This window comes from Elephas maximus, chromosome 4 (assembly GCF_024166365.1).
Source record: "Elephas maximus indicus isolate mEleMax1 chromosome 4, mEleMax1 primary haplotype, whole genome shotgun sequence".
Classification (NCBI taxonomy): domain Eukaryota; kingdom Metazoa; phylum Chordata; class Mammalia; order Proboscidea; family Elephantidae; genus Elephas; species Elephas maximus.
In genome coordinates, this window is record NC_064822.1 from 12,728,259 (window position 1) to 12,872,437 (window position 144,179).

The following is a 144,179-nucleotide window of genomic DNA, read 5'->3' on the forward strand; positions in this document are numbered from 1 at the left end:
CAACATTGTAGCCTTGGACGCTAATAAATAAATAAATAAAAGATAATTTGTAAAGCTGTCTGTTTTTCAGATTCTAGCACCAAATTTAAGTAATAGGTTTTCCTCAGGCGGCAGGGTGGGGAAATATGAGAGAGACCTAGCCAGGCTGTCCTAGTTCAGCTGTTGGATCAGTGAAATTGAGGACAGTGAAGCTGAGAAAACCACGAGCACTCCTGTGGCAGGTCCAAATCCTGAAGTGGGCAGAGTCTGCCTCGTGCTCTGCCTGGTGTCCCGTGGCTGCTGAGCTCTGCTCTCTTCAGATTTATTTGGCTGAGGCATCTAGGGCTGAAGGGCCTACCATCTCCAGGAATAGTTATAGTTTATCAGAGAATCCTGGAAGGTATGAGAAACCAAAAATATTTTCTAACTGTGGAATTTCAGCTCCGTGTGCATACATTTTTGGCGAGGAGAATCTTTCTAAGGCTCCTGAAATTACATGACAGAAAACATTGTGGCCCAAAGTACTCAGAAGGATAACACAGATGCTTCAAATCCTTGTTAACAACAGGTGGGATATAAATTACAAATAAGGAAAATAGGTAAACGGCTGGTCCTGATTACTGGCTTGAATGATAAATCATGTAGCATTTTTAACAAGGAAATGTCATATTTAGCAGTACAATGACTGATTAATCCTCTAAGAAAATGGTTTTATCACCTGGTTCTCACAGAACAAGTCACTATAATTTGGTCTTTCTTACTAAAATTATCTAACATTCTCTTGTTTGCAAATAAGCTCTTCCTATTATGCTTTTTTTTTTTTTTTTTACTATGCCATGATTAAAAAAGCAATTTAAAAGAGGTGCATAGTTTAGGAATTCGTCAGATTAGCATCTCTTAGGCTGTTGGGAAGTTAGAAGAAAAAAAAAAAAAACACAATTGCCTTTGACCTGATTCTGACTCATGGTGACCCCTTGTGTTTCAGAGTACAATTGTGTTTATGGGGTTTTCAATGGCTGCGATCTTTCTTAAGTAGATCACCAGGCCTTTTTTCCCAGCTGGCTCTAGGTGAATTTGAACCACCAACTTTCTGGTTAGTAACCTAGCACTTAACTGTTTGTGTGACTCAGATATGAGAAAATTACCTACGAAAAAAACCCCTGTTGCTTTGAGTTAATTCTGACTCACAGCAACTCTACAGAACAGAGTAGAACTGCCCCTTTATCTAGGGATTCTTTAATAAATATTGAAGAATCTGTATTTTTTAACCTTTTAGATTTAAAAAAAAGTCCTTCATTAGGTAATCAAGAAATATAATGGTCAAAACATTTGTTAAAAAGCAACGGACTCTTTTTTTTAAAATTGTGGTAAATTTCACATAACATAAAATCCACTGTTTTAATCATTTTAAAATGTACAACCCAGTGGCATTTAGTCCATTTACAATGTTGTCCACCCATCACCAGTGACTAGTTCTAAAATATTTTTATCACTCCATGAGGAAACCCTATACCCATTAAGCAGTCGTTCCTGTGACCTTTTCCCCCAGCCCCTGGCAACCATCAATCTGTGCTGTTTCTATGGATTTGGGTACCCCGGATATTTCCTATGCAAGGAATCATGCAACATGTGGCCTTTTGCCTCTGGCTGCTTTAACTTAGCATACTGTTTTCAAGGTTCATCCGTGTTTTACCATATATAAGTGTTGTATTCCATTTTATGGAAGATAACAGTCCATTGTACAGGTACATCACATTTTGTTTATCCATCCATCAGCTGAGGGATATCTGGGTTGTTTCCACACTTGTGGCTATTGTGAAAAGTGCTACTATGGACATCCATGCACAAGTGTTTGTTTGGACACCTGTTTTCAATAACTTGGGTATATATTTAGGAGTAGAATTGTTAGTCGTATGGTAAGTCTATGTTTAACTTTTTGAAGAACCACCAAACTACTTTCCACAGTGGCTGTACCACTTTACATTCCCATCATCAATGTGTGAGGGTTTTTAACTCTCTGCATTTTCTTTAATACTTGCTGTATTCTATATCATTATTTTTGTTATTACATCTGTTATAATGAGGAATGTGAAGTGCCATATTGTTATGTTGATGCTTTAAAAATGCAGTAGGAAGTAGCAACAATTATGTGCATTGAGCAAGATAAGGCAAACAGGTTCATTACCTTTTTGTTTGTTTCATAAAAATTTTTGGATGTGGTGGGGCCAAGATGCCAGAATAGTCAGATGCTTCTGGCGATCCTTCTTACAACAAAGACCTAAAAAATCAAGTGAAGTGATTATATTTATGACAAGCTAGGAGCCTTGAACATCAAAGGCAAAGTTAGAAAACAGACTGAGCAGCAGGGGAGGGAGAGTTGGTTTAGAAGCAGAGAGGAGTTACTGGACCTGAATTGCTGGGATCCCTTAGGAACCATTCACAGGAACAGCTGCAGTGGGCTGGTAGAAGCGTTTGGTCGTAGTTTCTTCAGGGAGAAGCAGCCAGCCACACACCCTACTCATAGCTCAGGAACCAGAGAATGGTTCTCTCTGCAAAAGCTAAGTGCTTTTGTATATTTTACAGCACCCTCTGCCCCCAAGCCAGCTCCAGTGGCTGTTGATTTCCCTGGACCTGAGATAGACCCATTTGATTGTCCTGAGCCTTGCTCCTGGACTTGGAGAGGGAATAAATCCACAACAAGGGGAAAAGAAAATTTGCCAGCTCCGCTAACCAGGGGAGTGCAGGACAGAAGCTGCTTCTATCCAGGCATAAATGGTCTGTGGACTTTGAATACATTTCCCCCCTGCATGGACCTGCTGGCAAACTGAAACTGTTCAAGCTGTGCAGTGGAGAGGTAGGTGTTTGATATTAGACACCATTTGCCTATTAAACAGGGTCCTCACCTACCCACATCAGGGGCCTACGGACTGGTGGCTCCATTCAGGTCACCCAACCGCCCATGACAGGGGTCCCAGGATAACTAGTACCTTCCAGTCCTTACAACCAAAAGCATTGGGTGCCCTTGGTCCATCTGCAGAACCCACCCACCTGTACACTCTAGGGAACAAGGATGTGCTTTCCTCAGAGACACTCGGGGGACGATTGTCAGCCCCCTGCCTTGTTCAGAGTGTGACCCCCTGCTGCAACCAGATACCAGTATGTACACCAAACAAGCTTGCCCCTCTAAGACTGTAGGACAGAGCCTGTACCACACACTTGATGACCAGCTACCTAGACACCTGAGCTGAATTCACACTAGAAAAGTGAATGGACTAATGGGCTCATATACCCAATAACAGCTCTAGCCATCTGGTGACAGTACATCAGAGCTCCAAAGGTGAAAATAATCAAGCTAGTTCACTCAAGCAACCCATTTGGGCATATCAAAACAAAACAAAGCAAGAAACTAGGCTACAGTAAGCAAACATAAAATAAACTACTACCATAATTTATAGATGGCTTGGAAATGACAGTCAAAATCAAACTGCATAAAGAAACAGACCATGATTGCCTCAAGAAGCTCTCAAAACAGACAGTCGAAGTGTCTTCTGGATGAAGGTGCCCTCCTAGAATTACCAGGTGCAGAATTCAAAAGATTAATATACAAAACCCTTCAAGACATCAGGAAGGAGATCAGGCAATATGCAGAACAAGCCAAGGAACGCAGAGGTAAAACAGTTGAAGAAATTAAAAAAGTTATTCAAGAACATAATGAAAAATTTAGTAAGCTGCAAGAATCCATAAAGGAACAGTAAGTAAAAATTCAGAAGATTAATAATAAAATTACAGAATTTAGACAACTCAATAGAAAGTCAGAGGAGTAGAATCAAGCAAATGGAAGGCAGAATTGGTGATACTGAAGATAAAGCACTTAGCACCTATATATTTGAAGAAAATCAGATAAAATAATTTTTTTAAAAATGAAGAAACCTTAAGAACCATGTGGGACTCTATCAAGAGAAATAACCTACAAGTGATTGGAGTGCCAGAACAGGGAGGGATAACAGAAAACACAGAGAGAATTGTTGAAGATTTGTTGGCAGAAAACTTCCCTGATATCATGAAAGATGAGACGATATCTGTTCAAGATGCTCATTGAACTCCACATAAGGTAGATTTTAAAAAGAAATTCCCCAAGACATTATAATCAAACTTCCCAAAACCAAAGGCAGAGAGAGAATTTTAAGAGCAGCTAGGGATAAACTAAAAGTCACCAACAAAGGCGAGTCATTAAGAATAAACTCGGACTACTTGGCAGAAACCATGCAGCAAGAAGGAAATGAGATGACTTACACAAAGAAATGAAGGAAAAAAAAATGGCAGGCAAGAATCATATGTCCAGCAAAACTGTCTCTCAAATATGAAGGTGAAATTAGGACATTTCCACATAAACAAAATTTTAGGGAATTTGTAAAAACCAAACCAAAACTAAAAGAAATACTAAAGGTAGCTCTTTGGTTAGAAAACCAATAATATCAGGTATCATCCAAAGATTAGAACACTAGACAGAGCATTCAGGTGTTAACCCAAACAGGGAATTCACAAAAATTAATCAAGATAAAAAAATGCTCAAAACAGGGAAACAACGATGTCATTATGTAAAAGAAGACAACATTAAAACAATAAAGAGGGACGAAGAAAAGTAGTCATATATCTTTCAAATGGAGAGGAAGACAAGGCAATATAAAGAAGTGAAAGTTAAGTTTAAACTTAGAAAAATAGGGGTAAATATTAAGGTAACCATGAAGGAGACTAACTACCCTACTTATCAAAATAAAATACAAGAAAAAAATAGAGACTCAGCAGAAACAAAATCAATGACAACGAATATGAGGAAAAGGCAATACATAAACTACTCGCACAAAAAATTAAGTGGGAAAAAGAAACTGTGAACAACACACACACAAAAGACATCAAAATGAAAGCACTAAATTCATACCTATCCATAATTACGCTGAATGTAAATGGGGTAAATGCACCAATAAAGAGACAGAGAGTGGCAGAATGGATTAAAAAAAAGATCAGTCTATTTGCTACCTACAAGAGACACACCTTAGAATTAGAGACACAAACAAACTAATACTCAAAGGATGGAAAAATATATATCAAGCAAACAACAATCAAAAAAAGCAGGAGTGGCAATATTAATTTCTGAAAAATAGACTTTAAAGTTAAATCCACCACAAAGGATAAGGAAGGACACTATATAATGAATAAAGGAACAATATATCAGGAGGATATAACCATACTAAGTATTTATGCACCCAATGACAAGGCTGTAAGATACGTAAAACAAACTCTAACAGCATTGAAAAGTGAGATAGACAGCTCCACAATTATAGTAGGAGACTTCAATACATGGCTTTTGGTGAAGGACAGGACATCCAGAAAGAAACTCAATGAAGACATGGAAGATCTGAATGCCACAATCAACTAACTCTACAATATAGACATATATAGAACATTCCACCCAACAGCAGCCAAGTATGCTTTCTTTTCTAGTGCACATGGAACATTCGGTACAATAGACCACATATTAGGTCATGTGGCAAGCCTTAACAGAATCCAAAACATTGAAATATTACAAAGCATCTTCTCTGATCATAAGGCCATAAAAGTAGAAATCAATAACAGAAAAAGCAAGGAAAAGAAATCAAACACTTGGAAACTGAACAACACCAGGCTAAAAAAAGACTGGGCTTCAGAAGACATTAAGAATGGAATAAAGAAATTCATAGAATCCAATGAGAATGAGAAAATTTCCTGTCAGAAACTCTGGGACACAGCAAAAGCAGTGATCAGAGGTCAACTTATTTCAATAAATGCACACATCCAAAAAGAAAAAAGGGCCAAAATCAAAGAATTATCCCCACAACTTGAACAAATAGAAAGAGAGAAACAAAGGAAACCTTCAGGAACTAAAGAAAGGCAATAATAAAAATTAGAGCACAACTAAATGAAATAGAAAACAACAACAAAAAAAAATGAATGAGTTAACAAAACCAAAAACTGGTTCTGTGAAAAAATTAACTAAACTGATAAACAGTTGGTCAAACTAACAAAACAAAAACAAGATAGGATGCAAATAATCTGATTAATAGATGAGATAGGTGATATTACAACAGACCCAACAGAAATTAAAAGAATCATACCAGATTACTATGAAAAATTGTACTCTAACAACTTTGAAAACCTAGAAAAAAGGAACGAATTCTTAGAAACACAGTACCTACCTAAACTAGCACAAACAGTGGTCGAACAACTAAATAGACCCATAACAAAAGAAGAGACTGAAAAGGTAATGAAAAAACTCTCAACAACAAAAAAAAAGCCTTGGCCCTGATGGCTTCAATCCAGAGTTCTACCAAACATTCAGAGAAGAATTAACATCACTACTACCAAAGGTATTTCAGAACATAGAAAAGGACAGAATAGTGCCAAACTCATTTTATTAAGCCAGCATATCCCTGATACCAAAACTAGGTAAACATCACACAAAAAAAGAAAATCACAGACCTATATCCCTCGTGAACTTAGATGAAAAAATCCTCAACAAAATTCTAGCCAACAGAATTCAACAACATATCAAAAAAATAATTCACCACGACCAAGTGGGATTCATACCAGGTACACAGGGGTGGTTCAACATTAAAGAACAATTAATGTAATCCATCATATAAATAAAACAAAAGACAAGAACCACACCATTTTATCAATTGATGCAGAAAAGGCATTTACAAAGTTCAACACTCATTCATGATAAATGCTCAGCAAAATAGGAATAGAAGGAAAATTCCTCAACATAATAAGGGGCAATTATACAAAGCCAACAGTCAACATCATCCTAAATAGAGAGAGCCTGAAAACATTCCTCTTGAGAATGGGAGCTAGACCAGGATGCCCTTTATCACCACTCTTATTCAGCATTGTGCTGAAGGTCCTTGCCAGAGCAGTTCGGCTAGATAGAGAAATAAAGCATGTCCAGGTTTGTAATGAAGAAGTAAAAGTGTCTCTATTTGCAGATGACATGATCTTATACACAGAAAACCCCTAAGGAATCCTCAAGAAAACTACTGAAACTAATAGAAGAGCTCAACAGAGTATCAGGATACAAGATAAACATACAAAAATCAGTTGGATTCCTCTACACCAACAAAAAGATCATCGAAAAGGAAACCACCAAGTCAACACCATTGACACTAGCCCCCAAGAAGGTATAACACCCAGGAATAAATCTTACCGGATATGTAAAAGACCTATACATAGAAAACTGGAGGACACTACTGCAAGAAACCAAAAGAGACCTACATAAGTGGAAAAACATAGCTTGCTCATGGATAGGAAGACTTCACATTGTAAAAATATCTTTTCCACCAAAAACCATCTATAGATACAATGCAATTCCGATCCAAATTCAACGACATTTTTTAATGAGGTGGAGAAACAAATCACCAACTTCATATAAAGGGAAAGACGCCCCGGATAAATAAAGCATTACTGAAAAAGAACAATAAAGTGGGAGGCCTCACTCTACCTGATTTTAGAACCTACTATACCGCCACAGTTGGAAGCCCTGGTGGCGTAGTGGTTAAGTGCTACGGCTGCTAACCAAGAGGTCAGCAGTTTGAATTTGCCAGGTGCTCCTTGGAAACTCTATGCGGCAGTTCTACTCTGTTCTGTAGGGTCGCTATGAGCCAGAAGCGACTCAACGGCAGTGGGTTTGGCTTTTTTATACCACCACTGTAGTCAATACAGCCTGGTACTGGTGCAACAACAGATGCATAGACCAATGGAACAGAATTGAGAATCCAGACATAAATCCGTCCACATATGAACAGCTGATATTTGACAAAGACCCAAAGTCACTTAAATGGGGAAAAGACAGTCTCTTTAACAAATGGTGCTGGCATAACTGGATATCCATCTGCAAAAAAATGAAACAAGGCCCATATGTCACACCGTGCACAAAAACTAATTCAAAATGCATCAAAGACCTAAACATAAAATCTACAATGATAAAGAGCATGGAAGAAAAAATAGGGACAATGCCCTAATATTAGCATAAACGGTACACAAAACATTACTAACAAAGCAGAAGAGAAACAGGATAACTGGGGAGCTCATAAAAATGAAATACCTATACTCTTCCAAAGACTTCACCAAAAGAATAAAAAGATTGCCTACAGACTGGGAGAAAGTTTTTAGCTGTGATATTTCTGATCAGTGCCTCATCTCCAAAATCTACATGATACTGCAAAAACTCAACTACAAAAAGACAAATAACCCAATTAAAAAATGAGCAAAGGATAGGAACAGACAGTTCACTAAAGAAGATATTCAGGTAGCTAACAGATACATGGGGAAATGCTCACGATCATTAGCCATTAGAGAAATGATAATCGAAACTACAATGAGATTTCATCTTGTTCCAACAAGGCTGGCCTTAATCCAAAAAACACAAAATAATAAATGTTGGAGAGGCTGAGGAGAGATTGGAACACTTATACACTGCTGGTGGGAATGTAAAATGGTACAACCTCTTTGGAAATTATTTTCGCGCTTCCTTAAAACACTAGAAATAGAACTCCTGGGTACACTTAGTTCTTACAGTGGCTCGTGCGATTTTCATTAGATTCTTAGTGAATCTGCCTTGACTCCCCTCTCCACCCCCAGCTGAGGAATAGAACCTATCTGACTATATGTTCACCTATTCATCCATTCAAAACACAGTTGGTGAGTGTATACCATGTGTCAGACATTGCGCTAGGAGCTGGGGATACAAAAATGAACAAGACAGACATGGTCATTGCCTTCATGATAAATGGCAAACCAACGGAGGAAGAGAGACTTAGAAAAACATAGGCTCTAAGGTTTTGATGTCATTATCACTCCTTCAGTCACTAGAATAGTGCGCATTGTTGTATGTGAGCCATATACATTATTCCTTCAGACTTACCAATGCTGTTTTGTACAATATTGACGTTATTATAAAATTAATACCAAAATTATGAAGCAGAAACTAAAATATATGGCTTTCTCTGTATGCAATGCACAAAGAAGGAACGAGGGAGAAAATGGTCCAAGTGGGTAAGAGACAGCTGTATGAAGAAGATACCAAAGGTCAGACAACAGTTACAAAGAGAATGATGTTCTAGGGCAACAGCTGAAAATTTCTGACATACCAGATTTCCAGATAAACTAAAATTTCCTCGGGCATACTGCGACGGTCTGTAAAATCATGTTATTTTACAAAGCAACACATCACCACCAGCAAAAACTCTCAATTAACATCTGAATCAGAATCAAGGCTTGAGAAAATTTGCACAGGGACGCATGTGGATGTAGATATCAAAGTCATGACATAAGAAATGCCATCGATAGGCGTGTGCCCTTGACTTGGAGAGCATTCCATCCAATCACACAGGCCATCTTCTTTGTTGCCAGAGATGAAGCACTTCTCACTGGACGCATATGAGTCCGCTATATTTTGGGGGGGAAGAAGATGAGGACGAGGCCCCATAGCTTCATATGATACAGGCATATACATATTTGTGGATATGGGCACACACATAGGTATGCATAAGTGTTATGTGAACACAAATATGCATGCTCACTCCTTACTAAATGTAAGAACCAACAGCAAACTGTAAGCACATAGCATGCTCACTTTCCTTTTTCTGTCAAGAGATTTATTGTATTTTAAGCTCAACTTCGGCATCTAGTGCTGTTTTGTGCAACATCTTGGCCAAATAATCTCTAACATTTCGCCAGTTTCCTGAAATGTGGGTTCCCTGAGCACCACCAACAGAGTATTTAGCATCACAGATAACTGTCTCCAGAATACTTCACGTGCATCACAGCCTATTTTGTTGGGAAAATTTCTCAAAAGATTGAAGACACATGTAGCACTATCTTTCTGACTTCTTCTTTTAGACATGAAAATGGCTGCATTAAAATTAATTTAGAACTATTATGCCACCTCGAATCAGCTAATTAGAAAGGACAGAATACTAATTGCTCAGCTGCATTGGCTTTTGATCCCAGCAAAAAACTTGCATACTTACATTAACAACAAAACCTTCATAATTTTTACCAGATATCAGGTCTAAAAAGGACGATTGTTGTTGTTGTTGTTAGGTGCTCTCTAGTTGGTTCTGACTCATATCTACCCTATGTACAACAGACCGAAACGCTGTTCAGTCTCGTGCCATTCTCACAATTGTCGCTATGACTGAGCCCATGGCTGCCGCCACTGTGTCAATCCATCTCATTGAGGGTCTTCCTCTTTTTTGCTGACCCTCTCCGTTACCAGGCATGATGTTTTTCTCCAGGGACTCATCCCTCCTTATAAAATCTTGCCATTTTTGCCTCTAAGGAGCATTTTGGGTGTACTTCTTCCAAGAGAGATTTGTTCATTTTTTTGGCAGTCCATGGTATATTCCGTATTCTTCACCAACACCATAATTCAAAGGCATCAATTCTTCTCCAGTCTTCCTTATTCATTGTCCAGCTTTCACATGATACAAGGCTACAGAAAACACCATGGCTTAAGTCACGTGCACCTTAGTCCTTGAAGTGACATGTTTGCTTTTTAACACTTGGAAGAAGTCTTTTGAAACAGATTTGCCCAATGCAATGCATTGTTTGATTTTTTGACTCCTGTTTCCTGGGGTGTTGATTGTGGATTCAAGTAAAGTGAAATCCTTGACAACCTCAATCTTTTCCCCGATAATCGTGATGTTGCTTACTGGTCTAGTTGTAAGGATTTTTGTTTTCTTTATGTTGAGGTGTAATCCATACTGAAAGGCTGTGATCTTTGATTTTCACCACTATGCACTTCATACACACCATATATACATAGAAGCAGACATATACAAATACATACACATGCATAAACTATAAAACCAAAAAACCTGTTGCTGTTGAGTCGATTCCAACAGATGTGCTACAGGGTAGAACTGCTGCATAGAGTTTTCAGGCTATAATCTTTACAGAAGTGGATCTCCAGGCCTTTCTTCTGCAGCACCACTGTGGAGGTTCCAATTACCAAGCTTTAGGTCAGTTGAGTGCAAACCACTTGGGCCACCCAGGAACCTGCATACACACACACACACACACACACACACACACACACATGCATATACTAAACACACATCCCTAGTGAATCGAATGCCTGGATTTTAATGCTAATATCTTCACAATTGCTTTGTTTCTGAGATTCTATTTGCATATTAGCTCTTGTTTAACTTCCCTAAAGCCAAAATATAATCCTGGTGACATGCAGTTGGTAGTTTCTAAAGCAGTCTGTCGAAAAGGATTTAATGTAAAATATCGCTGATGATTGGAGACATTCATATCAGGCAGGAAATGTCAGGGTGCAGGAGCTTGAGGGCGCTAAGGGAAACAATTCACGTTTGTATATTAAAACCACTGCAAGATTTTAAGGGTTTAAAGGTTTTTTAGTCTTCAAACATGTATTTCCACGAGTCCCCATAAGTACTTGTCTCCAGTCGATGTTGCTCTCCATGAGCATGTTCTCTGTCCTTATCTTGCTGATGTCGAAATGTGTGGCTCTTCAAATGCTTAGCTGCTTCATCATTTTATTAATGCCATATTCACGCTCCCCATCCTGCCTCACAGGCCACCCTGCAGTTGACACATATTCTTAGTGGTGCATGATCTCAAAACCCACCTACTGGTTTGGGGTCAACTTTAAGATGTGAAGGTTTTAGTTTTTCTCTAAACAGAATGGAAATGCAACCAGAGATATTTGTGGACACAGTTGAGAACCTATGGAGCTTCTGAACCTCACGAGGCAAGCTTCTTATTATAGCCCACTGCTTGGTAGGTAATATGATATTCTTTATTGACCTGGTGTGTCCCGGTACGAGAAGAAAGGGAAAATCTTTATTTTCAGCAGCCCAGCTAAACAAACAAGGCAGGGAGGCAAGTTACATACGCAGTATTCATAAACTGCCAGTCCTGGCAGTCCTGCCGTCTTTTTCTTCTCCTGTTACCACCAGGCTTGCCAAACTGTCAGCAGGTCTCAAAAGGCAAATCAATTTATTTCATTAAAATTAAGATGAATTAAAAGCAATGTTTTCACTTCACTCTAAAAGTCAACATGTCACAAAATACATCGCTCTCTGTATACAGTAAGTAATGCCTCATCTATGATTTGGCTGGAAAAGGAGCTAGTTTACCTCCAAGAAACTTCTAGATAAATGAAGTTTTCCACTAATACCCCAGAATTTCCTTTTTAAAAAGGTAACTTTTATTTTCCTAGCAGCTCTGTAAAAAATCTAACAAAATCTCCCTGTCTTCTGTCTTAATTACATAATTTGTTTCTCAGATTACTCCATAATCACTGCCCAGCCATTAATAGAGTGAAGTCAATAAAAAAAAAAACCAAAAAAATGAAACATTTCAGAATCAAGCTCATTGACCTTTGTCATTTTATAAATGCCTTTCAGATTATACACCAAATGGTAAAAGCCAAATGATGTTTACGCTTACAAAGTTCAAAATTAAGAAGATAACTGTAATTTACATATAACAATCTTCCCTTTTCCTGAGTCAGCACCCACCCCCCACACTCTTACAGGACATTTTGCACTTAGTCTATTTCTGTTTGCAACACCCTGTTGTTGTGTGTCCTCAAGTAAATTCCAACTCATGGCAACCCAATGGACAGGGTAGAACTGCCCCCCTAGGGTTTCCTAGGCCAGGTCTTTTCTGCTGCAGAGCAGTGGTGTGAGTTATTGAGTTGCCAACTTTCAGTTAGCAGCTAGCTCTTAACCACTGCACCACCAGGGCTCCTTCAAACCTAGATCATCCAACTCACCAACATCTCAACTCAGAAACTGGAAGAGCTCTGTAAATTGGGTATCAACTTGGACTGACCCCTTCTTCCTTTGTGTGTAAAACTAAAGCATCCTACTGGGGATGTGCATACTAACATTCATGTCTAACCAGGCAGCAGGAAACTCACAATCATTAGAATTTGTATGTAAAATGTCAATTTTTGTTTTTTTAAATAAAGGGAATGGGGAATACTTGATTTTGCTTCTGCAGTTAGAGGTGGAGTGGTGGAGCTGAGTGTGGCAGGGATGCTATACTTATAGCTTTCATGTTTTATTAATACTCAGGTTACCGCTATCTACATTCATTATCATGTGGTGCTATAATACATTTATCCTTGGTGTCACTAAGTTATATAGGGACAGTGTCTGCTCTCTAATGGATGACAAATAAGTTTCAACTTGTCAGCCAACTCTGATCAGTTGGTAGTCCCTGCCTAAAGCACTGTGTTGAGATGGAGTCCATAACCCTATCCAGGCTTCGTAAAGATCGCAGAGAATTGCTATCAATGTCTGCTATGTGCACAGGATGGGAATTTCTAGAGAATATGGCAGAGAATTACCATTCGTATGTTGTACTCAGTAGTCTCCAGTTAGGAAGATTGTTGAGCTCTTCTTGCAGCTTTGTGCCCTACTTCAGTGAGTGTCCATCCAAATTGAATCTTAAAGTTTTCAGTTAGCTAGCTGCTAACTGAAAGTTGACAACTCAATAACTCACACCACTGCTCTGCAGCAGAAAAGACCTGGCCTAGGAAACCCTAGGGGGGCAGTTCTACCCTGTCCATTGGGTTGCTATGAGTTGGAATTTGCTTGAGGACACACAACAACAGGGTGTTGCAAATAGAAATAGACTAAGTGCAAAATGTCCTGTAAGAGAGTGGAGGGGGTGCTGACTCAGTACGCCTTATAATCTTTCCTTGTGCAAATCCATTTTAATGCTTTGCTTCCAAACTTCTATGGGGGAAAATTAGATAATTCACCAGGTTAAAATCATGCTTATAATGATTTTATTCATGGAATACATAGATGGATAGGGATGGGAAAAACAGAGAAGCAGATTATTAAGTGCAAAATTTGGTTGGTGGGTATCAGTGTTCACTATACAATTCTTTCAAAACTTTTTTTGGTATGTTACAAATGTTTATAATAAAATATTGGGGGAAATTGAGTGTATCTAATTATAGCTTATGATTCAGTGCATGAAAGAATAGTTTAAACTAAAATGCATGTAATTTAGTGGATATAACTTATACATTTGTTCCTCATGTCCCTTTTTTGCTCACTTTCACATATTTTCTAAATATGAAAATAAGAGACATAGAGATAAGTGAGTTGTACATATTTTTAAGATCTTGTGGAAAATAGTTTTTTGTTTTATTTGGGGGTTTTTTGGGCATGTTTCTTTTGCCTTGGCTCAATTTATTTTGTGTTCTTTTTACTACATTTATGGAAAAAAAAAAGTCAACTGATTTTTACCAAAATACAAATCCATCCTCAACCTGAAGCCTCTTACAAATCCAACCTCAACCTGAAAACCTCCTACAAATCCAACTTCAACCTGAAGCCTCCTTGTCATTGATTCTGGTGGAGAGGAGTGATTTATTACTCTAAAAGGGAAAACTAATCTAATTAATTTTGTATAAACCAAGGAGAAATTGACAAATCAATGGAAGACACCTAGTAGATTTTTTTTTTCCCCACACACCTCCGGAGTGACTTCGTTCCTGGGCTAAAAGGTGGCTGGGAGCCATACTCCCAGGGTTTCTCCAGTCTCTGTCAGGCCAATAAGTCTGGTCTTTTTTTTTTTTTTTTTTAATTAGAATTTTGTTCTACATTTTTCTCCAGCTCTGTCTGGGGCTGTCTGTTGTGATCTCTGTCAAAGCAGTCAATGATGTTAGCCGGACACCATCTAGTTGTACTAGACTCAGTCTGGTGGAGGCTGTGTTAGCTGTGGTCTATTAGTCGTTTGGACTGATCTTTCCCTTGTGTCTTCAGTTTTCTTCATTTCCCTTTCCTCCTGAAGGGGTGAGACCAGTGGAGTACCTTAGATGGCCGCTCACAGGCTTTTAAGACCCCAGACACTATTCACCAAAGTAGAATGTAGAACATTTTCTTTACAAACTATGTTATGCCAATTGAGCTAGATGTTCCCTGAGACCATGGTCCCCATAGCTCCCAGCCCAATAATTTGGTTTCTAAGGGAGTTTAGATTTGTCCATGGAACTTCCATGACCTTACCCTGAACACACTACGCTGGCTTACCCAGTTTTGTGTACTGGCTTATGGCACCTGGTAGGTATTTGAAGTTCAAGTCTATTTCTAATGGTAGAATATATATATATACACACACACACACACATATATATATATATTTTAAATGAATGTACTGTAGTAAAGACCCGGGGTTATAATGGATCCTGAAAAGCTGATAAAAGAATCAGAGAAAAGAAATGGATGGTGCTGTTATAGGTTGAATTGTGTGTCCCAATAAGATACGTTGAAGTCTTAATCCCTGCTACCGGTGAATGTGACTTTCCTTGGAAATAAGGTCTTTGCAGATGTAATTAGTTAACATGAGGTCGTACTGGAGCAGGGTGGGTCCTCACAAGAAGAGAAGAGACACAGGGACAGGAAGGTGCAGAGGGAAGACAGTTGTGAAAAGATGGAGGCAGAAATTGGAGTTACGCTGTAACAAGCCGGAAACCCTGGTAGTATAGTGGTTAAGTGCTACAGCTGCTAACCAAAGTGTTGGCAGTTCAAACCCGCCAGGAGCTCCTTGGAAACTCTATGGGGCAGTTCTACTCTGTCCTATAGGGTTGCTATGAGTAGGAATCAACTCAACGGCGCTGGATTCGGTTTTGGTTTAGTATAACAAGCCAGGTAATGCCTGGGGTAACCAGAGGCTGGAAGAACAAAATAGAATCTTCTCCTAGAAACTTTGAAAGGGGCATAGTTGCCGACACTTTGTTTTATGAATTCTAGCCTCCAGAACCATGAGACAATAAATTCGGTTGTTTTAAGCCTCCCAGTTTGTGGAACTCTGTTACAGCAGGCGTAGGAAACTAACACAGGTATTTTTTTGTTTGTTTGTTTTTGTTTTTGAGGTGAGGGAAATAACCTCACTAAGTTTAGGTGGTTCATAGAAAATAACATTATTGGTTTTTAACTTGAGTAACTAAAGTAAAACATGCACGTCAAATGCAGCCTTATTTTGAGGCTCTGAAAGCTTCAAACCTCTGTCAGTAAGGGAAACAAAGAGAACGTCCACATCAGCATAAGGGAGTGGGTTAAAAACTGGCCATGGATGGAAAAGGCGACCAGAGTTTGGCATAAATGATCACAGCAGGTTAGAACCAACAGAACCTAGGGCCTTGGAAACATTAACTGTAAAAAAAAAATGCCAAGAGACTTATGGGCTTTTGGCTTCTTAAAATAATAAAATTCTATTTAATAGATTGTTCTTCATAGTTCCACAGACAATGGCTACAATCTTTTTGGTGGTTGTTGTTCAGACCACAGAATAAACTGAAGATGGCACTAACATAAGCATGAACCTAGATGATAGATTCACTGAGAATAAACCAAGTGCCTGTAGAGTATCAAGGTGTTGCATATGTATCTAGTTTCTAATTCCTGAACTTAATAGGTTTACAGCAATGTGATAATCTGAAAATAATGATGAGAGCACATACCATTTATTAAACAAGAAGTGTTTTGTTGTGCTATGCATAAAGTCACTATGAGTCAGAACTGACTCAAAAGCACCTAACTGCAGTACGATTCTCTTTACAGATCAGACAACTAAGGCTCTGAGAGGTTGACTTGTCAAAAGCCCTCAAGACTAGTGTCTTAGTTATCTAGTGATGTTATAGCAGAAATACCACAAGTGAATGGTTTCAACAAACAAGTTTATTCTCTCACAGTTTAGTAGACTAGAAGTCCAGATTCAGGGCATAAGCTACAGGGGAAGATTCTCTCTTTCTATCGGCTCTGGGGAAAGGTCCATGTCAACAGTCTTCCCCTGGTTTAGAAGCTTCTTAGCACAGAGACCCCAGGTCCAAAGGACACACTCCTCTCCTGGTTCTTCATTTCTGGTGGCACGAGGTCCCTGTGTCTCTGCTCGCTTCTCTCTTTTATATCTCAAAAGAGATGTGCTCAAGACACAATCCAATCTTGTAGATTGAGTCCTGTCTCATTAACATAACTGCTGCCAATCTCATCGACATTATAGAGGCAGGATTTATAACACATAGGATAATCGCATCAGATGACAAAATGGTAGACAATCACACAATACTGGGAATCATGGCATAGCCAAGTTGACAGATATTTTGGTAAGACACAACTCAATCCGTGACAGCTAGTAAAAGATGGGGTCAGTGTTTGGACCCAGGTATGTTCGACAGTTTCAGCTGCTAACCAAAAGGTCTGTGTTTCAACTCACCAGCAGCTCCATGGGAGAAAGATGCAGCAATCTGCTTCTGTAAAAATTTACAGCCTTGGAAACTCTATGGGATAATTCTACTCTGTCCTATAGGATCGCTACGAGTCATGATTCGACTCTGAAGCAATAAATTTGGTTTATTTTGGATGTCTGGCATTTAGGGTGACCAACTGTTCAGTTTGCCATGGACTATCCTAGTGTCTGCACTGAAAGTCACATAGTCCAGGAAACCTTCAGTCATCTGCAGACCAGAGCAGTGGGCATCCTAGTTCTCTCTCTAAATTCTTCAGCTTCCTAGTACACCACAACTGATGTCAGCACACCCATCTTAAGTTCTTTCCAGTTTTGTTTTTTTTTCCATTTCTATCTTAAGCCACATATATTGACCAATGATAGAAAAGATAGAAAAATCCCTTGAGACTAAATTAAATTGAAATGTGAAATTTTGTGCTTATTATAGACTTACTCTATTTTAAACCATTAACCAGTTGCCATTGAATCGATTCCGATTCATGGCAACTCCATGTGTGTCAGAGTAGGGAACTGTGATCCATAAGATTTTCAGTGACTGATTTTTGACATTGCCAAGCCTTTTTTCCAAAGTGTCTTTGGGTGGACTTGAACCATAGAGATGTAGAAAAGATGATTAAGGCAGGACTATATTATTCAGCAATATATACTCTTGTTTTCTATTTTTTTCCCCAAGTGACCAAGATCATTTGCTTACGTTTATATAATTGGGGAAAAACTAAAACTTACTTCCATACATTTTTATGGGGAAAGCAAAACTAAGTAGTAAAATTTAAATTTTTAAGGGCTTAGACTACTATGAATCGAACTTGTCAGCCATTTAAAAGATGAGGTTAGCTGTGTGAATTCACTAGGAAAGGACACAAAGGTTCATGATACTACCTTTAGCTATTTAAAGAAAGTGGTGATGGAAAGTGTTTCTTCTTCTCTGCCTCACCCCCACCCTCCACGAACAGGGAGCAGAAGCAGTATGTTCATTTTTCCATAAAAGTTCAGTCGGTAGTCAGGAAGGGCCATTAAATATAGATAGGTTCCAAATATTTGCTTTATGGGTGGGCAAAATTACTCAAAATAAAAATTGAGGCAGGTGAAAATTCCAGTAGCCTTAATATTCTCACTGATTTCTACTTTCAACCTGTCCATACAGCTGGAAAATATGGTTTTGATACCTCACCTCCAGCCAAAAGGAGAATAACATCTGTGAAAACATACGAAAGCTCTATGACGTTGTGCTTTCCTTCCATGGGTGGGGGGGATGGGGCTCTGATTTATTCTCAAGCTGGAATATATTTCCACATTAAAATAAATTTTGCCTTCAATTTTAGAGAGACTTTTTATTATGAGGAAAACAAATCCAAAAGAAAACAATAAAATGTCACCTGGCATTCAAAAACTAACCAAACAGAGATATTGGGCAAAATGCCACCAAATTTAGTGAAAAAGAGCTATTGTGATAAATGCAATGTTCACTTTGACTGAGACCATTGAAACCTAATGATGACCTTCTGTCCCAGTGTTAAGAAACTTAAAAAAAAAAAAACTAACACTTTTTAGGAAGCGCAACACATTTCCTGCATATTATTATGGGGGGGGGGGAACACATATATGAGTGAATTCTCCAAGAGAAGAATGATATCCTTACTGATATTCTCTCTTGATAGCAAATTATTTTTTGAAAGCATTGAAATAATTTCAGCATTTATTAAATGTCTCCTGTTTTTCAGTCTCTGTGTTTTTGATATATTATCTCACTTGATTATCAAAATAGTAACTGAGTTGTAAATATCCCCACTCTTATTTGAAACTTGAAGAATCAAAGTTTAGAGAGGTCAGGATTTGAACCAGGTCTTCTGACTTGGATCTCTCGGTAGTGCAAAAGGTTAACATACACTGCTGCTTATCAAAAGGTTGGCAGTTCAAGGCCACCTGGAGGCACCTCTGAAGAAAGGCCTGAGAATTTACTTCTCGAAAATCAGTCATTGAAAATCTTCTGGAGCACAATTTTACTCTGACACACACAGGGTTGCCATGAGTCAAAGTTGACTGTAGACCAACTTTTTTTTTTTTTTTTCCCTGACACAACCCACCAAGGAATGGAGGGAAGCAGCAATGCTCTTACAAAGACTCTACACTCTTACTACTCAAATTGCGGTCCCTGGTCAAGCAGCATGATCATCACCCGGGAACTTGAAATGCTCAGGTGCTCAATGCTGAATGCCCCACCCTGGGCCTACCAATTGGAATCTGTATATGACACGATCCCGGCTGATACTTATACACTTCACAGTGACAGACACTCTGCCCTGTATCACAAGGCTTCCATACACCATTATCTCAATGAGGAACTTTCTCAAATATCCAAGAGACTACACAGCCAAACATCTAGCTTGCGCCTGGGGACTAGTGCCAGAAAAAGGCATGTCTCTAAGGCCTACCTGCAAAGCAGAGCTTTCAGTTTAATGCACTGAGCAAACCACGTCTGTTCCAACATCTAAAAAAAATTAAATTTTTCTTTTTTCTAAGTACTGCATATATTTAATCAAATACATCTGTTCAGCCAACATATTGTCAACTAAGTTCATTGAAAGTTAAGAACTTCAAACACAGTTCTAAGAGCTGGATAAGCATACAACTATTTGTTGTTACAGCTTCTATTCAGGACAAGTGCTTTCAACATACAGAAGGTAACATTAGCCCTTTGGGCTTACTGTGGCAGAAAGAACAAAAAATGTGAAAGTCCATAAGTCTTTCCTAGGTCAGGTAATTATAGTAAGCATGAGTAACAAACTGCTTTCCACCATATTATCCTGTTCCCAAACCACTGGCTTCATGTTTACTTGTTTTGTAGGGATGAGTTCTCCCTTCTTGCCCCCAGGGGCCATTTCTCTTATATTAGAGTATATATTTTTTAATAAACTGTTTTAGGTACAGATGAAGACTCCACATACACAGAAATAACTAACATAACCTGTAAATATTTAAAATGTTACTTTACTCTTTAAAAATAATGATTGCTTTTAAGAAAACACAACTTACCTATAATGCATATTCATAAAATAACATTTAGTTTACCACTTCCTAGAAATGCAATGTAGTCAATCTTCCTCCCACGTAGTAGTTCTGACATATTAATATTTAGAATCCACCTAATTATAGACATAAAGATGCATTAAAGCCAAACCATGAGATTATGTGTTCCTAGAAAAGTTTGAAGGAACATAGAAGAAGAAAAGAAGGAACAAAACACCTGTGGTCAATTATCACGTTTAATTCTGGGACATGCACAATCTCCAAGCACCAAGGAGTCCTGCCTTTTCTCTGTTGGACACACATAGTTATGGTTCGATGCAATGCGAAGCTGAAATAGAAAGTGCTTTTTTTTCTATTGCTAATGAATATTTGAATTTACCTGTGTTCTAAAGAGACCCAAGGAGGATGCTGTCTATCTGTTGCTGTTGTAACAGAAATACTTCAAGTGGGTGACTTCGATGAACATAAATTTATTTTCTTACAGTTCATGAGGGTAGAAGTCTGAACTCAAACCAGCGGCTCTAGGAAAAGGCTTTCTCTCTCTCTATGGGCTTTGAGGGAAGATCTTTGTCTCATTCAGCTCCTAATTTCTTGGTTCCTTGGCGATCTTCTTGTGGCATCTACCTTCCCAAGTTTGTTCTTGCTTCTGTGCCTGGTCTGCTTTTTTATATCTCAAGATGTCCCTAAGGTGATATGGCCTGATTAACATAACAAAGAAAACCTTATTCCCAAACGGGTATAAGTCTTCCAATTCCAAAACCTGTTTTGGGCGGGACACAAATCAATCCATAATGATGACTATGGGAGACTTTTAACGAGCAAAAAGTTCACTTTTCCCTATCTTCTATGTTACCAAACACTTTCACACTACCTCAGAGAAATTTTAACAACATATTAATAACTGTCTGAAAATTAACTTATTCCTAAGTTACATAAAGACAGTAAGTATTCACTTACAATAAAGGTCACATTTTAATAGAGCCAGTAGCAATATTTAAGCCAAGGTAATCTTTTTTTTCTTTAATGTCCTCTCACCTCAGACTCACTTGCGTAAGTAGATGGAGCAAGATTCTTTTTGGTAAATCATGGCCTTGATTCTCCTAATGGACACTCTTGTCTACTTTCGAAATTTCTTGACAGTGGACTTCAAAGATTTGTGGAACCATCAGAGCTGTGAAGCTCTCTGGCAGCCATAGCCCCAGGGGCTGACAATCCCTTTGATCCTACAGTGTAGTTACAACAGTTTTGAAGTGAAAAGAGGAAGTGATTTAGAGAGGGGGTCTATTTGTTTTCATGACTGGAGGACACCACAGATCACACCCCTGGAAGCTCAGCAGTTCTTTTCCCTCTGACTGCACTTCAGAATTGCCTGTGCAGCTTCCAAAGCATCCCAGCCCACACCACTTCTAGGTTAATTGGTTTGGGGTGTAGTATATTTTGAAAAGCTCTCCAATCGATGCTAATGAGCAGCTAGGGTTGAGAATCATTGTGCTAGAGCTTCCCATTTAGAATACTAAGTATCTTCAAGAGAGCAATAAATAAACCCTCCAACTTGGGGATAACCAGAGGGAGGGATTGATTCCAGCTCACGAGTCTTTTTAATGTGGTGGAAAAAAAAAAAAAAAATCAGAGAGAGAGAGCAAAAGCAGCAGCCTTGCCTGGTTTGAATTTAAGATGGGAAATCCTGACATATCCGTAAGTAAACACTAGGGCAGAAAAAGAAGTAAATTAACCCTGATATAGAACGCATAGAAGGGCCCTGTTGTTACCAAAGAGGTAATGCTCACCAAGAGGAGATATCTTAGGCTTCAAGGAATCTACCATCCAAATATATGCAGAAGTTAGCAAGAGGAATGGCTGTAACCCAGTGTCAGGAAATACTAACAATCCCTAAAGGAATAGCTGCAAGGAAAATTGAAAGCAGATAGTATACATATATGATGATTTGTCTATATACCAAAATTTGAACTTTAGATATTTTATGGTGTTTAATTTAATTTACTTACTTTAAATAATGACTTTCTTTCTAAAGTTCCAACAGAAGAACCCTAAAACTAAACCCATTGCCATCAAGTCAATTCTGACTCACAGCCACCCTATAGGACAGAGTAGAACTGCCCCATAGAGTTTCCGAGGAAAGTCTGGTGGATTCAAACTGCTGACCTTTTGATTAGCAGCCATAGGTCTTAACCACTAAGCCACCAGGGTTTCCAGAAGGGCCCTCCCTACTCAATAATATTGGAGAATATGTGAGCTCAGATAAATCCTATCAGTGATCTCTCAGAGGCAACTACTCAATTGGCATCCCCAAAAGAAAGGTTAGAGAAGTGAAACCTAAACAAGCATTATTACAAACTCACAAATAAAAAAAGGGACACCAGTTTTCTATACCAACACGTACAACTACTAAACTTGTTTAGGGCATATAATGCCACTTCAGCGTGCCCTGTTTTCATTCGGCCGCCACATTATTTGCAGACAAAACCAACCAGGGAACTTGCACTCTAATTATTTAGTGCTGACTAGTGCTCAAATTCCTACTGCACAGGTAATTTATTATCACACTTTTGATTATCACAGGGACTGACTTTGATTGATTTCTCTGATTAGAATTTATAAACAACTAGACAAACAATTACTTGGGGACTCTAGGTGTCAATGGGTTCAACAGAAGAGATAACAAAAATAAAACCTAATAAATACACTGCAACTTTTCCTCATTTACTAATTATTTTGTTTTTTGTAAATCATGTCTTTCTAGTCAACCTGGAAAAGAGACAACTGCAGAGACACCTCCAGAAGACCCCAAAGAAGACTGATTCAGTGTATTGGGTGGAGTGTCATGTACATCAATTGATCATATGCTTTATGGTATGTATGGAAACATACACAGTTTAAGACACGGAGAGGAAGCTGGGGAGCAGCAGAACACTTTAGCTCTTACAGATAATGTATCAGTCATCCTAGGAATTGGACCATCAGAGCCTTCCATGGTTGCTTATATCTGCTTAGGAGAGAACCTTTCCCCTCTTCTTATGTTTTCTTTGATCTTTAAATAACCTAGAGGGTCAAAGTTGACAAAGGGCAAAGAACACCTCACATTTTTCATCATAATACTCACAAAATCTAAGTGCATGGTGGTGGTGGTGTTAGATGCCATCAAGTCAGTTCTGACTCATAGTGACAGTATGCACAACAGTACGAAATACTATCTGGTCCTGTGCCATCCTCACAATTGTTGTCATGCTTGGGTCCATTGTTGCAGCCACTGTGTCAATCCATCTCCTTGAGGGTCTTCATCTTTTTTGTTGACCCTCTACTTTACCAAGCATGATGTCCTTCTCCAAGGGGTGACCCCTCCTGATAACACGTCCAAAGTCTATGAAACATACTTCTTTCAAGGCAGATTTGTTCCTTCTTTTGGCAGTCCATGATATATTCAATATTCTTTGCCAACACCATAATTCAAAGGCATCAATTCTTCTTCAGTCTTCTGTATTCATTGTCCAGCCTCCACATGCATATAAGGTGGCTGAAAACACCACGGCTTGGGTCAGGCACACTTTCGTCCTCAAAGTGACATCTTTGCTTTTCAACACTTTAAAGAGGGTTTTTGAAGCTGATTTGCCCAATACAATATGTCTTTTGATTTCTTGACTGCTGTTTCCATGGGTGTTGACTGTGAATCCAAGTAGAATGAAATCCTTGAGAACCCCAATCTTTTCTCCATTTATCATGATGTTGCTTATCGGTCCAGTTGAGAGGATTTTTGTTTTCTTTATGTTGAGGTATAATCCATACTGAATGTTGTGGTCTTTGATCTTCATCAATAAGTGTTTCAAGTCCTCTTCACTTTCAGCAGCAAGCATAATGCAGGTTCTCAATGAGTCTTCCTCCAAACTTGATGCCCCGTTCTTCTTCATATAGTCCAGCTTCTCAGATTATTTGCTCGGCATACAAATTGAATAGGTATGGTGAAAGAAGACAACCTTGATGCACACCTTTCCTGACTGTAAACCATGCAGTATCCCCTTGATACTTGATATTATCATTAACTTTACATACAAGCAAAATTTTGCTGAAGATCGTTCAAAAGCAGCTGCAGCAGTATATTGACAGGGAGCTGCCGCATGTTCAAATAGGATTTAGAAAAGGTCGTGGAAGTAGGGATATCATTGCTAATGTCAGATGGATCCTGGCTGAAAGCAGAGAATACCAGAAAGATCTTTACCTGTGTTTTATGGACTATGCAAAGGCATTTGACTGTGTGGACCACAACAAATTTTGGATAACATTGCAGAGAATGGGAATTCCAGGACACTTAATTGTGCCCATGAGAAATCTGTACATAGATCAAGTGGCAGTCATTAGAACAGAACAACAGATATTACATGGTTTAAAATCAGAAAAGTTGTGCATCAGAGTGGTATTCTTTCACCATACGTATTCATATCTAAGTGTGCAGTGAGACTTATCTCATTTCAAGTAACAGAAACTTATTCAAGACACCATTAAGAGAAAGGGCAGTTAATGATAATAAAAAAGAATGCAAAACTTATTGGGGCAAAAAAAGCTAATAAGAAGTCAGTTCCGACTCATAGGGACCCCATGTGTGTTAGGATAGAACTGTGCTCCATAGGGTTTTCAGTGGCTGATTTTCAGACATAGATCATCGGGTCTTTCTTTTGAGGAGCCTCTAGGTGGACTGGAACCTCCAGCCTTTTGATTAGCAGCTGAACACGTTAACCATTTACACAAGCCAGTGGGGAAGAGAGGCAGCTAGAAAAAAAGTCTGTTTTGTAACTCTCTCTCTCACAGAGCATCTCCACTTATATCTGATCGCATGCCTCCCCCCTCATCAATCCTCCCCCCCTTACAACTTCACAGCCATTTCCATCTTGGACCCTTCTACCTGTATCATCAGCTCCCACTTTCAGGAATGTAAGCTAGAACAATGAGTTAGAGTTGGGGGTGGTACCTTAGCTTGATCTTCCGTATCTAATGAGTGTGTTTGCGGGATCAACAAATAATAGAGAAGAATTTGACATAGATTATATACTCCTAACAAGGAAATGGAAACCCTGGTGGCATAGTGGTTAAGAGCTACAGCTGCTAAACAAAAGGTGAGCAGTTTGAATACACCAGTGCTCCTTGGAAATCCTATGGGGCAGTTCTACTCTGTCTATAGGGTTACTATCAGTTGGCATTGACTCCATGGCAATGTCGTTTTTTTTTTTTTAAACAAGGAAATGGAGCACCGTGGTGCAGTGGTTAAGAGTTCAGCTGCTAACCGAAAGGTTGGCAGTTTGAATCCACTAGCTGCTCCTTGTAAGTCCTATGGGACAGTTTTATTCCATCCTATGGGATCACTATTTGTTGAAATTGACTCGACGATGGGTTTGTTTTTTTTCGTTTAACAAGGGAATGAGGTTTACCCTTTAGTCTCATATTTTTTCCTATTCCATGTCTCCTCTTCTGCTTTTCCTTATTAAAACCTCTTGACAATTTCTTGGGGTGCTCATCAAACTTAAGAATGCTCTCATTTTGGGTTATAATTTTAACAAGTTCAGTAAACATGAGAAGAGAGAACTTAGGGGGTCAAACCCAACATAAATAACACCAGGTCTTCAGTTTCCTTGAAGTGTCTAAGATATAACAAATGCTAAATATACAAGACATAAGAACAAGCATCAATCTACTGCTAAATATGGATGTTATACTCTTTTATTCCTTATAGAAATAGTTCAACATTGTTTAGTTTTTCTTCTCAGATCTTCCTTCAGACTTTTGTCCCTGGTTCAAATCCCAATTCTATTTCCCACCAGTCTTGCCAAATTGCACCATTCCCTGAAGGTAGGTCTCAATTCCAATATCATATAGAAAGCCACTACTCACCACTCCGGAAAACAACTTCCTTCTTCAATGCTCTAAAAAAATGCTCTAGGTTACTTATATTCTCAAAAAGTCATATATTCTATTTGTCACTATTTTTAAAAATCTCAGGAACATGTTTTGTGAATTACTTGGTGACACTTTGTAACATGCTTTATTTAATACAGCAGCATGTTGTCGTTGTTGTTGTTGTTGTTAGGTGCCATTGAGTCGGTTCCGATTCATAGCAACCCTATGCACAACAGAACGAAACACTGCCCGGTCCTGAGCCATCCTTACAATCATTGTTATGCTTGAGCTCATTGTTGCAGCCACTGTGTCAATCCACCTCCTTGAGGGTCTTCCTCTTTTCCGCTGACCCTGTACTATGCCAAGCATGATGTCCTTCTCCAAGGACTGATCCCTCCTGACAACATGTCCAAGGTATGTAAGACACAGTCTCACCATCCTTACTTCTAAGGAGCATCCTGGTTGTACTTCTTCTAAGACAGATGTGCTCGTTCTTTTGGCAGTCCATGGTATATTCAATATTCTTTGCCAACACCACAATTCAAAGGTGTCAATTCTTCTTCGGTCTTCCTTATTCATTGTCCAGCTTTCACATGCATATGATGCAATTGAAAATATCATGGCTTGGGTCAAGTGCACCTTAGTCTTCAAGGTGACATCTTTGCTCTCAAAACAGCAGTATGGGACATACACAAATCATTTCTAAAAAAGGTGTCAAATGCATTTATATTTGCCTATATTTGGAAACCCTGCTGGTGTAGTGATTAAGTGCTACAGCTTCTAACCAAAGTGTCTGCAGTTTGAATTTGCCAGACTCTCCTTTGAAACTCTATGATGCAGTTCTATTCTGTCCTATAGGGTCGCTGTGAGTTGGAATCTACTTGACAGCACTGGGTTTGGTTTGGTTTTATATATATATATACATATATATGCACACATACACACATTCACATATAAATGTATATATATATGGCATTTTCAAATAAAAACAAATCTAGAGTTAAGTAAGGAGACAATTCACCTGAAGTCTATTGCTTTAGGGAGAACACCCTAGTCCCAGGATCTATAAATATTTCAATAATGAAACATTAGGGCTTTACTCTTCCAGGGAAGAGTAAGCAGGGCTAGCTGGAACTTCATGAGGGAGGAGATCAAACAGTGGAAGTGAGCAGAAAACATGATTGGGCCAGTTTAACAGAAAATGTTTCCCAAGTGGTTGGCTGATTCTTGGTTCTTGGAATGTGCTGTTTCGAGTGGAATATTCCACTCCTTAGTGCATGACTGAATAAGAATATGGTTTTAAGATTGAAGGAACACTCATTAATGACCTGAAATATGCAAATGACATAAATTTTCTTGTCAAAAATAAAAATGGCTTGAAGCACTTAGTGATGAATGGCAAAGGCTATAGCCTTCAGTGGAGACCCTGGTGGCATTGTGGTTAAGAACCATGGCAGCTAACCAAAAGTTTGCTAGTTTGAATCCACCAGGCACTCCCTGGAAACTCTATGGGGCAGTTCTACTCTGTTTGATAGGGTTGCTATGAGTCAGAATCGACTCAAGGGCAATGAGTTTTTGTTTTTTTTTATAACCTTCAACATCACAATAAATTAAGAAGAAATTAAAGTCTTCAATGAGTTCATTCTATTTGCATCAATGCTCAATATCCATGGAAGCAGCAGACAAGAAATCAATGAATTGCATTGGGCAAATCTTCTTGAATAAGTCTCTTTAACGTTTTAAAATGCAAATATGCCATTTTTGAGGACTTAGGTACGCCAGACTAAAACCATGGTCTATTCAATTGCCTCATATGCATGTGAAAACTGGACAATGAAAAAGGAAAACAGAAGAATTGATGCATTCGAATTGTGGAATTGGCAAAGAATGCTGAATATTCCGTGGACTGCCAGAAGAACAAATTAGTCTTAGAAGAAATACAACCAGAATGCTCCTTAGAAGAGAGGACAGTGAGACTTTGGCTCCTTGCTTTGGGCTTGTTATCAGGATTCAATTTCTAGAAAAAGACATCATTTTTTGGTAAAATAGAGGGTCAGTGAAAACAAAGAAAATCCTCAAAGAGAAGAAATGACCCAATAGCCACAAGAATGGACTCAAGCATACCAGTGATCTTAAGGATGGCACAGGACTGGGCGATATTTAGTTCTGTTATGCACAAGGTCGCCATGAGCTAGAACCAACTCAAATGCAACCACACCTTGGGGACAAGCCAGAGTTCATGGTCCTGTGAGAAAGCGAGAAGCCAGACTAAAGCTTGGTCAAGCCAAGCTCTTGGGTAAATTATAGGTGACTGTGAGGACTTGGTCAATATTTACCACTATATTCTAATAAATTCATAGATAGGTGTTACCATACAGTCATTGTGCTATAGACACTACAGAAATGAATACTCTATTTTAAAGTACAATAGCAAAGTAACTTGATAAACAGCATGTACTTATATGTACCAATTCACCATTTAGCCAAAGCCTGTCAGTTTTATTTAAAAATCTTTAATTACTGCAAGACAATAATTTTCAACATGCTATGATATTTTTGTAAATTATATATATTTGTAATAATCTAATTTATAGATGTATAAAATACATATTGTCAATTTTAGAATTATAACTAATGTTTTTTGACACATTATTGGTAAAATGTGATGAAGGAACTGTTCTAAAGACGTAATTACAGTCCTTAGAGAAGATCCAATGAATCATTTTAATAGCTCCCACTACAATAGAATCAGTCACCATAGAAATACAGAAAAGGCTATTATTTGTGATACTGGTGACACTCCCTCCTCCCCACGAGAAACAGCAGACATTTTGAAGAATAAATTTTCCTTTAACAGGACAGCTAAGCAAACCCAAAAGTGTTTGATAAACAGGTTTACCCTGAAAAACTTAGAAGGTATAAAAAGTGGAATTATTTGTTCATACAGATACTCAGATATTTATCTCAATGAAAAGAACAACATAAAGCCTTAAAAAAAATAATAATATTCTTGAAAACTATGCAAATGTATTCAGGAATAAGAAAACATTGGTTTTCTTATTCTTTGAAATATAAAACATCTGGTCTTCACTGTACAGCTAGACTACAGCTCATGGTAGTGTTTCCTAAACTGTATTTCATGTAAGATGTTAAAAATGTCTTAATAAGATACTTGAAATAAATTTTTTTTAATAACTTTTATTAAGCTTCAAGTGAACGTTTACAAATCCAATCAGTCTGTCACATATAAGTTTACATACATCTCACTCCCTACTCCCACTTGCTCTCCCCCTCTTGAGTCAGCCCTTTCAGTCTCTCCTTTCTTGACAATTTTGCCCGCTTCCCTCTCTCTCTATCCTCCCATCCCCCCTCCAGACAAGAGTTGCCAACACAATCTCAAGTGTCCACCTGATATAATTAGCTCACTCTTCATCAGCGTCCCTCTCCCACCCGCTGACCAGTCCCTTTCATTTCTGATGAGTTGTCTTCGGGGATGGTTCCTGTCCTGTGTCAACTGAAGGTCTGGGGAGCATGGCAGCCGGGATTCCTCCAGTCTCAATCAGACCATTAAGTTTGGTCTTTTTATGAGAATTTGGGGTCTGCATCCCACTGATCTCCTGCTCCCTCAGGGGTCCTCTGCTGTGCTCCCTGTCAGGGCAGTCATTGATTGTGGCCAGGCACCAACTAGTTCTTCTGGTCTCAGGATGATGTAGGTCTCTGGTTCATGTGGCCCTTTCTGTCTCTTGGGCTCTTAGTTGTCGCGTGACCCTGGTGTTCTTCATTTTCCTTTGCTCCAGGTGGGTTGAGACAAATTGCTGCATCTTTGATGGCCGCTTGTTAGCATTTAAGACCCCAGACGCCACATTTCAAAGTGGGATGCAGAATGATTTCATAATAGAATTATTTTGCCAATTGACTTAGAAGTCCCCGCAAACCATGTTCCCCAGACCCCCACCCTTGCTCCGCTGACGTTTGAAGCATTCATTTTATCCCGGAAACTTCTTTGCTTTTGGTCCAGTCCAATTGAGCTGACTTTCCATGTATTGAGTGTTGTCTTTCCCTTCACCTAAAGCAGTTCTTATCTACTGATTAATCAATAAAAAACCCTCTCCCACCCTCCCTCCCTCCCCCCCTCGTAACCACAAAAGTATGTGTTCTTCTCAGGTTTACTATTTCTCAAGATCTTATAATAGTGGTCTTATACAATATTTGTCCTTTTGCCTCTGACTCATTTTGCTCAGCATAATGCCTTCCAGGTTCCTCCATGTTATGAAATGTTTCAGAGATTCGTCACTGTTCTTTATCGATGCGTAGTATTCCATTGTGTGAATATACCACAATTTATTTACCCATTCATCCGTTGATGGACACCTTGGTTGCTTCCAGCTTTTTGCTATTGTAAACAGAGCTGCAATAAACATGGGTGTGCATGTATCTGTTTGTATGAAGGCTCTTGTATCTCTAGGGTATATTCCTAGGAGTGGGATTTCTGGGTTGTATGGTAGTTCTATTTCTAACTGTTTAAGATAACGCCAGATAGATTTCCAAAGTGGTTGTACCATTTTACATTCCCACCAGCAGTGTATGAGAGTTCCAATCTCTCCGCAGCCTCTCCAACATTTATTATTTTGTGTTTTTTGGATTAATGCCAGCCTTGCTGGTGTGAGATGGAATCTCATCGTAGTTTTAATTTGCATTTCTCTAATGGCTAATGATCGAGAGCATTTTCTCATGTATCTGTTGGCTGCCTGAATATCTTCTTTAGTGAAATGTGTGTTCATATCCTTTGCCCACTTCTTGATTGGGTTGTTTGTCTTTTTGCGGTTGAGTTTTGACAGAATCATGTAGATTTTAGAGATCAGGCGCTGGTCGGAGATGTCATAGCTGAAAATTCTTTCCCAGTCTGTAGGTGGTCTTTTTATTCTTTTGGAGAAGTCTTTAGATGAGCATAGGTGTTTGATTTTTAGGAGCTCCCAGTTATCGGGTTTCTCTTCATCATTTTTGGGAATGTTTTGTATTCTGTTTATGCCTTGTATTAGGGCTCCTAGGGTTGTCCCAATTTTTTCTTCCATGATCTTTATCGTTTTAGTCTTTATGTTTAGGTCTTTGATCCACTTGGAGTTAGTTTTTGTGCATGGTGTGAGGTATGGGTCCTGTTTCATTTTTTTGCAAAGGGATATCCAGTTATGCCAGCACCATTTGTTAAAAAGGCTATCTTTTCCCCAGTGAATTGACACTGGTCCTTTGTCAAATATCAGCTGCTCATATGTGGATGGATCTATGTTGGGTTCTCAATTCTGTTCCATTGGTCTATGTGTCTGTTGTTGTACCAATACCAGGCTGTTTTGACTACTGTGGCTGTATAATAGGTTCTGAAGTCAGGTAAGGTGAGGCCTCCCACTTTCTTCTTCTTTTTCAGTAGTGCTTTGCTTATCCGGGGCTTCTTTCCCTTCCATATGAAATTGGTGATTTGTTTCTCTATCCCCTTAAAATATGACATTGGAATTTGGATCGGAAGTGCGTTGAATGTATAGATGGCTTTTGGTAGAATAGACATTTTTACTATGTTAAGTCTTCCTATCCATGAGCAGGGTATGTTTTTCCACTTAAGTATGTCCTTTTGAATTTCTTGTAGTAGAGCTTTGTAGTTTTCTTTGTATAGGTCTTTTACATCCTTGGTAAGATTTATTCCTAAGTATCTTATCTTCTTGGGGGCTACTGTGAATGGTATTGATTTGGTGATTTCCTCTTCGGTGTTCTTTTTATTGATGTAGAGGAATCCAAGTGATTTTTGTATGTTTATTTTATAACCTGAGACTCTGCCAAACTCTTCTATTAGTTTCAGTAGTTTTCTGGAGGATTCCTTAGGGTTTTCTGTGTATATAATCATGTCATCTGCAAATAGTGATAACTTTACTTCTTCTTTGCCAATCCGGATACCCTTTATTTCTTTGTCTAGCCTAATTGCCCTGGCTAAGACTTCCAACACGATGTTGAATAAGAGCGGTGATAAAGGGCATCCTTGTCTGGTTCCCGTTCTCAAGGGAAATGCTTTCAGGTTCTCTCCATTTAGAGTGATATTGGCTGTTGGCTTTGCATAGATGCCCTTTATTATGTTGAGGAATTTTCCTTCAATTCCTATTTTGGTAAGAGTTTTTATCATAAATGGGTGTTGGACTTTGTCAAATGCTTTTTCTGCATCAATTGATAAGATCATGTGGTTTTTGTCTTTTGTTTTATTTATGTGATGGATTACATTAATGGTTTTTCTGATATTAAACCAGCCTTGCATACCTGGTATAAATCCCACTTGATCAGGGTGAATTATTTTTTTGATGTGTTGTTGGATTCTATTGGCAAGAATTTTGTTGAGGATTTTTGCATCAATGTTCATGAGAGATATAGGTCTATAATTTTCTTTTTTTGTAATGTCTTTACCTGGTTTTGGTATCAGGGAGATGGTGGCTTCATAGAATGAGTTGGGTAGTATTCCGTCATTTTCTATGCTTTGGAATACCTTTAGTAGTAGTGGTGTTAACTCTTCTCTGAAAGTTTGGAGGAACTCTGCAGTGAAGCCGTCCGGGCCAGGGCTTTTTTTTGTTGGGAGTTTTTTGATTACCGTTTCAATCTCTTTTTTTGTTATGGGTCTATTTAGTTGTTCTACTTCTGAATGTGTTAGTTTAGGTAGGTAGTGTTTTTCCAGGAATTCATCCATTTCTTCTAGGTTTTCAAATTTGTTAGAGTACAATTTTTCATAATAATCTGAAATGATTCTTTTAATTTCGTTTGGTTCTGTTGTGATGTGGCCCTTCTCATTTCTTATTCGGGTTATTTGTTTCCTGTATTTCTTTAGTCAGTCTAGCCAATGGTTTATCAATTTTGTTAATTTTTTCAAAGAACTAGCTTTTGGCTTTGTTAATTCTTTCAATTGTTTTTCTGTTCTCTAATTCATTTAGTTCAGCTCTAATTTTTATTATTTGTTTTCTTCTGGTGCCTGATGGATTCTTTTGTTGCTCACTTTCTATTTCTTCAAGTTGTAGGGACAGTTCTCTGATTTTGGCTCTTTCTTCTTTTTGTATGTGTGCATTTATTGATATAAATTGGCCTCTGAGCACTGCTTTTGCTGTGTCCCAGAGGTTTTGATAGGAAGTATTTTCATTCTCGTTGCTTTCTATGAATTTCCTTATTCCCTCCTTAATGTCTTCTATACCCCAGTCTTTTTTCAGAAGGGTGTTGTTCATTTTCCAAGTATTTGATTTCTTTTCCCTAGTTTTTCTGTTATTGATCTCTAGTTTTATTGCCTTGTGGTCTGAGAAGATGCTTTGTAATATTTCGATGTTTTGGACTCTGGAAAGGTTTGTTTTATGACCTAATATGTGGTCTATTCTAGAGAATGTTCCATGTGCGCTAGAAAAATAAGTATATTTTGCAGCAGTTGGGTGGAGAGTTCTGTATAAGTCAATGAGGTCAAGTTGGTTGATTGTTGTAATTAGATCTTCCGTGTCTCTGTTGAGCTTCTTACTGGATGTCCTGTCCTTCTCCGAAAGTGGTGTGTTGAAGTCTCCTACTATAATTGTGGAGGTATCTATCTCGCTTTTCAGTTCTGTTAAAATTTGATTTATGTATCTTGCAGCCCTGTCATTGGGTGCATAAATATTTAATATGGTTATGTCTTCCTGATCAATTGTCCCTTTTATCATTATATAGTGTCCTTCTTTATCCTTTGTGGTGGATTTAAGTCTAAAGTCTATTTTGTCAGAAATTAATATTGCTACTCCTCTTCTTTTTTGCTTATTGTTTGCTTGATATACTTTTTCCATCCTTTGAGTTTTAGTTTGTTTGTGTCTCTAAGTCTAAGGTGTGTCTCTTGTAGGCAGCATATAGATGGATCGTTTTTCTTTATCCAGTCTGTGACTCTCTGTCTCTTTATTGGTGCATTTAGTCCATTTACATTCAGGGCAATTATAGATAAATAAGTTTTTAGTGCTGTCATTTTGATGCCTTTTTATGTGTGTTGTTGACAATTTCATTTTTCCACATACTTTTTTGTGCTGAGGCGTTTTTCTTAGTAAATTGTGAGATCCTCATTTTCATAGTGCTTGACTTTATGTTAGTTGAGTCGTTACGTTTTTCTTGGTTTTTATCTTGAGTTATAGAGTTGCTATACCTTTTTGTGGTTACCTTATTGTTTACCCCTATTTTTCTAAGTAAAAACCTAACTTGTATTGTTCTATATCGCCTTGTATCACTCTCCATATGGCAGTTCAATGCCTCCTGTATTTAGTCCCTCTTTTTGATTATTGTGATCTTTTACCTATTGACTTCCATGATTCCCTGTTATGTGTATTTTTTTTAATTAATCTTAATTTGTTTTTGTGATTTCCCTATTTGAGTTGATATCAGGATGTTCTGTTTTGTGACCTTGTGTTGTGCTGATATCTGATATTATTGGTTCTCTGACCAAACAATATCCTTTAGTATTTCTTGTAGCTTTGGTTTGGTTTTTGCAAATTCTCTAAACTTGTGTTTGTCTGTAAATATCTTAATTTCGCCTTCATATTTCAGAGAGAGTTTTGCTGGATATATGATCCTTGGCTGGCAGTTTTTCTCCTTCAGTGCTCTGTATATGTGGTCCCATTCCCTTCTTGCCTGCATGGTTTCTGCTGAGTAGTCAGAACATATTCTTACTGATTCTCCCTTGAAGGAAACCTTTCTTTTCTCCCTGGCTGCTTTTAAAATTTTCTGTTTATCTTTGGTTTTGGTGAGTTTTATGATAATATGTCTTGGTGTTTTTCTTTTTGGATCAATCTTAAATGGGGTTCGATGAGCATCTTGGATAGATATCCTTTCATCTTTCATGATGTCAGGGAAGTTTTCTGTCAGGAGTTCTTCAACTATTTTCTCTGTGTTTTCTGTCCCCCCTCCCTGTTCTGGGACTCCAATCACCCGCAGGTTATCCTTCTTGATAGAGTCCCACATAATTCTTAGGGTTTCTTCATTTTTTTTAATTCTTTTATCTGATTTTTTTTCAGCTATGTTGGTGTCGATTCCCTGGTCCTCCAGATGTCCCAGTCTGCATTCTAATTGCTCGAGTCTGCTCCTCTGAGTTCCTAGTGCGTTGTCTAATTCCGTTATTTTATTGTTAATCTTTTGGATTTCTACATGTTGTCTCTCTATGGATTCTTGCAACTTATTAATTTTTCCACTATGTTCTTGAATAATCTTTTTGAGTTCTTCAACAGTTTTATCAGTGTGTTCCTTGGCTTTTTCTGCAGTTATCCTAATTTCATTTGTGATATCATTAAGCATTCTGTAAATTAGTTTTTTATATTCTGTATCTGATAATTCCAAGATTGTATCTTCATTTGGGAATGATTTTGATTCTTTTGTTTGGGGGGTTGGAGAAGCTGTCACGGTCTGCTTCTTTAAGTGGTTTGATATGGATTGTTGTCTCCGAGCCATCACTGGGAAACTAGTTTTTCCAGAAAATCCGCTAAAAAAAAAATGCAGTCAGATCCCTATCAGAGTTCTCCCTCTGGCTCAGGCTATTCGGATGTTAATGAAGCCGCCTGGGGAGGGTGGGGGAGGGAACAGAGAGATAGGAGAGTAACACCTCAGAATATAGCCAGAGTTGCTTGTCTTGCTTGGAAAGACTATTATATCTGAGACTCCCGTGGGGCGCGTCACCTATGTGTGCTGGCTGTGTGTAGATTGCCCCCGGGGGGTCTGGCCCACTGGAGTCACGGTCAGATCCTCCACTTCCAGCCCCATGCCCAGTGTCAAGGCTCCCCTACTGGGACTGTGCACTCTCAACTCCAAAATCAGTTGCTGCCTCCCGGGGACTTCTCGTCCCTCCAGCGGCGTGGCCGTGCCACCTCCGAGAACCAGTTGGGCCTCCTCCCGGTGTTAGTTCAGATGGGTGGAGCAGGTCCCCGTGCTTGTGCCGTGACCGAGTGTTCCGGCTGGGGCGCTGTTCTCCCCGCTCCAATACCAGTCGCTGCCTCCCAGGGACTTCTCCTACCGGCTGCGTCCCACGCCGCCCGCGTGACCCGGCTGGTCCCCTTCCCGGGGTTAGTTCAGGGGGGTGGAGCAACTCTCCGTGTTTATGCCGTACCTGCATCCAGTCCAAATCCCTGCGGGACGGTTCCCCGGCTCGGACGCTGCTCTTTCTGCTCCAAGACCAGTCACTGCCTCCCGGAGACTTCTCCTACCGGCTGCGTCCCACGCCACCCGTGGAACCGGCTGGTCCCCCTCCCAGGGTTAGTTCAGGGGGGTGGAGCCGCTCTCTGTGCTTGTGCTGTACCTGACTGGTACGCTGGCTCCAGGCTCTGGAAACAATCGCTGCTTCCCCGTATTAGTTCATTCTCCGTCTCTAAATCTGTGTTTGTTGTTCAGGGTTCGTAGATTGTTATGTATGTGATCGATTCACTTGTTTTTCTGTGTCTTTGTTGTAAGAGGGATCCGAGGTAGCGTCTGCCTAGTCCGCCATCTTGGCTCCACCTCCTTGAAATAAATTTTTATATTAAAATTATTTCACAGAAAAATAGGCCTGTGGTCAAATATGTTTCCGTTCTTTAGCTACAATACCTGTCAGTGCCTTGATTTTACTAATGTACATTGATCTTTAATCTCTAATACAGGGGTGGATTATACAATTATTTCTAAAGTTATTTGGCTATGTAGAAGGTACCCAAACAATGGTGGTAACTGTGAAAACCTTTACCATATTTTATAGTAAGTCTGATTTATTACATTTAAAATTAGAACATAAACAAAAATATTATTAGAAATAACTTTAAGAGACTATTTAAAAACATCTTAAGAGTAGACGAGGAAAAGTTTATGCTGAGTTTCAAAAATACTCAGTAAATATTTGTTACCAATAAAGTCTAAATCAAAGTTAAAAGGTTATAATCGAAGAACAGGAAAATTTCAAAGAATGGAAAACTTACTCAATGCAAGTACCCGCATGCCTCTGTGATCTTTAAAAAAAAAAAAAAAAAAAGAGCTTTGTACCTACCTTCTCTTATAGCAAAGGAAAGCTTCTCTGTCCCTCTGGCTCTCGCTTTGTCCCACTACTACTGCCATCTTGGCCCTCAAAGAAACAGTTAATTTGCAAGATAAAAAGTTCAGATATCTTGATCTATTTTTTCTTCCCAACTCCCGCTATCGTAAAACATCAGAAGTTTGCATGTTTTCTTTAATAAGAGAAACTACTCTCTTTGTTGAAAACACAGAAGACTATGGGGTGTTTTGGGAGCACCAGTATGCATTCAGGGAAGCCCTCTAGGATATTTCCAAAACTATTTATCACGTGGTATTGAGCAGGCCTTTTCTTGTTCCTTCAGAATGGATGCCTAGGGCCCAAAGCCGGAAGACAAAGAAACATTAAAATCCTGAACTATTAAGAAAGTCATTCATAAATGGGCCTACCAACCTCTCTGGAGAATGAACTAGTCCCTCTATTTTCTGCCATCGCCTAAAGTTCCCTTCTTCTTGCCTCTTGTATAAAAGAAGTGTAGAGATGAGAGAGGTAGAAAGACAGTTACGGGAGTCTTTGAAGGATGTCATTTGCTAAGGGTTATCAACTCCCTGACTCATGGTTGTGATCCATAGGGTTTTCTTTGGCTGACAGTGACAGGCGGTACAAGGTGCACTGGCCGGGACTGAGCCTGGGTCTCCCACATGGTAGAGGAGAATTCTACCAGTGAACCACCACTTCCCCAAGGTGAAGAGTATGCTTCCTTTACGATTCTACAGCAAGTGAGGGGGAATAGTACTCTAGCTTCTGGACAAGAGAAAAAGTCTGGCCTTTCATTCTCTTCCTGGAGACCAATTAGGCCTGCTGCTGTTCTATGTTATTACAGAGATGTGTTTATTATTAGAGAGGATCAGAAAAAGGAAAATGATGAATGGCTTTTCTGGGGTGTTGTAGAAGCAGCTTGCGGTGTGATAGGGGCTGTTTATATGTTAGAGTCACATAAGATTCCTGGGTGCTCAGGGTGCCCCTCAGGAGCTAGCATCATCTTGCTAGTACTGCACCTAGCAGGCTGCCTGAGAGTCATGTGGTCTGCAGTCACTAAAAGCTCTGGGTTTTCCCACTGCAAGCTGAAGAGGGTGAAAGAGGCCAAGCCAGAGCCAGCTCAAAGGGCTCTCAATTGGGAATGGCCACAGGGCCCCGCAGCAAAATCACATGGTCCTTACCCAGAGGGCACTTGCTGGTGATCAGTGCACAGGGCAATGGCGGAAAGCCACACAGAGGGAAGGCTCCACTGTGGACAGATAAGTAAAGAGACATTTGTCTTTCCTCTTCTAAACCCCTTGAGATCTCACTGGAAGAGTGTTGGGTCATAAAAAACGACTTGGGAAAGCATCTCAGAAACACTCCTGGTGCCAGTGTGGTCCGGTGAATGAGGAAGGACAGCAAGTTCTCTCTCTCCAAATCCCAGAAGTTCAAGTCTTTACCTTATTTTAAAGGAAAGGTGGGAGGGGTGGCAATGAGAAATGAGGTTGAAATCACATATGAGAAGAATTTTTCAAATGAATTATTAAAGGATGACAAAAAACAGAATACAGTGGAAAACAATGATTGGAAAATTACATTTATGTTAATATTAATACCTTCAGTGATTTGAGACTGCAAAATAAAACCATAAAAATAGGCAATTTTCATATATCAAAGAAAAGGAAAAATAATGATGTGGCTATTGGACAGCCATGGTGTACTCTTTTGAGTTACAGCTCTCAGAGGTGCAGGATACGCAGACATGGCCCCAATCTTACAGAACTTAGGTCCATAAAAAGAGAATTCCATTTTATTTTTAATGCCTTTAATGCACATTGGGAGTCCCTAGGTGGTGAAGTTAACCAGTTCAGCTGCTAACCAAAAGGTTGGAGGTTTGAGTTGACTCAGAGGCACCTTGGAAGAAAGGCCTGGTGACCTTCAAAAAAATCAGCCATTGAAAACTCTACGGAGCACAGTTCTGCTCTGGCACACATGGGGTCCTCATGAGTCAGAGTCAACTTGATACAATTTTTTAGGTAATTCATATTGAGCTTTGATTTGATTCTTTTTTTTTTTTTAGAGATTATGTGCAGGAGGTGGAAGATGCACTCTTTAACTTGTTCTCACTCTTCTAGTTTGTTTATTATGACTCCAATGCTCTGGAAGTGAAAAATGTGGCAACCTGGGCTGGGCACCAAGAGAAAGCTGATATTTTAGTGACAGATTGTACTGAAAACTTTTGCTTTTCCTTCCTTCTTTTATTCCTTCTCCCTTGGCCATCCTTATGCACTCTTCAGCCTTCTGGATGCCTTCCTGCCAATATGCCCCCTCCCCTCTCTTCTTCTGTTTATACATTTGCCTTTCTTGATTTGTCGTAACATGATGTTAAAAATGTAGTTACAAGCTACACCCCCTGCTCTTTCTCACATAAGTAGGTAGACCTTTTAATCGTCTGATCTTTTTTCATTTTCTCTACATAAGTTATAAACAGCTTTGGGTCATTTTTAAAATACAAGTGTTTGGAATTCAATTGATTTGCTTGTCACATTGGTCAGTGGTTCTTGGTAGAAATAAGTACGTATTCTCCGCCTCAGTTATTGTGATATAGTCCTCAGAGAATGCACGAATGCGTGTTATGTCCATGGAAGATATTGGTAACAACCGAAACAGACGCTGTTGATAGACTCCATATTCTTTAATGCACATTTATTTTCCGGAGGTGCTTAAAGAAGGCGGTTTGTCAATTTATTTGATGGCTTTCAGGGCAATTCGTATTCTTTCAGAAAGAAACTCAGTATGTCTATTTCTGCTTGTTGTCTTGAGCAGGTCTCTCAGGCCTATCTTTTATATAGAATTTCGGTCAAATTCAGCTTATTGGAAGGTGTGATTTACTATTCTGAACAAAAATGTTGGCAAATTTGAGGGTAAAGCTCCACATTCATGACATTTGTCAAAAAAAAAAAAAAGGTGTAACGTGAAACCCCCTTCATCTTCTAAGCCCAGAAGCTCTCTAGGGATAAGCAATATTGTCTCTGGAACAAATTTAGAAATAAGCATGGAACTGAAACTCATATCCCTTTGTAAACTAATTATTTTTTTCTCTCTAATAATGTAAATCCATTTTTATCCTAACTCTAGAGCAAAATGAATTCTCAAATGATACCTAAAACCTCCCAATCTCCTAACCACCTAATTCCCTTTTAGCTGAATTTTAGGTCAAACAAACAAAGTTAGCTGTATTATTAATTAAGAGAAGCAAATCAGAGGAGTTCTATAGTTAGAGACATTCAAGGATTTTTTTAAATTAGTTATGAGGAAACATTATGATGTACTGGGAAAAAATACCAGGTCTAGGGTAAATGTTGAATTTTGTTGGTAAGAGATGGGATATCTTCATATGAACAAATGTATTTTAAATAATTCTGATATTCTAAGGCTTTTCCTGGGTGCTTTCTATAGAAAAGAGATTTGAGATACAGGAAACAAGAAAGCAAAAATTCTATATCAGGCTTTTTGGATATATTTTTTTTTTACTTTCTTTTGGAGAATTTCCCAAGATATACAGGCAGATAAACAGCCATCATTCATTTTTCTCCTTTTTTTTTTTTTTCTGCCCTCTATTCTTTCACAGCACCAGGTTTTTTTTTTTTTATTCTTTCACTACATGAGTTTAAGGAGATAAAAACTCTGCCACTTATATAAGGTATTATATTTAATCATGGTTTTTCTGCCACTAACTGTTGATCTTGTTCTTCCTTGTCTTTAAGCATAAGTATGAAATCTTGAGAATAATAACTGATTTGGAAGGGGATATTTATTGATAGTAGACACAAGGGAAACTTATTATCACTATTCAAACTCACAATATAAATTATGAACTGTTTCCGTTGATATCTAATAATTTGCTTCTCAAAGATCAACTCTCCTTATTATTCAGTTATAATTCTTGTATGACTTGAATACAAAATCAGGCTTACACAACAGCAATCCGTTCCAGCAGTCTGCTAATGCTTCCCAGATTGTAGCTTAATGGATCTATCAGGGGTGAGAAATTCGTTGGGGGTCACTGAAAAGCTTCACAATCTGGTCTGGTCTGAGAAAGCAAAGTATTTGATGCTTAAATCATTCGGAATGACTATCCTTCACAGTGGGCTAAGCCAGAATTTTGTGTGCTACTTTGATTCATATTATATTCGTTTCTTTAAAATTGTGAAATAATTACGGGTTGTCTCTTCCTGCTCTCTTCTCTCTTTTTTTTTTTAAATGATTTTTATTGTGCTTTAAGTGAAAGTTTACAAATCAATTCAGTCTGTCACATATAAACTTATATGCACCTTACTACATACTCCCATTTACTCTCCACCTGAGTCAGCCCTCTCCCTCCATCCAGCCTCTCCTTTCCTGACCGTTTTGCCAATTTCTAACCCTCTCTTTTTTTTTTTTTTTCTACCCTCCCATCTCCCCTCCAGACAGGAGATGCCAACACAGTCTCAAGTGTCCACCTGATACAAGTAGCTCACTCCTCATCAGCATCTCTCTCCAATCCATTGTCCAGTCCCTTCCATGTCTGATGAGTTGTCTCCGGGAATGGTTCCTGTCCTGGGCCAACAGAAAGTTTGGGGACCATGACCGCCGGGATTCCTCTAGTCTCAGTCAGACCATTAAGTCTGGTCTTTTTATGAGAATTTGGGGTTTGCATCCCACTGATCTCCTGCTCCCTCAGGGGTTCTCTGTTGTGCTCCCTGTCAGGGCAGTCATCGGTTGTGGCCGGGCACCATCTAGTTCTTCTGGTCTCAGGATGACGTAAGTCTCTAGCTCATGTGGCCCTTTCTGTCTCTTGGGCTCATAGTTATCATGTGATCTTGGTGTTCTTCATTCTCCTTTGATCCAGGTGGGTTGCGACAAACTGATACATCTTAGATGGCCGCTTGTTAGCATTTAAGATCCTAGATGCCACATTTCAAAGTGGGATGCAGAATTTTTTCATAATAGAATTTATTTTGCCAATTGACTTCGAAGTCCCCTTAAGCCATAGTCCCCAAACCCCTGCTCTTGCTCCGCTGGCCTTCGAAGCATCCAGTTTATCCTGGAAACTTCTTTGCTTTTGGTCCAGTCCAGTTGAGCTGACCTTCCGTGTATTGAGTATTGCCCTTCCCTTCACCTAAAGTAGTTCTTATCTACTATCTAATCAGTAAATAACCCTCTCCCACCCTCCCTCCCTCCCCTCTCTCGTAACCACAAAAGTATGTGTTCTTCTCAGTTTATACTATTTCTTAAGATCACAATACAATATTTGTCCTTTTGCATCTGACTAATTTCACTCAGCATAATGCGTTCCAGGTTCCTCCATGTTATGAAATGTTTCATAGAATCGTCACTATTCTTTATCGATGCATAGTATTCCATTGTGTGAATATACCACAATTTATTTAGCCATTCCTCCATTGATGGACACCTTGGTTGCTTCCAGCTTTTTGCTATTGTAAACAGAACTGCAATAAACATGGGTGTGCATATATCTGTTTGTGTGAAGGCTCCTATTTCTAGAGAATATTCCTAGAGGTATATTCCGAGGAGTGGGATTTCTGGGTTGTATGGTAGCTCTATTTCTAACTTTTTAAGAAAACAACAGATAGATTTCCAGAGTGGTTGTACCGTTTTACATTCCCACCAGCAGTGTATAAGAGTTCCAATCTCTCCTCAGCCTCTCCAACATTTATTATTTTGTGTTTTTTGGATTAATGCCAGCCTTGTTGGAGTGAGATGGAATCTCATCGTAGTTTTAATTTGCATTTCTCTAATGATCGAGAGCATTTTCTCATGTATCTGTTAGCCGCCTGAATATCTTCTTTAGTGAAGTGCGTGTTCATATCCTTTGCCCACTTTTTGATTGGGTTGTTTGTCTTTTTGTGGTTGAGTTTTGACAGAATCATATAGATTTTAGAGATCAGGCGCTGGTCGCAGATGTCATAGCTGAAAATTCTTTCCTAGTCTGTAGGTGGTCTTTTTACTCTTTTGGTGAAGTCTTTAGATGAGCATAGGTGTTTGATTTTTAGGAGCTCCCAGTTATCTGGTTTCTCTTCATCATTTTTGGTAATGTTTTGTATTTCTGTTTAGCCTTGTATTAGGGCTCCTAGGGTTGTCCCTATTTTTTCTTCCATGATCTTTACCATTTTAGTCTTTATGTTTAGGTCTTTGATCCACTTGGAGTTAGTTTTTGTGCATGGTGTGAGGTATGGGTCCTGTTTCATTCTTTTGCAAATGGATATCCAGTTATGCCAGCACCATTTGTTAAAAAGACTATCTTTTCCCCAATTAACTGACACTGGGCCTTTGTTAAATATCAGCTGCTCATATATGGATAGGTTTATATCTGGGTTCTCAATGCTGTTCCATTGGTCTATGTGCCTGTTGTTGTATCAGTACCAGGCTGTTTTGACTACTGTGGCTGTATAATAGGTTCTAAAATCAGGTAGAGTGAGGTTTCCCACTTTCTTCTTCTTTTTCAGTAATGCTTTACTTATCCGAGGCTTCTTTCCTTTCCATATGAAGTTGGTGATTTGTTTCTCCATCACATTAAAAAATGTCATTGAATTTGGATCGGAAGTGCTTTGTATGTATAGATGGCTTTTGGTAGGATAGACATTTTTACTATGTTAAGTCTTCCTATCCATGAGCAAGGTATGTTTTTCCACTTATGTAGGTCCCTTTTAGTTTCTTACACTAGTACTTTGTAGTTTTCTTTGTATAGGTCTTTTACATCTTTGGTAAAATTTATTCCTAAGTATTTTATCTTCTTGGGGGCTACAGTAAATGGCATTGATTTGCTGATTTCCTCTTTAATGCTCTTTTTGTTGATGTAGAGGAATCCAACTGATTTTTGTATGTTTTTCTTGTAACCTGAGACTCTGCCAAGCTCTTCTATTAGTTTCAGCGGTTTTCTGGAGCATTCCTTACGGTTTTCTGTGTATAAGTTTATGTCATCTGCAAATAGAGATAATTGTACTTCTTCCTTTCCAATCTGGATGCCCTTTGTTTCTTTTTCTAGCCTAATTGCTCTGGCTAGGACCTCTAGCACAATGTTGAATAAGAGCGGTGATAAAGGGCATCCTTGTCTGGTTCCCGTTCTCAAGGGAAATGATTTCAGGCTCTCTCCATTTAGAATGATGTTGGCTGCTGGCTTTGTATAGATGCTCTTTATTATGTTGAGGAATTTTCCTTCAATTCCTATTTTGCTGAGAGTTTTTATCATGAATGGATGTTCGACTTTGTCAAATGCCTTTTCTACATCAATTGATAAGATCCTGTGGTTTTTGTCTTTTGGTTTATTTATATAGTGGATTACATTAAAGGTTTTTCTAATATTAACCCCACCTTGCATACCTGGTATAAATCCCACTTGGTCGTGGTAGATTATTTTTTTGATATGTTGTTGAATTCTGTTGGCTAGAATTTTGTTGAGGATTTTTGCATCTATGTTCATGAGGGATATAGGTCTATAATTTTCTTTTTTTGTGGTGTCTTTACGTGGTTTTGGTATCAGGGATATGGTGGCTTCATAGAATGAGTTGGGTAGTATTCCATCATTTTCTATGCTTTGAAATACCTTTAGTAGTAGTGGTGTTAACTCTTCTCTGAAAATTTGGTAGAACTCTGCAGTGAAGCCGTCCGGGCCAGGGCTTTTTTTTGTTGGGAGTTTTTTGATTACCTTTTCATTCTCTTTTTTTCTTATGGGTCTCTTTAGTTGTTCTACTTCTGATTGTGTTAGTTTAGGTAGGTGTTGTTTTTCTAGGAATTCATCCATTTCTTCTAGGTTTGCAAATTTGTTAGAGTACCATTTTTCATCATAATCTGATATGATTCTTTTAATTTCAGTTGGGTCTGTTGTGATATGGCCCCTCTCGTTTCTTATTTGGGTTATTTGTTTCCTTTCCTGTATTTCTTTAGTCAGTCTGGCCAATGGTTTATCAATTTTGTTAATTTTTTCGAAGAACCCACTTTTGACTTTGTTAATTCTTTCAATTGTTTTCCTGTTCTCTAATTCATTTAGTTCAGCTCTAATTTTTATTATTTGTTTTCTTCTGGTGCTTGATGGATTCTTTTGTTGCTCGCTTTCTATTTGTTCAAGTTGTAGGAACAGTTCTCTGATTTGGGCTCTTTCTTCTTTATGTACGTGTGCGTTTATCAATATAAATTGACCTCTGAACGCTGCTTTTGCTGTGTCCCAGAGGTTTTGATAGGAAGTGTTTTTCTTCTCGTTGAATTCTATGAATTTCTTTATTCCCCCCTTAATGTCTTCTATAACCCAGTCTTTCTTAAGCAGGGTGTTGTTCAGTTTCCAAGTATTTGATTTATTTTCCATGATTTTTCTGTTAATGATTTCCTCTTTTATGGCCTTGTTGTCTGAGAAGATCTTTGTAAAATTTCGATGTTTTGGATTCTGCAAAGGTTTGTTTTATGACCTAAAATGTGATCCATTCTAGAGAATGTTCCATGTGCTCTAGAAAAGAAAGTATACTTTGCACCTGTTGGGTGGAGTGTTCTGTATAAGTCTATGAGGTCAAGTTGGTTGATTGTAGCAGTTAGGTCTTCCGTGTCTCTATTGAGCTTCTTACTGGCAGTCCAATCCTTCTCCAAAAGAGGTGTGCTGAAGTCTCCTACTATAATTGTGTAGGTGTCTATCTCGGTTTTCAGTTCTGTTAAAGTTTGTTTTATGTATCTTGCAGCCCTGTCATTGGGTGCATAAATATTTAATATGGTTATATCTTCCTGGTCAATTGTCCCTTTAATCATTATGTAGTGTCCTTCTTTATTCTTTGTGGTGAATTTAACTTTAAAGTCTATTTTGCCAGAAATTAATATTGTCACTCCTGCTCTTTTTTGCTGATTGTTTGCTTGATATATTTTTTTCCATCCTTTGAGTTTTAGTTTGTGTCTCTAAGTCTAAGGTGTGTCTCTTGTAGGCAGCATATAGACGGATCATGTTTCTTTATCCAGTCTGAGACTCTCTGTCTCTTTATTGGTGCATTTAGTCCATTTACATTCAGCATAATTTTAGATAAGTAATTATAGATAAGTATGCATTTTTGTGTGTTTTCTTGACAATTTCATTTTTTCCATTTACTTTTTTGTGCTAAGACGTTTTTCTTTGTAAATTGTGTGTTCCTCATTTTCTTAGTAGTTGAATTTATGTTGCTGAGTTGTTTCGTTTTTCTTGGTATTTATTTTGAGTTATGGAATTGTTAGTCCTCTTTGTGGTTACCTTAATATTTACCCCTATTTTTCTAATTAAAAACCTAACTTGTAAAGTTGTATATCGCCTTGTTTTCCTCTCCATATGGCAGTTCTATGCCTCCTGTATTTCATCCCTCTTTTTAATTATTGTGATCTTTTACCTAATGACTTCAACGATTCCCTGTTTTGAGCATTTTTTACTTTTTCAAGTTAATCTTAATTTGTTTTTGTGATTTCCCTATTTGAGTTAATATCAGGATGTTCTGTTCTGTGGCCTTGCGTTGTGCTGGTATCTGATAATATTGATTTTCTGATCAATTTCCTTTAGTATTTCTTGTAGCTTTGGTTTGGCTTTTGCATATTCTCTAAGCTTGTGTTTATCTGTAAATGTTTTAATTTCACCTTCATAGTTGAGAGAGAGTTTTGCTGGATATATGATCCTTGGCTGGCAGTTTTTCCTCCTTCAGTGCGCTATATATGTTATCCCATTGCCTTCTTGCCTGCATGGTTTCTGCTGAGTAGTCCGAACTTATTCTTATTGATTCTCCTTTGTAGGAGACCTTTCTTTTATCCCTGGCTGCTTTTAAAATTTTCTCTTTATCTTTGGTTTTGGCAAGTTTAATGATAATATATCTTGGTGATTTTCTTTTTGGATCAATCCTATATGGGGTCTGATGAGCATCTTGGATAGATATCCTTTCATCTTTCATGATGTCAGGGAAGTTTTCTGCCAACAGATCTTCGACTGTTCTCTCTGTATTTTCTGTTATCCCTCCCTGTTCTGGAACTCCAGTCACATGCAAGTTATTCTTCTTGATAGAGTCCCACATGATTCTTAGGGTTTCTTCATTTTTTTAAAGTCTTTTATCTGATTTTTCTTCAACTATATTGGTATCAATTGCCTTATCCTCCCACTCCCCCACCCTGCATTCCAATTGCTCGATTCTGCTCCTCTGACTTCCTATTGAGTTGTCTACTGTAATTTTTACTGTTAATCTTTTGGATTTCTGAATGCTGTCTCTTTATGGATTCTTGCAGCTTATTAATTTTTCCACTATATTCTTGAATAATCTTTTTGAGTTCTTCAACTGCTTTATCAGTGTGTTCCTTGGCTTTTTCTGTAGATTGACTTATTTCATTTCTGAGGTCATTCCTGATGTCTTGAAGCATTTTGTAAATGAGTTTTTTATATTCTGCATCTGGCAATTCCAGGATTGTATCTTCATTTGGGAAAGATTTTGATTCTTTAATTTGGGGAGTTGTAGAAACAATCATGGTCTGCTTCTTTATGTGGTTTGATATTGACTGCTGTCTCCAAGCAATCTGTAAGATATTGTAATGATTTATTTTATATTTGCTCTCTGAGTCTTACCTTGTTTTGCTTTCTTTCAATATACATAGATGGGCTACTAGATTGCATTGTCTTGATTATTGTAGCCTTTGAATCACTTACGTCCTATTAACAGCTGGTTTGGGCTGTTACCAGATATATAAGCCTAAGAGTCCATTCACTATTCTTGAGTAGAATCTGATCTTGGGTCTCCAAGTGTGTGGTGTAGACTGTCACCTATTCACTTAGAGGAGTAGTGGTGATAGTTGTGTGCACCAGATTCTAGTAGCAGCAGGGGGTCACACTCTTGGGGGGGGTCATGATGCTGACAGGCTTCCCCCAAGTGCCAGTGAGGTAGGTGTGTCTCTATTCCTAAAGCACTTTGGTGGGTGGGCTCTGCGGTTTTACCTTAGGCACCCAATGCATGTACCTCTACAGATTGGTAGGTGTCACTATCCTCAGACCCCTTTGGCAGGAGGCTAGGTGGATTGGGTGGAGCTTCAGCCCTCAGTTCCCCGTTGTGGGTCAGTGAGGGCTCTGTTTAATAGGTAGAGATATCAGACCTGGAAAACTTGCCTTTCCAGTAATCCGCTAAAACAATTACAGTCAGATCCCTATCAGAATTGCCTTTGCTTTATAATAGCCACCTTGTTCTCTGTAGGGATGAAAGCCCAAGATTGTAGATCTCATATGCTTGGCTGGAGCTGGTTCTGTATTTTTTTCCAATTTTGGGAAGTCAGGGAAGGATTTTTGGTCCCTGGGTTTTTTGTAGCTGCTTCTCTCAGGCCAGAAGAATGAGTTAGGAAAAGACAAAAAAATAAAAAACAAACACAATAAAAAGACTGCAGAGCCCTTCACTCTCTGGCCCAGAAAATTCCAATGTTAATGAAGCTGCCTGGGAAGGGAAGGGAGGGATCAGATAGATAGGAGAGAGTAGCACCCAGGAATATAGACAAAGTTACTTACCTTGCTGGGTGATGACTGTTGTATCTGAGATTCCCAAGAGGTGAGGGGCACGTAGCCTGTGTGCGTTGGCTGGGTAGATATTGCCACCGAGGATCAGGCCCACATCCTGTGCTTGTGCTGTCTCAGAAGCCGTGGTCAGTTCCTCCGCTCCCAGTCCAATGCCCAGCGCCAAGGTTCCCTGGCTTGGACGCCACACTCTAGGCTACAGAACCAGTCACTGCCTCCTGGTGACTTCTCCTCCTATCGGCCACATTGCTGTGCTGCCTGCATGCACTGGCTGGGCTTCCCCTGAGGTCACTCAGGGGGCTAGGGCTGTTTCCCATGTTTGCGCCATTTCAGGATGCCCTGCTCAGCTCCCCTGTGCTCAGTCCAAAGCCTGGCGCCAATGTTTTCTGACTGGAACCCTGGCTCCAGGCTCCAAAAACAGTCGCTACTTCCCCGTGGTTGCTCATTCCCTCGCTAGCTGCGTCAGTGTGCAGCCTGCTTGTGGTGGCTGAGTCTTTTGTCACTCAGGTCAACTCTTTAGATCTGTGTTTGATGGTCAGGGTTTGTAGATTGTCATGCAGGTGATTGATTCACTTGTTTTTCCGAGTCTTTGTTGCAAGAGGGATCCAAGGTAGCTTCTACCTAGTCAGCCATCTTAACCCCGCCTCCTCCATCCTCCTTCTCTCTCTCTTTTTAATGACATTTCTTGAAGCAATCATATTAAATCTTTTTATTTTTCAAAGACACAATCTCTAGGGAAGTCCTAATATTGGGCCTAATGTTTTACCATTAGAGCTTATTTTATTTTAAATGAGACATTTCATGCCAGTTTATTTATTGACTAACTAAGAATAATGGCAAGAATGAAAAAGGTAGGCGATACCAAATGTTGGCAAAGATGTGGACCAACTGAAGCCACAGCTCATACCTGATGGTGAGACTGTAGGAACTATTTAACAGTCCCATGGTGATACAAATGGTTTGTGCTCAACTACTAACCTAAAGGTTGGTTGTCTGAACCCGCCCAGCAGTGCTATGGAAAAAAGGCATGATGATCTACTACTGTAAAGATTACAGCCAAGAAAAGCTTCTGGAGCAATTTTACTCTATAACACATGGTTTGCCCATGAGTCAGGGTCAACTCGACAGCAAGGGTTTTTTGTTTTGTTTTGTTTTTTTCATCATAGTTGACTTGAGCATATTCTATGACTCTAACATTTTATGTCTAGGTATGTACCTAACAGATACGTGTGCATTTTTTCACCAAAAGATGTGTACAAAATTCTCATAGCAGCATTATTGGTGATACTCAAAAACTGGAAACAGCCCAGATTCATTATATTTATATAATGGCATACTCTATACTATGAGTCGGAATTGACTCAATGGCAATGGATTATACTATGAGAATGAATAAACTTAGTCCACAACATGAGTAAATCTCATAAATATCCTGTTGAGAAAAGGAAGCCAGGCACATGTGTACACATTATATGATCCCATCTATAGGAAGTTCAAAAGCAAGCGAAACTAATCCATTGTGGCTAAGTCAGAAGGGAGGCTTGAGAATTAATGACTGGAAAAGGCAACAGAAAGCTTCCAGCTTTGTTATTATTTTGCTTTGTAATGTGTATGCTAGTTCCACTGTGTGTTTGCTTTGCAAAAATTTGTCAAACTATAATTTACGATGTGCTTTATTTCATTATTTGTTACACCTCAATGAAAGTTTTAATAAAAATGATACCTTTTGGGGAAAATATGTATTAATTGACTTTTGTATTATATAGAAAGGTAGCTATTAAGGACTTGAGGATTTGACAGATAAAGCAGGAAAACTTTGAAATGGGCAGAGGAGGAAAAGGATAGGCTCTAGAAAAAGAAAAAATTCTAAAAAATAGAAATGTTCAGATGAATTGCAATCTGAGTGGTAGCCCTAAGGTTTAATTAATTGTCTGAAGTGAGGAGAGATTTTTAAAGGGGCAGTGGAAAGACACTAAAGATAAATTTGATCTCCATTTTTAATCTCACGTTTCTGAGCATAGACTTTTTTTTTCTACCTAAAGACCTGTTTCAAATTTCTATCTTCACAGTAAGATGGTGTCACTCTTCTTTTCCATTGACTTCGCGGGCTAACTTCAGCAGCCAAGAAAAACAAAAGGATATGTGTTTTTACAGCTATTTTTTGAAAGCGTATAGTGTTCTCTATAGTGTCCTCCTACCTCCTGCTTATTATTTTGATGGGATTCTTTTTAAAGCCTTGAGAAAAATGCCCAATTTTGAGGCTCCTGCTGGAAATCAAACAGATCCTTTGGCCTTGCTACCCTCCAGTCCATTCCTTTTCCTTCATGCTTGCTGAGGGTGATGTCATCTGACCACATGAAAACTTATTGTTCCAATAAGACTCTCTGAAGAGGCCTTTGTTCAGATGCCCAGGCCCACTGATTCACAGGCTAATAGTAATCGGATGGGAATGGCATTCTGTAGCAGGTCCCACTTCCCCTTGTGGAGCCTGATTTGACAGAAAAATGACCACGGGACATTCTCCTATTCATGGAGCCTCCTGTATCACACCTAGTCATTAATTCTTTTTGGGTTCTATTTTCATAATGTTATATGAATCAATATTACAACAAATATATCTTTTTTTTTTTTTTTCTTCTCTCTACCAGGCACTCTTGCCAACTTGGCACATACTGGCTGCACAGTCTGAACATTTTAATCCTCTGAGAACAAAGAGAGCCTGTGTAAGGACAGACGTAGCTTAAGTCCCTTTTACCGCAGGTTTTTGTCAGTTGCCCTGTAGATGCTCCCCTGTTTCCAGTCTACCTCAGTTGTTTAAAAAAATTTTTTGAATGATATAATTTATTTTTTTTTAAAAAGATAAGAAAGATAGTTCTCTGAGACTTGCCTTTTAGAAGAGGCCAGAGAAAATAGATAAACCTATAGGTTTTCAGTATGATAACTGCAAATGGAAAATATTTTTTTTTTTTACCTCCAGTGAACATGAGAATTAATAGTAAGCCTTGAGAGATAGGTGTTACCAACCCATAATGAGGTATAACAAAATTAAGTGCCCTATGTCATGATAAGAGCAATCCTGTACATGGATTAAATTTTCCCCCAGCCTAACCCACTTCTCAAAACACCTTAATGATAAAAAATAAAACATACACACACAAAATCTTCACACATAAAGGAGATTTTCATTGTTTCTCATTGTTATGGTTTTTACTTGTTGTATCATTATACATAAAAAAGATTTTTAGCAAGTACTGTTCAGTACTTGGAAGCTGTGAAAATGTACTTTACTCTCTAAAAACATCTGTAACCCCCAGTGAAGTTTTGGCTCTTTATACTATACTTGCTTTCCAGTAAAAACTCAGGAGAGTAGCAATTTCCCACCGTCACTGCAGTGCAAAGCTATTATCTTGGTAAGAAATGAGTAAACACATTACTGAACAGCAGCATGGAAGGGGAGAAACAATTGCTTCGTTGTTTCCAGAAAAAAACACGGGGAATTAGTTGACTACATTCCTGTAGATTTGAGTTTATGCACCCCCTGAAAACATAAAGTCTCTTTCTTTCTCTCTCTCTTTCTGTCTCTCTCTCTCACACAACCACACTTTGCACACATTATCTAGCCCAAAATTACAGAATATTTCTAATCATATGAGCAATACATCTAAACCAACAAAATAAACCCACACTTAAACTATAATCAGGGCCAATGCATACATATTAAACTCTTCATTAATTTTTTTAGGGGCTAATAGAGCTAAGGGAACATAATATTCATTGAGTTTGTTTTGTACCAGGCACAATATTTACCTCTTTTAATCTTTTAGTCTGTACCCACACAAACACCTTCAAGAATAAAAGTAGTATCACTATTTTTATAGAAGAAAAATGTTAGGCTCAAAGAAGTAAGAACTTGTTCAAAGTCATATAAAACCATTGCCGTTGAGTCAATTGTGACTCAAAAACCCTATAGGACAGAGTAGAACTGCTCCACAGGGTTTCCAAAGAGCACGTGGTGGATTCAAACTGCCAAACTTTTGGTTAGCAGCTATAGCTGTTAATCACTATGTCACTATGGTTTCATCAGAGTTAGATAGTTTCTATAAATACATATTTATATTATGTTGGCATAGCTCTATATAGTAGATGTTAATGGGATGAACAGATAGCAGGCTGAAATGCAAGTTTAGTGGTCTTATTTCTAAATTCACATGTTTTCTACTGCATAGAATTGATTGCATTTTACTCTGATGCAGCACCTATTCAAGGTTCCACTGTCTATAATTTGCCTATCAGTATATCAGATAAAAAGTAATTTAATAAAGTCTAAGTCATATTTAATAATTCAATAAAGCCTAAGTATGATTCTAGGAAAATCAGAAATCATCAAACACGAAATGGAACACATAAACATCGATATCCTAGGCATTAGGGAGCTGAAATGGACTTATACTGGCCATTTTGAATCAGACAATTGTATGGTCTACTACGCCGTGAATGATAAATTGAGACGAATAGCATTCCAGTCATCATCAAAATGAACATTTCAAGATATATCCTAAAATACTACACTGTCAGTGGTAGGATAATATCCATACATTTATAAAGAAGACCAGTTAATATGACTATTATTCAAATTTATGAACCAACCACTAAGGCCAAAGATGAAGAAATTAAAGATTTTTACCAACTTCTGCAGCCTGAAATTGATTAAACATGTAATCAAGATGCACTGACAATTACTGGCGATTGGAATATGAAAGTTGGAAACAAAGAAGGATTGGTAGTTGGAAAATATGGCCTTGGTGATAGAAGCAACGCTGGAGATCATATGACAGAATTTTGCAAGACCAATGACTTCTTCATTATGAATATGTTTGTTCAAAAACATAAATGATTACTACACACGAAGACCTCACCAGATGGAATACACAGAATCGAGTTGACTACACCTGTGAGGGGGAAAAAAAAAAAAGAACTCTTTGCCTTCAAGTCAATTCTGACTCATAGCAGCCCTATAAGACAGAATAGAACTGCCCAATAGTGTTTCCAAGTAGTGGCTGGTGGATTCCAATTGTAGACCTTTTGGTTAGCAGCTGTAGCCCTTAAGCGCTTTGCCACTAGGGCTTCCATCTGTGGAAAGAGAGTATGGAAAAGCTCAGTATCATTAGTCAGAACAAGGGCAGGGGCTGACTGTGGAACAGACCATCAATTGCTCATATGCAAGCTAAAGTTGAAGTTGCAGAAAATTTGAAAAAGTCCATGAGAACAAAAGCACAACCCTGAGTATATCTTACCTCAACTTAGAGACCATCTCAAGAATAGATTTGAGGCATTGAACACTAATGACCAAAGACCAGAGGAGTTGTGGAATAACATCAAGGACATCATACATGAAGATAGCACTATCATTAAAAAGACAGGAAAGAAAGAAAAGACCAAAATAAATGTCAGAAGAGACTCTTAAACTTGCTCCTGAATGTAGAGATGCTAAAGTGAAAGGAAGAAATGATGAAGTAAAAGAAGCGAACAGAAGATTTCAAAGGGCAGCTTGAGAAGACAAAATAAGTATTATAATGAAATGTGCAAAGACTCAGAAAACCAAAATGAAAGAACATGCTCGGCATTTCTCAAGCTGGAATAACTTAAGAAAAAAAGTCAAGCCTCGAGTTGCAATACTGGAGGATTCTATGAGGAAAATAATCTACACAGGAAGCATCAAAAGAAGATGAAAGGAATACACAGTCACTGTACCAAAAAGAATTGGTCGATGTTCAGCCACTATGGGAAGAAGCATATGATCGCGAGCCAATGGTACTGAAAGAGAGGTCCAAGCTGCACTGAAGGCATTGATGAAAATCAAGGCTCCAGGAACTGATGGTATACCAATTGAAATGCTTCAAGAAAGCTCTTACTCATCTATAAGAAATTTGGAGGACAGCTACCTGTCCAACTGACTGGAAGAGATCTATATTTATATCCATTATAAAGAAAGATAATCCAACAGAGTGGGGAAGTTATCAAACAGGATCATTAATATCATAGACAAGTAAAATTTTTCTGAAGATAATTCAAAAGTGGTTGCAGCAGTACATCAACAGGGAATTGCCAGAAATTCAAGCTGGATTCAGAAGAGCACATGGAACGAGCGATATCACTGCAATGCCAGATGGGTCACTGCTGAAAGCAGAAAATGCCAGAAACATGTTTACCTGTGTTTTATTGACTATGCAAAGGCAAGTATCGTAACAAATTATGGATAACATTTCAAAGAAAGAGAATTCTCAACACTTACTTGTGCTCATGGGGAACCTTTTCTTAGACCAAGAGGCAGTCATTTGAACAGAACAAGGGGATACTGCATGGTTTGAAATCAGGAAAGGTGTGAGTCAGGGTTGTATCCTTTCACCATATCTATTCAATCTGTATGCTGAGCAAATAATCAGAAAATGAGAACTGTATGAAGAACACGGTATCAGGATTGCAGGAAGACTCATTAGCAACCTTCAATATGCAGATGACACAATCTTGCATGCTGAAAATAAAGAGGGCTCGAAGCACTTGCTGATGAAAAGACCACAACCTTCAGTAGGGATTACACCTTAACATAAAGAAAACAAATATCCTCACAAATGGACCAATAAGCCACATAACGGTAAAAGGAGAAAAGATTGAAGTTGTCAAGGATCTCACTTTACTTGGAGCCACAACAACGTGCATGGAAGCAGTAGTCAAGAAACCAAACAATGAATTGCACTGGACAAATCTGCTAAAAAAGATCTCTTTAAAGTATTCAAAAAGCAAAGACATCACTTTAAGGTCTAAGAAGGGCCATACTCAAGCCACGGTGCTTTTAATAGCCTTGTATGCTGTGAAAACTGGACAATGAATAAAGACAAAGAAAAATCGATGCCTTCAAATTATGGTGTTGGTGAAGAATATTGAATATACCATGGACTGCCAGAAGAATGAACAAATCTGTCTTGGAAGAATTACTGTCAGGGTGCTCATTAGAAGCCAGGGTGGTGAGACTTTGTCTCATATGCTTTGGACATGTTATCAGGAGGGACCAGTCCCTGGAGAAAGACATCATGCATGGTAGAGTAGAAGGTCAGCAAAAAAGAGGAAGACCCTCAAGGAGCTGGATTGACATAGTGGCTGAAACAATGAGCTCAAGAATAACAATGATTGTGAGGATGGTGCAGAACCAGGCAGTATTTCATTCGATTGTATGTAGAGTCACTATGAGTGGAACTAACTGGAGAGCACCTAGAAACGACAACATACAAGTTATATTTGAAATTCTTTATTTTCTAGATTTTTTTTTTACTATATAATGCATTAATTTTATAATTTACAAATATTTTAAAATACCATTTGATGTTAAAAAACGAACAAACGGAGGCAGGCCAAGATGGCAAACTGGTCACAAGCTTCCACTGAACCAACAAAGACCCTAAAAAACAAGTGAATCGATTACATATATGACGGTCTCTGAACCCTGAGCATCAAACGCAGAATTAAGGAATCAATCTGACTGATGGGGGAGGGTGAGACAGAGCAGAAGCAGCAATGAGCTGCCAAGCCCACGCAGACCTCAGCTCTGATTCTTTGGAGCCGTTCTTTGGCATGATGGCAGCAGAGCTGATTGTATTTTCCTGAGACACAGCATCTTCAGTGAAAAAAGGCAAGCAAATGGCACACCCCTGACTCTGTGGCTTGTCTACAGTGGGCCTGGCCATGGAATTTAGGGAGTGGCTGCTTCAGTGAAAGAGGGCAAATGAACCTACCCCCTGGCGTGACACCCATGGAATGGGCTGTGGAGTTTAGGACAAAGCTGTTTCAGTGAAAGAAGGCAATCATTGAACACAGCCCTAACATCCTGGGGCAATCTCGGCGGGGACCCAGCCAGTGCACACAGGCTACACATGCCTCTGGAATCTGAGATACAACAGAGCTCTCAATACAAGATAAGTGACTTTGTCTAATTTACCATGCAGATCTAACACCTCCTTCTTTTGAAAATACTGTCTTCTATCTGATCCCTTCCCCTTCTGCCCCAGCCAGCTCCATTAACAGTTGATTTCCCTGGACCTGAGATAAATCCTACTGCACTCTCTCTGAGCCATTCTCCTGGAGAAGGAGAAGGAAAAATTAACAAACAGGGAAGTATACTTTCCCAACTCCTCTAATCTGGAAGCTAAGAGCAGAAGCGGCTCCAGTCCAGGCATAAGAGATCCACAGACTTTGGCTTGAACCCCTACATTGATCCAAGTGGCTATTATTTTGCAAGGGGAAATGTGTTAGAGGTCTGAGTGTAACTGTTTCAGTTTTGTGGTAGAAAGGCAGATTTTGGAAGCCTGATACCACTCTGCCTATTAAACAGGGCCCTCACCTACCCACAGTAGGGGTCTGAGGGCTCAAGTTTCCATCTACACCATCTAGCCACCGTGAAAGGGGTCTGAGGATAGTGATGTCACAGTCTTTACAGGTATAAGCATTGGGTGCCTAAGGTACAGCTGCAAAGCCCACCCACCAGAGTGCTCTAGAGAACAGAGATGCTCCTTCACCACTGAAATCACCACTGCTCCTCTAAGATAGGAGGTGAGAGCCTACACCACACATTAAGTGACTGACTATCAGGACACCTGAACTGAATCTATACAAGAATAGTGAATGGACTCCTAGGCTCATATACCTGGTAATAGCTCTACCCACAGTAACAGGACATTAGTGCTTCAAAGGCTGCAATAATAAAATTAGCTCACTCTTGTAGCCTAAAACTTGAAACAAAACAAAGCAAGAAGCTAGGACACAGAGAGTAAACATAAAATAAATTATTACAACAACTTATAGATGGCTCAGAGACGGAAGTTGATATCAAATCACATAAAGAAGCAGACAATGATTGCTTCAACAAACTCCCAAAACAAAGAATCAAGGACTCTCCTGGATGAAAATGTGTTACGGCAATTGCTAGATGAAGAATACAAAAGACTATTATACAGAACTGTTCAATACATCAGGAACAAGATCAGGAACAAGATCAGGCAATATGCAGAAAAAGCCAAGGAACACACAGATAAAGCAGTTGAAGAAATTATAAAGATTATTCAAGAACATAATGAAAAATTTAATAAGCTGCAAGAATCCCTGAGAGACAAAATTCAGAAGGTTAACAATAAAATTACCGAATTAGACAACTCAATAGAAAGTCAGAGAGGTTGAACTGAAGAACTGGAATGCAGAACTGGGGAGATGAGGATAAGGTACTTGGCACCAATATATTTGAAAAAAAAAATCAGAGAAAAGAATTTTTAAAAAATGAAGAAGCCCAAAGAATCAAGTGGAGCTCCATCAAAAAGAATAAATTGCTAGTGAAGGAGGGAGGGATAACAGGATAAAAAAAAGAGAATTGTTGAAGATTTGTTGGCAGAACTCTTCCCTGACATTGTGAAAGATGAAAGGATATCTATCCAAGATGCTCTTTGAACCCCATACAAGGTAGATCCCCCAAAAAAGTCAACAAGACATACTATTGTCAAACTTGCCAAAACCAAAGATAAAGAGAAAATTTTAAGAGCAGCCAGAGATAAACAAAAAGTCACCTACAAAGGAGAATCAATAAGAACAAGTTTGGACTACTCAGCAGAAACCATGCAGGCAAGAAGGCAATGGGATGACATATACAGAGCATTAAAGGAGAAAAATTGCCAGCAAAGAATCATATACCAAGCAAAACCATTTTTCAAATATGAAGGAGAAATTAAGACATTTACAGATAAACACAAGCTTAGGGAAATTGCAAAAACCAAACCAAAACTACAAGAAATGCTAAAGGGAATTCTCTGGTTAGAAAATCAATAATATCTGATATCACACAATACTAGAACACAGAACAGAGAAACCAGATATCAACTCAGATAGGGAAATCAAAAAAATAAAATAAGATGAAGTGCTCAAAACAGGGAATCAGTGATGTCATTATGGAAAAGATGACAATAATCAATAAAGAGAGACAAAATAAAGTAGGCATAGGTCTTCCTTATGGAGAGGAAATCAAGGTAATAGAGGGAGATACAAGTTAGGTTTAATCTTAAAAAATAGGGGTTAATATTAAGCTAACCACAAAGAAGACTAACAATCCCTCACTTCAAAACAAAAAACAAGATAAACATAAAGACTCAGTAAAAACAAATTCAAATACAATGAAAAAGAGGAAGACACAATTTACAAAGAAAAACTTCTCAGCCCAAAAAGTAAGTGGAAATATGAAACTGTCAACAACACACAAAAAAGACATCAAAATGACAGCACTAATACTCATACCTATCTATAATCACGCTGAATGTAAATGGACTAAATGCACCAATAAAGAGACAGACAGTTGCAGAATGGATAAAAAAAATATGATCCAGCTATATGCTGCATACAACAGACACACCTTAGACTTACAGACACAAACAAACTAAAACTCAAAGGATCGAAAAAAATATATCAAGCAAACAACAATCAAAAAAGAGCAGGAGTGGCAATATTAGTTTCCAACAAAATAGACTTTAAAGTTAAATCCACCAAAAGGAATAAGGACACTATATAATGATTAAAAGGACTATATACCAGGAGGATACATAAAACAAAGCCTAACAGCATTAAAAAGTGAGATAGATGGCTCCACAATTATAGTAGGAGAATTCAACAAACCACTGTCAGTAAAGGACAGGACATCCAGAAAGAAGCTCATAAAGACACGGAAGATCTAAATGGCACAATCAACCAAATTGACCTCCTAGACACATACAGAACGCTCCACCCCAAAACAGCCAAGTATTCTTTCTTTTCTAGTGCACATGGAACATTCGCTGAAATAGACCACATATTAGGTCATAAAGCAAGCCTAAGCAGAATGCAAAATATCAAAATATTACAAAGCACCTTCTCTGACCATAAGGCCGTAAAAGTAGAAACCAATAACAGAAAAAGCAGGGAAAAGAAAGAAATCAAACACTTGGAAACTGAGCAATACCCTGCTCAAAAAAGACTGGGTTATAGAAGACATTAAGGATGGAATAAAGAAATTCATACAATCCAATGAGAATGAAACACTTCCAGTTGAAACTTTTGGGACACAGCGAGAGACCCAACGGAAATTAAAAGAATCGGGTTTATCAAATTACTATGAAAAATTGTACTCTAACAAATTTGAAAACCTAGAAAAAATCTACGAATTCCTGGAAAAACACTACCTACCTAAACTAACACAAAGAGAGGTAGAACAACTAAATAGACCCATAACAAAAGAAGAGATTGAAAAGGTAATCAAAAAACTCCCAACAACAGCAACAGAAAAAAAAGGCCTATCTGGGACAGCTTCACTGCAGAGTTCTACCAAACTTTCAGAGAAGAGTTAACACCACTACTACTAAAGGTATTTCAGAGCAGAAAAAAGGACAGAATGCTTCCAAACTCGTTCTAAAAAGCCAGCATATCCCTCATACCAAAGCCAGGTAAGACATCACAAAAAGAGAAAATTACACACCTATATCCCTCATGAACTTAGATGCAAAAATACTTAACAAAATTCTAGCCAATAGAATTCAACAACATATCAGAAAAATAATTCACCATGACCAAGTGGGATTCATAAAAGGTATGCAGGGATGGTTCAACATTAGAAAAACAATTGATGTAATCCATCATATAAATAAAAGATAAGAACCACATGATTTCATCAATCAACGCAGAAAAGGCATTTAACAAAGTTCAACACCAATTCATGATAAAAACTCTCAGTAAAATAGGAATAGGAGGAAAATTCCTCAACATAATAAAGTGTATTTATACAAAGCCAACATTTAACATCATCCTAAATGGAGAGAGTCTGAAAGCATTCCCCTCAAGAAGGGGAACCAGACAAGGATGCCCTTTATTATCACTCTTATTCAACATCGTGCTGGAGCTCCTTGCCAGAGCAATTAAGCTAGACAAAGAAATTAAGGGCATCAGATTGGTAAGGAAGAAGTGAAAGTACCTCCATTTGCAGATGACATGACCTTATACACAGAAAACCCTAAAGAGTCCTCAAGGAAGTTACTGAAACTAATAAAAGAGTTCAGTAGAGCATCAGCAGCATACAAGATAAACATACAAAATTCAGATGGATTCCTCTACACCAAGAAAAAGAATATCAAGGAGGAAATCACCAAATCAATACCATTTACAGTAGCACCAAGAAGATAAAATACTTAGTAATAAATCTTACCAGAGATGTAAAAGACCTATACAAAGAAAAGTACAAGACACTATCCCAAGAAACCAAAAAAAAAAAAAACCTGCATAAGTGGAAAAATATACCTTGCTCATGCATAGAAAGGCTTAACATTGTAAAAATGTCTATTCAACCGAAAGTCATCTATAGATACTATGCATTTCTGATCCAAATTCCAACGACTTTTTTTAACGAGATGGAGAAACAAATCACCAAATTCATATGGAAGGGAAAGAGGCCCTGGATAAGTAAAGCATTACTGAAAAGGAGAACAAAGTGGGAGGCCTTATTTTACCTGATTTTAGAACCTATTATAGCGCCACAGTAGTCAAAACAGCCTGGTACTGGTACAACAACAGATACATAGACTAATGGAACAGAATTGAGAATCCAGACATAAATCCATCCACGTATGAGCAGTTGATATTTGACAAAGGTCCCAAAATAGTTAAATGGGGAAAAGACAGTCTTTTTAACAAATGGTGCTGGCATAATTGGATATCCATCTGCAAAAAAATGAAACAAGACCCATACCTCACTCCATGCACAAAAATGAGCTCAAAATGGATCAAAAACCTAAATATAAAATCTAAAATGAAAAAGGTCATGGAAGAAAAAATAGGAACGTTAGGAGCCCTGACACATGGCATAAACAATATACAAAACATTATTAAGAATGCAGAACAAAATCTAGATAACTGGCAGCTCCTGAAAATCAAACACCTATGCTCACCCAAAGACTTCAGCAAAAGAGTAAAAAGACTACCTACACACTGGGAAAAAGTTTTAAGCTCTGACATTTCTGATCAGCGTCTGATCTCTAAAATCTACATGATACTGCAAAAACTCAACTGCAAAAAGACAAATAACCCTATTAAAAAATGGTCCAAAGATATGAATAGACACTTCACTAAAGAAGACATTCAGGTAGCTAACAGATATATGAGGAAATGTTCACGATCATTAGCCATTAGAGAAATGCAGATCAAAACTACAATGAGATTTCATCTCACTCCAACAAGGCTGGCATTAATCCAAAAAACACAAAATAATAAATGTTGGAGAGGCTGCGGAGAGATTGGAACTCTCAGACACTGCTGGTGGGAATGTAAAATGGTACAACCACTTTGGAAATCAATTTGACGCTTCCTTAAAAAGCTAGAAATAGAACTACCATACGGTCCAGCAATCCCACTCCTCGGAATATATCCTAAAGAAATAAGAGCCTTTACACGAACAGATATATGCACACCCATGTTTATTGCAGCACTGTCTACAATAGCAAAAAGATGGAAGCAACCAAGGTGCCCATCAGCGGATGAATGGATAAATAAATTATGGTATATTCACACAATAGAATACTACGCATTGATAAAGAACAGTGACGAATCTGTGAAACATTGCATAACATGGAGGAACCTGGAAGGCATTATGCTGAATGAAATTAGTTGCAAAAGGACAAATATTGTATAAGACCACTATTATAAGAACTGGAGAAATAGTTTAAACTGAGAAGAAAACATTCTTTTCTGGTTACGAGAGGAGGGACGGTGGGAGGGTGGGAGGGGGTATTTACTAATTAGTTGGTAGATAAGAACTACTTTAGGTGAAGGGAAAGACAACTACTTTAGGTGAAGGGAAAGACAACACACAATACAGGGGAGGTCAGCACAACTGGACTAAACCAAAAGCAAAGAAGTTTCCTGAATAAACTGAATGTTTTGAAGGCCAGTGTAGCAGGGGCAGGGGTTTGGGGACCATGATTTCAGGGGATATCTAAGCCAATTGGCATAATAAAATCTATTAAGAAAACATTCTGCATTCAACTTTGAAGTGTGGCATCTGGGGTCTTAAATGCTAACAAGCGGCCATCTAAGATGCATCAATTGGTCTCAACCCACCTGGATCAAAGGAGAATGAAGAGCATCAAGGACACAAGGTAATTACAAGCCCAAGAGACAGAAGGGGCCACATGAACCAGAGACTACATCGTCCTGAGACCAGAAGAACCAGATGGTGCCTGGCTACAACTGATGACTGCCTTGACAGGGAACACAAGAGAGAACCCCTGAGGGAGCAGGAAAGCAGTGGGATGCAGACCCCAAGTCCTTATAAAAAGACCAGACTTAATGGTCTGGCTGAGGCTAGAAGGACCCCAGTGGTCATGGCCCCCAGACCTTCTGTTGGCCCAGGACAGGAACCATTCCCAAAGCCAACTCTTCAGACATGGATTGGACTGGACAATGGGTTGTAGAGGGATGCTGGTGAGGAGTGAGCTTCTTGGATCAGGTGGACCCTTGAGACTATGTTGGCATCTCCTGCCTGGAGGGGAGATGAGAGGGTAGAGCACATTAGAAGCTGGGGAAATGGACAGGAAAAGAGAGAGTGGAGGGAGAGATGGGACTGTCTCAATAGGGGGAGAGTAATTGGGAATATGTAGCAAGGTGTATAAACCCTGGTGGCATAGTAGTTAAGCGCTACGGCTATGAACCAAAGGGCCAGCAGTTCAAATCCACCAGGAGCTCCTTGGAACCTCTATGGGGCAGTTCTACTCTGTCCTAAAGGGTCACTATGAGTCGGAATCGACTCGACAGCCCTGGGTTTAGCAAGGTGTATATAAGTTTTTATGTAAGAGACTGATATTATTAAAAAAAAAAAGTGTAAGAAAAAAACACAATAAAAACTATTTAAAAATAAAGAAGGGTGACTACCTGATCACTGCCCTAACAGGGAACACAACAGAGAATCCCTGATGGAGCAGAAGAAAGGTGGGACATAGATCTTAAATTCTCGTAAAAAGACCAGGCTTAATGGTCTGACTGAGACCGGAGGGACCCTGATGGTCATTTTCCCAGGACCCTTTGATAGCTCAAGATTGGAACCATTCCCTATGTCAACTATACAGACAGGGAATGGCATGGACTATAAGATAGACAACGATGCTGGTGAGGAGTGAACTTCGTGGCTCACGTAAACACATGAGACGATGTGGGTGACTGCTTTCTGTTGGCAAGATGAGAAGAAGAGGGGGACAGGAGCTGGGTGAATGGACAAGGGGAATATAGGGTGGAGAAGGTGAGAGCCGCTGAGAGTGCATGGCAGGGTGTGTATGGCTTTTTGTATGAGAGACTGACTTGATTTGTAAACTTTCACCTAAAGCACAACAAATAAATTTACACACACAAAAAAAAATCCCTTTGCCTCAAGTCGATTCCGACTCATAGCGACCCTACAGGATAGAGTAAAACTCCTCCGCAGAGTTTCCAAGGAATCCAACTGCCCTTTGTTTAACAGCCGTAGCTCTTAACCAGTGTGCCACCAGGATTTCTCATTTGATGTTAAAGAATAGGAATTATTTTCATTTCTATTAATTTTACATGTATTCCTTAATTTGTTCTTCAGCAGTTAACGCATTCTATGACTCTCTAAATTTAGAAAATCCTAGCTTATCCACATAATGGAGGTGAAGTAAATACTCTTTTGTCCTGTGGAAGAATGAGAAATAGAAGAATTAAAAATGGCCAGTTACAGTTTGAGATCCCATATGTTTGTGTACGCTTTCCATAACATACCTAAACAAAGAAGTAATATTGGTTTCACCAGATGGTTTTGGATGCTATGGGCAAATCCAATTAGTGTTTCATTATTTCAACAAGTGTAGTGCAGTTGTTGTCAGAACAGCATTGAAAAAGAGAACCGTGCATATCTCAGACTCTATGTACGCAACAGATTAAATTATTAAACAGGAGATTGCTTAAAATATATTTGAAATATGTTTTGTAGTAAAACTGGGAATCCATAATAAAGAAAAAAGTTCTTGAAATAATATGTTGAATTGAATAAGACTAAATGATAAGTAAAAGAAGAAAGATAAATCTGAGGTAGCTAGTTATGACTGTCGTTGTGGGGTGCTGTTAAATCAATTCTGACTCACAGTGACCCCACATGACAGAGTAGATCTTCCCCATAAGGTTTTCTTGGCTATACCTTAAGGGAGCAGATTGCCAGATCTTTCTCCTGTGGAACTCGCGAATGGGAGCTGTCCCTCCAACATCAGGAGTCTGTGTTGGACTATCTAGAAGCTACACACTGTAACAGTACAAAGAACATTCATCTGAAGTACCGTGGTTTTTCTTTCAACTCCTTTTCTCATGTTCTTCCTTCTAGGTCATCGTTCTGAAACCTGGTTCTTCTTTCCAATAAAAATGACCCAAAGATCTACTTCACTTTGTGGGGAAGCAGGAAAGTATACACCCATTCATTAAGAACTCCACGTGTGGCAGCCATTTGACATACATTGCCTTATTTACCAATAAACGGATATGTGATTATGTAATGTCCTCCCCACATTACTAATGAACCAGCCAAAGCAAAGGCCCTTTAAAAACTTTCTTAAATTACCCATCATGTACTAGAGAAAAGCACTTTCCCGTGGCACCCAATTCGCCATAAAATATTTAATATAGAATTAGTCAAGAAGAGTGGCATGGAGAGGCTAATCCTTCACCAGATGAAAAGCATTTTAAGGATGAAATATTTGTCATTATGACAACTATCTGGTTTTGGTTTGGGAGAACTCTTTGGACAGATATATTTCACAGCACTTCTCGTACAAACTGTGAGGCAATCATCTTCCTTATATTCTCCATCAGTGCTCAAGACTTGTGATCATAACTCCTTTACATTCTTTAGATATATAGAGGACTCCAAAGAGGTTTAGTTATTATCAATATGTATCTAAATTAAAACCAAGGATTTTTAAAATATTTAATAATTCACTTAAAAACAATGGTAATAAAACCATTACAGTTTAACATAATCAAGATATTTTCTGGTAAGAATAATTATTTTCCAAAGCATGAAATATCTAGTGGGAAGAATGGCACTGTTTTACATGTCTACAAATTTCTGGATTAATACAAACGATTTTCATAGCTGCGTCAGCATCCAGCCTGTGAATGTGTTGTTTTCATTGAAATATATGAAAAAAATAATATTCATATAATTCTGGACATTTTTGATGCTACCTCAAAACTCAACAGGAAGTCATTTCCTAAAGGTTAGTTGTGAAAAGATTTTTGAAACCATCCGATGAATGTTTGGTCCTCAGTTATATGAAAATCCATTGGCTTTTAATAGTATGATATCATGTGTGCATCATGTAGAAAATACCAGTCCAGAAAAAAAGAAAATATCAGTTTTCTGACATACAAGATATTCCAAATCATGAAATGTTTCAGTATACAATTTCAAAAAGATCACATGTGTTGATATAAACACTGCTCTCATTAGAAAAATCTTTATAGAAAGTTCTCAAGTTGCACATACAAGTGTTTGAATACTCTAATCTTGACTTCAAAGCTCTAATTTTTCCCTAGTCACAAATATTGACTGTTGTTTTCCTTGGATTGGGCCAGGCCCCCTTTAGTCCTCAATGTCACATCTTTGCTTTTCAACATTTAAAAGAGAACTTTTTTTTTTAATTTTTATTGTACTTTAAGTGAAAGTTTACAAATCAAATCAGTCTCTCATACAAAAAAGTATATACACCTTGTGGAAACCCTGGTAGCATAGTGGTTAAGACCTACGGCTGTCAACCAAAAGGTCAGTGGTTCAATTTGACCAGACACTCCTTGGAAACTGTATGGGCAGTTCTACTCTGCCCTATAGGGTCACTATGAGTCATAATTACTCAACAGCAACAGGTTTTTTTTTTTTTTTTTAAATATACTCCCCATTGCTCTCCCTCTAATGAGACAGCACACTCCTTCCCTCCACTCTTTATATTCATGTCTATTCAGCCAGCTACTGCCCAACTCTCCTCTGTCAGCTTTTCTCCAGACAGGAGCTGCCCACATAGTCTCACGTGTCTACTTGATCCAGGAAGCTCACTCTTCACCAGTATCATTTTCTATCCCATAGTCCACTCCAATCCCTGTCTGAAGAGTTGGCTATGGGAATGGTTCCTGTCTTGGGCTAACAGAACGTCTGGGGACCATGACCTCCGGGATCTTTCTCATCTCAGTCAGACCATTAAGTCTGGTCCTTTTATGAGAATTTGGGGACTGCATCCCACTGCTCTCCTGCTCCCTCAGGGGTTCTTTGTTGTGTTCCATGTCAGGGCAGTCATCAGTTGTAGCTGGGCACCATCTAATTCTTCCGGCCTCAGGCTGATGTAGTCTCTGGTTTATGTGACACTTTCTGTCCCTTGAGCTCATAATTACTTTGTGTCTTAGGTGTTCTTCATTCTCCTTTGCTCTAGGTGGGCTGAGACCAACTGATGCATCTTAAAGGGCCACTCGCTAGCCTCTTAGACCCCAGAAGCCATTCTCCAAAGTGAGAAGCAGAATGTTTTTGTAATAGATTTTATTATGCCAATTGATTTATAAGTCCCATGAAGCCATGGTCCCCAAACCCCTACCCCTGCTACACTGGCCTTCAAAAGATTCAGTTTATTCAGGAAACTTCTTTGCCTTTGCTTATCTGCCATCTAACTGGTGAAAAAACCTCTCCCTCCCTCCCTGCCTCTCTCCCTTCCCCTTCTCACAACCATCAAAGAATATTCTCTTCTCTGTTTAAACAATTTCTCAAGTTCTTATAATAGTGGTCTCATAAAATATTTGTCCTTTACCAACTGACTAATTTCACTCAGCATAATGCCGTCCAGATTCCTCCATGTTATGAAATGTTTCACAGATTCATCACTGTTCTTTATCGATACATAGTATTCCATTGTGTGAATTTACCATAATTTATTTTTCTGTTCATCTGTTGATGGGCAACTTGGCTGCTTCCATTTTTTGCTATTGTAAACAACGCTGCAATGAACATGGGTGTGCATGTGTCTGTTCGGGTAAAGGCTCTTATTTCTCTAAGCTATATTCCAAGGAGTGGGATTGCTAGATCATACGGTAGTTCTATTTCTAGCTTTTTAAGAAGTGCCAAATTGATTTCCAAAGTGTTCGTACCATTTTACATTCCCACCAGCAGTTTATATAAGTGTTCCAGTCTCTCCACAACCTCTCCAACATTTATTTTTTAGTGTTTTTTGGATTAATGCCAGCCTTGTTGGGGTGAGATGGAATCTCATTGTAGTTTTGATTTGTATTTCTCTAATGGCTAATGATCGTGAGAATTTCCTCATGTATCCATTAGCTACCTGAATGTCTTCTTTAGTGAAGTGCCTTTTCATACCCTTTGCCCATTTTCTAATTTGGTTATTTGTAGTTTTCTAAATTGGTTATTTGTGTTTTTGTAGTTTTTGCAGTACCATGTGGATTTTAGAGACCAGACGCTGATCAGAAATGTCATAGCTAAAAACTTTTTGCCAGTTTGTAGGTAGTCTTTTTACTCTTTTGGTGAAGTCTTTGGATGAGAATATTTTTTTGCTTTTTAGGAGCTCCCGGTTATCTGGTTTCTCTTCTGGTGTTTGTGAATGGTTAGTAATGTTTTGCACACTGTTTGTGCTATGTATAAGGGCTTCTAGTGCTGTCCCTACTTTTTCTTCCATAATTGTTATCATTTTACATTTTATATTTAGGTCTTTGATCCATTTTGAGTTAGTCTTTGTGCATGGTGTGAGCTATGGGTCTTGTTTCATTTTTTTTTGCAGATGGATATCCTGTTATGCCAACACCATTTGTTAAAAAGCTGTCTTTTCCCCATTTAACAGACTTTGGGCCTTTGTCAAATATCAGTTACTCATATGTGGATAGATTTATGTCTGGATTCTCAATTCTGTTCCATTGGTCTATGTATTTGTTGTTGCACCACTACCAGGCTGTTTGATTACTGTGGCAGTATAATAGGTTCTATAATCAGTAAAGAGTAGAGTAAGGCCTCCCACTTTGTTCCTCTTTTTCAGTAATGCTTTACTTATCCAGGGCTTCTTTCCTGTCCATATGAAGTTATTGATTTGTTCATCCATCTCATTGAAAAATGTCGTTGGAATTTGGATCAGAGTTGGGCTGTATCTATGGATGGCTTTTGGTAGAATAGACATTTTTACAATGTTAAGTCTTCCTATCCATGTGCAAGGTATGTTTTTCCACTTATACATGTCTGTTTTGGTTTCTTGCAGTAGTGTCTGCTGTTTTTCTTTGAATAGGTCTTTTATGTCTCTGGTAAGATTTATTCCTAAGTACTTTATCTTCTTGGGGGCTACTGTGAATGGTATTGATTTAGTGATTTCCTCTTCGATATTGTTTTTGGTGGTGTAGAAGAATCCAACTAATTTTTGTGTGTTTATTTTGTATCCTAATACTCTTCTGACTTCTTCTATTAGTTTCAGTAGTTTGCTTGAGGATTCTTTAGGGTATTCTGCATATAAGATCATGTCATCTGCAAATAGAGATACTTTTACTTCTTCCAAACCAATTGGGATGCCCTTTTTTCCTTTATCTAGCCTAATTGCTCTGGCTAGGACCTCCACCACAATGTCAAATAAGAGTGGTGATAAAGGGCATCCTTGTCTGGTTCCCGATCTCAGTGGGAATGCTTTCAGGCTCTCTCCATTTAGGGTGATGTTGGCTGTTGGCTTTGTATAAATGCCCTTTAGTATGTTGAGGAATTTTTCTTCTATTCCTATTTTGCTGAGAGTTTTTATCATGAATGAGTGTTGAACTTTGTCAAATGTCTTTTCAGAGTCAATTGATAAGATCATGGGGTTCTTGTCTTTTGTTTTATTTATGTGATGGATTACATTAATTGCTTTTCTAATGTTGAGTTCCAACCATCCCTGTATGCCTGGTATGAATCCCAATTGGTCATGGTGAATTATTTTTTTGATATGTTGTTGAATTCTATTGGCTAGAATTTTGTTGAGGATTTTTGCATCTATGTTCATAAGGGATATAAGTCTGTAATTTTTTTTTTTTTTTGTGATGTCGTTACCTGTTTTGGGTATCAGCAATATGCTGGATTCATAGAATGAGTTTGGGACTATTCTGTCCTTGTCTATGCTCTGAAATACCTTTAGTAGTAATAGCGTTAACTCTTCTCTGAAAGCTTGGCAGAACTCTGCAGTGAAGCCGTCCAGGCCAGGGCTTTTATTTGTTCAGAGTTTTTAAATTAGTTTTCAATCTCTTCTTTTGTTACGGGTTTATTTAGTTGTTCTACCTCTGTTTATGTTAGTTTAGGTAGGCAGTGTGTTTCTAGGAATTCGTGCATTTAGTCTAGGTTTTCAAATTTGTTACAGTATAATTTTTTATACTAATCTGATATGATTCTTTTAATTTCAGTTGGATCTGTTGTAATATCGCCCAGCTCATTTCTTATTTGGGTTATATGCTTCCTCTCCTGTTTTCTTTTGTCAGTTTGGCCAGTGGTTTACCAATTTTGTTAATTTTTTCAAAGAACCAGCTTTTGGTCTTTTTAACTCTTTCAATTGTTTTTCTGTTCTCTATTTCATTTAATTCTGCTCTAATTTTCATTATTTGCTTTCTTCTGGTACCTGGGGTTTCTTCTGTTGCTTTCTTTCTATTTGTTCAAGGTATAGGGATAATTCTTTGAATTTGACCCTTTCTTCTTTTTGTATGTGTGCATTTATTGATATAAATTAACCTCTGAGTGCTGCTTTCGCTGTGTCCCAAAGGTTCTGATAGGAAATGTTTTCATTCTCATTGGATTCTATGAATTCATTTATTCCATCCTTAATGTCTTCTATAACCCAGTCTTTTTTGAGCAGGGTATTGTTCAGTTTCCAAGTGTTTGATTTCTTTTCCCTGCTTTTTCTATTATCGGTTTCTGCTTTTATAGCCTTATGGTCAGAGAAGATGCTTTGTAATATTTTGATGCTTTGGATTCTGCTAAGTCTTGCTTTATGACCTAATATATGTTCTATTCTAGAGAATGTTCCATGTGCACTAGAAAAGAAAGTATACTTGGCTGCTTTTGGGTGGAGTGTTCTGTATATGTCTATGAGATCAAGTTGTTTGATTGTGGCATTTAGATCTTCCATGCCTTCATTGAACTTCTTTCTGGATGTCCTGTCCTTCACCGAAAGTGGTGTTTTGACGTCTCCTACTATACTTGTGGAGCTGTCTATCTCACTTTTCAATGCTGTTAGAATTTGTTTTATGTATCTTGCAGCCCTGTTGTTGTGTGCATAGATATTTAATATGGTTATTTCCTCCTGGTATATTGTCCCTTTAATCATTATTTAGTGTCCTTCCTTATCCTTTGTGGTGGATTTAACTTTAAAGTCTAATTTGTCTGAAATTAGTATTGCCTCTTCTGCTCTTTTTTGATTGTTGTTTGCTTGACATATTTTTTCCATCCTTTGAGTTTTAGTTTGTGTCTCTAAGTCTAAAGTGTGTCTCTTGTAGGCAGCATATAGATGGATCGTGTTTTTTCATGCATTCTGCCACTCTCTGTCTCTTTATTGGTGCATTTAGTCCATTTACATCCAGCGCAGTTATGGATAGGTATGAGTTTAGTGCTGCCATTTTGATGCCTTTTTTTGTGTGTGTGTTGACAGTTTCATTTTCCCACTTAACTTTTTGTGCTGAGTAGCCTTGCTTATCTTTATATATTGTCTTTTCCTCTTATTCATTGCAGTTGATTTTGTTTCTGCTGAGTCTCTATTTTTTTCTTGTATTTTATTTTGATGAGTAAGGTTGTTAGCCTCCTTTGTGGTTCCCTTAATAGTTACCCCTATTTTTCTAAGTTTAAACCTAAATTTTATTTCTATATATTGCCTTGTCTTTCTGTTCATATGAAAGATCTATGACTACATTTCTTAGTCCCTCTTTATTGTTTTATTGTTGTCTTCTTTCACATAATGACATCGCTGTTTCCCTGTTTTGTGTGTTTTTTGTTTGTTTATTTTTATCTTGATTTATTTTTGTGATTTCCCTATCTTTGTTGACATCTGATTGCCCTGTCTAGTGTTCTAGTCTTGGGTTGATATCTCATATTATTGATTTTCTAACCAGAGAACTCTTTTCAGTATTTTTTTTGGTTTTGGTTTGGTTTTTACAAATTCCCTAAACTTCTGCTTATCTGGAAATGTCCTAATTTTGCTTTCATATTTGAGAGACAGTTTTGCTGTGTATATGATTCTTGGCTGGCAGTTTTTGTCCTTCAATGCTTTATTACATCATCCTACTGCCTTCTTGCCTGCATGGTTTCTGCTGAGTAAAAAAAAAAAAAAAAGTAGTCTGTGATTATTCTTATTTACTCTCCTTTGTAGGTGACTTTTCATTTATCCCTAGCTGCTCTTAAAATTCTCTTTTTTCTTGGTTTGGCAAGTCTGATGGCTTTCTTTTAAGATCTATCTTATGTGGAGTTTGATGAGCATCTTGGACAGATATTTTCTCATTGTTCACAATATCAGGGAAGTTTTCTGCCAAAAAATCTTCAACAATTCTCTCTATATTTCCTGTTATCCCTCCCTGTTGTGGTACTCCAATCAATTGTAGGTTATTTCTCTTGATAGAATCCTACATGATTCTTAAGTTTTCTTCATTTTTTGAAAATTCTTTTATCTGATTTTTCTTCAAATATATTGGTGCCAAGTGCTTTATCTTCATTCTCACCAATTCTGCCTTCCTCTTGCTCAATTCTGCTCCTCTGGCTTTCTATTGAGTTGTCTAATTCTCTAATTTTATTGTTAATCATCTGATTTCTGATTGATGTCTCTCTATGGATTTTCACAGCTTATGAAATTTTTCATTATGTTCTTGAATAACCTTTTTCATTTCTTTGACAGTTTTATTTGGGTATTCCTTGGCTTGTTCTACACATTGTCTGATCTTCCTGATCTCGTTCCTGATGTCTTAAAGAGTTCTATATATTAATATTTTGTATTCTGCACCTGGTAATTCCAGGAAGGCACTTTCCTCCAGATGATCCCGTGATTCTTTGTTTTGAGAGCTTGTTGAAGTGATCAAGGTCTGCTTCTTTATGTGATTTGATATTGACTGTTGTCTCTGAGCCATCTATAACTTACTGTATTAGTTTATTTTATGTTTGCTTACTGTATCCTAGGTTCTTGCTTTGTTTTGGTTTAGTGTCCCCAAATAGGTTGCCTGAGTGAGCTAGCTTGATTATTTTCGCCTTTGAACTCTAACCTCCTGTCACCAGAGGGCTGGATCTGTTATGAGGTATATGAGCCTAGGAGTCCATTCACTTTTCTTGTATAGATTCAGCTCAGGTGCCCAGATAGTTGGTCATCAAACGTGTGGTACAGGCCCTGTCTTATGGTCTTGGGGGGCAGGGTAATTCCTGTAAGTACCAGTATCTGGTTGTGGCAGGGGTTCACGCTCTGAACTAGGCAGGGGGCTGACAACCATCCCTGGAGTGTCTGTGAGGAAAGTGCATCCCTCTTCTGTAGATCACACAGGTGATTGGATTCTTCAGACAGACCTTGGGCACCCAATGCTTTTGGTTGCAAAGACTGGGAGGTACCAGTTATCCCTGGACCCCAGTCGTGGGTGGCTGGGTGACCTGAGTGGAGCCATCTATCCTTAGGCCCCTGATGTGGGTAGGTGAGCACCCTGTTTAATAAGCAAAGCAGTGTCAAACATCAAACACCCACCTCTCCACCACACAGCTGAAACAGTTGCAGTCCACCAACAAGGGCCTATTCTCCTGAAATAGGCCTGCACACTTCCATGCAGCGGGGGAAGATATTCAAAGTTGAAGGACCATTTATGCCTGGACAGGAGCTGCTTATGTCCTGAGTTCCCCAGGTTAGCAGAGCTGGCAGATTATCTTTTCCCCAGTTGAGGATTTACTCCTTCTCCAAGGCTGGGAGAATGGCTCATGCCACACAACGGGACTTATCTCAGGTCCAGGGAAATCAACAGCCACTGAACCCAGCTTTGGGGTGAGTGGCACAGTAAAATATACGTGACTACTTAGCTTTTGTCAAAAGCATCATTCTTGTCTGGTCCCAGAGGTGTGAGTAGGCTGTGTGGCTAGCTGATTGTCCCCGAGGAAACTGCGGTTGAATACTACCACCAGCCTGCTGCAGCTGCTCCCGGGAGTGGTGCCTGAGGGCTCTCAGCAACTCAGGTTCATCAACTCCTCTCCGTTTCTGAACCTTCTCTCCCTTTTCCTACCGCTCAGTCCATTTTTTAGCTTTGCCTTTGATATCCAGGGCTTCTAGCTTGTCAAAAATGTAACATTTTCACTTGTTTTTCTTGGGCTCTTTGTTGTAAAAGGTTTCACCAAAAGTATCTGACTACTCTGCCATCTTGGCTCCGCCCCCTAAAGAGAACTTTTTCAGCAGATTTTCCCAATGTACTATGTCATTGGATTTCTTGACTGCTGCTTCTATGAGTTGGTTGTGGAACCAAGTAAAATTAAATCCTTGACAACTTCAGTATTTTCTCCATTTATCATGATACTTATTGCTCCATTTGGAAGGATTTTGTTTTCTTTATGTTGAGGTGTAATCTACACCGAAGGCTGTAGTCCTTAATCTTCATCAGTAGGTGCTTCAAGTCCTCTTCACTTACAGCAAACAAGTTTGTGCCATCTGGATATAGTAGTTTGTTAATGAGTCTTCCTCCAATCCTGATGCCCCATTCTTCACATAGTCCACCTTCTTTAATTATTTGTTCAGCATACAGATTAAGTAAGTATGGTAAAAGTGTACAACCCTGATGCACACCTTTCCTGATTTTAATCCACATATTAGCCCCTTGTTCTCTTCATGTAACTGCCTCTTAGTCTAAGTACAGATTCCAAATGACTACCTTTAAGAGTTCTGGAATCCCCATTCTTCTTAATTTTGTCCATAATTTGTTATGATCTGAATAATGCAGTGTCTTTGCATAGTCAATAAAACTGAGGTAAACATCTTTCTGGTATTCTCTGCTTTCAGCCAAGATCCATCTAACATCAGCAATGATATCTTGCATTCCAAGTCCTCTTCTGAATCTGGCTTGAATTTCTGGCAGTTCCCTGTTGATGTACTGCTGAAACTGCTTTTTATTTATTTATTGTGCTTTGGGTGGATGTTTTCAAATCAAGTCAGTCTTTCATACAAAAAGTTATACACACCTTGCTATGTGCTCCTAACTGCTCTCCTAATGAGACAGCACATTCCTCCTCTCCGCACTATATTCCCCATGTCCATTCAATCAGCTCCTGTCCCCCTCTGCCTTTTCATCTCTTCTCCAGGCAGGAGTTGCCCACATAGTCTCATGTATCTACTTGAGCCAAGAAGCTCACTCCTCACCTGTATCATTGTCTATCTTATAGTCCAGTCCAATCTCTGAAGAGTTTGCTTTGGGAATGGTTCCAATCTCGGACTAACAAAGGGCCCAGGGACCATGACCATTAGGGTCCCTCCAGTCTCAGTCAGACCATGAAGCCCAGTCTTTTTATGAGAATTTGAGATCTCCATCCCACAGTTCTCCTGCTCCATCAGGAATTTTCTGTTGTGTTCCTTGTCAGGCAGTGATTGGTGGCAGCTGGACACCATCTAGTTCTTCTGGTCTCAGGCTTTTGGAGTCTTTGGTTTATGTGGCCTTTTCTGTCTCTTGGGCACATCGTTACCATACACCTTTGGTATTCTTTGTTCTCCTTTGCTCCAGGTGGGTGAGACCAATTGATGCATCTTAGATGGCCGGTTGCTGGCATTTAAGACCCCAGATGCCTCTTACCAAACTGAGATGCAGAACATTTTCTTAATACTTTTTGTTACGCCAATTGACCTAGATGTTGCCTGAAACCATGGTTCCCAGGCCCCCACCCCTGCTACTCTGGCCTTCAAAGTGTTTGGTTGTATTCAGGAGACTGCTTTTGGTTTAGTCCAGTTGTACTGATTTCCCCTTTGTTGTGTGTTGCCCTTCCCTTCGCCTAAAACAATTTTTGTTTACTATCTAGTTAGTGAATATCCCTCTCCCTCCCTCTCTACCACCATAACCATCAAAGAATATTTTCTTCTCTGTTTAAACAGTTTCTCAAGTTCTTATAATAGTGGTCTCATACAATATTTGTCCTTTTGCAATTGACTAATTTCACTCAGCATAATGTATTCCAGATTCCTCTACATTACGAAATGTTTCACTGATTCATTGTTGTTCTTAATCGTTGCGTAGTGTTCCATTGTGAATATACCCTAATTTATTTATCCATTCTTCTGCTGATGGGCACCTTGGTTGCTTGTATGTTTTTGCTATTGTAAACAGTGCTGCAATGAACATGGGTGTGTATGTATCTGTTCATGTGAGGGCTCTTATTTCTTTAAGGTATATTCCAAGGAGTGGAATTGCTAGGTCCTATGGTAGAGCCAAATAGATTTCCAAAGTGGTTGTACCATCTTACATTCCCACCATCAGCGTATAAGTGTTTCAGTCTCTCCACAACCTCTCCAACATTGCAACTGCTTTTGAATGATATTCAGCAAGATTTTATTTCTTGTGATATTACTGGTATTGTTTGATAATTTCTGCATTCTGTTGGATCACCTCTTTTTGGAATGGGCAAAAATATGCATCTCTTCCAGTCAGTTTTCCAGGTAGCTGTCTTCAAAATTTCTTGGCATAGATAAGTGAGCACCTCCAGGGCCACATCCGTTTGTTGAAACATCTCAATTGGTATTCCATCAATTCCCGGAGCCTTGTTTTTTGGCCAAGGCCTTCAGTGCAGCTTAGACTTCTTCCTTTAATACTGTCGGTTCTTCATCATATACTATCTCCTGAAATGATTCAATGGCAACCAATTTTTTTTGTGTGCAGTTACGCTATGTGTTCTTTCCATCTGATTTTGATGCTTCCTGTGTTGTTCAATATTTTGCTCATAGAATCCTTTGAAATTGCAACTCAAGGCCTGATTTTTTTCTTCAGTTCTTTCAGTTTGAGAAATACTCTGTGTCTTCTTCCCTTTTGGCTGTCTAACTCCAAGTCTTTGCAGTTGTCATTATAATACTTTACTTTGTCTTCTTGAGCTGACCTTTGAAATCTTCTGTTCAGCTCTTTAACTTCTTCATTTCTTTCATTTACTTTAACAAGAGCAGGTTTCAGAGTCTCTTCTGACATCTATCTTGGCCTTTTCTTTTTTTTCTGTCTTTTCTGCTATGGAGCAGCAAATGAAAAATTGATTTATGAATGGCAAGCAATAAAACATTCTAAAATACTTAAAGTTGGCATATGTAGCTCATTCTACCTTCTTTCATTGGTATTTGGGAAACATGTGGAATCAAAATTATCATATTTAATACTTTATATTTGTGTTTTCTCTTAGAGTCCCCCCATTCCAAATTTGCTTGTGAGTGTTGAATTATACATCCTCCTCAAACATTTTGAGCACTGAATGAAGAGCTATAGAAGCAATCTTGCAAAGTCACATTGTAACATTCGTTCTGGTTATATCTATTAAGTTAAAAATATTATCCAAGTTTAAAAGAAGGTAATAATAAAGATTAATGCTCAAATTAGGTAATAGTAAAGATTAATGCTCAGATTAGTTGGGGAAAAATATCCATGAAAGATAAGGAATTTGAATGTAGATTTAAGAAATGATACTGACAAAGTAAAAAGTGATATTAACAAAGTTATACAGACTGTGAATATCGTTCTGTGGCTTGATGTAGATTTTATGGGTGGTTAAACCAACCTAGAGTGGTTGCTACAAAAGACCTCCTGAAGATGTTTAAAAGCAAAAATATCACTTTGATGAGTAAGGTGCACCTGACTCAAGCATGGTGTTTTCAATTGTCTCATATGCATGAGAAAGCTGGAAATGAATACGAAAGACTGAAAAAGAATTGATGTCTTTGAATTATGGTGTCCATGAAAAATATTGAATTTACCATGGACTGCGTCATGGATCAAATTGTGTCCCTCAAAAATATGTATCAACTTGGGTAGGCCGTGATTCCCAGTATTGTACAGTTATACTACATTTTGTAATGTGTTGTAAATTCTAGTCAGTGGTTAATGAAGCAATATTAGGTCAAGTTAATGAGGACTACGTTATGTTTGTTGGTTAAACAGGTAGGATTAGGATGGGACGTATCTTGATTCACCACCTTTCACTGCTATACAAGAGATAAAAACAGAGAGAGACAAGCAGAGAAGGAGAAATCTTCTATCATTAAGAAAGAAGAGCTGGGAACAGAGTGCATCTTTGGAACCTGGCTCCCTGTGCTGAGACTTCCTAGACTGAGGGGAAGATTGATGCCAAGACCCATGGAGATCTCCAAGGAATGCTGAGCCCACAGATGTTGAAAGAAGACAAGGACCTTTCCTCAGAGCCATCAGAGAGATAAGGCATTCCCCTGGAATTGGCACCCTGAATTTGGACGTCTAGCCTACTAAACCATGAAAGAATAAAATTCTGTTTGTTAAAGCCACTCATTTATGTTATTTCTGTTATAGCAACACTGGATAACTAAGACAGACTGCCAGAAGAATGAATAAATCTATCTTAGAAGAAGTACAGCAGAACGTTCCTTAGGAGCAAGTATGGTGAGATGTCATCTTGCTTACTTTGCTGTCAGGAGGGACCAGTCCCTAAAGAACATCAGACTTATTAAAGTAGAGGGTCAGGGAAAAAGACGAAGACCGTTAATGAGATGAATTGACACAGTGGCTGCAACAATGGCTGTAACATAGCAGCAACGGTGATGATGGTATAGGAATGGATGACATCTGTCCTGTTACACATAAGGTCACTACGAGTTGGAACTGACTTGACGGCGACTAACAGTAACAACAGTATGGTTCAGTGCTTGGCTGCTAAGCAAAAGTTCAGTGATTGGAACCCACCAGTGGCTCCGTGGGAGAAAGGACCTGGTGATTTGCTACCATAAAGATTACAGCCGAGGAAACCCTATGGTGCAGTTCTACTCTTTCAAATAGGGTCAGTACGAGTCAGAATTGACTTGATGCTACACAACAACAACGTCAGACAAAAAAAAGACTTAAATCTGTGGATAACTAGACAAATTTTATTTGGCATTTAAGGTGGAACATCAGTGGTGAAGTGACAATGTGAGTCAACCTTTATTTCATGATGCTTACGTTACAGACGATGGATTAGAACATTTGACAGAAGGCAATTAAAGAAAATACAATCCATATGTGAGAGGAAGAAAGACTGAGTAAAAGAAAAAAAAAGTACCATAATTTAGGCTAAAAAAAATTTTATTGTGGGCTACTGAAAAAAAAGAAATACTACCATAATATCTTTCCAGCTGATATAATAACCACTGCCTTTAGGGTATTGGTTTTATAAGCTGTTCTAGCCAAATTTGGTGTCTCTTTTGGTGTAGAGGCAGAGGAAAGAGAAGTGACCAGTTACTGGTCACAGAGGGTACAGGTTCTCCCAGAAGGCAAAAGGTCTGACATTTCTGTATGTTTTTCAGCAAACACCACTATTTTCTTCACTAGCAAGTGAGAAATGCCTTCCATCACTGACCCAGCATATAATAGCAACAATAATTTCAAGCTATAAGGCTTCATACTGTGGGATCTTATTAATTCATGCTTTTTGTTGTTAGCCTAATGTGACATTTCATTGGATGGAGAGTTCTCCTGATTAGCATAACACTTCACAGCATGTCTTCAGCTTCAGATCACTGTCAGGTTCAGAATAATTGTAGCAGCTATTTTTAAAGAGCTGTAATTAAAAATAATCTTGCAAAAGGACTGTTGATTGTCCTAATGCTGTTCTTTTTGGAGATTAAACAATATTGCTGTTTAGATCACACACATAGTGCATTAATAACATTTACTGAGTGTTTTCTAGGCACTAGACACTGGGCTAAAACCTTTAAAACTCTGGTCTTATAAAATTTTGATTTCCACAACAGCTCTATGAAGTTGCCACGAAGACAGCTGATATTTAGAGGTTCGGTTGTTGTTGCTGAGTAGACCCTCAACTCATGATCGTCTCATGCACAACAGAAGGAGACACTCCCCATGTTGGTTCATCCCATGGTCAGTTGGTTGGGCCATGCCATGATCTGTTGCAGATCAGACCCTTGAGATCCACAGGGTTTTCATTGGGCGATTATTGGAAGGTTACCAGACATTTTCTCCAAGTCCCTGTTAATTTTGCAGCTTCATTGAACCTTGTTTGGCATTCCAGCTGTATATTAGAGCCCACTGATAAACACGAGTGGTGGCTGCACATGAAGTGCATTGGCTGGGAATCAAGCCCAGGCCTCCTGCATGGGTGGTAAGAATTCTACCCTCATCCACCAACAGCTGATAACCATAAGGTAGGAATTCTGATTCAACCAAGAGGTGGACTTCTTTATACCACAAGTGAAAATGTTTTCCTAATTGAGAAAACATAGAAAAATGATTTGTCAGGTACTGTTCTGAGTGCTGGGGTATTAGCATGAGTAATTGTGGAGATCTGCCCTTCAGGAACTTGCTGTGTGGCAGGGGTTTTTAGCTCCACTTCACAGAAAAAGAAGCTGTCCCAGAAAATGTCACCAGTTTTGCTAAAGGTGACAGTCAATATAAAATCAAGAGAAAGTGGTGGGGTGGGGCATTTAACCTCAGTTTTCATCTAATTTCAGGGCTTTCAGAATTACTGTTAGGGGATTACTTAGGGAATTTTTTTTTTTTTTTTCCAAAAAAGAAAAAGTTTAGGCAAGAGATCAGTAATCCTACAAGGACATATGTTCTTATCCTCAAAGTTGAGCAATGGAATAGATTTTTCTTTTCAAAGATGTTTATTACTACTGCTAAAGATTGATTTGTGTTCCCCCAAAACATGTGTTGTAAATCCTAACCTCTATGCCTGTGGTGGAAACTCTGGTAGGGTAGTGGTTAAGTGCTACATCTGCTAACCAAAATGTCTGCATTTCGAATCCATGAGGCTCTCCTTGTGAACTCTATGGGGCAGTTCTACTCTCTCCTATAGGGTTGCTATGAGTCGGAATTACCTGGAGGGCAATGGGTTTGGTTGCTTTTTTTATGCCTGTGATTATAATCCCATTTGGGAATGGATTGTCTTTGTTATGCTGATGAGGCATGATTAGCCTAGAGTGTATCTTGAGTAAATCCCTTTTGAAATATAAAACAGATTAAACAAGCTAGCTAGCAAGCAGAGACAGGGGAAGAGAGATGCCAAGTCATATGAAGATCACCCAGCAGCAAAAGCTCAAAGAGACGAGGACCTTCCTCCAGCACCAACAAAGAAAGCTTTCTCCTAGAGCTGGCACCCTGAATTTGGGCTCCAGCCTACTAAACTGTGAGAAAATAAATTTCTGTTTGTTAAAGCTACCCAACTGTGGTATTTCTGTTATAGCAGCACTAGATAAGTAAGACAACTATCAAATGCTTCATACTACACAAAACCGTTGTCTGATTTTCTCTTTCTGACGTATTCAGAGGTAAAACAGGAATTTTATAACTTTAAATGTATCTACTTCATCTGTCTTCTACAGTAAATCTCCCAAAGGTCAGATACTCCTGCCCCTGTTGGCAGTGCACTTAGTCATCATTTCTGGTACCATTTTATCATTCTTTCAAAACACAACTGTATAAGGTTGACTTTGCACAGTCTCAGAAATGAAGTGTTCACTTTCTAAACATAAAAGTTTACAGATGAAAAAGCTAACAAGGAAGAACAGAAGTATTTTTAAGGCCAGGGCAAGGGACATGGTAGAGAAAGATTCTCCTATTGATATGTACAATTGTCCTTGGCCTATATAGCATAAATAATTTATGCTCTTGGACAGGTGGGGAAGAAAGAGATCATAGCTAAGTTTATTGATCACTTCGTGGATGGCACAGGGTGGGGCAGTGTTTCGTTATGTTATACATAGGTTCACTATGAGTTGGAACTGACCTGAAGGCACCTAACAGCAACAACCACAAATATGCCTGGAATAAGCACTCCTCATAAAACCCTCTGAAGTAGCAAAAACATAATTATGACAAATTTTCGATTGAGAAAAATTAAATAAATTAAGGTTGAATAACTCACTGGGTTTTGCAAGATGGGAAGTCACTAATAATCGTGAAAGGGGCCTCAAACCTGTACATTGTAATTCTGCTTCCTACAGGCTTTGCCTTTTTATTCACCAAGAACTGCCTAGAACATAATAAGATAATGGTAAATATTATAAATAAAGAAGTACTCTGAGGTTTTCAAGAAATAGGGAAAGAATGAGAAATCTCTTCCCATTGGTTGAAAGTACAAATTGCAGGGCTATTATTTCAAAACACTTTGTCTTTTCTAAAAGAGAATGGAGTGGTGGAGGAATTGGAGAAAATTCTGTCATACAAAGGCTTCAGCCACAGCTCTAAATTTCCAAGAAGCAAACCCATGTAAAGAGGGACAGTAGCATTGCCAAAGGCCTCACCAGGGCTACTTACACTGGTATTCATTCTTTTGATGCTAGTTTTTAGGCCGTATATCAATTCTGTTGTGAACAGTTCCTTGAATTCCAAGTAGATTAAGGAAGTACATTATGTACAGTTTTGCTTCATATACTCAATAAATTATAAATCTATTTTCAGAACATAATTATTTTCATTTTTCTACACTCTTTCTTTTACCCTAAAAATACACAGGGACTCTGCTGTACTCTCGATGCAGGCAACAAAAGAGCTTGTAAAAGGACATGCCTGAACATTAAAAAACACTCTACTGTATGCTGGACATATGCACAGCGATCATCTCTGACCTTGTATTGACTTAAAATTGTGCTCAGTCTCTCCCAAGATTGGAATCTTCAAGACAATGTATTTTTTTAGTTTTTGTGTAGTCCTGTTGTATTGACTTAAAATTGTGCTCAGTCTCTCCCAAGATTGGAATCTTCAAGACAATGTATTTTTTTAGTTTTTGTGTAGTCCTGTACTGCCTATAATTCACAGTAAAGTCCATACTGAGAAGGGTGGTTTTAAGCCCATTATCCAAAAAACCAAACCTTTTGTCATTGAGTCAATTCCAACTCATAGCAATCCTATAGGAAAGAGTAGAACTGCCCCATAGGATTTCCAAGGAGCAGGTGGTAGGTTCAAACTGCCTACCTTTTTGGTTAGCAGCTTTAGCTCTTAACCGCTATGCCACGAAGCTCCACTTATAGGAGAATAGAATTAAGGTGTAATTATTTAAGTCTTAATTACTTGAGTACTTATTTATTCACTTATTCAGTAGATGGTGGTAAATACTAGGGACAGATGAGTGAGAAAACAGACCAGATTCTTGTCATCAAGGAATTTACATTCTATCATTGAAGACAAGTATTAAAGAACTAATTACAACTTTATTTCTGATAATTGTAATACATTTTCTTAGGAAAAGTACTGTACTCTGAGAGTATATAACTAGCAGGACAGGGGATGAGGAAGTCGTTGACAAGGAATCTAAAAACTAACAACTGACCAGGAGATCTGAAATACAAGTAGGTGTTTAGTAAGGAAAGGTATAAATGTATGAGAATGGGGAGGAATGTGTTCCAGGTTAAAAAAATAGCTTGTATGAGGCTATAAAGGTTAGGTGTGAACACGCTTTCAAAGAAAAGAAAACAAGTATGGATGAAGGTCAGAAAGTTAGGGAGAAAGCAAAAGGCAGTAAGTCTGTAAGGCAGGCCTAGAACACCAGTTACGGTTTTTTGCCTTTATTTGAGAGAACTGAATACTTGTTTTCTCAGCTAGAGAGGGACATGGTTTGATTTTTACTTTTTCAAGCTCACTGCGGTTGCAATTAGAGAGTACATTAGTGGGAGGCAAGAGTTAATGAAGAGGTATCAGTTAGAAAGCTATTGAGGCAGCACAGATGAAAGCGATGGCTTACATGATGGTGGCATCAGGGAAGAGAAATAGCCAGATTTGGAAATTATGTATAGGGAGAACTTGACAGGATCTCATCAGCATATATAAGAGATAAGAGTGTGGGACTTGTCCAGGATGATTTCCAGATACATAACATATCTAACTGGGTGGGTATTGGTGCCATTTTCTAGAGAATAATCTGGGAAAAGGGGCATTATTTCAGGAGAAGTGAGCGGAAGAGCCAATGAGCTTTGAGCAAGGTTAAGTCTGATGTGCTTATGAAAATGTATCAAAAAGAAAATGAGTCCAACACAGTGGAATTAAAGTGTTTTCAAACGTGTTTACAAGAATAAAGTACAACTCAGTTTTTTCAGTTTGAGCGTTAATGAAATATGAAGATACTTCATAGGTCCATAAACTCCTACTATTAAAAATTCTATGCCTGAATCGTTAATGAGAAGATAAAAAACAAGCTTAAGGAAAACCCAATTTTTTTAAATAATTCTTTATACATTAAATATATTTAGTAGTGAAATTAGTTGGTTTTAAACAAAACTCCTAATGAAAATTTATTCTTTTACGTAAATAAGAATAACGAGTCAATTTCTCAAATTGTCCTTGAATGGAGTAGAACCTTATCAATGTTAAAAGGGAATTTAGCGTCAAAGCCTTTACTTTAGAGTATACAAAAAGGAATTATTTAAGAAAACATAAACAAAACAGGCAAAGCTCAATAATGTCTTAAACGAAAATAATGAAAAGTACAAAACCTCCAAAGCTCAATTCCTGACATTTTGTTATCAAGTCATGTTGAAAATTACTTAAGCTACCTGACATCTGTCAACTTTCTGACATCCTACAAGAAATAAATTTAAAATACTGAATTATTCCCTTTCTCATCTTTCCTTATGTCAGGGAAATCCTCAGGAAAAAAAAAAAAGACATTTTAAACAGTGAAAGTCTTAACTGTCATCCTTTGGACATAGCATCTGAAGTTGTAACAGTACAGAGGATTGAAGACCAGGATAACTCTTCAACTCTAATGATTGCCCTTCTAAAGAAATATAGCACTGATAAGAGTATTGTACCAATTCAGTAAAATATCCAAACACCTTTGTGAGGGCCCACTAGATGTTAAAGCAAAACTCTGAATTTTGGTAAGATTTCTGTTTTACTTAAAAGTTTGAAAATATACATTTTTATTCTAAAAAATATCTAACTTTCTCCTAAATATCTAAATAACCAACTTTCTCTTAAACTAAAGGCTAGTGTATTAAAGAAAACAAATAAAAAATCATGAGGAGTCTGTGTTCTCTCTCCAAAGGCATCAATTTTTTTTTTTTTAATATATATTAGATGTTAAATCATTCCATTTAAAATGAACTAAATACAGCTTTTACACTAAAAAAGAAAGCTGGTACTGGGCACAGTTACCTATATAATTTCCTGAACCAAATCACAGTGGTTGTTATCATTGTGCTTTACATTCCTATCCACTTGCGTGAAACTAGAAAAAACTAGTTTTTTCAGCATAAAGCTCTTTCTGGAAGGGAAGTATTTCCTGTTTAATAATTCTCGATTCCAGTGTCTTCATTTATTATTTATTAAACGTAAAATTTCACAGGGCAACCTGAGCCAAAAGTTGCAACTCATTTGAATGAAAGTAGGCTCCTTCATACCTTTATTCCTTCAGAGAAAAATTATAGGAAGCAAATAAATAAATAATCCTTTAAAAAGGAAGTAGCTGACACATCCCATTTATTAAACCTCTGAAGCCTTCAAGGTAGATGAGTTATGATTTTCATTCACTGCAATGGTTTCTGCCAGAACGCTGCTGGACTGGGAAAGGGTGATTAACAGAGCAGACGCTTACGCTTAATGGCATCACGCTACTAATTCATTCCAAAACAATTCATGTTCACTAGCAAGAGGCAAGATTACAACAATAAGAGTTTTTTCAAGTTAGTTTTTTTCTAAAATCATCGATTTTCAATATAAATCTCAACAGTCATACAAAACCAAAACCAAAACCAAAAACCAATCCCTCGTTTCGAGTCAATTCTGACTCATAACAACCCTATAAAACACAGCAGAATTGACCCATAGAGTTTCCAAGGAGGAGCTGGTGGAATTGAACTGCTGACCTTTTGGTTAGCAGGCATAGCTCTTAACTACTGTGCCACCATGGCTCCAAAATCATACAAGGACTAATTAATTCCTAAAAAGTATAAAGATAGATATATCATAATAAAAATATAAATGCATGCCATGAGCCTATATGTCCAAATATAAGATTCTGCATTTTTTCCAAATATGAGGGAATGTGTAAGCCAAAGCAAGTAAGATGTTTAATGACTGTTCATTTTAATAAGTTTCTCTTAGTTCACAGTTTAGACATAGGAACAGAAAAAGTAATTAAAAACTGCAGTAATTAATATAAAACCATTGAAAACTATGGGTGCTAGGCAGCTACAGTCCTTTTCTAAAACACAAGACAATGATTAACTGGACAAATTATGCCAGTGCTAACATTGGACTTGACCCTATTGACCTCGGGTGAAGTGGGGGGGGGTTGTTAAGTGACAATGTTGTGGAAGTGAACCTGCTCTAAGGACAATTCTAAAAGAAGCGAGTCAGTGACAAAACTTCTGGGAAAACGTGTATACAAACACAGTCTGTTTCTTACCCATGTTACTTACACCTTGAAGAATTCAAGATGCCATGATGGGGAGAATATATATTTCTTTTAAAAAGCTTATGATAGGTTCCAGATAGATGTCAGAAATTAATACTCCTCAAACAAACAAAATTAGATGAATTATTTCACGTTTGGCATATACTGGGTAACAGGGACCAGATTTACCCTCCTTTCTGAATCAATTAAAAAAACTGAACAAAATATATGTACCTTGGGAAATAAAAAGATCCCTGAGAGGGTGAGCTCTAAGATTGGTCTTGTCAGGAGCAATGGTGATTCAGTGGTAGAATTCTCACCTTCCACGCAGAGACCTGGGTCTGATTTCCAGCCAGTGCACCTCATGTGCAGCCACCACCCATCTGTCAGTGGATGTTTGTGTGGTTGCTATGATTCTGAACAGGCTTCAGTGGAAGGTCTAAACTAAAATGGACTAGGAGGAGAGGCCTGGAGCTCTACTTCTGAAAATCAGCCAATGAAAACCCTATGGATCACAACAGTCAATCTGTAACCGATCATGGGGATAGTGTAGGACTGGAAGACAGTTAACAATAAATTGGCCCCAGCTTTCTTCATGGAGTATGTTTTCAGGCTGTAGTGCAAAAAGAGAAAACCCAAACAGAGCTCCACAATCTTCCTGAGTTGAGAGATGGGGCTGGGATTACGGGCAGGTCAACATACCTGGAGTTTGTGGGACAGAGTAATGCAAAGGAGAGACCTGTGCAAAGACAACCCTGAAAATCTCCAAAGGTCCTCTCGAACCTTCCGCTGAGTATTGATCAGCTCATCGTGTAAGAAAATTATACAATGGAAGGGAAAGAGCCAACCAAAAGAAGAAGAGGGAACAGTCCTTGGAAATCACACATGGCAAGGGATCATTCATGTTCTCACCAGCCAGAGTGGAAAACTTCACAATCCATGGGGCACTAGATAGAGTTTTCAGAAAGGTATTGCCTTAGTAAACCGATAAAACCAAACCTGTTGATGTCAAGTCAATTCCGACTCATAGAGACCCCTATAGATCAGAGTAGAACTGCCTCATATGGTTTCCAAGGAGCAGCTGGTGGATTCAAACTACTGATATTTTGGATAGCAGCCGAACACTTAACCACTGCACCACCAGGGCTCCATTGCCTTAGTAGAGGTCCAAAATTACCCCCGGACTAAAGGCTGACTAGTTCCATCTAACAAAGCTCCAAAGCAGATATCCAAAGGATTAAGCTGTTTCCAAGTAGCTTAACTGCATTCCAGAAAAAATATCACGAATAAGTATTAGAATACCACAATATCTAGCATCCAATAAGCTAAAATTCACAATGCCTGGCATCCAATAAAAAATTACTGGATATCCAAAGGAGCAGGAAAATACAACCTATATTGAGAAGAAAACTCTACCAGTAGAAAGAGATGTAAAAATGACACAGATAATAGAATTCACAAAGACATTAAAATATTATACACCAGTAATTGTATTCAATATACTCAAGGAGCTGGAGGAAAGTTTGAGAATGCTAAGTAGGGACATGGGAAATATAAAAAAGAGCCAAATTGATAATCTAGAAATTGAAACTATGAGACCAACATTACCTTGAAACAAAATCAGACCTTATAAGGAAAGAAAACTACTAATACCCCTCATTTGGAGAAACTGGACTATATGAAGAAAAACGTGGCACCCGGATTGGAGGAATACTCATTAACAACCTGTGTTATGCAGATGACACAACCTTGCTTGCTGAAAGTGAAGAGGACTTGAAGCACTTACTGATGATCAAAGATCACAGCCTTCAGTATGGGTTACGCCTCAACACAAAGAAAACAAAAATCCTCACAACTGCACCAGTAAGCAACATCATGTTAAAGGGAGTAAAGATTGTAGTTGGCAAGTATTTAATTTTACTTGGGTCCACAATCAACACCCATGGAAGCAGCAGTCAAGAAATCAAAAGATGCATTCCATTGGGTAAAACTTCTGCAAAGGACCTCTTTAAAGTGTTAAAAAGCAAAGATGTCACCTTGAGGACTAAGGAGTGTCAGACCCAAGCCATGGTGTTTTCAGTCACCTCCTATGCATGTGAAAGCTGGACGATGAATAAGGAAGACCAAAGAATTGACGCCTTTGAATTGTGGTGTTGGAGGAGAATATTGAACATACCGTGGACTGCCAAAAGAATGAACAAACTTTGCCATGTGTAATGTCCTTAGAAGCAAGAATGGCGAGACTACGTCTCACATACTTTGGACATGTTGTCAGGAGGTATCAGTCCCTAGAGAAGGATATCATGCTTGCTAAAGTAGAGGGTTAGTGAAAAAGAGGAAGACCCTCAGTGAGATGGATTGACACAGTGGCTGCAACAATGGGCTTAAGCATAACAATTGTGAGAATGGTGCAGGACTGGGCTGTACATAGGGTCGCTATGAGTCAGAACCAACTTGATGGCACCTAACAACAATATCCCTCATGAAAATAAATGCAGCCATTCTTAAGGAAATTTTAGCAAATTGAATCCAGAATAATGTAAAAGGAATAATGCATCTTGACCAAATGGGGTCTATCCCAGGATTTCACGTCATTTAAAATATCCCTTTTTATAAATAGGCCAAATTATGCCACTTCCCTGCTCAAATTCCTGCAGTGATTTCTTGACTCAGATTAAAAGTCCAAACCTTTCCAATGGACAGAAAGGCCATACATAACCCTTTCCGCACCATACTTCTCTGTTTTCAAATCTTGCTACTCTCCTCATGGCTTAAACTTATGTATTCTTGCTGGTCTCTTCACTACTCCTACTGTCTAGACATGAGCATTCTTACACTTGCTGTTACCTCTGTGGGCAACATTCTTTCACCTTCTTCAGGTCTTTGATCAAACATGAATTTTTCAACAGGGCTTTACTTGATCACTTTATTTGTATCTATTTATCTTTGCAATAATCCCCACCCCGCCCCTGAACTTTCTATACCTTTCCACTGTTTTATTTTTCTTTTTATGCCACAAAACTTATCTTTTAAAATACCATGTAATGTATTTGCTTAATTTATTGTCTGCCTATCCCTATTGGAATGTCATCTCCATAAGGGCTGGGATTTTTATCTGCTTTGTTGTTCAATGTATCCTCAGAGTCTAGAATGGTGCCTAGCCCCAACAGGCATGTAATGAAAAATTGATAAATAGACTGACTCACTGCATAAATTTTATCAACTAATACATATTGAATACTATCTGTTGGATAAATATATCATCTCCCATTCTTTACTTCCTGTTTCTACCTTCAAAAATTCCTGCAATTAAAAAAAAAAAATGCTACTGAAGGGTTACTCTGAGAAATCTACATACAAGAAGACAGATATCAGTCTGTGTGTGTGTACACAAACATAATACAGGGTGGAATGAGGTAGAAAGTCATGTAATGGAGGCAAGAATGATTGCTAGAGCAAGGAGAACATCTAATCCATTTTCAGGTCCAATAGTAAGAGAGCTGTGGGAGGAAAAAAAAAAAAAGCAGCTACCTCTTGATAGGGCTGCAGAGAAACAGTATCCTGGGATGTAGCCCAGGAAGAAAATAAAGGGAAAGATCAGAGAAAGAAAGAAAGATCAGGCTGATTTTGCTGCTGATGGGATCATGAGTTCCAGAGGACACAGTAGAAGGGTTCCTGGAAATGGTGTGCATATGTTTGTGCTGGGAACAAAATAGATGTGCAGAACCACGCAGGAATTAAAATATTTTGGGATATATCAAGGTGCTGTTATTTATTGATTGCTTCCTTGTACTTTTAACAAATATTTCTTGAAAACTTATCAAATGCCAAGCAATGCTCTAGGTGCTGGCGCTAAAGCCGAGAATAATACAAACATATAATACAAATAGTGCAGAAAAATCTCAGTTCTGAATTTGCAAAGGCAATAAACAAATAGACAAATGTGGATTAATAACTTTTTTAATTTATACCTTAATATTGTTTTGACATCATTGGCTTAAAACATGAGTTCAATATGTAATTTATTCCAAAAATATAGGAAGAGAAATTATGAAAATGAAATTTTTGAAAAGCTACTTATGTAGCTGGATATGAGAATCTATTTTGCGGATTGATCATATACTTTATTAATTCATGACAATTAAGGAGAACACAAATCTGGTTTCAGTGTGTCTTCCCTATTACATTTGGAAGAGAATTTCTAATTGACAGAAATTCGCTACAAAAAACAAGTAAGGAATTGAGAGCCCCATGTATGTTCAGCTAACATGTGAGATAAATACACAGAAAACATGAGAAGTAACATTCCTGCTCAGAAAGACAAACAGATCTCCCAAAATGCATTTGCTCATGTTTTTACTCTAGCTTGAAATATCCTGTGGTTGTTGTCGTTAGGTGCCATTGAGTCAATTCTGACTCATAGTGACCCTATCTATGTACAACAGAACAAAACTCTATTCAGTACTATGCCATCCTCACGATTGTTGTTACGTTTGAACAATCGTTGCAACCACTGTGTCATCCCAACTCATAGAGGGTTTGCCTCTTTTATCTTTAGCAAGCTTGATGTCCTTCTCCAGCAACAGCTCCCTCCTGATAACGTGTTCAAAGTATATGAGATGAAGCCTTGCCATTCTTGCTTCTAAGGAGCATTCTGGCTGTACTTTCTCCAAGACAGATTGGTTCATTTTTCTAGCAGTCCGTGGTATATTCAATATTCTTCACAAACACCGTAATTGAAAGGCATCAATTCTTCTTTGGTCTTCCGTATTCATTGTCCAGCTTTCACATGCATACTAGGTGACTGAAAAGACCATGATGTAGATCAGGCCTACCTTAGTCCTTGAAGTGACATCTTTGCTTTTTTACTCTCTTAAAGAAGTCTTTTGCAGCAGATTATCAAATGCAATACTTCATTTGATTTTTTGGCTGCTTCTTCCATGGGTGTTGATTGTGGATCCAAGTAAAATGAAATTCTTTCTTTTTTTTTTTCTAATTTTTCTTGTGCTTTAAGGCAAAGTTTACAAGTCAAGTCAGTCTCTCATACAAAAATTTATATACACCTTGTTATACTCCTAATTGCTCTACCCCTAGAGACAGCACACTCCTTCCCTTAACTCTCTCTTTTCAGGTCCCTTTGGCCAGCTTCTGACCCCCTCTGCCCTCTCATCTCTCCTCCGGGGAGGAGATGCCAACATAGTCTCATGTGTCTGCTTGATCCAAGAAGTTCATTCTTTACCAGTATCATTTTCTATCCCATTGTCCAGCCCAATTCATGTCTGAAGAGTTGGCTTTGGGAATGGTTCCTGTCCTGGACTAACAGAAGGCGTGGAGACCATGACCACCAGTGGTCCTTCTAGTTTCAGTCAGACCATTAAGCCTGGTCTTTTTACAAGAATTTGAGGTCTGCATCCCACTGCTCTCCTGCTCCCTCAGGGGTTCTCTGTTGTGTTCCCTGTTAGAGAAGCCATCTGTTTGTAGCCAGGTACCATCTAGTTCTTCTGGGCTCAGGCTGATATAGTCTCTGGTTTGCATGGCCCTTTCTGTCTCTTGGGCTCATAATTACATTGTATCTTTGGCGTTCTTCATTCTCCTTTGCCCCAGGTGGGTTCAGACCAATTGATGCATGTTACATGGCCACTTGCTAGCGCTTAAGACCCCAGAAACTACTCTCCAAAGTGGGATGCAGAATGTTTTCTTAATAGATTTTATTATGCCAATTGACTTAGATGTCCCCTGAAACCATGATCCCCAAACCCCGCCACTGCTACTCTGGCCTTCAAAGTGTTCAGTTTGTTCAGGAGACTTCTTTGATTTTGGTTTAAGTCCAGCTGTGCTGACCTCACCTGTATTGTGTGTTGTCTTTCCCGTCACCTAAAATTATTCTTATCTACTATCTGTGAATACCCCTCTTCTAACTTCCCTCCCTACCCCCTCTCATAACCATCGAAGAATATTTTCTTCCCTGTTTAAACTATTTCTCCAGTTCTTATAATAGTGGTCTTATACAATATTTGTCCTTTTGCAACTTACTAATCTCACTTAGCATAATGCCTTCCAGATTCCTCCATGTTATGAAATGTTTCATGGATTCATCATTCTTCTTCACTGATGCACAGTACTCCATTATGTGAATATAATCATAATTTATTTTTCCATTCATCAGTTGTTGGGCCCTGTGGTTGCATCCATCTTTTTGCTATTGTAAACAGTGCTGCAATGAACATGGGTGTGCATATATCTGTTCGTGTAAAGACTCTTATTTCTCTAGGATGTATTCCAAGGAGTGGAATTGCTGGATCGTATGGTAGTTCTATTTGTAGCTTTTTAAGGAAGCACCAAATCGATTTCCAAAGTGGTAGTACCATTTTACATTCCCGCCAACACAGAATAAGTGTTCCAGTCGCTCCACAACCTCTCCAACATTTATTATTTTGTGTTTTTTGGATTAATGCCAGCCTTGTTGGAGTGAGATGGAATCTCACTGTAGTTTTGGTTTGCATTTCTTTAATGGCTAATGATCATGAGCATTTCCTCATGTATCTGTTAGCTAAATGTTTTCTTTGGTGAACTGTCTGTTCATAATCCCTCACTCATTTTTTAATTGAGTTATTTGTCTTTTTATAGTTGAGCTGTTACAGTATCATGTAGATTTTAGACATCAGACTCTGATTGGAAATGTCATAGATAAAAACATTTTCCCAGTTTGTAGGTAATCTTCTTAATCTTTTGGTGAAGTCTTGGGACGAGCGTAAGTGTTTGATTTTTAGCAGCTCCTGTTTATCTGGTTTCTCTTTGGCATTGTTAGTAATGTTTTTTCTACTGTTTATGCCATGTATTAGGGCTGCTAGCATTGCCCCTATTTTTTCTTCCATGATCTTTATAATTTTAGATTTTATATTTAGGTCTTGGATCCATTTTGAGTTAGTTTTTTTGCAAGGTGTGAGGTAAGGGTCTTGTATCATGTTTTTCCAGAGGGATATCCGGTTATGCCAGCACCATTTGTGAAAATGACTGTCTTTTCCCCATTTAACTGTTTTGGGGCCTTTGTCAAATATCAGCTGCTCATGTGTAGATGGGTTTATGTCTGAATTCTCAATTCTGTTCCATTGGTCTATATATCTGTTGTTGTACCAATACCAGGCTGTTTTAACTACTGTGGAGGTATATATAATAGGTTCTAAAATCAGGTAGAGCAAGGCCTCCCACTTTGTTCTTCTTTTCCGCAATCATTTATCACTCTGGGGTCTCTTTCGCTTCCAAATGAAGTTGGTGATTTCATTCGCCATCTCATTAAAAAATGTCGGTAGAATTTGGATAGGAATTGCATTTTATCTACAGATTGCTTTTTGGTGAAATAGATATTTTTACAATGTTAAGTCTTCCTATCCATGAGCAAGGTATGTTTTTCCACTTATGTCGGTCTTTTTTGGTTTCTTGCAGTAGTGTCTTGAAGTTTTCTATGTATAGGTCTTTTACATCTCTGGTAAGATTTATTCCTAAGTATTCTGTCTTCTTGGGGGCTACTATAAATGGTATTGATTTGGTGATTTCCTCTTCGATGTTCTATTTGTTGGTGTAGAGGAATCCAAATGATTTTTGTATGTTTACCTTGTATCCTGATACTCTGCTGAACTCTTCTATTAGTATCAGTGGTTTTCTTGAGGCTTCCTTAGAGTTTTCTGTGTATAAGATCATGTCATCTGCAAATAGAGATACTTTTGCTTCTTCATTGCAAATCTGGATGCTCTTTATTTCTTTATCTGGCCTAATTGCTTTGGCTAGGACTTCCAGCACAATGTTGAGTAAGAGTGGTGATAAAGGATATCCTTGTCTGGTCCCCGATCTCAAGGGGAATGCTTTCAGGCTCTCTCCATTTAGGATGATGTTGACTATTGGCTTTGTATAAATGCCCTTTATTATGTTGAGGAATTTTCCTTCTATTTCTATCTTGCTGAGAGTTTTTATCATTAGTCAAATGCCTTTTCTGCATCAATTGAGAAAACCATGTGATTCTTGTCTTTTATTTATATGATGGAGTACATTGTTTTGCTAATGTTGAACCATCCCTGCATACCTGGTATGAACTCCACTTTGTCGTGGTGAATTATTTTTTTGATATGTTGTTGAATTTTATTGGCTAGAATTTTGTTGAGGATTTTTACATCTAAGTTCAGGAGAGATATAGGTCTGTAATTTTTTTTGTGTGTGTGTGTGCTCTCTTTACCTAGTTTAGGTATCAGAGATATGCTGGCTTCATAGAATGAGTTTTGGAGTATTCCATCCTTTTCTATGTTCTGAAACACCTTTAGTAATAAAAACCCAGACCCAGTGCCGTCGAGCCAATTATAGTGGAGTTAATTCTTCTTTGAAAGTTTGTTACAACTCTGCAGGCAAGTTGTGCAGCCCAGAACTTTTTTTTATTTTTTTAATTACCTTTTCAATCTCTTCTTTTGTTATGGGTCTGTTTGTGTTAGTTTAGATTTGTAGTGTGTTTCTAGGAATTCATCCGTTTCTTCTCTTGTTGTTATTAGGTGCCGTTGAGTCGGTTCCCACTCATAGTGACCCTATGCACAACAGAACAAAGCACTTCCCTGTCCTGAGCCATCCTTACAATTGTTGTTATGCTTGAGCTCATCGTTGCAGCCACTGTGTCAATCCACCTCGTTGAGGGTCTTCCTCTTTTCTACCGACCCTGTACTCTGCCGAGCAGGATGTCCTTCTCCAGGGACTGACCTTTGCTGACAATATGTCCAAAGTATGTAAGATGCAGTCTCACCATCCTTGCTTCTAAGGAACATTCTGGCTGTACTTCTTCTAAGACAGATTTGTTCTTTCTTTTGGCAGTCCCTGGTATATTCAATATTCTTTGCCAACACCACAATTCAAAGGCGTCAGTTCTTCTTTGGTCTTCCTTATTCATTGTCCAGCTTTCACATGTGTATGATGTGATTGAAAATACCGCGAATTGGGTGAGGCGCACCTAAGCCTTCAAAGTGACAACTTCGCTCTTCAATACTTTAAAGAGGTCCTTTGCAGCAGATTTACCCAAAGCAATGCGTCTTTTGATTTCTTGACTGCCTCGTCCATGGCTGTTGATTATGGATCCAAGTAAAATGAAATCCTTGACAACTTCAATCTTTTCTCTGTTTATCATGATGTTGCTCATTGGTCCAGTTGTGAGGATTTTTGTTTTCTTTATGTTGAGGCGTAATCCATACTGAAGGCTGTGGTCTTTGATCTTCATTAGTAAGTGCTTCAAGCCCTTTTCACTTTCAGCAAGCAAAGTTGTGTCATCTGCATAACACAGGTTGTTAATGAGTCTTTCTCCAATCCTGATGCCCCGTTCTTCTTCATATAGTCCAGCTTCTCGGATTATTTGCTCAGCATACAGATTGAATAGATATGGTGAAAGAATACACCTGTACGCACACCTTTCCTGACTTTAAACCAATCAGTATCCCCTTGTTCTGTCCGAACAACTGCCTCTTGACCTATGTAAAGGTTCCTCATGAGCACAATTAAGTGTTCTGGAATTCCCATTCTTCACAATCTTATCTGTAGTTTGTTATGATCCACACAGTCCAATGTCCTTGCATAGTCAATCAAACACAGGTAAACATCCTTCTGGTATTCTCTGCTTTCAGCCAGGATCCATCTGACATCAGCAATGATATCCCTGGTTCCACATCATCTTCTGAAACCAGCTTGAATTTCTGGCAGTTCTCTCTCGATATACTGCTACAGCCGCTTTTGAATGATCTTCAGCAAAATTTTGCTTGGGAGCAATATTAATGATATTGTTCTCTAATTTCCACATTCGGTTGGATCACCTTTCTTGGGAATAGGCATAAATATGGATCTCTTCCAGTCAGTTGGCCAGGAAGCTGTCTTCCGTATTTTTTTGGCATAGATGAGTGGGCACCTCCAACGCTAAGTCTCTTTGTTGAAACATCTCAATTGATATTCCATCAATTCCTGGAGCCTTGTTTTTCACCAATGCCTTCAGAACAGCTTGGACTTCTTCTTCCTTCACTACCATTAGTTCCTGATCATATGCCACCTCTTGAAATGGTTGAACATCGACTAATTCTTTTGGTATAATGACTCTGTGTATTCCTTCCATCTTCTTTTGATGCTTCCTAAGTGGTTTAATATTTTCCCCATAGAATCCTTCAGTATTGCAGCTCAAGGCTTGAATTTTTTCTTCAATTCTTTCAGCTTGAGAAATGCGGAACGTGTTTTTTGCTTTTGGTTTTCCATCTCCAGCTCTTTGTACACGTCATTATTATACTTTACTTTGTCTTCTTAAGACACCCTTTGAAATCTGTTCAGTTCTTTTACTTCATGAATTCTTCCTTTTGCTTTAGCTGCTCAACGCTCAAGAGCAAGTTTCAGAGTCTCCTCTGACATCCGTCTTGGTCTTTTCTTTCTTTCCTGTCTTTTCAGTGACCTTTTGCTTTCTTCATGGATGATGTCATTGATGTCATTCTGCAACTCGTCTGGTCTTCAGTCACTAGTGTTCAATGCGTCAAATTATTCTTCAAATGGTCTCTAAATTCAGGTGGGATATACTCAAGATCATATTTTGGCTCTCGTGGACTTGCTCTGATTTTCTTCAGTTTCAGCTTGAACTTGCATATGAGCAATTGATGGTCTGTTCCACAGTCGGCCCCTGGCCTTGTTCTGACTGATGATATTGAGCTTTTCCATTGTCTCTTTCCACAGATGTAGTCAATTTGATTTCTTTTGGTCCATCTGGCGAGGTCCATGTGTGCAGTCGCCATTTATGTTGGTGAAAAAAGGTATTTGCAATGAAGAAGTCATTGGTCTTGCAAAATTCTATCATTCCATCTCCGGCATTGTTTCTATCACAAAGGCCATAGTTTCCAATTACTGATCCTTCTTCTTTGTTTCCAACTTTCACATTCCATTCGCCAGTAATTATCAGTGCATCCCGATCACATGTTCCATCAATTTCAGACTGCAGCAGCTGACAAAAATCTTCTATTTCTTCATCTTTGGCCCTAGTGGTTGGTGCGTAAATTTGAATAATAGTCGTTTTAACTGGTCTTCCTTGTAGGTGTATGGATATTATCCTATTACAGACAGAGTTATATTTCAGAATAGATCTTGAAATGTTCTTTTCGACGATGAATACACCATTCCTTTTAAAATGTCATTCCCAGCATAGTAGACTATATGATTGTCCAATTCAAAATGGCCAGTACTAGTCCATTTCAGCTCACTAATGTCTACGATATTGATGTTTGTGCATTCCATTTCATTTTTGATGATTTCCAGTTTTCCTAGATTCATACTTCTTACATTCCAGGTTCCAATTATTAATGGATATTTGCAGCTGTTTCTTCTCATTTTGAGTTGTGCTACATCAGCAAATGAAGGTCCCAAAATCTTTACTCCATCCATGTCATTAAGGTCGGCTCACTTTGAGGAGGCAGCTCTTCCCCAGTCATTTTTTGAGTGCCTTCCACCCTGGGGGGCTCATCTTCCAGCACTTTATCAGACAATGTTCCCCTGCTATTCATAAGGTTTTCACTGGCTAATGCTTTTCAGAATTACGCTGCTGGGTCCTTCTTCCTAGTCAGTCTTAGTCTGAAAGCTCAGCTGAAACCTGTCCTCCATGGGTGACCCTTCTGGTATCTGAATCCCCCACGTGTCTTTCAGTTTGTTGTACTGTGGGGGCTTGCTTGTTGTTATAATGCTGGAAGCTATGCCATTTCTTCTAGGTTTTCAAATTTGTTAGAGAACAATTTTTCATAGCAATCTGATATGATTATGTTAATTTCTGTTCTGTCTGTTGTGATATCGCCCATCTCATTTCTTATTCTGGTTATTTGATTCCTCTCCAGTTTTTCTTTTGTCAGTTTGGCTAATGGTTTTTCAATTTTGTTCATTTCTTCAAAGACCAGCTTTTGGTCTTGTTAATTCTTTCAATCGTTTTTCTGTTTTCTTTTCCATTTCGTTCAGCTCTAGTTTTTATTATTTGCTTTCTTCTGGTGGCTGAAGGTTTCTATTGTTGTTCTCTTTCTATTTGTTCAAGTTGTAGGGACAATTCTTTCATTTGGGCCCTTTCTTCTTTTTGGATGTGTGCATTTATTGAAATAAGTTGACCTCTGAGCACTGCTTTCACTGTGTCCTAAAGCTTCTGATAGGAAATGTTTTCATTCTCATTGGATTCTATGAATTTCTTTATTCCATCCTTAATGTCTTCTATAACCCAGTCTTTTTTGAGCAGGGTTTTATTGTTCAGTTTCCAAGTGCTTGATTTCTTTTCCCTGCTTTTTCTGTTATTGATTTCTGCTTTTATAGCCTTATGGTCAGAGAAGATGCTTTGTAATATTTTGATGTTTTGGATTCTGCTAAGGCTTGCTTTATGACCTAATATGTGCTCTATTCTAGAGAATGTATCATGTACACTAGAAAAAAATATATACTTGGCTGCTGTTGGATGGACTCTTCTTTATATGTCTATGAGGTCATGTTGGTTGATTGTGGCATTTAGATCTTCCGTGTCTTTACTGAGCTAGTTTTTGGATGTTCTGTCCTTCACGGAAAATGGTGTATTGAAGTCTCCTACTATAATTGTGAAGCTGTCTATCTCACTTTTCAATGCTGTTAGACTTTGTTTTACCTATCTTGCAGCCCTATCATTGGGTGCATAAGTATTTAATATGTTTATATCCTCCCGGTATATCATCCCTTTAGTCATTATATCATGTCCTTCCTTAACCCTTTTGTGGATTTAACTTTAAAGTCTATTTTTTCAGAAATTAATACTGCCTCTCCTGCTTTTTTTTTTAATTGTTGTTTGCTTGATATATTTTTTTCCATCCTCAGAGTTTTAGTTTGTATGTGTCTTTAAGTCTTATGTGTGTTTTGTAGGCAGCATATAGACAGATCATGTTTTTTAATCCATTCTGCCACTCTCTGTCTCTTTATTAGTATATTTAGCCCGTTTACATTCAATGTAATTATGGATAGGTATAAGTTTAGTGCTGTCATTTTTGTGTCTTTTTTTGTGTGTTGTTGACAGTTTCTTTTTTCTACTTAATTTTTTGTGCTAGGTAGTTTATCTTTTTATGTTGTCTTTTCCTCTTATTCTTTGTTGTCAATTTTGTTTCTACTAAGTCTCTGTTTTTTCCTTGTATTTTATTTTTATGAGTAGGATAGTTAGTCTCCTTTGTGATTACCTTAATATTTATCCCTATATTTCTAAGTTTAAACCTAACTTTTATTTCTTTATGTCGCCTTGTCTTCCTTTCCATATGAAAGATCTATGACTACATTTCTTAGTCCCGCTCTATTATTTTAATGTTGTGTTCTTTTATATTATGACATCTGTGTTTACCTGTTTTTAGCATTTTTTTAACCTCAATTTATTTTTGTGATTTCCTTGTCTGGGTTGACCTCTGATTGCTTTGTCCAGTGTTCTAGTCTTGGGTTGATACCTGATATTATTGATTTTCTAACCAAGGAATTCCCTTTAGTATTTCTTGTAGTTTTTTATTTTTTTTAATGAATTCTTAAACTGGTTTATCTGGAAATGTCCTAATTTCGCCTTCATGTTTTAGAGACAGTTTTGCTAGATATGTGATTCTTGGCTTGCATTTTTTCTTTTTTTTTTTCACTTTAAAGCTTTTCATAAGTCATCCCATTACCTTCTTGCCTGCATGGTTTCTGCCAAGTAGTCCAAACTTATTTACTCTCCTTTGTAGGTGACTTTGTAAGTTTTTTTTTTTTTTTTTGTAGGTGACTTTTCCTTTATCCATAGCTGCTCTTAAAATTCTCTCTTTATCTTCGGTTTTGGTAAGTTTGATTATAATATGTTTTGGTGATTTTCTTTTAAAATCTACCATATGTGGAGTTCAATAGGCATCTTGGTTAGATATCTTCTCATTTTCACCATATCAGGGATGTTTTCTGCCACCAAATCTTCAACAATTCTCTCTGTATATTCTGTTATCCCTCCCTGTTCTGGTACTCCAATCACACGTAGGTTATTTCTTTTGGTAGAGCCCCACGTGATTCCTAAGGTTTCTTCATTTTTTTTAATTCTCTTATCTGATTTTCCTTCAAATATATTGGTGCCAAGTGCTTTATCTTCAAGCTCACCAATTCTTCCTTCCACTTGCTTAATCTTGCTCGTCTGGCTTTCTATTGAGTTGTCTAATTCTGTAATTTTATTGTTAATCTGCTGAATTTCTGATTGCTATCTTTCTATGGATTCTTGTAGCTCATTAAATTTTTCATTATGGTCATGAATAACCTTTTTAATTTCTTAACTGGTTTATCTGTGTGTTCCTTGGCTTGTTCTGCATATTGCCTGATCTCCTTCCTGATGTCCTGAAGGGTTCTGTATATCAATTTTTTGTATCTGCATCTGGTAATTCCAGGAAGGCACTTTCATCTAAAAGATCCCTTGATTCTTTGTTTTGAGAGCTTGTTAAAGTGATCATGGTCTGTTTCTTTATGTGATCCGATATTGACTGTTGTCTCTGAGCCATCTATAAGTTATTGTATTAGTTTATTTTATGTTATTTTACTGTATCCTAGCTTCTTGCTTTGTTTTGTTTTGATACACCCAAAAAAGTTGCTTGAGTCAGCTAGCATGATTATTTTTGCCCTTGAAGCTCTGATGTCCTGTCACCAGATGGTTAGAGCTGTTATCACTTATATCAGTCTAGGAGTCCATTCACTTTTCTTGTATGGATTCAGCTAAGGGGTCCAGGTAGCTGGTCATCAAATGTGTGGTACAGGTTCCATCCTACAGTCTTAGAGGGCCAGGGGTGATTGGTGTAAGTACTGGTACCTGATTGCAGCAGGGAGTCACACTCTGAACAAGGCATGGGGCTAAGAATCTTCCCCCAAGTGACTTTATGTAAAGTATGTCCCTGTTCCCTAGAGCGTATAGGTGGCTGGGTTTTGTAGAGAGTCCATGAGCACCCAGTGCTTTTGGTTGTATGGACTGGGAGCTACCACTTAGCTTGGACCCCTGTCGTGGGTGGCTGGGTGACTTGATCATAGCCACCATTCCTTAAGTCCCTGATGTGGGTCGATGAGGACCCTGTTTAATAGGGAAAGTGGTGTCAATCATCAAACACCCCCCTTTCCACTGCACAGCTGAAACAGTTGCAGTCTGCCAACAAGGGCCTATTCTCATGAAATAGGCCCACACAGGCCGATGCAGGGGGAAAGGTATTCAAAGTCTAAGGACCATTATGCCTGGATGGTAGCCTCTTCTGTCAGAGCTCCCCTTGTAAGTGGAGCTGTCAAATTATCTTTTCCCCAACTGCAATTTATTCCTCGTCCAAGGCCAAGCAAGAGAATGGCTCCAGGGGCTCAACAGGGCCTATCTCAGGCCTAGGCAAATCACCAGCCTCTAAAGCCAGCTTGGGGGCAGGAGGTACAATAAAATATACCAAGTAATTAGCTTTTGCTGAGAGCACCATTCTTCTCTCGTTCCAGAGGTGTGAGTAGGCTGTTTGGCTGGTTGCTTCTCCCTGAGGAAACTGCATCCAGATGCTACCACCAGCCACTGTAGCTGCTCTTGGGAATGGTGCCTGAGGGATCTCGGTGATTCAGGTCTGGGAACTCTTCTCCGCTTCTGAACCATCTCTCCCTCCCCCTGCCACTCAGTCCACTTTCTAACTTTGCCTTTGATGTTCAGAACTCCTAGCTTGTCATAAATATAATCATTTCACTTGTATTTTCAGGTATTTGTTGTAAGAGGGATTGCCAGAATCAGCTGGCTACTCTGCCATCTGAGACCTGCCTTTTAAAATGAAATTCTTAACAACCTCAATCTTTTCTCTGTTTATCCTGTTATTGTTTATTGGTCCAGTTGTGAGGATTTTTTTTTTTTCTTTATGTTGAGGTGTAATTCCTACTGAAGGCTGTGGCTTAAAGTCCTTTCAGCAAGCAAGACTGTGTCATCTGCATAACTCAGGTTGTTAATGAATCTGCCTCCAATCCTGATGTCATGTTCTTCTTCATATAGGCCAGCTTCTCAGATCATTGCTTAGCATACAGATTAAATATATATGGTGAAAGGATGCAACCCTGGGGCACACTTTTCTTGAATTTAAGCCACACAGTATTCTCTTGTTCTTTTGGAACAACTGCCTCTTGGTCTAAGCAGAAGTTCTCATGAGCACAAGTAAGTGTTCCAGGACTCCCATTCTTCACAATGTTACTCATAATTTGTTATGATCCATACAGTTGAAAGCCTTTGTGTAGTCAATACAACACAAGTAAACATCTTTCTGGTATCTTCTGCTTTCAGCCGTGATCCATCTGACATCAGTAATTATATCCTTCATTCCATGTCTTCTTCTGAATCTGACTTGAATTTCTGACAGTTCCCTGTCCATGCACTGCTGCAACCACTTTTGAATGATATTAAAATTTTACTTGTGTGTGATATTAATGATATTGTTCAATAATTTCTGCATTTTCTTGGACAACCTTTCTTTGGAATGGTACAAATATGGATCTCTTCTAGACCATTGCCCAGGTTTCTGTCTTGCAAAATTCTTGGTGTAGACAAGTGAGAGCTTCCAGAGCTGCACCCATTTGTTGAAACATCTCAATTGGTATTTTTTTTTCAATTCCCAGAGCCTTGTTTTTCACCAATGCTTTCAGTGCAGCTTGGACCTCTTCCTTCAGTATCATTGGTTCTTTAACATATGCTAACTCCTAAAATGTTTCACCACATGCAGAGAGAAAATCTACCTTTAAAACCTACTAAAGCCCCATCTTCTCTAAGATGCCTTCTGTCTGGCTGTTCCACAAACTGTTCTGTATACAAATATCCACATCATTTATTGTATGCATTTTTGTTTTGAAACTGAATTGTATCCTGCCCTTCATATTACCATAGAAACCACTGTTTAATAAAGCTGGTATTTACAGGGCATTTACTATGTGTCCCATTTTTCTAATCACTTTACCTTATTCTATTCAACTATTTAGTTCTCATGGTAAGCTTGCTATTCTTATTACCATTATCTCTAATTCATAGAAAGAGAGAGAGAGAAAAAAAAGATCTACTCAAGCACTCAAAATTGTTCAGGACCAGTTTAATTTTAAAATCTACCAAGGCCAAGAGTTAAAAAAGATACAGAACAATGGAAATTTTTACACACTGCTGAGGAATGCAATAGGCACCATTACTTGAGAAAACAGTTACATATTACCTAGAATTGTCAAAGATTACACAAACTCTGTTAACTCAGCTATTCCACCCTTAGGTATGTAACTCAGAGAGACTCATGGCCCTGCACAGGCAAATACATACCAGCCAGGTTAATAGTAAGCAAAAAGAGAAGACAACCCAACTGTACAAAAATTGTGGAATGGGTAAATAAATTACGGAATATTCATGGAGTGGAGCAATACATAGCAAAGAAGATTAAACAGGCAGCAACATAGTTGAATATCACAAACATAATGTTGAATGAAAAAATCATGATGTGCAAGAAGACATACGGTATGGTTCCATTTCTGTAAAGGTTGAAAACAGGTAAGAGTGAAATATAGTATAGAGCAATGCATATATAGGCAGTAAAACCAAGAAGTAAAGCATAGGAATGATTGTCATAAAAGTCAGGATAGTGGTTACTTCCAGCGAAGGGAAAGCGGGTGTAGTTGTGATCTGAAAGGAGGTTCAGGGTGGGGGTGCTTCTGGCATTCTTCCACACTCTGTTTCTTGGTCTGATTGCTCAGGTGTTTGCTTTACAGTTATTACAGTGCACGCACTGTCCCCTTTTCTATGCACATTATATTTCACACACAAATACCTGTAACTTATATACAAGCTTATCTAGGTTATGGCACAATGCTAAACACTCATTCAACATCTGGTTGTTTTAATTAAAGGCAGACTGATGATGATTAGAAAAAACTGCAAAAGCAAAGTTGATTGTGATACAAAAACTATAATCTCAGATTTGAAGGCTACCTTTAAACTTTCTAGCTGAATTCTCTGCCTAATTATGAACTTTCTCTACAATATCCTTGACCAGAAATGATACAACTTAGGTGGAAACTGACAAACTAATTTGGCAAGTCAAATTTGGGAACAGAGTTGATTTTAGGGAGTAGTCTATGTTATGTTAAATTAATTTCTTTACACCAAAACAAATTTTTCTTAAGGTACAGAAAAAAGGTTGCCTTATAAATGAATAAAATGCAAGTATACTCAAATACTGTTTATTCTGTTGCCTCAATGGAGGGGAGGCATTACTAGAGCAGAGTATTTTATTGAAAAAGCTGAAATCGAAGTATGACTAAACCAAAAACCAAACCCGTAGCCCTCAAGTCAATTCTGACTAATAGTGACCTTATAAGATGGAGTAGAACTGCTCCATAGGGTTTCCAAGAAGAACCTGGTGGATTTGAACAGTCAGCCTTTTGGTTAGCAGCCCTACCTCTTAACCACTAAGCCCCTAGTGTTTCCAAAGTATGATTACACACTTCTAATAGAGGCAAATAAAATATTCTGACTTAATAATAAATGGTACTCTGTTAAAATTAATATGCAGCAGACGTCAAGTTTGAAGGTGAAATTTCGTCCTTCCAGAATAATTATTGCTGCAATTTTATTACTCTTGTTTTATACTCAAATTTTCAAATTTTTTTTTTTAGTGCAAAGACAGGAGCTCAGGTGGGGCAATGGTTAGGGTGCCGGGCTGCTAGCCCAATGTCCGGCAGTTCAAACTGCTAAAAATAATCAAAACTCAACAAAATTTGAACTGTAAGCTTTATTCTGAGAAGTTATTCTATATACACATAGGGAGACCATTTTGATTGCAGAAAAAGCAAATGGCTCGAACAAGCTAAGTACAATGAGGCCTATAAAGAGAACCCCACTGCCACCTAGTCCATTAGGACTCAGAGCAACCTCATAGGATTCCCAAGGCTGTAAATCTTTAAAGAAACTGGTTGCCACAATGAAGAAGAGGGAGAAATATAGCAGATCAACCATTGACTGAACTTAATATGATAGATTACCCTCCCACTTTTACTGAGATCAAACTGATACCAGGTCACAAGAAGGTCTCTGCTCCTCCCCTCAGCCATATCTTTTGAAATTCAAATCCAGCAAGCCTGCCTTCCAACAAGAAATGATTTGCAACTTTGCGTAACAGAAAAACCGCTGGCAGGATTAATTTTGGTCAGGAATTTCTTTAAAGTGAGTGTTTGGGTTTGTGAGTAAGAAAAAATCCCAAAATCAAAGCAAGAAGTCTGCTATCAATTTCTCTTTTGACAGAACCCACCAAATGATCTGCGCCCATAAGAAATGTAGCCTAGGAAACACTACAGGACAGTTCTATTCTGTCCAATAGGGTCGTTATGAGTCGGAACCCACTGGACTGCACACAAAAGTGCAAGACCAATACTTTTCCAGCCCTATCAGCTACAGAATTGTTTCTGATGGCATGCTTTTCATATTCGCAACACCAAATAGAGTCTCAATTTCAACTGGCACACTTGATATTATGAACCTTTTGGTTCACAGCTGAATATAATTCAGGAAAAGATTTCCGAAGCATGTTTTCTACATGGAACTTTGTACTGAGGGTTTACCACTTGGGCAATTATAAAAAGGTACTTTGCTGAAAATGGTTCAGAGTCCAAAGAAATAATTTAAGATATATTTCATAAACTTAAAATGATTAGAAATTTTCTTCTTACGGTGATTGTAAAAATGTCTTTAGGAGATTCATTGGAACAATAAATATCTTTCTTTTTTCCTCTACTATTTTCTTCTTTATGTTTTTTGCTCTTGCTATGTCTTTCTTGAGGCTGATTTATCGTGAATGATATAAATAACTTTGGAGTTTTTCCTTATCGGGAAATTTTGATGCAGCAAAGAATATGTTTTTAACTCATCTTTGTAAATGGCAACATATTTCTTAAAGGGAGCTGTAGAAATAAATTTTTAAAGATTTGTGCCTGAATAAGTAAAATTCAATACAATTTTTAAAGGTTATTTTGTTTTCTGCTCTATAAATCCCAATACACCAAACACTGCTAGAGAGATCACAATTATAATAGAAACACATTGCTATCTCATACTATTATTTTAACTTAAACATTTGATGACTCAGAAACTTAAAATGGTCTTACTAAAGGAATGTACCTGACTCACCCTTCCTGTTTGTGTTATTCCAAGTCTCCTTTTCTATTCAACTATTTAAAAGTTCTGAAAACTTCTACCTATATGTACCATTAAGAGCTTTCACAGTCATCATTACAAGGGCATTTTTTTTCATCTACCCACATCTAGCAACAATAAATACATATTTATACTTCAAGCGCTTGATATAGTTTTTAAATCCAAAACACACAGAGGAATTCTCCCTAAAGGTTACAACTGTATTTGACAGTCAATATGTAGCTATTGACAATAAATCGGAATGGCATGCCTTGTTCAGACTACAGATGTTTTTACATTGCTTAGACGTGATGGAAACCTAGAGGCTCCCAGACATCAGTCATGCTCAAGTTCAGAGACACCAGCAATGACAGAGTAGATGTTTGCTATTTGGTCTCCCAAATAGTCAAAAAGAAGTAGCAGATCTTGACCAAATATTGGGACTAAAACTGTGCGTTAATGCTTGTATATTTTTAAATATTTAAAAATGCACATGCTTTATGAGAAAAATATCTCTGAAAAGTTATACTTGGTCAACTTCGTTTTTAACTAAAAAAAATTCCTATTTAGAAACTGCAAATTTTCTCAACATGACACATGCCTGTTTTCAAAATTCTACAAAACTGAAATGCATATCCACCTATGTCGAAAGAATTCTCTTACAAAGCCTTTTATTCATTGAATCAATACCTATTATTCCATCACAGTTGTAGACATGATATACAGTCTGGAGGATAAAACAGCAAGCAAAACTCTGTCCCCTTCTTAAGAAACTGCTGGGATAGTAAAGAAATTAAACATCCTTCCTGATGCTCCTAGAGAATAAACCATAACCTCAGGATTCCATTGCTGCGATAAACATATTTCCTTTTGAAGTTGAATTTTAAATATGTGTATATTCCATATACATGTAAGTATAAGCATACACGTGATGCCACTGAGGTTCATTGTGTGTTCCCGAGTGTGGCTGTATCAGTTGTTTTGATGCTGTATGTTCTGATTGGTTGGTACCCAAATCTACTCGTTGTTAAACATTTTAATACCATCCCTGAACATGTGTATATACATACACACAAAATTGCTCTCTGGATCCTTTTTTTGAAAAATGCAAACGAAACTCTTCTTTTGCTGGCAACCATAAAGGCAACAATTTGCCAGAAAGATAGAACAGATTTTAGCACTGGATTGAGAATTTATTGTGTAAAATGACTTAAAAATTGGGCACCCCATTCTGTGACTATATTAAAGCAGAGTAACACAATAAAGAAAAAGGAGAGCAAGAGATAAAAAAAAAAAAAAGATAAACAAGCATGAGTTAAATCTTTCCATCTACCGTTCGATTCTGTTTTTTGTTTTGTTTTGTTCTACCTGTTTTCGGTTTTGCTTTGTTCTATTTTACCTGGTTACGGTTGTCGGTACAATTATCTGTGGACCCTATGGTAACAATAAGTTTTCTGTTCACCAGTAGAATGTGTGTGTACTTACATACAATTACGAATGAGTGACAGAGAGCAAGAAAGAAACAAAGAACCTTTGCAATTGAGTTGATTCTGACTCGTGGCAGCCCCGTGTATGTCAGAGCGGAACTGTGCTCCGCGGGGTTTTCAATGGCCGATTTTTCAGAAGTAGATCACCAGGGCGTTCTTCTGAGGTACCTCTGGGTGGACTTAAATTTTCGGCCTTTTGTTTAGCAGCTGAGTGCTTAACCCATCGCACTACCCAGGGACTGTATTCAATCTTATTTCAGGAATAATCAGACTTTTGAAAACTCTTATTGGTTCATATGTTAACTTCATGTAAAAAACCACCCATTTATTCTCACACATTACGTAAATCCCATCCCTTATTAAAATGTGTGTTGTTAGATACAAGCATTGTTTGAAATTCACATAGGTGAATAGAGCATAGTAGGTAGGCCACCCAAGATCAGGACTTCCCTCTGGTTAGCCATACAGCTGGACAAGGCAAACATTCTATGAGAATATGTTTTCCCAAATAAATGACTAAATAAGAAATGTTGAATTATTTTCATTTATTCAAAGACATAGCCATAATTTATTTAGCAAGTGGACAAATGAAAGTCACCTTGTTTTATATTTCTACTTCAGAAGTCATAAGATTAGTTCTTTGTTTGGGTACTGCTGATAAGAACATGATAAATAGCCTGAAGTACTTCAATAACGTGCTATAACCTAGAGGTTTATGCAGGAAGAGTTATGAATGAATCATTTGTAATATCACTTAGCATGTGAAAACAACAATATTGAAGAATCAGTTTTCTCTTTGTTAGCAGAGGCCAGAGCAAAGCGTGAGGACTTTTCCTCCGATAAATTCATCTTTAAACTTATTCAGAATCAAGCTGTGGAGCCGATAGGAAACCCTTTGTTCAACGCAGGCATTAAATGCCAGAGGAAAAATTGTACTAGTTAACCAATTATTTTTTTAGTCAGATCTTCAGTGAAAATATTTTGTTTTTTCCTATTATTTTCCCTGCCAAGTTTTGCTAAGGTAACTATCCCAAACACTTTGAAAGAGAAGTCACATTTTCAAAATGGTGTCAATGTTTTAGCTTCATAATTTCTTTTCAGAAAAGTGATTATCCAGGAAATTAATGTCTCTTAAGAATAGTTAGTTATAGCCTCAAAAGTTAAATATATCATTTAGTAACGGAACGCTACTCCGGTTCTTGTTCTGTCTTATTAGCCGATTGAAGTAAGAGGACACTCACTGCAAGGGAAACAAAACGCGGCAAGTTTATTGCCTGCGCATACAAGGAGTGCCTCGGGTGTAGTGACCATAAGGCCACTTTGCTCCCCGATTAAGGGGGCTGAAGAGCTTTCTGTTTCCAATGGCGTCGGGGGTTGGGTGTGGTACCCGGAACTTTCTGCCCTTAGCATATTTGGGGCTGGCGGTGGGGCGGGGGGGTAGGTTGAAGGATGTGATGTGTTTAATCCGCGCGTGCTTCCAGGTGTAATCAGCCTAGTTCAGTGGACTGAGCCACTACCTGCTGCAACTTCCTGAAAAATGTTGCTCAAAACAAGCTTGTGGTTAGCAAGACAAAGAGGGGTGAAGGGGTGTTGACTGGGGTTTTCAATATGACTGAGCAGCCTGTTTCCATTTTTGTTAGTATTTCAGCTTTCACGCTCTCTCTTATATCTATAGTTGTGGATCAGAATCCTGCGAGAGGGAACCTGGTGGCCCAGTGCATCTGTTTACCCTAGAAGTTATAAGTTGCAGGTCAGCCTGAGGGTTGTTGGCCTTGGTTCAGGTACTTACCCTTAATCTCAAAACTGTAGATTACATGAAAAAAAAAAAAAATGAGTCTGGACTTCACTTTCAGCAGAACCATGGCCCCTAGCTGCTATTTTAATTGACACATCCGGGACAGGAAGATCTGATCCTCTTCCATGCCTTTTTTAAAAAATATTTTATAATACTTATTCAATACCTTAACCTTTAGGATAGAAGATTCTTGCTTATTGTCTTCACATAAAATATACAGGCTAAGTGCTCTACAAATGTTAGATGTTATCATAATATATGGTCTGGAAGGCAGGGAACAGATTCAAGAAAGGACTTCAAAACGCATTTCACAAGATATGTGTAATAAAAAGCAGTAATAGGATCATCCCAACATGGCCTTTCCTTCTTCTTGGACTGTGATAAGAAGGACATTTTTCTCAGTACGCATAGGAAGAAAATGCAGAACAAAACAGTAAGTATTTGTATACATGAAACAGAAAATTATACTTTAATTATCTATTAGCAATAAATAAAGCAATAAATACAGTCTAACTATAGAAGTTAAGTACTACGGCTGAAAACCAAGAGCTTGGCAGTTCAAGTCTGCCAGGTGCTCCTTGGAAACTCTATAGGGCAGTTCTACCCTGTCCTATAGGGTCGCTATGAGTCGGAATAGACTCGACAGCAGTGGGTTTATTTTTTTGGTTTTTCAACTATAGAGTTGTTCCCGTTGAGTTAATTCTAACTCACAGCCACCACGTGTGTCAGAGTAGAATCGCACTCCGTAGGGTTTTCAGTGGCTGATTTTTCAGAAGTAGATTGCCAGGGCTTTCTTCCAAGGTGCTTCTGTGTAAACTAGAACCTCCAATCTTTCAGTTAGTAGTTGAGTGCTTAAAGTTTGCACCGTTGGAGAAGCCTTAAGTTATGTAAACAAAAAACCCAAACCTCTTGCTGTCGAGTCAATTCCAACTCATAGTGACCCTGTAGGACAGAGTAGAGCTACCCCAGAGGGTTTCCAAGGAGTGCCTGGTGAAGTCAAACTTTTGGTTAGAAGCCATAGCTCTTAACCACTATGCCACAAGAGTAGTGATGCTATTGTATAAGTGACTTCTGGTATATGAAGGGAAAGGAGTGATCATTTTAGTCCTCTTTTTACTATGGACAAAATCTCACAGTTTTCCTCTTTGATTAGAGATAGAGAGAGGAAGAGGGAGAGAGTTTTTGCTACATAAACACAGTCTAAATTTGAAACAGGAGAGGTTTTAGAACAATATTCTGATTACAGCTTGGGATAAAGAGGAACAAAGGGAGCTATGTGTAGGCAAAACAATAATCCAGACCTCCTGGTAGAAACTATGCAAATAGAGAGTGAATAAGATCCCTGGGGAGTCATTTCCTTGGGAGATAAAAAATGCCTGAAAGACCTCAAGCCAGAGGGAGTGATAAAAAAGGGAATTCTGCTTGGGATCCTGAGGCTTTCATAACCATAACGCAAACGAGTTGCCCTAGAAGAAAGAACCTCTCTGAAAATCACGAAAGGGGGAGACTAGGGCTTGCTGCTAAAAGTTTTGGGCCTTCCTGAAATAAAACCCTCCCTCGGGTCCTGAAAGCAAATGGGACCCTCACAGGGCGAGTCTCAAGTGGACGTAGAAGGTGCTACTGAAGAAGAAATTGTTTTCATGTGTGCTAGCTTCCTACATTCTTTATTTCCTTTTTCTATTCTGCTCTTAACATTTCCATTATCTTTTCGACATCAGTGTTTCCCATTTCCTTCACTGATTGCCGGTGTTTAGAAGAGTTTGTGCTAAGTGTTAAAGTAAGCATTGGGGTGCGGAGAAGAAAATTCGGTTCCATGTTTATAATGAAATAACTCACAGTCTAGACATGGAATCAATAAAACCACAAACTTTCCTAATTTTGAAAGTTTTATACCCTTTCTAATTCTAAAAGAGATCGAGTTAGTTTACATAATAAAACGCAACACAAAATAGCTAAATATGTAATTGTGAGACTTTAAAGAGTTGGTGAAAACATCTAAAAGCAACCAAAGGGTAAGATCTGTGCCTATGGTGAAAGAATATTAAAAAGTACAAGTGTGGATTCAATTTGTGTGTGAAGGTTTTTAGCAGCCGAGAGTAATTGAAAAAATAAAAATACATCAGATTTCAAAATTTTTCTTTTTTAACAAGGGAAAATATCATACCTCATAAAAATTAAAAACTTTTGTTTACCAAAAGAGTGAAAAGACAAGCTGTTAACTGGGAGAATGTCTTTGGAAACCATTTATCCAACAATAATCTAATAATATGTATAAAACACTGTGACAACTTAACAACAAAAAGACCAATTACCCAATCATAAAATGGACAAAGGACTTGAATAGACATTTCCCAAAGAGGACATTCAAATGGCCACTGAATACATGAAAAAGATGATCAATGTCATTAGCCATCATAGAGATGCAAATCAAAACCACAGTGAGATTAAAGAGCCCTGGTGGCACTAAGCTGGGCTGCTAACCAAAACACTTGGAAACCCTCTGGGGCATTTCTGTTCTGTCCTACAGGGTGACTATGAGGCAGAATCCATTTGACAGCAGTGAGTTTTTTGTTTTGTTTTGTTTTTTAAGATAAAAAAAGAAAATAACAAATGTTGATGAGGATGTGGAAAAATTGGAACTCTTATTCATTGCTGGTGGGAATGCAAAATGATACAGCTGCTGTGGAAAACATTGTGGTAGTTCCTCAAAAAAACTAAAAATAGAACTACCATAAGACCCAGCAATTCCACTCTTAGCCAAAAGACTTGAAAGCAGAGATTCAGATACTTGCACACCAATGTCCTTTGCAGCACTATTCACAACAGCCAAAATGTGAAAACAGCCTAAACACCCATAAATAAAATGTGATACATACATATGATGGAATACTTCTCAGTTATAAAGAGAAATGAAATATTCATACATGTTACAATATGGACAGACCCTGAAGACATTATGCTGAGTGAAATAAGTCAGTCACAAAAGGACAAATATTACATGACCTCACTTATATGAAAAAACAATACTAGGCAAATGTATAGAGACCAAAGATTCTTAGTGGTTACTGGGGGGGGGGGAGGGGAAAGAGGGAGCTATCGCTTATAGACTACTGAATTTTTGTATACAGAGAAAGAAAAAATTGCACTGATTAAAGGTAGGGTTGCACAGCCAATTAATGTAATTGCTGTCAATAAGTTGTACACTGTGAAAATTAAACTGATGAACAACAAAAGGGAGACAGAAAACATAATAAGCGGAGAGATCTGACCACTCCTGGAATTAAACTTCAGAAGGAAATTTTCAGATGAATTAAAGAGAAGGAACATAGCATTATAAGAGCAAAAAACAAATGCAACACAGCTCCTAGGGCCTGGGGTCAATAGTAAATTAATTTCTGTTCAACTTTGAAACCACGCCCACACTCTCTCCTTTATACCATGTGTGATGGTTGAAGTTGTGTGTCAACTTGACTGGTTTGCAGTTTGATAGTTGTTAATGAGGTAATCACCTCCATACTCAGATCTGATATAATGTGATTACTTCCTTGATGAGATCTGTTGTGAGCAGCCAATCAGTTGAAAGAAAGTTTCCTTGGGAGTATGGCCTGCATCCAATATTGGTGGACTTTCTGGCAAGGCTCACTTGCTATTGCTCACTCTGCGTCCTGTAGCTGGCTTCTGTTCATCTGACCTCCAGTTCTTGGGCCTTGAGATACTAGTTTACCTGTCATCTTACCTGCTGATCTTGGGATTCATTGACCTCCACAGCCTGTGAGTCAGAGGCCTCCTACCCAATCTTCCAATCTTGGATAAGCCAGCACCTACAGATATATGAGTCAGGAGTAGCCTCCAGCCTGACCCACGAACTTGCCTCTACTGTCCAGCCTCTATAACGGTGTGAGCCATTTCGTTTATATCAATTTCTGTCTATATATTTATATGCTGCACTGATTTTGCTTCTCTAAAAAACCCAACCTAAGATATTTAGTACTGTGAGTGGCTCTGGAGAAACAAAATTGTAAAGACGAGTTTTCTAAATTGTTTCTCATGTCTGGTTAGTCTTAAAGATGTTAATGGCTCTGGTTCCAATAGTAAAGAGGGCATAGCTAATTTATGGCATGAGAGGGCAATAGAAATACACAAAATATCACCACCAATAGATCAGGTATTGGTGAGAGCCAAGGCTTGAGTGATTGCATGTTTGATATTTTTCTACAATTTTTTTTTTTTTTTTTCCAGAATGACAAGTATAAGGAAGCTGGTTTGTTGGTCCTACTTTTACTAGACAAAGTAGTGGAAGAAAGAGATGAACTCAGGGCTTCAGAGTCAAAGCTTAAGCACCATATAACCAAACTCAAAATTTCCCCTTGTGCCTTGAAAGAAAGTCTTATTTCTTGGAGTAACAGAGCTGTATTGCCAAAAACCAAAACAAGAGTCCCATCATAAGAGTAGCTGAATTACAACACCAACTCAATTCTAAACCTCAAGTGGTATCTGGAGTTAAAGTGAGGGCATTGACTGAAAAGAAATGGAATCCTGAGACTTAGGATGGGGACACACGGGCAGGTAATCAGGAAACTGGTGACAATGAGCCCCTAAATTCCATTGAATCACTCCTGCTGACAGAACCGGCCTTCTTACTCCCATCTGAAAAGACTACCCATGTTTGCTAAGCCACTTTCTTCAGTAAAACCATTAGCCTTTCCACTCCCATCTGATGAGATTAGCACAGATGTGTCTGAATATCCTTTGTCTGAGTTATTGCCTGGGGCACCGCCTGAGGCAGAGGCCTTATAAGATAATGCTGAATGTTCTCAGAATGCATCCCTGCCACTCATTTGGCTTCTAGACCTGTAACTAGACTTAAGTTTCAGCAAGCCCCTAAGGGTGAAGTACAAAGTGTGACCGAGGAGGAGGTATGCTACACTACAAAGCAACCGCTTGGCTTTTCTAATATGTAAAAACAGAAACCTGAGGAATATGTGTGGAAATGGCTACTAAGGGTGTTGGATAATGGTGCAAGGAACATAAAGATGGATCGGTCTGAGTTTATTGATATGGGTCCACTAAGAAAAAAAAAAAGAGATACTTAATTCAATATTTCAGCTACAGAGGTGAAGAAAGGATCTAAAAGTTTATTTGATTGGGTCACTGAAGCAGAGATTACACGGTGGCCTACACTAAATCAAGTTGAACTACCAGATCTGCCTCGATATACTGTAGAAGAAGGTATCCAAAGGCTTCGGGAAATTGAAATATTAGAGTGGATTTATCAGGTTAGAACCACAGACACACACACGACATGCCCAGAGGACACAGCCTTTACCACAATGGTGAGGAACAAATTTGTGAAGGGAGCCCCAGATCCTCAAAGACTTCTGTAACTGCTATTTTATTAAGTTGATTTGACAGTGGCAACTGCCCTAACTAAAGGCAGCTAACTACAATGGATCCCATGGGTAGTAGAGGCCAAGTGTTGGCATTCAATCAACAAAGGAAAAGTGGGCATGGTTACTGTAATGGACAGTGGAGTCAAAGCAGTAATCAGAACAGTCTGACTCATAAGGACTTATGGCTTTGGCTACTTAGTCATGGTGTCCCCAGGAGTGAAATAGATGGGAAATCTACCAAATATTTACTTGATGTGTACAACCGGGAGAATTCTAGGTTGAGTGAATGTCAGTTTACCTTGAATTGCCAGAAAAGAGAGTCATAGCCCCTCAATCAAATCCTAGACTTGAGCTAGTTTACAGGCCCACAACCACTTGAATCAAGGGGATTCTGGGTCCCCTTAAGGAAACACCCCACTACACTGCCAAAACTTCATGGTGTTAATCTTTCTCCCAGCCTTCCCCAAAGAGATCTATAGCCTTTATGAGAGTGGCTGTTCACCGAGGAAAAGGAAATAATCAGACTTTTCAGGGACTACTAAATAATGGCTCTGAGCTCGTGCTGATTCCAGGAGACCCAAAACACCCCTGTGGCCCACCAGTCAGGGTAGGGAGGATGTGGAGGTTAGGCGTTTAATGGAGTCTCAGCTCATGTCCTTGTACAGTAGGTCTAGTGGGTCACTGAACCCATCCTGTAGTGGTTTCCCCATTTCAAGAATGCATAATTTGAGTAGATATACTCAGTAACTGGCAGAACCCTCACATTGGATCCATGACAAGTGGACTAAGGGATATTATGGTAGGAAAAGCCAAGTGGAAGCCATTAGAACTGCCCTACCTAGGAAAATAGTAAACCAAAACCAATACCACATTCCTGGAGGGATTGTAGAAATTAGTGCCATAATCAAGTACTTGAAGGATGCAGGGGTAGTGATTCCCATCACATCCCCATTTAACTTGCCTAGGAGGCAGGGGTGGTGATTCCCATCACACCCCCATTTAACTTGCCTATTTGGCCTGTGTGAAAAAAAGGTGGACCTTGAAGCATGACAGTGGATTATCAAAAACTTAACCAGGTGGTGACTTTAATTGTAGCTGCTGTTAAGGATGTAATTTCATTGTTTGAGCAAATTAATGCATTTTTGGTACCTGGTATGAAACTGTTGATCTGGCTAATGCCTTTTTTACCATACCTGCTTTGAAGGATCACCAGAAGCAGTTTGCCTTCAACTGGCAAGGCCAACAACATACCTTCACAGTCCTACCTCAGAGGTATATTAACTATTTGGCCCTATGTCAAAATTCAGTTTGTGGGGGCCTTGATCACCTTTCCATTTCATAAGATGCCACACTGGCCCATTACATTGATGGCATTATACTAGTTGGACCTAGTAAGGAAGAAATGTCAGTGACTCTGGACTTATCGGTAAAATATTTGTGTTCTAGAGGGTGGGAAATTAATCTGATAAAAAAAAAAAAAAATCCCTGTGCCTTCCACCTCAGTGAAATTTCTAGGGGCCTAAAGTGTGGAGCATGCTGAGATATTCCTTCTAAAGTAAAGAATAAGCTATAGCATTTTGTCCCTCCCAAAACTAAAAAGGAGGCACAACTCCTAGTGGGCCTGTTTGGATTTTGGAGGCAACATATCCCTCATCTGAGTGTGCTACTCTGGCCTATTTATCAAGTTACTCAAAAAGCTGTTGGTTTTGGGTGGGGGCCAGAACAAGAGAAAATTCTGCAACAGTTTCAGGCTGCTGAGCAAGCAGCTCTGACTGTTGGGCCATGTGATCCAGCTGATCCAATGATACTTGAAGTGTGAGAGTGGCAGATAGAGATGCTGTTTGGAGCTTTTGGCAGGCCTCTATTGCTGAATCACAATGCAGACTATTAGGATTTTGAAGAAAAGCCCTGCCATCCTCTGCAGATAACTACTTTCCTTTTGAAAAACAGATTTTGGCCTGTTACTGGCCCTTAGTAGAGACTGAACACTTACCCATGGGCCACCAAGTCACCTTGCAGCCTCAGCTGCCATGAACTGGGTGTTGTGTGACCCACAGAGTCATAAAGTTGGGCATTCACAGAAGTACTCCATCATTAAATGGAAGTGGTATATACAAGATCAAGCCTGAGCAGGACCTGAAAGCACAAGTAAGTTGAATGAGGAAGTGGCCCAAATGTCCATGGTCTCCACGCCTGTTACTACCTGCCATCTCCCAGTCTGTACCTATGGCCTTATGAGGAGTTCCAGTTGACTGAGGAAGGGAAAATACATGCCTGGTTTAAGGTGGTTCTGTGCTATAAGCAGGCACTACTCAAAAGTAGATACTGGTAACATGACAGCCCCTTTCTGTGCCCTCTCTGAAGGACAATGGTAAAAAGAAGTCATCCCAATGGGCAGAGCTTTGAACAGTGCATCTCGTTGTTCACTTTGATTGGAAAGAGAAAAGACCAGATGTATGACTATATACTGATTCTTGGGCTGTGGCCAATAGTTTGGCTGGAAGGTCAGGGACTTGGAAGGAGCATGATTGGAAAGCTGGAGACAAGGATTTATGGGAAAAGATATGTGAATACACCTCTCAGAATAGGCCTGAGAAGTGAAGATATTTGTGTCTTATGTGAATGCTCACCAAAGGGTGACCTCGGCAGAGGACGATTTTAACAATCAAGTGGATAGGATGACGTGCTCTGTGGAGACCACTCATCCTTTTTTCCCCAGTTACTCTCATCATTTTTCAGTGGGCTCATGAACAAAGTGGCCATGGTGGAAGGGATGGAGGTTATGTATGGGCTCAGCAATATGGACTTCCACTCACCAAGGCTGACTTGGCTACAGCCACTGCTGAGTGTCCAATCTGCCAACAGCAGATACCAACACTGAGTCCTCAATATGGCACTATTCCTCGAGGTGATCAGCCAGCAACCTGGTGGAAGATTGATTACATTGGACTGCTTCCATCATGAAAAGGGCGGCATTTTGTTCTTACTGGAATAAGCACTTACTCTGGATATGGATTTGCCTTCCTGGCACACAATGTTTCCACCAAAACTACCATCTGTGGACCTATGGAATTCCTTATCCACCATCACGGTATCCCACACAGCATTGCATCACATCAAGGCGATTTTCTCATTCCAAATTGCTCATTCCAGAGCTAACAAAGTGTGGTAATGGTCCCACGCTCATGGAATTCACTGGACTTACCATGTTCCCTACCATCCTGAAGCAGCTGGCTTGATAGAACAATGGAGTGGCCTTCTAAGACACAATTACTACACCAGCTAGTTGGCAATACTTTGAAGGGTTTGGGCAATGTTCTCCAAGAGGCTCTATATGCTCTAAACTAACATCCAATATAAGGACGCCATTACTCCCAGTGACTCACTTGCAAAATTTTTGCTTCCTGTTCCCACAGCCCTATGCTCTGCTGATTTAAAGGTCTTAGTTCCAAAAAGAGGAGTGTGCCTACCTGGAGACACATCACTGATTCCACTGAACTGAAAGTTAAGAATGCCACCTGGCCACTTTAAGCTCTGGATCAACAGGCAAAGAAGGGTGTTACCATACTGGCTGGTGTGATTGATCCTGATTACAAAGATAAAATTGGATTGATATTACATAAAAAAATGGAGGTAAAAAAGAGTATGTCTGGGGTGCAGGAGATCTCTTAGGATGTCTTTTAATATTACTACGCCCTGTGCTTAAAGTCAAAGGAAAACTCCAGCAACCCAATTCTGACTTGACTGCTAATGGCTCAGTCCCTTCAGGAATGAAAGTTTGGATCACCCTACCAGGCAAAGAACCATGACCAGCTGAGGTGCTCGCTGAGGGCAAAGGGAAAATGGAATGAGTGGTGGAAAAAGATAGTTCTAAATACCAGTAATGCCCATGTGAACAGTTGCAGAAACAAAGACTGTAACTGCTGTGTGTATTTTTTCCTTATATGTGTGCATAAAATATTTTTGCTTTCTTCACTTATAAAATATAAGATGCGAACATGGCTAGAGCATTTTTGGTTGTACTCGTGTTAGTTGTATCATGTTAGGTGCAAGTATGACTTTACAGTTGTCTTTATTCAGGGATTATGTATGGTTTAAGGAGATGTGTACAGGTTCCAAGTTGACAAGGGATGGATTTTGGTGGTTAATATTGTGTGTTAACTTGATTGGGCCGATCCTCAGTTGTTTGGCAGTTAAGATGTTGTTTGGCAGTTTGTCATGATGTAATCTCGTCCATAATGGGATCTGATATAATGTGATCACCTCCATGATGAGATCTGTCATGAGTAGCCAGTCATTTGAAAGGGAGTTTCCTTGGGGGTATGGCTTGCAGCCATTTTTGGTGGACTTTCTGGCAAGGTTCACTTGCTTTTGCTCACTCTGAATCCTGCAACTGGCTCCTGGTGTAGGTTCTTGAGCCTTGAGATAGCAGCTTACCTGCCATCTTACCTGCTGATCTTGGGATTCTTTGGCCTACCACAGCCTGCAAGCCAGAGGCCTCCTACCTGACCTTCCAATCTTAGGTGATACAGCACCTGCAGATATGTGAGTCAGGAGAAGCCTCCAGCCTGGCCCACAAACTTGGGACTTTCCAGCCTCTACAACTGTGTGAGCCATTTCCTTTCTATATATATTTATATACTGCATTGGTTTTACTTCTTTAGAGAGCTCGGCCTAAGACACCATGTTTGTAAAAGAAACCGTATTATCAATTTGTGAACATTAGTATTTCAAAGGCCTTCTTTTTGTTGTTGTAATAAACATAGCACCTGCAGAACAATAATATTTATTATTAACAGATATTGGAAGGAAAGGTGTCACAATAAATTAGTTGTAATTATGCAACATAGAGAGAGCCAAGTTTACATTAACATATATTTAAACTAGAAGACATAAGAATCACCCACTTACTGTGTACAATAGTTACCCAGTAACAAGTTCATCATTAAAAACGGTTAAAATCCTCTGTCAGAATTATTAGAGCAACTTGTATAACTTCACTTGTTCACCATAATGTTAATGGAAAAATAATTTTTTGATGTTGCTAATATCAAAGAAGTAGGGATTGTTTAGAGGTCAAATGTTTGCGAAACAGTTAGTGCATACCATTAAGAGCTGGGTCTGGGGAGAAGAAAACAGAGTACAGATAGGAATGCTAATACCAAAGAGTGACACTTTCATATTTTGCAGTAGATCTGATGCTGATTAGAAAGAGAAGAGGCTAGAACAGAAAGTATTATCTAGATTTCTCAGGAAATTTATGTTTATTTTAAGCCTGTAATTCAAGAAGTTGAACATATTTTGTTATGCTTGGGGCCATTTCCACATCCTTGCCTAATACCAGAGATTTAAGAAGTGCCCAGTCCAATGAGAATATACCAGTGTTTTGTGTAAATGTGGTTTAAGAAAGACAATCTTACAGATACTTTCTAGTTCTTCTATCTTTATTTGGTGATGAGTGTTGCTTTTATTGTGTACAGTCATACCCTGGTTAGTACACTATTTTTGTGAATGCAAATTGTCCCACTATATAACACAATGAACCCTAGAATTTCCCCATACATAACTTAACGCTAAGGCTAAATTCTGACTGTGACTCAATACTGTAATTGCTGAAGAGCTGAATTAAACATGAATGACCATGTTAGACTGTGTGGGTTATGGGTCACTAGTAGAATACAGTAATTAGAAACACTATTCCCTTGGTGCAATCGGGTCAAGGGCAGAGTTCTTGCAAGCTATTTATATTGCCTCAGGAATTTTCTGTTCTCAACATCACCAAGGTTTATATAAATGGTCATTAGGAAAAATTGACTGCACTGAACAAAAGTACATTCCGTACTTAGAAGTGTTTTTGCACATATTTCAAAAGGGTTGAGAGGGAGGGGAGGAAAGAGGGAGATTCTCACATTTTTAGAAAATCTCACATATATAAGGCTTTCACTAAAGCTAAAAAACAAAACAAAACCCCTGAGTGTAATTAATATTTTAAAGTTGTGCACATCCCATACTTTATATTGAAACTTCCCTATGAGTGAGGATGTGAAAACATAACATCATTTCACAGCAATAACCTTTCCCCTTCTGAGGTTTTAAAAAGATTCTTCCCACTCACGTTCTCTTTCGTGATGACCTTATAGTTTTGTTTTGTGTTTATGTTTTTTGTATGTGTGTGTGTGTGCAGTATTAATGCTACTTAACTCAAAATATGGAAACCCTGGTGGGTAGTGGTTAAGAGCTACGCCTGTTAACGAAAGGTGGGCTGTTTGAATCCACCAGGTGCTCCTTGGAAACTCTACGGGGAAGTTCTACGCTGTCGCTCTCAGTCAGAATCAACTCGACAGCAATGGGTTTTTGGATTTGTGTTTAACTCAAAATATAACACAAATCCATTTCTATAATCCAGGGCCAATGTATACTTTTAATACGCTAACGGTGTCAGTGGAGTGTAAGTTAGCAGTGTCATTTAATCTACCACTGAAACTGTCCCTGTGCTTTAGACTTCTCAGAAGTACCTTACAACCCTACCTGGAATTACCCTCTAACATTACACACTACTTGTATTCTTATTGGAACCTGTGATGATGATTTTTTTTAGTATTTTAGTAATTAAATCCTCTTGGCTAGCACTTTAAAGAAGTCCTATTCCTTATACTAAATTCTACATATAACTTGAAAAAAAATCAGTGCTTTAAGGAGTTTAATAATTTTAATATACTACTTAATAATTACTTGCTTCCCTAGAAACTAATAAAAAAACAAATCATAGTTATGCCATGGAAAACTACAAGGCATTGAATAGCTCCAGGACGATATATGCTGAAATACCTTTTTTTTATTATTATTATTATCGCAAAAGTATACATGCTGTCTTCTGAGCCGGCACACGGCCTCATGATCAGAAGGGCCTGTGCTTGCTGTTTAAAACTCTGCACTTGCCATCTTGACATTGTTTTGTTTTCTTTAAATTTGCGTTTTGTCTTCAAATTGGTGTTTTGTAAGGGAAGTCCTATGGGACAATGGCACTTGGGGGCGGGAGGGCGGGAAATGAAAGCTTTGCGCATGTACCATCAGTCTGCTTCCCCCACTTCCCCGGAATGTGACTATCAGCTCTGTCCTCGGCAGGGTCTGGGGGCCCACGGAGAGGGTCGGCGCTGCAGGTACACCCCATGGTGTCAACCTGCAGGACATGGCCATCCCTGCCCCTGCGGGTATCTGGTGGGCAGACATGTCTGGTGGGCAGACGGCCTTTTTTAAGGCTAGTCTTGGAGGAGCAAGCTCTAACCTAGCCCTATTCAAGTACTAAAGGAGTCCTACAGCGAGGTTGATTCTTGAGGTTTTTGCTTTTACTCTTAAGACTAGGGTAACTATTAGTGTTAATGAAGTCTTTTTAGAGAGAAATGTGCTGGATTAAGATGTTAAATCAGAGGAAAAACCACCTCAAACAACTGTTTAAATTCCATTATTTAATATAACAGAGGGGCCACTAGCGTCTGACTTCAAAAAACTGAAAACACATCCAGGTTATGTTACATTGTGATCTAAGCTGATGATAGCCTCCGGAAACCTTTGTGAAGAATTTTGAAGCAGGGTTACATTATCCCTGGGGGATAAACTCTCAGCAGCCCACCTGTACTCAGTAACTACTAACTACTAACCAATTGCTCCTGAGTTGACTCCTACTCATGTGACCTCATGTATGTCAGGGTAGAACAGTGCTCCATAGGGTTTTCAATGGCTGATTTTTTGGAAGTAGATTTCCAGGCCTTTTTTCTGAGGCATCTCCAGGTGGACTAGAGCCTCCAACCTTGCAGTTAGCAACTGTGAGCATTAACTGTATAATCCAAGGACTCCCTTGTACTCAATAACCAAACACCAAACCAAACCTGTTGTTTGGAGCTGATTCTGACTCATAGTGACCCTGTAGGACATAATAGAATTGCTCCATAGGGTTTCCAAGGCTGTAAACCTAATGCAAGCAGACTGCCATGTCTTTCTCCCATGGAGCAGCAGGTGGGTTCCAATCGCCAGCCTTTTGGTTAGCAGCCAAGCTCTTAACCACTGTACAGCCAGGGCCCCTTTTGTATTCAATAGTAGTAGTCAAAGAGTTAAGGAACAACCCCTGAGAGCAACTTGAGCCACTCAGACACATCACTTGATTTCTGTGATCCTCAGTTCCCTTCCTCATGGGATAAATCGAGATAATGTTAATAACACCTGCCTCATACTGCTACTGAGAGTAATCAAGGAGAAAATATTGGTAAAGTCCTTAGCGTAATGCCTGAAACAGCAATTGTTCAATTATCACCATAATCTCAATGCTATGCATCTGGTCACTTCCAGCTCACTCCCTCTAGATATGAATTTGGGAAAAAAAAAAATATATATATATATATATGTGTGTATATATATACACACACACATATATTATATATATTTATCTAATTCACAGGAAAGTTAAAACAATAATTATCATAATGAAGTATTGCTCTGCTTAGACAAACATAAACCACAATGTAAGAAAAAATAATTCACTCTGCAAACATTTTCTGGGTGCCTGCTATGTACTAGGTGCAGGCTAAGCTCTCACAACCTAAAAATAGCTGAGACTTGATGTCTGGCCTACAGGAATTCATGGTCTAGCCAGGGAGACAAATGAACAGGAAGTACTGTGATGGGAGCACCTATCTTGGCGTTCAGACAGGACTGGACGTATTGAAAAAAGGTGGTCTGGCTTTCAAGGAGTCTGTTTCCATGAGGCACTGAGTCGGTTTCTGTGAAAGATCTTATCCTGAGATGAGTCAGTTGCCAGACACTGTTCAATAGCCTGGCATCAACTATTCACGCCTGTTCACTAGAAGCACAACTATCATGCCTGGCTTTAAGGGGAAGAAAAACCAATGAGTAAAAATTTAAAAAGCATGTTCATTAAAGAGTGCAAAATATTGGTACAAAGCAATGTAGAAATAGACTCCTAATACAGAGAATGGCCCCAAAGAGCCAATGTTGACTGCTTTTTCTCAGATTACCAACCTTTTGTCACATCTTAAACCCTTGTGCATCAAAAGTGGCAGAGCCTGTTTAGTACCAGGAGAACTAAACCATATGTGGGCATCAGAGAATGCCTTTTGGAAGTGGCAACATGTGGCTGCATTTTGAAGAAGCAATAGTACTTGGAAATAATATTTTTTAAAGGAATGGAGGCTATTAAGAAAGGCAGGCATTAATCCTAACAGAAGAAATTGAATTTACAAGACTTGAAATGAAGGAAGATGGCATGAAGTTCAGTCAGCCTAGACAGAGTACAGAGTTTAAGTAAAAGTTCAGAGGTATTGTCAGAGAAATAGGTAAGGCCTAGATCCAAAAAAAGGCATCTCTGGGTGATGCAAATGGTTAATGCATTCCTGGGATAACTGAAAGGTTGAAGGTTTGAGTGCACTCAGTGGCACCTTGGAAGAAAGGCCTGGCAATCTGGTTCCAAAAAATCAGCCATTGAAAACCCTGATAAGTGCAGTTCTATTCTGATACACATGAGGTTGCCATGAGTTGGAGTTGAGATAACATCAACTAAAGCAAACCTGTTGCCCTCGAATAGATTTCGACTCATAGCAACCCTATAGTACAGAGTAGAACTACTCCATACGGTTTCCAAGGAGCACCTGGTAGATTCGAGGGGCTGACCTTTTGGTTAGCAGCTATAGCTCTTTACCACTATGTCACAACGGGGAGATTCAAAAAGCTTTGCATGCTGTGACACAGAATTAGAACTTCATCAGCAAGACAATGGGGAGCCAGGGTATAATGTTAAGTAGGGGAATAACAATATAAAATTTGCATTTTAAAATGAACACACTACTTGCAGAAGAAGCAGTATATCAAAAGAGGGCAAACTCTGTGACAGGAGGAAACAACCTGAGGGTATGGAGGCTATTCAGGTAATACATGATGAGAAGCTGAATAATACAGGTGCAAGGAGCAAGGTATGAGAGATATGAAGAGATTAAGAGGTATTTAACTATTTTTGGAAAGGAAGAAGTGAGGAAGAGGGAGGAAAGGAGGTTAATTACCAAATTTCCGATGTGGGAGATCCTGTGGTGTCATTATTAAGATAGGAGGAATGCAGGAAGGAAACAGACGTGAGGGTGGGAGATGATGGGGATACAGTTCCAAGCGTGAGAATGACCTCTGATATGATTTACTGGAATCCTTGTGTAGCACAAAGTGTTAAGTGCTCCACTATTAGCCTAAAGCTTGGCAGTTCAAACTCACCCAGAAAAAAAAAAAAAATCAGAGGAGCCTCAAAATGCAGCCCTGACAATCTGCTTCTGAAAGGTCATAGCCTTGAAAACCCTATGGAGAAGTTCTATGCTATACACATTGGGTACCCTCGAGTGGGAACTGATGTAACGGCAACTAACAACAAAAACAACAACATGAAGTTACTGCTCGGAAGTTCAATATAGAGATATGAGCTATGGGTGAGTTGAAAAGGTGGGAGTGAAAGAGAATGCATGGCAGAATTAGAAGTGAAGAGATTCAGGAATGAAACCCTAGGGGAAACTGATAACTAAAGAGAAAAAAGAAAAGGAAACAATCAAAAGCAGAAGGATAGGGGAAAACCCAAGAGGTACCATAAAACTAAAGTCAACAGCATGGTAAACAGTGTGAGTAATTCTTCCTTTTATTGACAGTCTGCTACGTATTTCTAAGTACCAGAGGCATTGCGAATATCAAGGCCTCATGGAGCTCACAGTGAAAGGAATCAAACTGTCAAAAATACCTCTGTTTATATGACAGTGCCACCACTCAAGCTGTCAGTTTGTTGTACTGTGGTGGCTTGTGTATTCCTGGAAGCTATGCCACCGATATTTCAAACACCAGCAGGGTCACCCATGGTGGATAGGTTTCAGTGGAACTTCCAACTAAGACAGACTAGGAAGAAAGACCTGGCTGGCTACCTCTGAAAAAAATTGGCCAGTGAAAACCTTATGCATAGCAACTGAACAATGTCTTATATAGTGCTGGAAATTGAGTCCCTCAGGTTGGAAGACACTCAAACAAAATACCACTGGGGAAGGGCTACAATGATGTGGATTGAGTAAAGCTTTCATGACCTTCATTTGCTGATTCATTTGGCTGAAGATGAGCAGAAATATCTGCAAAAGTACATTAATAATTGGAATGTGGAATCTGCAAAAGTGCATTAATAATAGGAACGTGGAATGTACACAGCATGAGGCAAGCAAAACTGGAAATACTAAAAAATGACAAGGGATGCATAAAGATTGATTCCCTAGGCATTACTGAGCTGAAATGGACTGGTATTGGCCATTTTGAATCAGACAATCATATGGTCTAATATGTTAATGGCATCACATTCATTGTCAGAAAGAACCTTAAAAAATCAATCTTGACTGAAGTTCAGAACTGTCAGTGATAGGATTATATCTACAAGCCTACAAGGAAGATCAGTTAATACGATTATTATTCAGATTTATGCACTGACCAACAACAACAACAAAAAAAACCCTGGTAGTATAGTGGTTAAGAGCTACAGCTGCGAACCCAAAGGTTGGCAGTTCGAATCCACCAGGTGCTCCTTGGGAACCCTATGAGGCAGTTATACTCTGTCCAATAGGGTTGCTATGAGTTGGAATGGACTCGAGGGCAATGAGTTTGGGTTTTTGGAAACCTGGTGGCATAGTGGTTAAGTGCTACTGCTGTTAACCAAAAGGTTGGCAGTTTGGATCCACCAGTCACTCCTTGGAAACTCTATGGGGCAGTTCTACTCTGTCCTATAGGGTTGCTATGAATTGGAATCGACTCGACAGCACTGGGTTTTGGTTTTGTTTTGTTTTGTTTTTTGCACTGACAACTAATTCCAAATATGAATAAATTGAAGATTTTTACCAACGTCTGCAGTCTAAAATTGATTAAACATGCAATCAAGATGCATTGATAATTGTTGATGATTGGAATGGGTCAGTTGGAAACGAAGAAGAAGGATTGGTACTTGGAAAATATGGTCTTGGTTATAGAAACGACTTTGGATATCACATGATAGAATTTAGCAAGACTAACAAATATCTTTTTTTTAACAACATAAGTGGTGATTATGCATGTGGACCTTGCTAGATGGAATACACAGGAACCAAATGAACTACATCTATGGAAAGACATGATGGTGAAGCTCAATATCATCAGTCAGAACAAGGCGAGGGGCAGAACATACTATCAGTTGCTCATATGCAAGTTCAAGGTAAAGCTGAAGAAAACTAGAACAAGTCCAAGAGCCAAGTATGACCCTGAGTATATACCACCTGAATTTAGAAACCATCTCAAGAATGGATTCGACGTGCTGAACACTATTGACTGAAGACCAGAAAAGTTGCAAGATGACATCAAGGACATCATACATGATGAAAACAAAGGGTCATTAAAAAGACAGGAAAGAAAGAAAACATCAAAATGGATGTCAGAAGAGACTCTGAAACTTGCTCTTGAATGTAGAGTAGCTAAAGCAAAAGGAAGAAATGGCGAAGTAAAAGAACTGAACAGAAAATTTCAAAGGGCGGCTCCAGAAAACAAAGCAATATAAAGAAATGTGCAAAGACCCAGAGTTCGAAAACCAAAAAGGAAGAACATGCTCGCTATTTCTCAAGCTGAACAATCTGAAGAAAAAGTTCAATCCTTAAGTTGCAATATCGAAAGATTCTGTGGACAAAACATTTAACGACACAGGAAGAAGCTAAAGAAAATGGAAGGAATACACAAAGTCACTGTACTGAAAAGAATTGGTCAACATTCACCCATTTGAGAAGGTAGCATATCAACATGGGATGGTATTGAAGGAAGACATCCAAGCTGCACTGAAGACACTGATGACATGCCAGTTGATGGTATGCCAATTGAAATGTTTCAACAAACAGATGAACACTGGAAGTGCTCAATCATCTACAACAAATTTGGAAGATAGAAACCTGGCCAACTGGCTGAAAAAGATCCACATTTGCATGTCAAAGAAAGATGATCCGACAGAATGCAGAAATTATCAAACAATATCATTAATATCACACACAAGGAAAATTTTGCTGAAGATAATTCAAAAGTATTTGATGCAGTACATGGACAGAGAATTATCAAATTCAAACTGGATTCAGAAGAGTACATGGAAAGAGGGATATCATTGCTGATGTCAGATGGATCTTTGTTGGAAGCAGAGAATACCAGGAAGATATTTATTTACCTGTGTTTTATTGACTATGCAAAAGCATTTGACTGTGTGGATCATAACAAATTATGGGAAACATTGCAAAGAATGGGAATTCCAGAATACTTAATTGTGCTCATAGGGAATCTGTACATAGACCATGAGGCAGTCATTTGAACATAACAAGAAGATACTGCATGGTTTAAAATCATGAAAGGTGTGAGTCAGGGTCACATCTTTTTTTTATTATTATTATCCAGTCTGTATATTAAGCAAATAATCCAAGAAGCTGGACTATATGAAGAAGAATGTGGCATCAGAATAGGAGGAAGACTTATTAACAACCTGCTATATGCTGATGACAAAACCTTGTCTGCTGAAAGGGAAGAGAATTTTAAGCACTTACTGTTGAAGCTCTAAGACTACAGTCTTCAGTATGGATTACACCTCAAAATATAACTGTACCAATAAGCAACATCATGATAAACCAAGAAAATAATGAAGCTGTCAAGGATTTATCAACGCCCATGGAAGCACCAGTTGAAAAATCAAACAGTGTGTTACACTGGGCAAGTCTGCTGCAAATGACCTCTTTAAAGTATTAAAAAGCAAAGTTGCCAGCCACCTTGAGGACTTAGGTGCCCCTGACCCAAGCCATGCTATTTTCAATTGCTTCATATGCATGCTAAAATTGTATAATGAAGAAGAAAGATTGAAAAAGAATCAATGCATTTCAATTATAATGTTGGGGAAAAATATTGACTCTACCATGGACTGCCAGAAGAAGTAACAACTCTGTCTTGGAGAAAGTACAGCCAGAATGTTCCTTAGAAGAGAGGATGACAAGACTTCATCTCATGTACTTTGGACATGTTGCTAGATGAGACCAGTACCTGGAGAAGGACCTCATGCTTGGTAAAGTAGATCAATGAGAAAGAGGAAGACCTGCAACAGGATGGATTGACACAGTGGCTACAACAATATGCTCAAGCATAATAAGGATTGTGAGGATGGTGCAGGACCCAGCAGTGTTTTGTTCTGTTTTACGTAGGGTCACTATGACTTACAACTGACTCAACACCTAACAACAACAACATATGACAGTGCAATCAGGTTATGACACAGCCAGGTGTGGAGAGAGCCCTTGTTCAGCCTGGGTGCAGGAGTAGTAGGTTGTGAGGCAGTTGTTCATGAAATCCTTCTACTGATAATGCTGGAGCTCAATCTTGAAGGCAAGCTGGAGTCAAAAGGGTTATGTACAAAGGCAAGCAGTTTTAGGTAGGAAAGTAAAACTGTTATACAAGATATGTGTTATGTTGGATGAGGAGATAAAGTTGGTTACTGTTTTAACATATAATCATATTTATTGAGCACTTGTTGTGAGCCAACTTTTCAAGCAGACAAGAATAATTATAGACAACACACACACAACAGACCTTCTGGAACTGCATTTACTGAATAAAGTTCATGGAGTTATTTATGGCAACCCTTCATTATTTGGAGCAACATAGATTCAGATTTCAGATTCTGAAATCGTGCTCCTTGTATGACTCTTAAGCTGAATGATGAGGGTGAATGGCTTCTCCCAGGGAATGCTCAGGCATTGGAATCCCCCTGCAATGCGCTGAAGCAGAACCATGATGTCCTACCCTACTCCATTACATCAATGTCCATCAGTTGAGAGAACATGGACCTTTCCCCTGGTGTAATCAGGGGACTGGGGTCCAAGCCGTGGAGTTTCAGCTCTGTGAACAGTTAGATGAGTGGGCTTCTGTCCTGTTCACCATCTCAGTACTATGTGAAGACTGATCGCCTTAAGCATCAGGTTAAAGAAGGTTTCTATGGAACTCCTCCGGAAGGCCAGCTTAAATCAAATACTCTAAGTTAATTCTTATATCTGAGCACCTCAAGCATAAGATCATTTTTTAATGCTCAGAGCAACTCAACAAAGTAAGGTTTATTTTTATTTCAATTTCATAAATGATAAAGTTGAGGCATAAAGAGGCTATCAGATGTTTTCAAGGTCCCAGAACAATTTAATGTGACAGAACCAGGATCCGGCTGACTCCAGAGCCAGGATTCTTAACAACACTAGAAAAATAGGTTCAGAATCATAAAGGCCAATGAGTTTCACTCTGAAAGCTAACAAAAGCCTTTGATGATGATTTCAAGCAGGGGGAGGTTAAATTTATGTTTTAAAAACATCACTTTAGTTAGAATTTGGAGGATGGATACTTTCAGACTAATTTGTTTGTTACTGCACTAATCCAAGAAAGAAATGTTGAAAGCTTTAACTAATCAAGGCAGACACAAAGCAGGTGGGAAGAAAGAATAGTTTGGTGAACCCCTGATTATGGGGAAACACGCATAGTGACAAAATACTTTGTGTATTTCAGAGCATCCAACATGATCCATAGAAGAGCCAGTCAACAAATGTTTAGGTTTTATGTGTAAAAGAATTGACTATAATAAGAACTCCTGAGCACAATTGCTGATTGGCGATGAAAAATCCTACTCCTATTTTCATGAACCCATTCAGCCTTTCTGCCACTCTCCTTTCCCAGTCGTCACTGAAAATGCTCCTGTCATTGAGACGTATTTAGAGGAAATGCTTTTACAAGTCATCAAATGCCAAAGCGCCTCATTAGTGTTTAAGTGCTGTGAACATTTATGGTTATAACTATTCTTTTGTCATGAATATTATCCCATTATGTCGAAATGCTTTACATGCCTTGGTAGAAAGATACTAGAGACTAGAGATTCAAATTGTTATTATTACCATTACTATTATGTTTAAAGTACTTGCAGAATTGTCTCATTAAATGCAGTTTATTCCAATTTACTGTCTTGTATTTCTCTTTCCAGTGCTTTTGATTCCTCTTATAATCTTTTAGTTGTTCTCACTAATGAAAAATAATCTATTAATAACATGCTCGTAGAAAATAAAGGGATATACTTATTTTCAGTAAGTCATTTTTAAATAAACCTATTTCTTTCATTATGATAAACAAAAAATATTGAAGTGGTCAAGAATTTTACTTTATATGAATCCACAGTCAACACTCGTGGAAGCAACAGTCAAGAAATCAAACAAATAATTTCATTGGGCAAATCTGCTGCAAAAGACCTCTTAAAGCATCAAAAAGCAAAGATGTCACTTTTAAGGACTAAGGTGCACCTGATCCAAGCCATGGTATTTTCAATGGCCTCAAGCATGCAAAAGCTGGACAATGAATAAGGAAGACCGAAGAAGAATTGGTGTGTTTTAATTATGGTGTTGGTGAAGAATATTGAATAGACCATGGACTTCCAGAAGAACAAACAGATCTGCCTTGGAAGAAGTACAGCCAGACAGCTCCTTAGAAGCAAGGATAGTGAGACTTCGTCTAACACACTTTGGACATGTTATCAGGAGAGACCAGTCCCTGGAGAAGGACACCATGCTTGGTAAAGTAACAGGTCAATGAAAAGAGAAAGACTCTCAAGAAGATGGATTGACACAGTGGCTGCAACAATGGGCTCAAACATAGCAATGATTGTGAGGACAACACAGGATAGGCAGTGTTTTGTTTTGTTATGCATAGAGTCACTGTGAGTGGGAGCCAACTCAGCACCTAACAATAACATTTCTTACAAGGACTGAAAAAGAACATTTAGTTTATTTTATATGTAAAAATGATTGAGTAGTATTTATCAAGTGCCCTCATTTGTTTTCATCTCTTGAAAACAAATGAGATATTCAAAGAAAGAAAGGAAATGAATCTTGATAGCAATGATACATCATTGCATTTTAGGATTATTTGTATGTTTAAGACCCTTTTCAGCATAGTATGTTCAAATACTCTATGGTGATTTCATATACTTTTAAAGCTATGGATGCTTTTTCCTAGACACTTTTTGACCTACAATTTTAAGGAATTTATAAGGCTTCTTGAAATCTATTCATGGACTCCCAAGGGTTCTTGGACATCAGTTTCAGAACATCTAATATTAACTGGCAAGCATCCATTCTCCTAACTCTGATAATAAAACAACTTCAAATTTCTTCATGGAAACCATTTCTGCTTTCCAGTTGGGTAGGATAGACTCTACAACTACCCCTAATGGTGGAATCCAGTAGCTTAAACTGATAAATATATACCATCACCTTTGAGCCTTATAATTGGTTCAGAAACGTGCAGTTAACTCAGCGAGAATCAAAGAAATCTGAGAAAATACTTGCTGAAATTTCTGGAAAAGAGGTTTTGACTCTTTCCTGGGGCTAAGTGTTATAGGGGTGAGAGTAATGGCACTTGTGGTTCCCAGCAGGGGAACCAGCTTGAACGAAGAGGCCTTTTGGATCTTGGTAACACTGTTTGAGTTCGGAATCAAGTGAAGCCTAAAATAGGTCTACCCGTAGACTTGTTCTATATAAGATTTTCCTTTTTTTCTTAAGCCTGTCTGAGTTGGATTTGTTGTCACATGCAACATAAATAGTCCTGAATGATGGGCACTAGTTTGAAGCCACTCGTCCTGGTCTAAAGACATGCTTCACCTTCTTGACTTGAAAACCTGCCTATTGTAGCTCTTGATCATGTCCTGTTCAAATGTGTCATTATCATGTATTTTCAGCAAAAACTGCAAAGTTAAGAGAGGACTACAACAAACCAGATACATCATTAACTTTTTCAGGAATATTGAATCCTTGAGAGTGGAGAAATAAGCAAAGATAAAACATAGAAACCCACCCAGAATCCCAGTGCCGTCGAGTCGATTCCGACTCATAGCGACCCTATAGGACAGAGTAGAACTTCCCCAAAGATGTTAGAAAAAAATGTATCTGGCCAATTGATGATGTGTAGCAAAAAAAAAAAAAAAACATCTGGAGTATGAGACATGTGTAGAGTTTATGATGGCAGGCTTCCATGCCACGTGTGTAATTGCAAGAAACACTGGGTAAATTTTTAGGTGCAGTATATATTCTTCACCAAATACTAGGATGAGAAAAGTTGATTCCTGAGATATTTATACAGAATTACTTGCAAGGGGAGAGGGCATAAAACCTCCGGTCTTATGGTTAAAAAAAAGAAAGAAAGAAAAGAAAATACTCTGGTTATATATTTTTCACTTAAAATACAGGGTTCTGATGTGCAATCAGGAGCCCTGGTAACACAGTGATTAAGTGTTTAGCTGCTAACCAGAAAGTTGGCAGTTTGAATCCAATAGCTGTTTCTTGGAAACCTATGAGGCAGTTCTTCTCTGTCCTGTAGGGTCACTATGAGTGAGAATCAACTCAGCAAAAATGGGCTTCTGGTTTTTTAATGTGCAACCAAGGAAGCAGAGGGTAGTGAATAAGATTATACCACTCTGATTGCAAACCTGTTGTAGGAGATCTTTTTCTCTTTGAAGAAATATTTTTTCTTCCCCCATATTCTTACCTTACTGTAAAACCCCACTTAATACATTAAAATATCCTCAGCTAATCTAATGCACAATTTTTTAATGCTAGTGGAACATAATGTAGTTACTTTCCAAAACAAAAAAAAAAGATAACATTTTTTGATATTACACATATACAAACATATCTCTTGTTCCCTCACTTTGAAGTTTGGGGGTATTTGGCTATTTATTCACATTTATTTAGAAGCAATGCACTAAAATTTGATTGGAAGACGTAGCAATGATCTCATTCTTCATGGCTTACAGCAAGCTTGTGTTTCTTGCTCATGTTATGAGGTATGCTGGTTGGCTGAAGTTCTGCTGGGTTCCTCGTATCTTCTCATTCTGGAACCAGGGCTGGAAGAGCAACCACTGACTGGGACACCCTGTTCTCATGAGGGCATTCAGAAGCTAAATGTACATGTGCCTAGCTTCAGAATCAGCCTGTTGACTGGATATAAGTCAAAGAATCCTAAATATATACTTTAAAAAAAAAAAATATTTTTTCAAAATAAAGTGTTATTGTGAGAAATAGTCTAAAAGAGTGTAGTAGGAGAATAGAAAAAAATTGTGGCATATTCATACAACAAAATACTATACACAGTTAAAAAGATTATTCACGTGGTAGAATAAATAACTCTCAAAAAACCGTGAAAAAGCTACTCAAGGAATGTAATGTGCAGTGTGATAACTTACTTGAATTTTAAAATAAATCAACGCCATGTAAAATTTATCAATATGCATGTATAAAAGTAGCATAAAATATAAATAGAGGTAACAGGCAAAAAATTCAGGATATTGGTGGCTTCTAAGGAGGAGAAGTGTTTGGGGGCTCCAAAAGGACTTCAAACTTACCTATAAATTTTAATTTCTTAAAAGAATAAAAAAGAGAAAGCTGGATGTTCATTATATTATTCCCCATATCTTTCTTATACTTAATAATAAAAATACTGAATATTGAAAACCGGGTAAAATGTAAAGTGGTATCATTATTATTACCATTGGTGCAATTTTTCCAGCCCAGAGTGGGAGCCCATTCAGTGCCTTAAAGGAAGACATAGGGTCTTATTCATTTATTGGCACATAAAATGTAGAGAATGAATATTTTTTTAAGTGGAATTGAAATCCTGGCAGCAGCAAAACTGAAAACTAATTCCTTCTCAAAACTTACCATGTCACTATTACCAAATGGAAAGTCATTGCTCCCTAATTTTTTTTTTAATTGAACTTTAGATGAAGGTTTACAGAACAAAATAGTTCCTTATCAAACAGTTAGTACACACTGTTGTATGACATTGGTTAACAACCCACAACATGTCAATGCTGTCCCTTCTCAACCGTGGGTTCCCTGTTACCAGATTTCCTGTTCCCTCCTACCTTCCAGTCCCCAACCCAGGGCTGGTGAACCCCTTTTAGTCTTGCTCTGTTCCATGGGTCTGTTCATTCTTTGGCTGAAGGGTAAACCTCAGGAGTGGCCTCATTACTGAGCTTAAAGGGTGTCCGGGGGCCATACTCTCAGGATTTCTCCAGTCTCTGTCAGGCCAGAAAGTCTGGTCTTTCTTTTTGAGTTAGAATTTTGCTGTACATTTTTCTCCAGCTCTGTCTGGGACCCTCTATTGTGATTCCTGTCAGAGCAGTCAGTGGTGGTAGCAGGGCACCATCTAGTTGTACTGGAATCAGTCTGGTGGAGGCCATGGTAGATGTGGTCCATTAGTCCTCTAGACTAATCTTTCCCTTGTGTCTTTAGTTTTCTTTATTCTTCCTTGCTCCCGAAGGGGTGCATTGCTCCCTAATATTTATGAGTTCAACTAACTAACAATTTCTGTTTTAAAACATTTGCTTTTTGTCTATCCCCTACCATTCTAATTCTTTTTTCAATCCAAATATTCCTGGAGCACAGGAGAAACACAGACACACATCCAATAGAATATTTTACGTTACAGCATCAAGAATTACTTCCAGGGAGGCGGAGCCAAGATAGCGGAATAGACAGACACTTCCGAGGAGCCCTCTTTACAACAAAGACCTGAAAAAAGTGAAACTAGTATATTTCCGACAAGGTGGGAGACCTGAGCTTCAAACGCAAGCTTAGAAAATGAACTGATGGGCAGAGAGAGGAAGAGGCCATTCAGAAGTGGAGAGTAGTTACTGGACCTGAATTGTGGAGAGCCCTCAGGCACAATTCCCAGAGCGGCGGTGGAGGGCTGGTGCTAACGTTGGGCCGCAGTTTCCTCAGGGAGGAGTAGCCAGCCACACAGCCCACTCACACCTCCGGAACCTGAGGAGAATGGTGCTCTCGGCAAAAGCTAAGTACTTGCGTATATTTGAACGTGCCCCACCCCCCCCCACCTGCAAACTGGCTTCAGTAGGCTGAATTCCTTGGGCTTGAGATAGGCACTTTTGAGCACCTAGAGCCACCCTCCTGGCCTTGGGGAAGGAAAATTTTTGCATTTGGGGGAAAAGATAATTTGCTAGCTCCACTAACCAGGGGAGCTAAGGACAGAAGCAGCTCCTGTCCAAGCATAAACTGACCATGGACTTTGAGAACCTTTCCCTTCTGCATGGACCTGTGTGGGCCTGTTTTGGGAGAATAGGCCCTTGTTGGCAGACTCCAACTGTTTCAGCTGTGCAGTGGAGAGGTGGGTGTTTGATGTTTGACACTGCTTTGCCTATATAACAAAGTCCTCACCTACCCACATCAGGGACCTAATGACTGGTAGCTCCCTCAGGTCACCCAGCCACTTGTGACAGGGGTCTGAAGATAACTGGTACCTCCCCGTCCTTACAACCAAAAACTTTGGGTCCCCATGGTCCCTTTGCAGAATCCACCCACCTGCACGCTCTAGGGAACACGGATGCACCTTCCTCAGAGATATTCAGGGGTCGGTTCTCAGCCCCCTGCCTTGTTCAGAGGGTGAACCCTGGCTGCAGTCAGTTACCAGTATATACGCCAATCACTTCTGCCCCTCCAAGACTGTAGGACAGAGCCTGTACCACACAATTGATGATCAGCTACCTGGAAACCTGAGCTGAGTTCATACAAGAAAACTGAATGGACTCCTTGACTGATATACCTGATAACAGGTCTAGCTATCTGGGGACAGGACATCAGAGCTCCCAAGTAACCCATAGGGGTATACCAAAACAAAACAAAGCAAGAAGCTACGAAACTGTAAACAAGCATAAACTAATATAATAACTTATAGATGGCTTGGAGACAACAGTCAATATCAAGTCACATAAAGAAACAGTCCATGATCACCTCAACAGACTCTCAAAACAAAGAATCCAGGGATCTTCCAGATGAAAGTGCATTTCTGGACTTAGCAGATGCCGAATACAAAAGTTTAATATACAGAACCGTTCAAAACATCAGGAAGGAAATGAGAAAATACACAGAACAAGCCAAGGAACACACAGATAAAGCTGTTGAAAAAATTAAAGATTATTCAGGAAAACAACGAAAAATTTAATTACCTGGAAAAATCCATAGACAGACAGCAATCAGAAATTCAGGACATTAACAATAAAATTACAGAAGTAGATAACTCAGTAGAAAGTCAGAGGAGCAAAATTGAGTGAGTAGAAGCCAGAATTTCTGAACTCAAAGACAAATCACTTGGCACTAACATATTTGAAGAAAAATCAGATAAAAGAATTAAAAAAAATGAAGAAACCTTAAAAATCATGTCGGACTCTATCAAGAGAAATAACCTACGAGTGATTGGAGTACCAGAACAGAGAAGGATAACAGAAAATACAGAGAGAATTGTTGAAGATTTGTTGGCAAAAAACTTTCCTGATACTGTGAAAGATGAGAAGATATCTATCCAAGGTGCTCATCTAACTCCACATAAGGTCGATGTTAAAAGAAAGTCACCAAGACATATTATAATCAAACTTGCCAAAACCAAAGATAAAGAGAGAATTATAAGAGCAGCGAGGGGTAAACGAAAAGTCACCAACAAAGGAGAGCCAATAAGAATAAGCTCAGACTACTTGGCAGAAACCATGCAGGCAAAAAGGCAATGAGATGACATATTTAAAAAATTGAAGGAAAAAATTGTCTGCCAAGAATCATATACCCAGAAAAACTGTCTCTTAAATATGAAGGTGAAATTAAGACATTTCCGGATAAACACAAGTTGAGGGAATTCATAAAAACCAAACCAAAACTGCAAGAAATACTAAAGGGAGTTCTTTGGTTAGAAAATCAATAACATCAGGTATCAACCCAAGAATAGAACACTGGGCAGAGCAACGAGAAGTCAACCCAGACAGGGAAATCCAAAAAAATAAAGCAAAATTATTAAAAAAAAAAAAAAGGGTAATGTGATGCTATTATATAAAAGAAGACAACATAAGAATAATAAAGAGGGACTAAGAAATGTAATCATATACCTTCCATATGGAGAGGAAGATATGGTGATACAAAGAAATAAAAGTTAGGTTTAAATTTGGAAAAATAGGGATAAATAATAAGGTAACCACAAAGGAGACAAACTATCTTACTCATCAAAATAAAATACAAGAAAAAATAGAGACTGAGCAGAAACAAAATCAACAACAACAAGTATGAGGAAAGGCCAAGATGTAAAGACAATCTACTCAGCACAAAAAATTAAGTGGGAAAAAGAAAATGTCAACAACACACAAAAAAAGATATCAAAATGATAGCACTAAATTCACACCTACCCATAATTACCCTGAATGTAAATGAACTAAATGCACCAATAAAGAGACAGAGAGTGGCAGAATGGATTAAAAAACAAGATCCTTCTATATGCTGCCTACGAGAGACACACCTTAGACTTAGAGATGCAAACAAACTAAAACGCAAAGGATGGAAAAAAAAATATATCAAGCAAACAAGAATCAAAAAAGACCAGGAGTAGCAATATTAATTTCTGACAAAATAGGCTTTAAAGTTAAATCCATCATAAAGGATAAGGAAGGACACTATATAATGATTAAAGGGAAAATACACCAAGAAGATATAATCATATTAAATATTTATGCACCCAATGACAGAGCTGCAAGATACATAAAACAAACTTTATCAGCATTGAAAAGCAAGATAGACAGCTCCACAATAATAGTAGGAGACTTCAATACACCACTTTCAGTGAAAGACAGGACATCCAGAAAGAAGCTCAATGAAGGCATGGAAGATCTAAATGCCACAATCAACCAACTTGACTTCGTAGACATATACAGAACACTCCACCCAAAAGCAACCAAGTATACTTTATTTTCTAGTGCACATGGACCATTCTTTAGAATAGACCACATATTAGGTCATAAAGCAAACCTTAGCAGAACCCAAAACACTGAAAAATTACAAAGCATCATCTCTGACCATAAGGCCATAAAAGTGGAAATCAATAACAGGAAAAGCAGGGAAAAGAAATCAAACACCTGGAAACTGAACAATACACTGTTCAAAAAAGACTGTATTATAGAAGTCATTAAGGATGGAAAAAAACTCAGAGAATCCAATGAGAATGAAAACACTTCCTGTCAGAACCTTTGGGACACAGCAAAAGCAGTGCTCAGAGGCCAATTTATATCAATAAATGCACACATCCAAAAAGAATGGCAAAAATCAAAGAATTATCCCTACAACTTGACCAAATAGAAAGAGAGCAACAAAAGAAACCCACAGGCACCAGAAGAAAACAAATAATAAAAATTAGAGCTGAACTAAATGAAATAGAAAGCAGAAAAACAGTTGAAAGAATTAACAAGACCAAAAGCTTCTTTTTTGAAAAAATCAAAAAAATTGATAAACTACTGGCCAAACTGACAAAAGAAAAACAGGAGAGGAAGCAAATAACCCGAATAAGAAATGAGATGGGCAATATTATAACAGATCCAACTGAAATTAAAAGAATCATATCAGATTACTATGAAGAATTGTACTCTAACAAATTTGAAAACCTAAACTAACACAAACAGAGGTAGAACAACTAAAGAGACCCACAACAAAAGAAGAGATTGAAAAGGTAATCAAAAAACTCCCAACAAAAAAAAAAAGCCCGGCTTTGGAAGGCTTCGCTGCAGAGTTCTACCAAACTTTCAGAGAAGAGTTAACACCACTACTACTAAAGGTATTTCAGAGCATAGAAAAGGACAGAATACTACGAAACTCATTCTATCAATCCACCATATCCCTGATACCAAAACCAGGCAAAGACACCGCAAGAAAAGAAAATTATAGACCTCATGTTCTGCTGCTATTTTTAAGATTTTCACTGGACAGAAGATTTAAAAAGGCGGCTCAAGAGGACAAAGTAAAGTATTATAATGACATGCAAAGAGCTGGAAATGGAAAACCAAAAGGGAAGAACACGCTCGGTTTTTCTCAAGCTGAAAGAACTGAAGAAAAAATTTAAGCCTCTAGTTGCAATAGTGAAGGATTCTATGGGGAAAATATTAAACCACTCAGTAAGCATCAAAAGAAGACGGAAGGAATACAAAGAGTCATTATACCAAAAGAATTAGTCGATGTTCAATGATTTCAAGAGGTAGCATATGATCAGGAACCGATGGTACTGAAGGAAGAAGTCCAAGCTGCTCTGAAGGCATTGGCAAAAAACAAGGCTCCAGGAATTGATGGAATATCAATTGAGATGTTTCAACAAACAGATGCAGAGCTGGAGGTGCTGACTCGTCTATGCCAAGAAATATGGAAGAGAGCTTCCTGGCCAACTGACTGGAAGAGATCTATATTTATGGCTACTTCCAAGAAAGGTAATCCAACCGAATGTGAAAATTATAGAACCATATCATTAATATCACATGCAAGCAAAATTTCGCTGAAGATCATTCAAATACAGCTGCAGCAGTATATCGACAGGGAACTGCCAAGATTCAGGCCGGATTCAGAACAGGACATGGAACCAGGGATATCATTGCTCATGTCAGATGGATCCTGGATGAAAGCAGAGAATACCAGAAGGATGTTTACCTGTGCTTTTTTGACTATGCAAAAGCATTTGGCTGTGTGAATCATAACAAATCATGGATAATATTGGGAAGAATGGGAATTCCTAACACTTAATTGTGCTCATGAGGAAACTTTATAAAGATCAACAGGCAGATGTTCTGACAGAACAAGGCTATACTGATTGGTTTAAAGTCCCGAAAGGTGTGCTCCAGGATTGTATTCTTTCACCATATCTATTCAATCTGTAGGCTGAGCAAATAATACGAGAAGCTGGACTATATGAAGAAGAACTGGGCATCAGAATTGGAGGAAGACTCATTAATCACCTGCACTCTGCAGAGGACACAACCTTGCTTGCTGAAAGTGAAGAGGAGTTGAAGCACTTACTAACGAAGACCAGAGACCACAGCCTTCAGTACGGATTGCACCTCAACATAAAGAAAACAAAAATCCTCACAAGTGGACCAATGAGCAATATCATGATAAACAGAAAAGATTGAAGTTGTCAAGGATTTCATTTTACTTGGATCCACAGTCAAAAGCCATGGAAGCAGCAGTCAAGAAATCAAAAGACGCATTGCATTTGGTAAATCTGCTGCAAAGGACCTCTTTAAAGTGTTGAAGAGCAAAGATATCATCTTGAAGACAAAGGTGCACCTGACCCAAGCCATGGTATTTTCAATTGCATCTTATGCATGTGAAAGCTGGACAATGAATAAGGAAGGCCAAAGAAGAATTGATGCCTTTGTATTGTGGTGTTCCTGAAGAATATTGAATATACCACGGACTGCCAGAAAAACGAATAAATCTGTCTTGGAAGTAGAACCAGAATGCTCCTTAGAAGCAAGGATGGCGAGACCGCATCTTACATACTTTGGACATGTTGTCAGGAGGGATCAGTCTCTGGAGAAGGACATCATGCTTGGCAAAGTATAGAGTCAGCGGAAAAGAGGAAGACCCTCAACAAGGTGGATTGACACAGTGGTTGAAACAATGGGCTCAAGCATAACAACAACTGCGAGGCTGGTGAAGGACCAGGCAGTGTTTCGTTCTGTTGTGCATAGGGTCACTATGAGTCAGAACCAACTCGACAGCACCTAACAACAACAACAACATATCCCTCATGAACGTAGATGCAAAAATCCTCAACAAAACTCCAGCCAATTGAATTTAACAACATATCATAAAAATAATTCACCATGACCAAGTGGGATTCATACCAGGTATGCAGGGATGGTTCAACATCAGAAAAGCAATTAATGTAATCCACCACATAAATAAAACAAAAGACAAGGATCACATGATTTTATCAAGTGATATAGAAAAGGCACTTGAAAAAGTTCAACACCCATTTATGATAAAAACTCTCAGCAAAAATAGGAACAGAAGGAAAATTCCTCAGCATAATAAAGGGCATTTATACAAAGCCAACAGCCAACATCACTGTAAATGGAGAGAGCCTGAAAGCATTCCCACTGAGATCGGGAACCAGACAAGGATGCCCTTTATCACCACTCTTATTCAACATTGTGTTGGAGGTCCTAGCCAAAGCAATTAGGCCAAATAAAGAAATAAAGTGTATCCAGATTTGCAAGGAAGAAGTGAAAGTATCTCTATTTGCAGATAACATGATCTTATACACAGAAACCCTAAGGAATCCTCCAGAAAACTACTGAAACTAATAGAAGAGTTCAGCAGAGTATCGGGATACAAGATAAACACATAAAAATCAGCTGGATTCCTCTACACTAACAAAAAGAACATCGAAGAGGAAATCACCAAATCAATGCCATTTACATTAGTCCCCAAGAAGATAAAATACTTAGGAATAAATCTTACCAGAGATGTAAAAGACTTATGCAAAGAAACCTACAGTACATTTTTGCAAGAAACCAGGAGACTTACATAAGTGGAAAAATATACCTTGCTCATGGATAGGAAGACTTAACATTATAAAGATGTCTGTTCTACCAAAAGTGATCTTTGCATTTAATTGCAATTAATGCAATTCTGATCCAAATCCCAACGACATTCTTTAATGAGACGGAGAAACAAATCACCAACTTCATATGGAAGGGAAAGAGGCCCTGGATAAATAAGGCATTACTGAAAAAGAAGAACAAAGTGGGAGGCCTTACTTTACCTGATTTTAGAACCTATTATACCGCCACAGTAGTCAAAACAGCCTGGTATTGGTACAACAACAGATACACAGACCAATGGAACAGAATTGAGAATCCAGACATAAATCCATCCACATATGAGCAGCTGATATTTGACAAAGGCCCCAAAACAGTTAAATGGGGAAAAGACAGTCTTTTTAACAAATGGTGCTGGCATAATTGGATATCCATCTGCAAAAAAGTGAAACAAGACCCATACCTCCCTCCATGCACAAAAACTAACTCAAACTGGATCAAAGACCTAAATATAAAATCTGAAACGATAAAGATCATGGAAGAAAATATAAGGACAGCGTTAGAAGCCCTAACACATGGCAAAAACAGTATACAAAACATTCTTAAGAATGCAGAAGAAAAGCTAGATAACTGGCAGCTCCTAAAAATCAAACACCTATGCTCATCCAAAGACTTCACCAAAAGAGTAAAAAGACTACCTACAGACTGGGAAAATGTTTTTAGCTATGACATTTCTGATCAGTGCCTGATCTCTAAAATCCACATGATACTGCGAAAACTCAACTACAAAAAGACAAATAACCCAATTAAAACATGGGCAAAAGATATGAATAGACACTTCACTAAAGAAGACATTCAGGTAGCTAACAGATACATGAGGAAATGCTCACGATCATTAGCCATTAGAGAAATGCAGATCAAAACTACAATAAGATTTCCTCTCATTCCAACAAGGCTGGCATTAATCCAAAAAACACAAAATAATAAATGTCGGAGAGGCTGTGGAGAGATTGGAACACTTCTACACTGCTGGTGGGAATGTCAAATGGTACAACCACTTTGGAAATCAATTTGACGCTTCCTTAAAAAGCTAGAAATAGAACTACCATACGCTCGAGCAATCCCACTCCTCAGAATATATCGTAGAGAAATAAGAGCCTTTACACGAACAGGTATATGCACACCATTGTTTATTGCAGCACTGTTTACAATAGAAAAAAGCTGGAAGCAACCAAGGTGCCCATCAACGGATGAATGGATAAATAAATTATGGTATATTCACACAATGGAATACTATGCATTGATAAAGAACAGTGAGGAATCTGTGAAACATTTCATAACACGGAGGAATCTGGAAGGCATTATGCTGAGTGAAATTAGTTGCAAACGGACAAATATTTTATAAGACCAC